This window comes from Sorex araneus, chromosome 3 (assembly GCF_027595985.1).
Source record: "Sorex araneus isolate mSorAra2 chromosome 3, mSorAra2.pri, whole genome shotgun sequence".
In the NCBI taxonomy this organism is placed as follows: Eukaryota; Metazoa; Chordata; class Mammalia; order Eulipotyphla; family Soricidae; genus Sorex; species Sorex araneus.
This window is the reverse complement of record NC_073304.1, coordinates 125,673,296-125,816,538: the sequence shown is the minus strand read 5'-3', so window position 1 is coordinate 125,816,538 and position 143,243 is coordinate 125,673,296. Positions and strand designations below refer to the sequence as shown.

General features: G+C 44.4%; 1 protein-coding gene across 3 annotated transcripts; it reads right to left on the bottom strand.

Annotated features, from left to right (window-relative positions):
* Positions 1–26,530: 26,530 nt before the first annotated feature.
* SHLD1 (shieldin complex subunit 1) lies at positions 26,531–125,192 on the bottom strand. 3 transcript variants are annotated; one of them, XR_008629386.1, is made up of 5 exons: positions 125,150–125,166; positions 111,101–111,195; positions 110,707–110,885; positions 30,454–32,779; positions 26,531–29,931 (listed from the first exon to the last, which is right to left on the bottom strand). XR_008629386.1 is itself a non-coding variant. In XM_055133930.1 (4 exons), the coding sequence occupies exons 3-4, from the start codon at positions 110,879–110,881 to the stop codon at positions 32,340–32,342; spliced, it is 615 nt and encodes a 204-aa protein (XP_054989905.1). In that variant the 5' UTR covers positions 110,882–110,885; positions 111,101–111,195; positions 125,150–125,166; the 3' UTR covers positions 26,531–32,339. The 3 variants fall into 3 exon arrangements, 2 of the variants coding, with proteins under 2 accessions (XP_054989905.1, XP_004611040.2); XM_055133930.1 differs by having other exon boundaries at positions 26,531–32,779; XM_004610983.2 differs by lacking the exon at positions 111,101–111,195 and having other exon boundaries at positions 26,531–32,779; positions 125,150–125,192.
* Between the last annotated feature and the right edge of the window lie 18,051 nt (positions 125,193–143,243).

The window sequence follows — 143,243 nt, the reverse complement described above, 5'->3', positions numbered from 1 at the left end:
CTTAGCATGATACTATCCGTGTCTATCCATTTAAAATAATTTCATGACTTCATTTCTCCTAACAGCTGTATAGTATTCCATTGTGTAGATGTACCAAAGTTTCTTTCCCAGCAAAGTTTCTGTTCCAGAGCACTTGGATTGTTTCCATATTTTGGCTACCGTGAACAGTGCTGCAATGAATATATAGGTACAGATGTCATTTCTACTGTGCTTTTTTGCATCCTTGGGATATATTCCCAGAAGTGGTATTGTGGGGTCATATGGAAGCTCAATTTCTAGTTTTTGAAGGACTGTTCATATTGTTTTCCAGAAAGGCTGGACTTGTCGGTATTCCCACCAACAGTGAAAGAGTGTCCCTTTCCCTCAACATCCACGCCAGCACTGGTTGCTTTTGTTCTTTTGAATGTGTGCCAGTCTCTATGGTGTGAGATGATATCTCATTATTGTTTTGATTTTATCTCCCTGATGACTAGCTATGTGGAGCATTTTTTCATGTGCCTTTGGCCATTTGAATTTCTATTTTGAAGAAACTTCTGTTCATTTCTTCTCCCCATTTTTGATGGGGTTGGAGAATTTTTTCTTGTACAATTCTACTAGTGTCTTGTATATCCTGGATAATAATCCCTTATCAGATGGATATTTGGTAAATATTATCTCCCATTCTGTGGGCTCTGGTCACTGTTTCTTTTGAAGTGCAGAAGCTTCTTAGTTTGATATAGTTCCATTTGTTTATGTTTGCTTCCACTTGCACGGTCAGTGCTGTTTCATCCTTAAAGATGCTTTTAGCTTCAATGTTATGGAGAGTTCTGCCTACATTTTCCTCTATGTACCTTATAGATTCATGTCGGATATTGAGGTCTTTAATCCACTTTGATCTGACTTTTGTACCTGGCATTAGACAGAGGTCAGAGTTCATTATTTTGCAGGTAGCTATCCAGTTTTCCCAGCACCACTTGTTGAAGAGGTTTTTCTTGTTCCACTTCACATTTCTTGCTCCCTTGTCAAAGATTAAGTGGCCATATATATGGGGGTCTGTGACAGGATATTAAACTCTGTTCCATTGGTCTGCAGGTCTGTTTTTATCCCAATACTATGCTGTTTTAATTACTACTGCTTTGTAGTAGAGTTTGAAGTTGGGAAAGGTGACGCCATCCATCTTCTTTTTCCCAAGGACTGCTTCAGCTATTCGTGGGGGTTTATTGTTCCATATGAATTTCAAGAGTGCTTTGTCTATTTCTTTGAAAAATGTCATGGGTATCCTGATAGAGACTGCATTAAATTTGTATAGTGCTTTGGGCAGTATTGCCATTTTGATAATGTTAATTCTCCCTATTCATGAGCAGGGGATGTGTTTTCGTCTCCTAGTGTCCTCTTTTATTTCTTGAAGTAGTGAGAAACTGTTTACTTAGTATGTATTAGGTGACAGTAAAAATCTTCCAGGAAATCTTTGATATATATATATATATATATATATATATATTTTCCCTCCGTGTGCTAAGAAATTAGGTGTGTGTGTGGGGAATTGCCAGCAAACTTCCTGTCCTAAAGGGAGAAGATGCAAAATATTTTTGAATTACACATGTTTATGGAATAGAGTGGATCTCCACCTGGGGTCTCTTTCAGGGAAAACAGGTATCTACGTACCTTGCTAAAGAGAGAGTCTGGTGAAAAACAGTGGAATTCAAATTCTTTTTGCAGGTACTGATGAGGTACATTTACCTGAGAAGGCTGGAAATTATTTTACTACAACCACAGCCACAGAATATTTAAGAAAGAATTTTATAAAGCATATTAGGGAAAAGTGAGATTTGAATTAAGAACTATATATTACATTAAATTTTTTAGCAATATTAATGTCCCGATATTGAGAATTATAAAGTGACTGTGTAAGAGAGTGACCTTGGTCTTCCAAATATTGAGAGGTAAATGGGTGCCATATATACAATTTGCAAATGTTTAAAATATAAGTTAAAGTTAGTGGAAAGGATAAAATACCAAGGGGATTATAAAAAAAGATATGCGGGTAATTTTTTACCTTTCTTGGAGTGTTTTCCTGAAATATGGCATTATTTAAAAACAAAAATAAAACATTGGGGCTAGAGTGATAGCATAGCGGGTAGGGCATTTGCCTTGCACGTGGTCAACCCAGATTCGATTCCCAGCATCCCATGTGGTCCCCTGATGCACCACCGGGAATAATTCCTGAGTGTAGAGCCAGGAGTAACCCCTGTGCATCGTCAGGTGTGACACAAAAAGAAAAAAAAAGAAAAAAAACATTCTTGGTACAAACCTAATTGTTGGAGAGCAATGGCTACAGAAAGAGAGTCTTTCGTGGGTACTAATCTTCTCTATTAAAATCGATAAGAGTTGGGGCTGGAAAGATAGTGCAGTGAATAGGGCAATTGCCTTGCATGTGGTCGATCTGGGTTTGATCCCCAGCACCCCATATCCTCCAAACTTACTAAAAGTGATCCCCAAGTACAGAGTTAGGAGTGGCCAGGTGTGGCCCCCAAATTCACAAAATCATATAAGGGTTATAGGGTTGGAAAAAATGAGTACAGGGGTTATGACTCATATGTGTCCAATATGCTGTTGTTTATTAATTAATTTTGGTTTGAGGGCTGCAGCTGACTTGATGCTGGGCTCGCTTGAGGGAGCATGTGGTACTGGGCATTGAACCCAGGCTTCCCATATAAAACAAATATGCTCTAGGTATTTAGACTTATCTCCCCAGCTCCTCCAGCCACTATTTAATAAGCTCTGGCTGCCAAAAGTACTTTGGGATGGCAGAGCCTGGCAAGCTACCTGTGGCGTACTTGATATGCCAAAAACAGTAACAATGACGGTACTTATTCCCCTGATCCTAAAAGAGCCCCGAATATGTCATTGAGCTATACTAGCATGCGACAGGGATGAATAGAGATGTTACTGGCACCTGCTCGAGCAAATTGATGAACAACGGGCCAGGGCCAGCTGCATTCTAGTTTCCCAATGACTTCCCTTTATTCTTGCTGCCTTGAAAAGTATGGGGTTTTGTATATTAGTAATATCTCATAGAAGAGCTTATGACCCCTGAGTGAAGTACAACAATCTCCACACTCTCTCCCCAAAAGAAAGCTTTTTAGAGCATTTTCAAATGTTTTTAATAACAAACAATACATAAAAAATTATTTTAGTTCCGCTTTGGAGCAGGGGTTGCGGTTCGGGATGGAAACATCCAAAATATGGTGGTGGGAAGGTGTAATGGTGATGGGATTGGTGTTAGAATATTCACTGTATTACTGTATCACTGTCATCCCGTTGTTCATCAATTTGCTCGAGCAGGTGCCAGTAACATCTCTATTCATCCCTGTCGCATGCTAGTATAGCTCAATGACATATTCGGGGCTCTTTTAGGATCAGGGGAATAAGTACCGTCATTGTTACTGTTTTTGGCATATCAAGTACGCCACAGGTAGCTTGCCAGGCTCTGCCATGCAGGTGAGATACTCTCGGTAGTTTGCTGGGCTCTCCAAGAGGGACAGAGGTTTTTGGGGTGGCCTCTAATCACCTTTACAGGTGTTCCCAGTCTACCAAATGTAAGTTTTTGGTTGACTGGCATGTTGTAACGATCCGCACACTGACAAACACGCACCTATAAACAAGGTATAGATGGTAATTTTCACAAGTATAATACTTTTGAAAGCTCTTAACAGGATGTATATCTGGTTGTTGATTACAAGTTTTCCAACATTAAATGATTTGTCTTCTAGTATCTCTGCTTTTAAACTTTTGGGCAACACTCAGCATTGCTTAGAGCTTATTCTTTGCTCTGCACTTAGGGATCACTTTTGACAGGGCTCAGGGGACAATGTTGGGTGCTGGGGATGCAATCCAGGTCAACCAGTTGCAAGGCAAGTACCTCACCCACTGTATTATTGCTTCAGACCTGTGTTCTAGTATTTTCAATGGAACAGACACATCAGTATTCTTTCTTTTTTTATGCAATTGATTTATGATGTGAAGTTTTCATTCAAACATTCATTATGAAAAGATGATAGTTGGGGCTGGAGCAATAGCACAGTGGGTAGGGCGTTTGCCTTGCACGCAGCCAACCTGGGTTCTATTCCCAGCATCCCATATGGTTCCCTGAGCACTGCCAGGAGCGATTTCTGAGTGCAGAGTCAGGAGTAATCCATGAGCATCGCCAGGTGTAACTCCAAAAGAAAAAAAAAAGAAAAGAAAAGATAATAGTTGTGGAAAACTTCTCACTAGCTACATGACTAGTTGTAAACCAATTTTTGGAGGGTCACATCCGGCAATGCTCAGGGGTTACTCCTGGCTTTGCATTCAGGAATTACTCCTGGCTGTGCTCAGGGGACCATATGGGATGCTGGGAATTGAACCCGGGTCGACCACATGCAAGGCAAATGCCCTACCTTCTGTACTATTGCTTCAGCCCAAATCTTCTAAATTGGTTAGAATATTAAATGTAATCAAATATTGTGAACTACTTTATAAAAATTAATATATTTTTTAAAAGTATGGGGCCTTAAAGAGTAAAGGGCATTTGGTAACTTCTCTAACTGTGTTTGTGCTGAGTGCAGGATTCATTAATAAAGGCCATATTGGGGCTGGAATGATAGCACAGCGGGTAGGGCGTTTGCCTTGCATGCGGCCAACTTGGGTTTGATTCCCAGCATCCCATATGGTACCCTGAGCACAGCCAGAAGTAATTCCTGAATGCAAAGCCAAGAGTAACCCCTGAGCATTGCCGGATGTGACCCAAAAAGCAAAAAAAAAAAAAAAAGGCCACATCATTTTTGTGAGTTGGCCTATCATCAGTTCCTGCATTCAGACATAAATTTCTACCTTCTACCTCCACATTAATCTATAAACTTTATATTATTTGTCATTTGTATTTAGAATTCCTTGCACTGGCGGTGGAGGACAGGAGAAGCCCTGGAGAAGAGCACTTATCAGGAATCCTCCCAAAGTAAGATGAAGGAATAAAACCAATATTTCCCTCTGAAACCAGAGCTTTAAAATATGGCATATGAAAGAGGAGTAGAGTCACATTCTCTACCATATGGACATGTGTCTTGAGAATTTATTATCAATGTCACCATCCCTTCCCACCTACTTTAAAGTCTCACTGTAGAAAAAAATCTAGGATCGGTGCATAGATATATTTTTGGATTCTTTCAGAATACTCTAAGACTAGAGAGAAAGTACAGCAGGAAGCTCTAAGGCTAGAGAGATAGTACAGCAGGAAGGGCACTTGCTTTGCACAAGGCCAACCCACGTTCAGTCCTTAGCATCCCATATAGTACCCCGAGCACTGCCAGGAGTAATTCCTTAGCACAGAGCCAGAAATAATCTCTAAGCATTGCCAGATGTGGTCCCCCAAAACAAAACAGCAAAAATAAAAAAAATCCAACAAAATATTGATCCATTGCATTTAACTGTTTCTGCTCTTGTTGTTTTTCATTGTAGTAGCATCATTACATTGTATTACCATATCATTTTTTGTTTTGTTTTGGGTCACACCCAGCAATGCTCAGGGATCATTCCTCATGGTGCTTAGGGGACCAAAAGATGTGCGGAGGATTGAACTAGGTTGGCTATATACAAGGTAAGCGCCCTACCTGCTATGATCTCTCCAGCCTCACCAGAGCTTTTTTTTCGGGGGGGGTCACACCTGGTGATGCACAGGGATTACTCCTGACTCTGCACTCAAGAATTATTCCTGGCGGTGCTTGGGAGACCATATGGGATGCTGGGAATCAAACCCGGGTTGGTCACAGCAAGGCAAATGCTCTACCCTTTGTGCTATTGCTTCAGCCCCTCACCAGAGCTTTTCAATGGTCAGTATTGGGTGCAAAAGGACTTCGCAGCTTGTTCTCTTCAGTGGGCACTGGCCACTCATGACCCTTTGCATTTTCATGTAAGTTTTAAAAATTGTTGTCAATTCCAGGAAAATAGTTAGGTCTTATGAGGAATCAAATCTATAGGCCAAGTCGATAGTGACTGATACCTTTATAAATATTGGTCAGTCTTAAACTTTTGAATGCAGATAATCTTCTATTATTGATATAAATACTATTACTCATAGGAAATGAAATGAAGCCATAAGAAGGAACTTTTCTCAGGAATCTTCTCAAAGTGGAATACATACATATTTTACGAACTGAGTTTAGGATAAATCTGGGTTTAAATTTTTTACGTTTAAGGCTATTCATTCAGACGCTGTTAGAAAAATAAAATCACTAAAAGAAGTTTTATAAGAAAATAAGACAAAGAAATTAGACACATTGAAAGAGCAAATAGAAAAGCTGGGGAAGCAGAGATTAGTAAATGTGGGAAATATGACCCCTGCCCCTCTCCCCCACAAAACATACACACACTCCGCCTTAGAACGAAAGAATGAAAGGAAGATGGATCCTCACTAGAACTCAGACACACAATCATCAGTAGGGTTGGGAACCTTTGCAGGTGAGAAAGACAGGATTTGAGGCTGTGAAGGAAGGGTTGTTGGGTGGGATCTGGACCCATAGAGAAACAGCAGCTGCTGCTAATGATGCACCTTTCTTTTCCCTACAAGAGACAGGGAGAAGTACCGGGGTATCTTCTTTTCAGGGCCATGACTCTTAGTAGCCAAGCTGACCTGAGAATGGCCTGGTCCCTCCAATGATACAGAACTAAGGAAGGGCTCAGAGAACAAAGAGACAAAAAAGATTAGTATTCAGATAAGAACACTGAGCAGTGTAGGTATAAACTTGGGTTTTTCCTCTCAAAATTCATTTGTGCATTCAATTGCATAAGTAAATGTTTACAGTGTGTCAGTAACTGTGAAAGATGCACCTCCCTTTGCCTGTAGCACATTACATGGTCAACCCCAATATTAAGGACAAAAGAAAGACGCTTCACCTACCCCGACAGAGTTGATCAACTAGTCAAGGATTCAAGTGGAAGAACAGTAACATTGATTCTATATCTACAAAGGAGGCTGTGAGTATGACATACCAGGAAAATGACAGTATCTCGGAAACTGCTTCCCTGGAAATGCACATTTACAAAATTCCCTGTGTTCATGACTGATAAAGACACATATTTCTGTCTGTGACATTAATTATTTTTGTGGGGTTGGAAATTGAACCTGAGACCTCACATAGGCAATGCAAGTGCTCAACTGCTGAATGACATCCCCAGGCTCATTGTCAAAATAAGGAGACCATGTAAAAAAGTTTTCCTTAGGTAGTTTTATCCTAGAATACATCTATTACATCAAGTTTTATCAGATAAGATTCCTAACACTTAGAAATCATTAAGAAATAAAAAAAGCAAAGCTATCGGTTAGCTCGCCAAACTGTGGTTAATGTAACTCCATATAGCATATTAACAAAAACAACATCACAAGAGAAGTCAGGAGGAAGAGCTATAATCATTCAGGTATGAAAAGGTAGGGTTGCTCTTCAGTTCTGAGTGTGCAGGAAAGAGAATGTGCCAGATGAACAGATGCAGTTATTTGTTATGTACTAGAGAGGAAGCAAGGAATAGTCATTGAGAATGAGGTAGAATAACTACTTCAGGTCTGATGAACTGATATGCTCATTAGCTCTTGACAAATCTATTATAGCTAACAACATGGTAAGGATCTAGTTCTTTGCTTGTAGGTCATCTGTTTCTTTTTCTAACAAAAATGCACATACATATCATCCTCACACACATGCATGCATCCATATGCACAGATGCCACAGATCCCTTGTCCATTTCCCATGCTTAATGAGCTCTCTTTGATATGAGATGAGTTAATACTCTGCTGATGCTGACTTTTAAATTATTTATGGTGAATATCAGAGAATCCCAACTACTGGAGGATCTCTCCTCTACAAAAATGTATTTTGCAGATATAAACTCCATGGAAAATCCATGCAGGCTAATTTCAGTTTTACATCTATAAATAATTTATTTATAATAATTCCTAGTGGACCTCAAGGAGTTATTAATACTAAGTTAATATGCATAGTCTAAAATCTTCCAAGATATAATTGTCCATACGTTTGTCCTGTGTAACAGTAATATATATATATATATATACACACACACACATATATATATATATATATATATATATATAATGGGCCACTTCTCAGACTCTTTTGGTGGGGGAACACACCCAGCTGTGCTCAGGGGTTACTCCTGGCTTGAGCCCAGGTGGATCATATGTGGTACTGAGAACTGAACCAGTGTCAGTCAGAAACAAGTGCTTTACCTGCTATATCAGACCCCTCTCATATGCATTACTAAAGGATTGTTCGCCATCTCTTTCCTCCAAGTTTCATTTAATTTCTTCTATTTCCACTCACAAATCTGAGAACTCCAAACAATATCAAACTATATAGATGTGTGTTCTATGTGAAACTTAAGGAAAAAAATTTCTTTAAACACTTTGGTTGTTCATAATACAGTTGTTTGGGGCATTTAATGTTCCAACACCAGTCCCATCACTGGGAATGACATTCCTTCCACCATTGTCTCCATTTTCCCAATCCTGCCCCCTTAGCAGCTACAAAATAATTTATTTTATATTATTTATTACAGTAAGATGAAAAATGGAGTTACAAAAATTCCAGTAAAAGAAAATTATGAAAAATTTTATATTTCACAATGGGATTATTAAAGTTTGAGGATTTACTGAGCTCTTTTTTTATTTCTTGAGCCTTCTGTGTTCTTGTGTTTATTTACTGAGCTTAGTTGGCTTCTGTGCTACTTTCCCATCTCATTTGCTGCAATCATACTGGGCTGTCGGTGTTGTGGAATTTGGAGATGTTGCGTGCAGCCATGCATGCAGCTGCAAGCTCCAGGAGCTCCAAAATCTGTAGAACTGGGATAATTCTCAGCCCAACCTCCTCTCAAAGGGGGGCCCAGAAGTTTCAGCCTAAAGACCAGTGTCCCTGTGAGTTTCAGTGGCTTGGCATCTCTCCTGAGATTAGCCATATAGCCGGGCTGTTTGTTGATTACCTGGGGGTGGCTCTGGGATGTGGGTGTGGCTACTGGGACTTGTGGTAGTAGGGAGTAGGCTGCCTGTCCCCACACTATCTGAAACTTGGAGGCACCAATACATAAATCAGACTCAATATTTTTGTATTTTGGATGTCATCTTGGACCAGGGAGATAACTGAAAGAGTTGGAGCATATGCTTTGTATGTGAGAGTTCAGGGTTCAATCCCCAGCACCACATAATTCTCTAAGAACCCTAGAGTAACTCCCAGCACCAACTCGGGTAGCTCCTCCACTCAAAAGAAGGCACTTTGTCCTTTCAGGTATGAAAATAAATAGCAGAAGATTTACTGGGTTTAGTCTTTTCCATCCAGAATTGCAGTGAAGTTGAAAGCCATAGCTAATTTACGAAGAGAGAAATATGTTTTGCAGAAATGACTCAAGGGACAAAGTGATGCCCCAGATTCTACAGATAGGAGCTTTGGTGTTCCTCGTACTCAAACCTGCTGGAATGTAGACTGGTGTCCAGCTCAGTAGTGAAAGAGGAGACTGTGCTAGGAAAAAAGTTTAGATACCGCAGAGGTGGGATGGGGTGAAGCATGGGGTGGGGTGAGGTGGTGGTGATCGGGGTATCATACAGGAAATGATTTAGTCACTGGGAAATGAACTCAAACTTCCTAATTCCTTAATTCACCAAAAGACTCTATAAGACTCTATACTATGGACAAACCACATTTTTTTTTGAAGCGGGGCACAAGTGGTGATGCTCAGGGGTTACTCCTGGCTCTACACTCAGGAATTACTCTGGGGTGCTCAGGGGACCATATGGGATGCTGGGGGTTAAACCCGGGTAAAGCATGTACCCTACCCACTGCACTATATACACCCCTGGATAGACCGCACACTTGAAAATCTGGGCATAGATTCCCAAACTTATTTGGCCTACCTTTTAATTTTCAGTAAATAAACAGCTTACCTCAATTGGGCCAGAGGCAACTCTGCCCCCAACCCCCTAAGAACCCCTGCAGGAAGTAAAATTGCTCACTTTGACAAATACTGAATAAGGGCAATGGTTTACATAATGATCAGTATTTTACCGTGACACCTTGGCGTTGCTCTGATAATGGGGAGAAAGAAAGCACTAGAACAAGCAAAAAGAGAGATAGTGTGTTGTGCACAGAAGTCCCTATTCTCTGCTTTGAGCAAACTCATGAAATGATAATGATCATATTAGGTGCTGCTAATGATAAATTTGAGAGGAAAGGGGCACATAAGAGATAAGGCAAGACTAAGAGCAGGCATCGAAAGCCAAGTTTGTCAATGACCCTTAATCTTCTCCTTTCCCAGTTCTCTTTTTCTATTTCACCTGAACCCTCCAGGTGAAAGGGAGGCACCAAGAGACTTTAGGAGGTAAGGACAGAATGTCACAGGGACTGTGCACTTGTATCTCATTGTTCTCTCTAAAAATCAGCCTCCGTATGAGTCAGCTTCCGCCAGCTGCCTGTTCCTCCAATATCTGATTAACATCAGACCATTACCAGACCCCAAAGCAAAAAGGTAATTTGCACAAAATGTGCTATTACAAAGGGCAAATGAAAGCTGGGAGGATCCAAACCAATATTATAAACAATATTGTTTTGTCCCTACAGAGAGGTAAGGGGGAGAGAATGGAATTTTGGACAGTGCAGAGGTTCCTCGGCGACTCACTTCAGTTAAGAATCTTCTTAGGATCCTTCAGCTCATAACATGTGGGGGCATTCCCCCTCCCATGGACCAGTTCTGCTCTTGCTCTGTCTGGAAACAGAAATCCCTGGATAATGTTTTTGGTGCTTCTGGGAAGGTACTATAGAAGCAGATACTTTTGAGGGAAGCTGGGGTGGGGGAGTGGGAAGGACTTCAGAACTCCTGGTAGGCAGATATGGGCCTTATTCCTTTCTTTACTCTGCCAGTATCTGACCCAACCTCAGTTGTGAGGCCCTACATCAAGGTGGTCTGCATTTCAGCAGGTCGAGAGGCATGCCAGTCTCAGGTGTCACCTCACGCTTCACATCTTTCCCATAGTGAAACTTCTTTTTCCTTTGTGTCTAAAGTCTTCAATGCCCGTTAGCCTCTATTAGGAGAGATGCAGAGTGTAGCACCTGGTTATGTTTCTGGTTCTTATAAAGTCTTATTTGTGATTCTTACCTGACCTACCCACTACCACTTTGTTGATAGCCCAAGATGATCTAATGTACAGTTAAGAGTTTGGGGTCTGGAGCGATAGCACAGCAAGAAGGGCATTTGCCTTGTATGCGGCCAACCCGGGTTTGATTCCCAGGATCCCATATGGTCCCCCGAGCACTGCCAGGAGTAATTCCTGAGTGCAGAGCCAGGAGTAACCCCTGTGCAACGCGGGGTGTGACCCAAAAACCAAAAAGGAAAGAAAGAAAGAAAGAAAGAAAGAAAGAAAGAAAGAAAGAAAGAAAGAAAGAAAGAAAGAAAGAAAGAAAGAAAGAAAGAAAGAAAGAAAGAAAGAAAGAAAGAAAGAAAGAAAGGAAGGAAGGAAGGAAGAAAGAGAGAGAGAGAGAGAGAAAGAAAGAAAGAAAGAAAGAAAGAAAGAAAGAAAGAAAGAAAGAAAGAAAGAAAGAAAGAAAGAAAGAAAGAAAGAAAGAGGGAAGAGGAAGGAAGGAAGGAAGGAAGGAAGGAAGGAAGGAAGGAAGGAAGGAAGGAAGGAAGGAAGGAAGGAAGGAAGGAAGGAAGGAAGGAAGGAAGAATTTGGACATGAAGGTCAAATCCCACTTAAGACATTTACCAATGGCATCCCTGTGGACAATTGACAACCCTGCAAACCTTGCCTATCTTATCTGTAAGATGAGAGCAATAATGCCAACACAGAGCCTTGGCTATGCAGGACATGAAGAGGCTTATCCCCAATTCTGTGTCTGGCACATGGTAGAATTCAAGAGTTGGCTAGTTATTCATAGGATTCTTTATGTTTGGTTTGCCAGTTTCTGTTACTTAGAATTTTGCTTCTGTATTAGAGGCATATTGAGTTATAATTTCCTTGTGATAGTTTTGCCTGACTCAGGTAGCAGGGTAATATTAGGAGGAATTCTCTCTTCTATTTGGAAGAGTTTATTAAGGATTAATAATAATTCCCCTTTAAACTGTTAATGTAATTTACCCATGAAGTCATCTGGGATTAGGGTTTGCATTGGAGGAAATTCATAATTATTATTTCTAGCTCCTTATGTATCATAGATCTATCCAGATTTCCTTTTACTTGGTTTTTTGTTGAATTTGTTCATTTCATCAACTTATCTTGTTTTTTTATACAATTATTCATAGTATTCTCTGCAAGTTAATTTTTTTGACCTATTTGATGGCCGGTAACATAGTTGGTCATGGGATGGGTGTTGCAATACTGTATGACTGAAATCTAATCATGAACTGCTTTGTCTATCTAACAGTGATTCGATAAAAAAGTAAAAACAAACAAACAAACAAAAACATAGTTGGTAAATCCCTATGCTTTGAAATCATTTCTTCACTGATTTTGAGGTCACTGTACTTTTTCTGCACTGTTCATATTAGATTCTTTTGCTGCTTTTTCTTCTCAATCTTTAAATGTCAGAGCATCCCAAGCCTCATTCCTTAAACCTGTCTCTATTTAGTCTCTTTCATTGGTGTTACCATCTAATAACTCTGTTTTAAAAAGCATCTTTATGATGATCTCTTCCAATTTATCACTAGCCTCAAAGGACTTCTGAACTCAACCTTCTGAATTCTAGTCTAAATTCAATACTCTCCTTGATATCAGTGTTTAAATGTTTGCTATCCATTTCAAATGTAGCAGTCCACAATTAAATCCTGAATTCTACCATCTGAATCAACTGTTCTATTAATTTTCCTCATCCCAGTAAATGGTGTCTCTGTACTTCAGATACCCAGCCAGAAATTGTGAAGTCATTCTTATTCCTCTGTTCTTTCACAAGCAGTACTATCTGTTTTTGGCTTTTATTTTTTTAAGGAGGGGGGCAACACATGGCAATACTCAGGGGCTATTCCTGGCTCTGTACTCAGAGTGACCCCTGGCAAAGCTCAGGGGACCATATGTGGTGCCAGTGATTCAAACCAGGATTGGCAGGATACAAGAGAAGTACCTTAACCACTGTATTTTCTTTCCAGCCAACAATAGCTAATATTTAAGAAAATTCTAAAGACCCAAAATTTAAAAAGTACACCCAGAATATTAATGCTGATTTCAACTCTAACTTCATCTTCTTCTGTTACCAGTTGGCATCAGAGCCCAGGTAAGTAAATGGATGGCCTCACCACTCATCTCTCTCTTTCTGAAGTTGTCTCTTGGTCTATCCTCACAGTATGAAGTTAAAAGAATAAATATCTAATAGAACAGCAGACAATCACAAAATACTCTATGCATTGGACACACAAGACAAGCTTAGACTTAAAAATAAAAATGATTCCACCAGAGTTTGAAGGGAAGAATAACACCAGACAACTGTGGTTATATATCAATTGTATTTCAAATATATTTACTTGGCAGTAAGCTAATGAATTTTCCCTACCAGTAGATTCATGCGCTGAGGGGTCAGTTTTGGTGATGCTCAGGGAACCATATGTGGTGTTAGAGATTAAACTTGGTTCATCGGTGTGCAAGGTAAGTGCTTTAACTCCTGTACTATCTCTTCATTCCCTCACTCCATTGTTTTTAACATTAGCTTATGTGACTTTAGGTTCTTAGCATTATAAAATGTGCATATTTGAGGTATGATCGAAAATGTGGAGATAGCTGTCCCAAGTAGAGAAGGTCTCGCTGAGTTACTCAAGGTGGAGATCCTGGAATGTGAGGGTGGCACTCAGGTAGGTTACAGATGGTTTATACTGCTTGGTTGTTTTATTTTTTGGTTTTGGGGTCCTACCTGGCAGTTCTCAGGGCTTACTCATGACAGTATTCTGGAGATGGGGATGGTGCAGAGATGGAACAGGGTCAGCTATACGAAACACAAGGGCTTTAACCCTTGTGTTATCTCTCCAGGGCTGGAGCCATAGCGCGGTGGGTAGGGTGTTCGCCTTGCACAGAGCTGACCCGGGTTAAATTTCTCCGTCCCTCTAAGAGAGCCTGGCAAGCTACCGAGAATATCTCGCCCACATGGCAGAGCCTGGCAAGCTATCCATGGCATATTTGATATGCCAAAAACAGTAACAAGTCTCACCATGGAGACGTTACTGGTGCCCACTCGAGCAACGATGAGCAATGGGATGATAGTCATCTCTCCAGCCCATTCTATTCTTTAAACTATGCTAGTTAAATGACATTAGATTATTGAAGCTATTCAATAATGTTCACTGACATTTAATTAATTTTTTAAATTTGGGGAGGTTGGGGGCCACACCTTGCCTGCACTCTGCTCTGCTATGACCATGGCATGCTGAGGACCCAACCACAGTTGGCTGCATGCGAGGCAAGCAAGGGCCCTAAGCTCTGTACTATCTCTCTGGCCCTTCATTTGCATTCTAGAATGCTGAGATATTTGCTAGAAGCCACAGATATTTGAGCATTTCAACTGTTTATTTCTTATCTATAAAAATATTTAAATGGATCTATAATGAAGAAATTATTATTATTTCGGACGAGCCTCACGCATGAAGGGACCAGCAGAGGAACCCAGGTGTGCGGAACCCAGGGCTGAGATCTCCAAGCCTGCTCAAATTGGTACTGGGCCCCCTCCACCCAGACCCCCCATTTTCCAGTAGCTTGGCAGCCACACCCACAAGCTGCCCCCTCCACCCCCTGCCTGTATCCCGTCAACGGCCAACATCCAGAGACTATAAAACCAAGCTACCAGAAGTGCATGGCCACAAAGCACTGATAGCCTTGTTCTCCCTCTTAGAGAACCTGACAAGCTACCAAGAGTCTCCCTCATGGGAGAGCCTTGCAATCTCCCCATAGCATATTCATATCCCAATACAATAAAAGATATATACATACTTCTTGGAGAGCCTGGCAAGCTACCAAGAGTATCCCACCAGCACAGTACAGCCTGGCAAGCTACCCGTGATGTATTCAGTATGCCAAAAACAGCAACGATAGGTCTCATTCCCCTGACCCTGAAAGAGCCTCCAATCGTTGGGAAATACGAGTAAGGAGAGGCCATTAAAATCTCAGGGTTGAGTGTAATAGAGATATTAACTGGTGCCCGCTTGAGTAAATCAATGAACAACGGAATGACAGTGATACAGTGATAATGAAGAAATAATTTTTGATTTTTCACTTCCAAATTCTAAAGATATATATATGTACATACATATTTGTAGATACACACATGTGTGTGCATTTATACATACTAGACTTTAGAAACACTACAATGAGTGAAGGTTTAAAAAGATAAGTGGAAGTCTGTTTTGAAATTTTTGCCCGGGATTAGTCTGGTTCCTGGAGTAAAAAAATGGTCTTCAATAGCCTGGCTTTCTAGGAGGAACCAAAGTGATTTGGTAAATGTCTCTGGCTATGGAAGTCACAGCATTTGCTCCTGTTTGTTTTATATCTGTGTTCTCAATTCCGTCCAGAAATATCACTTTGCTTTGATTTGGCTGACAAGTTAGCTCAAGCACCAAAGGAGGTTTAAAAGCACATGGCATGTGAGTAGTGTTTGTGTCAAGGAAGCATGGGGCTTTGAACTTACTCTGGGGCTCAAGAGCCCAGGAGCTATGGCTTCCCAGTGCCAGATATATTGGTCCAGACCCATCCAGAAGGGCACTTGATTGTCATATCTAGTTCTCAAAGTGACTCAACTGCTCTTTTAATTTTTTTTTCTTTTTGGGTCACACCTGGCGATGCACAGGGGTTATTCCTGGCTCTGCTCTCAGGAATTACTCCTGGCGGTGCTCAGGGGACTATATAGGATGCTGGGAATTGAACCTGGGTTGGCCGCGTGCAAGGCAAATGCCCTACCCGCTGTGCTATTGCTCCAGCCCCCTCAACTGCTCTTTTAAGAAGGAATTATTCTTTACCATCATCTTAGAGACCAGTGTTTTTGAATTAGATGACCTCTGGTCCTGAGAGATTGTCAAACAGAGCAAAGGAGAGAGAAAGAGAGAGAGAGAAGGAGGGAGGGAAGGAGAGAGGGAGCACATGAATATAAGAATTCATCAGACACAGGTTTAACTTCTCGTTTTAATCCAAGCTGAAATGGAAACTCTGTGTCTCCTATGAGAAACCAAAGGAGCCCTTTTATTTTTATTTAGATACCATGATTTACAATAGTGTTTATTTTACTGTTTCATGAATACACTACCTCTGTACCATAAGAACAAAGAAAGTGTTCTTTGGAAACGGGACAAAATCAGCAAAAATCTCATTCCTCTAAGGAATGGAGCTAATAACGATCATGAACATTTCCTAAAGGTGACATTCTCTTGAATTAAAATTAAATGTTAATTTTAGATTAAATGAACCTTTACTTTTGATGTCACAAATATATTCTAAACTGCTGATTTGGTACATATTGGATGTCAGTTGAAGAGATAAACATCATGTTAATACTGCTGTTGCTGTGGATGATAAAGCACAGATGTTGAGCATTAAAAAAAGATTCTATAAAGGACAGGATAAACTTCACAACACGTGGCCTTGAGTATGGCACATAGTAATAGTGCATATGATTGCACTCAGCTACATTAAGAAAGATATGTTTACTCCTAGCTTGCTAAGGGATTTTATACATCTTTAATAATAAATTAATGTCATACTATATTGGTTAAAATCACTTAGCAATCAATCATCACAAATTGACTTTTATTGATTTATTCTCTGATAACTCTATTTGTTATTCCTTTAAGTTTTGTTGAAGCAAGTAATATGAGATAAATTTGTTAGATGGCTACCATGGGGGAAGGCAGTACGGTGGGAAGAAACTGGGGACACTGGTGGAAGGAGGTGGACACTGGTGGGGGGATTGGTGTTGGAACATTCTATGCCTGAGACAACTCTATTATGGACAAGTTTGTAAATCATGATGTCTTAGTTGAAGAAAAAAAAAAGAATAACAATTTGAAAAAACAGATATTGACATCGATGATGGCATTAATGTGAACACTGTAGATGACACAGATGTGAAGTGCCGATGTAGACAATGTGGTTTAAGTACAGATGTAGACAGATTATATGTCAGTATAATTTCAAATGTGTACAATATAGTTGCAAGCATGGATACAGATGAGGTAGGTGGTATGATTAGGGTTTTGTAAGCTCAGCATTGTTGACATTTTGTATAATTTATTATCAGGAGCTGGTCTATGAATTATAGGATGTTTAAAGTTATACCTAGCACCTACTCGCTAGATGCACTCCTTTCCCAGGCCCGAGTTGTGATAACTGAAAATTTTTTTTTATTTTTTAAGTTTTTGGTCACACCCAACAATGCTCAGAGCTTACTTCTGGCTCTGTGATTAGAGATCATTTCTGGCAGGGGTTGGGAGGCTACATGTGGTATTTATTATCAAACCCAGGTCAGTTTTGTGCAAGGTAAGCCACTGTACTCTGACTCCTGAAAATGTTTCTGAATTTTACCACATTTTCTTTGCTTCAAAACTGTCTGCTGAAAGCCAGTGATGAAGAGGATGTTGATGTCAAAGTTGAAGTGATATTGGTTATGTATATAAGCATGGATGTATACAATACAAAAGATGAACATAAAAATGCAACTAGGCAATATAGATATAAAGAGAGATGTGAGTAAATATATACAAACATAGATGTAATAATAAGTATAAATGATATAAATGAAGATGACTTTTGATGTAGATAATGTAGATGGCACAAGTATAAATTTAAAGTTCTGGGCAAGAAAATGTAGCTAGTAATGATATAGATGATATAGATTAGGTATAGATAATGAGACAGATAATTAGATACATCAGTATAGAAATAATTTTTCAAGGTAAATTTTATTTATTTGATGGTCGAGATCAAAGATCACTATTTATATCTACCTGAGAAATTTGGTGACTTATTAGTATCTGTTTATTGTATACTAGTTTTATCACTTTAGAGTCAATAAGCCTATTATATTTCAAGTATTCTTTCTATGGAGAAAAAACACTATTTTTGGGAAAGTGTGTGTTAATTTAAAACTCCAAATTATAAATGTACATAAATAAATATGTGTGAGTAGAATTTAATATATTTAAAACATATTTTGCATATTTTTTCCAATGATTGTTATAAAAATGGAAAATGTGCAGAAGACAATAAAACTTGGCAAATAAGACCTGTATATGCTTAGATTTTTACCATATACATTTATTGGGAATGCTTATCTCATCTATTTTCATCTGGCCACTACCTATACACTCATCTATCTTATTTGTTGGAATATTTCAAAACACATATTTTAGTTCTCTAGAAAGCAAAATTTCCCAAAATAAAACTTTTGACTTCATGTAACTGCAGACTGTGCTTGGAATAGCCATAGTTCACTTGGAATATCTGTGGAAATACAACTTTGCAGGATCTGGAAGGACATCATGATATTTATCAAAAATTCAAACCTTGGGGCTGGAGCATTAGCACAGCGGGTAAGGCATTTGCCTTGCACTCGGCTGACCGGGTTCAATTTCCAGCATCCCATATGGTCCCCTGAGCACTGCCAGGAGTAATTCCTGAGTGCAGAGCCAGGAGTAAACCCTATGCATCACCAGGTGTGACCCAAAAATCGGAAAAAATATTCAAAGCTAGATTAAATTTTAAAAGGACAGACACAAAAAACAGGCAAGGGGGAAAAGGCAGCTGGGACGGAGAAGGAACCACCAAGTAAATGATGATTGGAGGGATGGCCCGGGATGGGAAATGTGTGGTGAAACTAAACCAAGGACCAAACACTATGACCTCTTAGTATCTGTATTGCAAATCACAATGCCCCCAATTAGAGAGTAAGAAGGATTGTACCTGCCACAGAGGCAGGGAGTGGGGTGGGGAGGGGAAGGCGGGTGGGACACTGGGAACAATGGTGGTGGAAAATGTGCACTGATGGAGGGATGAGTGCTCAAGCATTGTTTGACTGAGATACAACCATGCAAGTTTGTAACTGGATCTCATGTGGTCAAGTAGAATTTCTTAAAAAAAAATAATCCCCCCCAAATAAACAAACAAACAAACAAAAACAGGCAATCTGGGACATTTCGTCCATTTGGATTTGGAGATTTTTCAGATTACCGGTAAGCAACCTCCTATCAGGAATGGTCTAAAACTGGTGTTTCCTGAAGACAGACAAACTGCACAGATGAATTCCTGAGATCCTTTTTTTTTTATATCCCTGGACAATTCTGAGCTCTCACACCCTCCTTCCAAAGCCTGAAACTCAAGTTGAAAACAAAATAAATAATGAAGATCAAGAAGACATCAGATTTCAAGATATTGTGCTATTCGGGCCTCAAAAGATCCTTTAATACATAGAGCAAATCTTAGGGGGATGTTCTCACATCGAACAACAATGAAACAGAAGTATCTGCTTTCTTGGTTGGCCATTCTTTTCTCTCAGACATTGCCAAGTTGCCATCCTCAGCTGTCTGACCAGTTGTGTAAGCAAAGCTCTGGAAAGGCCAGATCTTACTCTTGGTGATGAGGAACACTCTATTCCTCCCAGAACCACACTTTCGTACATAATCCCACATCATCATTTTCGCAAACAGCATATCTCTCCCAAACATCGAAGTTGGCAAGGCCCTGCTAACAGTGCATTAGCCAATCATTGGACTGTGCAATTGCCGAATACCCAGGACATGTGTTGAATGGAAGGAGCGAGATGCATCAGGTACCTCCAATTTGGAGCTGCCAACACATCACCAGGGAGGGCAAAAGAGGACTGAACTGCAGCATGATCCTGCAACCCAGCAGGGAAGCTGCTGAAGGATGGGTGAAAGGACCATCTGCATCAATAAGGAATCTGATTTGGTGTCTGTGGATGTGTCCACATCAGGTTTGACTGAGGGCTTTGATGGAGGAAGGGAACAGATGTTCATACATCTGGAGGGTGAGGGGAGACAATACAGCAGATGTGTGGAGGCTTGAGGGTCCTGGGTTTGGGTACCTTGGATGCCCACCAGCCTGACTTTAGCCTCGTCACCCAAGGGCTTTACCTGGAGGCTGAGGCCTCGTTCCCATACAGCAGGCCTGAGGCGCTGAGGCACATGTGCCCTCCAAAAGGTACTAGATCCTTAGCACCAAACCAAAGACTGATGGGAATTGAAGCTGAGATACCTTTACAAAGTTTTCTCATCTTCTGCATATTTGCCATTTTTATAACAATTCTTGGGAAAAATAGATGCAGGATATGCTTTAAATATATTAAATTATATTCACATATACTTATTTATAATGCGGAGTTTTTAAATTGCCACAAACTTTCCCCAAAAGTCTTTTTTCTCCATAGAAAGTATACTTAAAATATAATAGCTTTGACTCTGAAGTGGTAAAAACTAGTAAACAATAAACAGATCACTGATGAGCCACCAAATTTCTCAATTAGATAGAAACAGGGATCTTTGGTGCCTACCATCAAAGAAATAAAATTTACCTTGGAGAAAAATCATTTCTATATTTTCCTGCCCAGGACATGAAACTTATACTTGTGCCATCTACATTATCTACATCAAATGTCATCTTCATACGTCATTCCGGATGCAGGGTAACTCAAAGGCCTACACTCTACCCCACGGTTCAGCTCCAGTAGGTCACCAAGGTGACCTGCTCACCAATGTCCCTCTTCCTGACCTCCTCTCCTGCCTCGCCTTCCCACTGCTCTCTTCAAATAAATTGTCTGCACTTGAAGCTGGAACTTCAGAATCTGTTTTGGAAAGAACTTAAACCCAAACACCCCGGCAGTGGACAAATACACTGAAGGTCTTTTCGGCTCATTATGTGCCCCACACACCCTCCCCACCCTGTGCTCCGTTAAGGCCATCAGAAAGCAGAGAAGCCAGGGTCTGCCAAATGCCCTTATCTCTGTGCTCCCAAAACTCAAGGGCATCTTTTCCTAGTAATAACATTTTCTGCCTTCGGAAACAGCTGTCGCTGGGTCAGCCTGGCCTCACACTGATTAGTCACACTGTACCGCCTCCCATCACTGACTCTGAGAGCCATTGTCTCACTGTGGAGCCGACCATGGCAGAATCCTGGCTGCGTTTCCACAAATACTTCCTGTATTCCCATTTTATCTACATGCAATACTTTTGAGAACAATCTGGTCACTAGTGGAGTGAATCTTAATTCCCCCGGAAGCCACGGTACTCACATGGTGCTCACACTGAGTACCTGAGTGAGAGGGTACAGACTGGTCTGCTGTGGTTTGTTCCCAGCTCTTAGCCAGGAACTGATCAATGGATCACCAAGACAAAGAGGAAGCAGTTCTCTGTCCAATGAGTTAAAGCCTTTGCAAACTTGGCATAGAGCATAGAGTTCTTCCCTCCTGAATTTCTACTTGAATATGGACATTGCCAATGGTAGTTATTTTCTGTTTCTCATCTGCAATGTCTAGATGGGAATAGAAGTTCAGGTGGAAAGATGTCTTTATGGGCTAATGACGCTTGGCATGTTTATGTCCTTTTTTCCACAGTGCATAGATCATGGCAGATGGAAAGAAGTTGAGCCCTAAGGCCCCCTCTGACTACAGGTTGGGGGAAGAAGGTCACATGATCCAGTCTCCACCCACCTAGAACTTGTAACTTAGACTTAGGGACAATTCAGAATCCCCTAATAGTGGTGATACCTGTGCTCCTGGGAGTGGCAACAGAGCCAGAGTAGGGAAAACTGAGTCAGACTCTCCCTACAACCTGGCCACCAGTATTCCCGCTCCCTGGGCTCCTCCCTGGGTCCCATACACTTGTATTAACTCTATGGTCTCCCCTCAAAGCTTTTATTTATTTTTTATTTAGGTGAAGAAAGATAATTTTTGTTGAACGAAACTTATGTAAACAGATGTGAGCAGGGGAGAGGGAGAAGGATATGTGTTCGAGAGACAACAGGAGCTGTAGAGCAAGCAAAGAGACAACAAGATAAGTGCATGAGATCTATGTTCCAGAAAGAATATGGGCTTGAGAGAGCAAACAAAGAGACAGAGAAAGATGCACGTTCAAGGGAGAACATGGGCTTGAAGGAGTAAGTCCCAAACAGCTTGTAAAGAGGAAGAAGATCCTGCTTTCTAATGGGGATGAATAGAAATAGATCCATTGATAACAAAGTTTCAGGTATTCAGTATTCCAAATCCACCACCAGTGTCAGGGTCCCTCTACCAATGACCCCAAGCTTCCCTCCCTCTCCCCACCCCATCTCCTTAGAAACTCATTAAAAGCATTTACATATAGTTTGGGTCACCCTCTTGTGTTGACTCTAAAGAGGCACATCCATCAATTGCAATTTTAGATCCTTGTTTGGACCTTGATGAGAGTAAACCAACCATAAGAAAACATTTTTGAGAAAACTAAACATAGATCGAGTATTATATGGTGATAATTTTCTTGGAAACATTAGTGGTATCATGGAGTTCTAAAAGAAATCCTGGGACTGGAGCGATAGCACAGAAGGTAGGGTGTTTGCCTTGCATGCAGCCAACCTGGGTCCAATTCCCAGCATCCCATATGGTCCCCTGAGCACCGCCAGGAGTAATTCCTGAGTGCAAAGCCAGGAGTAACCCCTGTGCATCACCAGGTGTGACCCAAAAAGCAAAAAAAAGCAAAATAAAAGAAATCCTAATTCATTAGAGATGTGTACTAAATACATAGTTGAAATTAAAGAATGTCATGGATTTGCTTTAAGATCGTTTAGTACTGTGTTAAAGTGTTTTCTATGGATCAGGCCAGTTGGCACATGGTCTGCATGGTCTGTGAGAAGTTCAGACATTGACAATAGGTGTTAGAAAAGGTCACAATGCTTTGGCATTTCCCTGGAATCCCCTGAACAATGAGTGTGTTGTCTCATTGGCCAATACCGAACCCAACTGAATTTCTGTAATGAGCAGCATATGACATAAACCTGGGCTCTATGCAACCACTGGTCCGCAAGTGAGTAGTAGTTGAACCAAAGGTTTCTGACTTCTCATTGTGGAAGCAGCAATGCTTAGACATATATAAAAGGAGGTGACAGGGAAAGAAGAAGGACAAAGTATGGCAGAAATTTGATGGCAGCGGTCATGAGGCAAAGAAAGCCCTGTCCATATTTCAAACAGGCTAACCTCAAGCTGGCTAACACAGAGATCAGGAGCTGTCAAGGGCAGCTGAGTCTGGGCGATATAACCATGGAGAACATTTCGGATGTCCTTGAGACGGTCCTAGTCTCGTTTTGTAAACTTGGTAACCTGGGAACGTATCCCAAATGTGCTACTGTCCTTGAGGAGGTCCAGACCCTGCATTTCAGACTAACATGCTTTGTACTTTCTGCTTCTGTCCTCTCCTGCCTGTAAATGCCCCAAGCCCCATCAGGTATTCTATAAAAATGCACTCCTGCCTTCGTTTTAGACCCAGTTATTTTGGAGCACAAGCTTTGCTTGGTTCACGAGTATAATATGTCAGTGCATTCCCACTTGTCAGGGCTTATTGCTTGTTTGTTTGTTTTTGTTGTTGGCTTTTGGTGGGAATTTGCACAATAGTGGAAACTAATGATGGGCATAAATCATAGTAATCTCTACTTTTAGTGAAAGTTTGAAAATTAGCAGGATTTGGTATGTTTAAGGAGTTTTTTTTTTTTTAAAAAACATAGCTTGTCAGTGGAGAAATTTAGAATACATAGCTTTTCAGTAGATATGTTTCTGCCTACACATACCATGTAGATGCCTGGCAAGCTACCTGTGGCATATTCCTTATGCCAAAAACAGTAACAACAGTCTTACAAAGGAGATGTTACTGGTGCCCGCTCAAGCAAATCGATGAGCAATGGGAAGACAGTGACAGTGACAGTGATTTTTCAAATCAGTCATGTCGCATCATTGGCTAGATTCTGAGAGTGATGAATTTTTAATTCATTATAAACTGATTACATGCTCCTGAGGCCAAAGATATTTTGAAATATTGCATTCTCTATAGCATGTAACTTCTGGTACTGCAGAGTAGACGGTGCCTCATGAACATGGGGATGAGGCGTGGGGGGCCAGGTGGCGGGGACTGCCAGCTGAAATCCGGGGAAAAGGATCATTAAGGGGAACAGAGGCATCATTTTCCATGCAGGAACACAACAGCACTCAATCAATCTGAAACCCAATTTCCCGAATACACCCCTGCAGAGATTTGTCACAGAACATTGGAGCCCCAAGGGGAGGACTTGGTACTCTGTGAGTGTCCTCATTTGGCTGAGGGACATGGTGCTTGAAGACAGGAGACACGCCTTGCTGGACATCCTATTGGCAGCATTGCCGCCTCTGACACCCACGGTGGGTGTTTCCTTCAGCCCTGCTGTCTCTCAGAAGGCACATGCCAACCCACTCTTCCCCTCACTCCTGGCTCCAGGGCAGACGGGGAGAGGGTTCCAGAGACAAGAGAGAGGAGGGAGCAAGCTGGCCTTGTTTCTCGTAGACAACAGGGTCATGTCATGAACAAAATGCACCCAGCATGGGACTGTGCCCAGTCTGGGGCAGGGAATCTCATCTTCTAGAGCTTTCTATCCAGGGAAGGAGGCTGTTGCTAAGGAGGGCCACGCTGTGCGGAGGAAGGCATCAGTGAGAAGCTGGGCAGGTTTAAGGGCTGTGAAGCCACAGGAGGTTTGGGAGCCCACTGAGCTTGAGCTTCTGGACGGTGCTGACATGACTATTAGCTCTTTTGTCTCTGTGCTCAAGGTCCCCTTTTGACAACCCCGTGGTGGACACCCACGGCCTGCTTTCTGGCTCTTTCCAGACAGTACATTTCATTGACTTAAGTTCAGTCATTTCCTCTCTTCTCATCTACACTTTGCCACTGAGACTGTCTCTTGAAGTTCATGTTCTATAATTTCCACTTGGTTCTTTTTGGAAACTCTTTCTTTTCTGGGGTTTTTACTTTTCCTCAATCCCAGATGTTACAAGGTCTTTCTTAAACAATTAAAAAAAAATTAGAGGTCTCCCTCTGGGGAGCTGAGGAGAGGAGGTCCCAGGTTTTTTTTTTTTTGCCCTGAAATAACCAAAAGGCATGACCCCCTTTGAGATGTAGAATCTGAGCTCTCTAGGGATAGAGAAGCTGAGGCCCTACCCAGGTGGATAAATTTGAGGCTGCCCTAGAGAAGGGTGGGCCCCTTCAGAAAAGGAGAAGCTACAAAAGAATCTAAAGGGGGCCAGAGTAATAGTACAGTGGGTACAGCATTTGCCTTGAAAGCGGCAGACCCAGGGTCGATCAGGGCATTCCATTAGTGCACTGCAGGGTGTGACCACCACCGACCCCTCCACCCCCCAAAATAGAAAAGAATCTAAAGGCTGTGATGAGACTATAAAAGGACCATCCACTGTACAAGACTTTTCCTGTGATCATGCCCGGGTGAATTTTTTTTTTCTTTTTGGGTCACACCTGGCGATGCACAGGGGTTACTCCTGGCTCTGCACTCAGGAATTACTCCTGGCGGTGCTCAGGGGACCATATGGGATGCTGGGATTCAAACCCGGGTCGGCCGCGTGCAAGGCAAATGCCCTACCCGCTGTGCTATCGCTCCAGCCCCCCGGGTGAATTTTTATATATGCTGAGAACTCCAAGCCAAGACATTTGGAGGAATTGTATATAACCTCCCAAAGCCACTAAGCCATTCCAGGCTTTCTCTCTGTCTCTCTCTCTCTCTGTGCCCCCTTCTCCCTACCCCTCACAACTCTCTACTTTTTGGTTTTGTTTTTGGATACACCTAACTGTGCTCAGTACTTACTCCTGGCTCTGCACTCAGGCATCACTCCCAGTGGGCTTGCAGAACCATATGGGATGCCAGGGACTGAACTTGTATCTGCCACATGCAAGGCAGGTGCCCTACCCCACTGTACCATCACTCCAGCCCCTTCCTACATTTCTTTCTAGAAAAACTATTTTGCTTCATCAAATAAACAAAACCCACAACTTTATCATCTAATGTATTTGTGTCAGAGGTCTAGGGAAAATTAAGGTGCCAGCAGGACCTGCCTGTGGGGGCGCTCGGGAAGGGTCCCCTCCTTACAACTTACCAGGGAGGCTGTGGTTGCATTAGATGGGGGCACCTTCCAGCCCCTCTGTACACCGCTGCCCTGTCTCTCCTGCCTGACTCCGGATGGGCCCTTGTAATGCCATCAGGTACAAGTTCATCCTGGGCTCAGTCTCACCTGCAAAGTTCTCTGAAGCCATTTCTAGGTTTGCAAGGTTGGGACCTGGACCTCGTCAGAGGTGACTCTTCTCTCTCTGGCTGCCCCATACATTTCATGTTGGCTTTTCTGTGTTGGTTTGTTTCTTAACCACAAAGAATCTATTCCCTGTCCCCCACCCCTGCCCACCCCCAGTTCTTAGAGGCAGCAAAAGGTCTTTTTCTTCTCTGTCTCTCCAAAGATAAATTTAGGCTTCACAGAAGTATTTATGTTTTGCTTCCATTCGCCTTTCCTCCCCATCCTGAAACAGCAATTCAGCTCACATTATCATTTTTCTCTTTACTTTGATCGCTATCATGCCTGATGGTTGTAGTTTGGAGATATTTCCTACTGGGTTTATATATATATATATATATTTGTATGTATATATATACACACAATAGCACTCAATCTGAAAACCAGTTTCCCGAATCCACTCCATATATGTCCTGAAAATGAGTGTAATAATTATGTCTTTTTCCTTCTGATTTCACTCAGCATGATACTCTCCATATCCATCCATATATAAGTGAATTTCATGACTTCATTTTTTCCTAACAGTTGCATAGTATTCCATTGTGTGGATGTACCATAATTTCTTTAGCCCATCATCTGTTCTCAGGCACTTGGGGTGTTTCCAGATTCCAGCTATTATGAATAGTGCTGCCGTTAACATAGGAGTGCAGATGACTTTTCTGTATTGTGTTTTTGGGCCTTTAGAGCATAATTTCCAGAGTGGTACTGCTGGATCAGATGGAAGCTCAACTTCTAGTTTTTTGAGGAACATCTATATTGTTTTCCAAAAAGGCTGGATCAATCAGCGTTCCCACCGGCAGTGAATGAGAGTCCTTTCTTTCTCCACCTGCCCCAGCACTGGCTGGATATTTCCATCAGAGCAAATACTCATACTTTGTACAGCTGCCAGGGAACCCATCCGTGTGACTATGCCCCAGTTTATCCCTACCCCTCCTCACTGTTTGATTATTGCAGCTGGGAACTGGTGAGATGGTCGCTGGTGATCCATGTTTTCGAAGTGGGTGATGCCACTACCCGGAAAAATCCAGGGGAGGGAGTTGTAGTACCCTCAGGTACAACTGGACACTTTCTCTCTGTTCACTTAAAGGAGATAGATTTCCAGGGTGCTTAGTTGTTTTTATTTTCCCGCCTTAAAACAGAGGTGTATTAGGCCAAATAAGTTCAGGAACTGTTAGTGACAGTCATGCTGGAGAGGTGCTTTATTGCAGGAGCAAGTGGAGGAGCAGGGGCCAGATTGGAAAGGGCTAAGAGGGGCTGCAGCAATAGCACAGCAGGTGGGGCGTTTGCCTTGCACGTGGCCAAACCGGGTTCAAATCCCAGCATCCCATATGGTCCCCTAAGTACCACCAGGGGTAATTTCCAGTGTTTCCAGGTACACTTCATTACACCTATACTGATACTGAAGTCACTCACATAAGAGCCTCATAAAGGCTCTGAGATGTAACAGTTATCTGTAGTTGGCAGGCAAGTAAATCAAGTCCAGAGAGACATGCATTGGGATGCACAATGCACAGTCGCAGAGCTGAATCTTGATAGTTCTGAGACCCCACCAGGCACATACAGACGGACAGAGAAGAAACAGGAGTTTATTGAAGTGCACTCCCGAGTCGACCATAAGGGCCTCTGGAGTAGAGCTAAGCAGGATTTTAAGTTGTGTTGGGTGGGAAAGGTAACAAAACACCAGAGGGAGTGGTAGCTTGGCAAGGAAGCCTAGAATATAGCCTGTGGGCTACCAGGCTCGGGATGGATGGGCATGAACCCTGTCTCCCTTGCTGGAGGGGGCAGGGTCATCTTCGATTCCGGAAATGTCACTATCTCATCAGCCTGTTGTCATTTGGTCCCAAATAAAGCTCACAGATCTCATGTCGTCTTGCCTTCAAATTCTAGCATCTTGTGTCTTTTCTAGTTCCTGATTCAGAAGATAGGCATGAAGGGAAGAAGTGATGTGGACAGAAGCTGACAGATTCAATGAAGGTTTTATTGCATGTGGATATGTATATGAGCATGTGCATTTTGGGTTTTTTTTTTTTTTTTGCTTTTTGGGTCACACCTGGTGATGCTTAGGGGTCACTCCTGGATCATGCACTCAGGAATTACTACTGGCAGTGCTCGGGGGACTGTATGGGATGCTGGGAATCAAACCTGGGTCAGCTGTGTACAAGGCAAACGCCCTGCCCGTTGTGCTATTGCTCCAGTCCCAAGCATTTTCTTTTTAAGATAAAGGAGATCCATAAATACATGGTGGGATAGAAGAGGAAGTGGGAAAGGATATGAGACAGAACAGAGGAAATGTGGAAGTCAGGGCAGGGTTTTGCTTTGTATCTTTGCTGCCCTGAATTTTCAGTAAGCATTGAAGAAATCCATACCTTACATCCAAATGGGCTACACACCTTCTAGAGGCAATGTAGTAAATACTTTTTAGAACCTCAGTGGGCATTGCAAAGGCAACCAGAACGGCCAAAGGATAGTATAGTGGGTAGGGCATTTGCCTTGCATGTGGCCGACCGGGTTCAATCTCTGGTATCCCATATGGTCCCCCGAGCACCGTCAGGAGTAATTACTGAGTGCGGAGCCAGGAGTAACCTCTGAGCATTGCTAGGTGTGACCCAAAAAGCCTAAATAAATAAATAAATAAAGCAAGCAGAACACTTTCATATTAGAATACATGTGAATTATGGCTCCAAAAAATCCAAAAAATAATAAAGCGTGATAAGGCACTTGGCATTAAGCTGCAAAAGCTGAAGAAGACAGAGAAGAAAATAAGGAGAGAGGTGCTAATCCACATGTCTCCTGTGAGTGATCCACTCAGTGGACAGTCTTGTAGATTTGCAGAATTCATGCCTTGTTTGCTGCTAAAACCTCTGTCTCCAACGCACAGCTGTCAGGTTTTTAAGGAAAACGCAGTGGGAGGTAAGACCAGTGGGTTACCTGGTTCTGGGCTACTAGCCTATTTGGAAAGAGAATCATTTATCCCAAAGAGACTATCATTTGAATCAACTTAACACATTCCTTCTTGGAACAGAAGCTGGCCGGAGAAGACCGAGTCCTCTGATGAACCAAGCAACTTACACAAACTTAAAACCATGAATCCTGATGTACCTGAAATCAAAGCCACCCTTGGAAAGGCCTTTGAAAGGGGGTACAGATAGTATGGCAGGCCAGTCAGAGCCCCACAGATGGTAATAAGATGTTGGTGATGTGATCTGCAGGGTAGAATTGGACCATAATGCCAAAGGTCAGCGCCTCAAGGTCCTTATTACTTAGTCTTTATGAAAGGTGAGCAGAGATAAATGGAAAAATGCCCCCATGAAGCTCATGAAGATCTAATTAAGGAGCAAGATTACAGGGAATCAAATCTCTTGTCCTGAGCTGTCACTAGCACTTTTGCAGATACAAACCAACACACACCATGCATTTTTTTTCACCCTTAAGACTTTTTTGGCTTTTAGACTTCTAAATCTCTAGCTTCAGACTCGGCTGTTTGCTGAGTGCTCTCGGCAAGGATATTAATAAAGACCACACGATTACTGATAACGACGTTTCACTGCCAAATACAATCTGGGGCTTCCATGCAAGGAGACTCGAGTAGTTTGTGCTGTTTGTCCTTTAAAAAGACGGAAATAATCCACTTTCCTTCCATGGGTAGCCATGGAAACTAATCTCCAACATTTCAGTGACAGAATAGTAATAAAAACAACAGTCTATCCTCAAGGACACCTGCTGATTTGTTTTACTTTTATAATTTTTTTTTTTATAAAAGGGGAAGGGACTAGGGAGGCAGCTCAAAGGGGTGAACATATGCTCTGTATGCCGGAGACCTGGGTTTGATCCCAGCACTGATGGTCTTTGAGCACCCAACTCAGGAGCAGTTCCTGAGCACTGTTGGGTATGACCCTCAAATTTATAAAGTTAAAAAAAAAGAACAATGAAAGTAGAGAGTTTAAAATGCAATTGTAGCTTTTCCATTCTAAGTCTCACTGACTTTTTTCCCTTTGAGGGCCACACCTGGCAATGCTCAGGGTTTACTCCTGGCTCTGCACTCAGGGATCACTCTGAGTGATTCAGATGATCCTATGGGATTCCAGAGATCAACCAGGGTCAGCTGCATGCAAGACAAGTGCCTTACCCACTTCACTTTCACTCCAGCTCTTCACCAACTTTTCAATTCTTTGATACCCAGGAGGCAGATGAAGAAGAGAAGAATGCGGATGGCAGATGGGGTGACTGCCTGTCAGAGGACAATTGGAGTCTTGTGTCTGTCCCAGACCTACTTATTTCCTACTTTCTATGATTTAATTTAATCTCTTTCCGGTGGTGCTTCAAGTTTATTTGGTTATTTTGGTTTTGGGGTGACACCTGGCATTACTCAGGGCTTCCTCCTGGCTCTGAGCTCAGGGATCACTCCTGGCAGCACTCAGGGGACCATATGGGATACTGGGGATGGAAGATGAATCAGCCACTGCAAGGCAAGTGACCAACCCGCTGTACCTGCCCCCTGCACTTCAACTTAAAGCACGATTCCCCAGAACCAGAAGCCAGAGTGGGTAATTGCTGACCTGAAAACAGCTTCCTTCTCCACCTAAGGCTCCCCAAGAGACTCGCCTGGGCAGGGCCCCACACTTTTAGGCTGCGCTGTTTGCATCACGTGATTTCTCGAAAGCGAATGAAATCTAAAGTCAGCTAAAAGCCACATAAAATTCCTCAAAATCAATTGCTTGGTGCCTCCAGCTTCTCCGGCTGCTCCCCCAAACAAGTGCTCTGGCCCTGTCAGCAGCGTGATGTGTCGGAGGAGCCAGGCAGGAAGCAGCAGCTTTCCCATCACAGTATGACAGTGCGCAGTGGGTGGTGTGGGTGATGTCATTCTCCCAACCGAGACTCACAGGGAGGTTGGGCATGACCCATGGAGCAAAGCCTCAGCCAGTACAGAGCTTGCACAAGCTATTTTAAGGCACTCCCAGGCAAATCAGAGCTCAGCCTGGAGGGCAGGTCAGGGTGGCCAGAAGCACTTGTTCTGGGCCAGTGCCTGCGTGGAGAGCTCGGGGTGCCAGAAACCAGGCTGGTACAGGGGTGTGGGGCCAACCATTCTGAGGGTGATGGTTGATGGCAGGCAGGCACACCAGAGGCAAGAATAATGAGAAGCTGAGAGGTTGGGTAAAGGATTCCTTTCTCTCTTCCACCGAGAACTGGCACTGCCTCAGCCTGGCACAGCCTAAATGAGTGCTGCCTCCCTCTGTCCCCCGCAAGGGGATACGTTTGTTTTCTTCTCACCTTTCACATTGGCAATCTGATGGGAGAGGTTTCTTTATTTTTTAATTTGTGCATTGTAGCTGCTATTTTAGATGGTCCAAATGTTCCTGCCTCATCCAATTAGTATTACAGAACGGGATTCTGGCGTTGGAGAGAGGCAAGGATATAATTAAGATGCGATGTTCTTTTGGGGTCTGGATGCAAATCCTTTCCATTATTTTGGGATGTATGTTTTCAATCACATGGTTGCAGTTTACAATGTGATACAATTCTTAGAGTTGAGTCAGCACCACGGTTTTGGATCCTCCAGAAAACTTATGGAACTGGAAGCCTGTTCTCTCTCCGATTAGCCCAGAAGCAGACTTGGAGTCAAGTATGTGGGTGTGAGAAATTTAATAAAGCCCAGTAAATGGTAGGGAGAGAGGGAAAGGGCAAGGGCGATGCAAGGGTGCAATTTCATGTCAATTTCCAGTCTTGTGTTGGCTCATCTAGAGGGGAGGAATGGACCCTCCAGCCAGTCTATCACTAGCCTTCCATCAGAGAGAGGGGGATGGGGAGGGAGGTGGGACTATGAAGCCGGAAGGGGGTGCTATGAAGCCCCAACAGTGCTCACTCTGTGGTGGTTGAAGTGACTCGTGCTGGGCTCACTGGGACTGGACACAGGGTTGAAAGTTAGAACAGGCTCTCTGGCAGGACCCTACCACCAGCCCGGGCCCTGATGTCGCCCCACCTCCCCTCTGGCTCCTTCTCTCACTACCAACACCGTCACGCGTCTTTCATCACGTTCTGCTGCAGGAGAAAATGAAGAATATCTTTCGAGAGCCCTGGGGTGGGATTTTCAGCATCTAGAGATACACTCCCCTCCCCCAGTGGGTAGAAACGGGTGTCCCTGGAGTGTCTCTGTAAGACGGAGCAGCCATCCTGGCTGAGGATGGCCCGGGCCAGCTGGAACCTTCGGAGGTTATACCTCTGGCCTTCCTGATCCCTCAGTGCCAGCATTTTCTGGGTCAGGAACTGGCAGACAGATGCGGAGAGTGGATTTCCAGGGGCCGGCTGCGGAGGGTCAAACATTTCATAGAACCTATCCAGGGATTTCCGAAGACCGTCATCATCTGCCTTGGTCTCAGCTTGGTCCATTGGAGGATTAAGCCAGAAGTTCTCAGAGCTCCAGGCATCATTTTTTGCGGCATTTCGGTCGCTACTGTCTGCAAGACAAAACAGAGTCCTGTTGGTGAACACGTATTCTGAAACACTGGAAAGCAACCAAGAGCAGAGGGTGTCTCGTCAATTGAACGGCCGTCTTGCTCTCCGTGCGCAGAACTGAGGGAAAGGCTGGTCAGGCCACAAGGATGGGTGACTTCCTGCAAGCCGGGTGAGTTCCCACTGGAACTGGATGATGCTGCCATCCTGCTCTGGGCATTCCAGCCTCCAGAACAAAGAGAAAAGAAGCTTCTGTTAGGCTGCCCAGTCTGTGGATTTTGACACTGCAGCCTTAGACAACCCGAACCGAAATAACCAGTTATTAGCCTTGGCCCTAGATCTCTCCTCTCCCCTCCTCTCCTGCCCCTCTCCCCTCCTGACCTCTGCCTTTTCTTCTCTTTTCACACACATAGGGAAAGTTCTCTACTGCTAAGCCATATAGCAGTTCTTGACAGTAAATCCTTATTATTTAAACATTGGCAAAAGCATATATCCATTACATGATCATAAATTTGTTCTTAAAATATTTTAATGATTACTTTTTGGTATTTTTCCATTAATTATTTTTCTTAAGTCATTATTTTTCTTAAGACTTTTTTTGGGATTTGTGCGTGCGTGTGTGTGTGTGTGTGTGCGCATGTGTGTGCAAAGGTAGTTTGGTCATACTGGTGATGCTCAGGGATCACTCCCCTGAAATGGCTTGGAGGACCATGTGTAGTGCTAAGAATTGAACATGGGTTAGCTGCTTACTAGGAAAATCACTTAGCCCTGTATTATCTCCCTGGGCCCACTGGCAATTCTTATACTATGTATTATCAGCAGAAAAATAATTTTAAGAAAGGGTTGATAGATCTTGCCTGATGCTAAGGGATCTGAAACAAACACAGTGAGGACTGCTAATGGAGAAAGTTCTGAGCATTTATACGGTTCATAGATGCTATTTCTTCATGACTACCTTTGTGACTTTTAAAAAAGTGCCAAATAAGCTATGTGATTTATTAATGCAGTAAGAATCGGAACTGGAGCCAAATTCTAACTCTTATTCTAACTTTCTGTAACTCTCTGGACACTTTCATTTTTTGGTGCTGAAAAATGAATGCTGGCGCATATGCTGCCTGAGCCCTTGCTACTATGTGGCCGAGCACATGTGTCGCCCGCATCTCCCCTCTTGAGATGTGTACTTTCATGCATTCATGTCTCGTGCTAGGATATATGTAAGGGCTCTCTCCACCCTTGGAGAAGCCCGCATTCTCTCTTGAGTGCGTTACTCTTACTATTCTCTCTTCCACTTATCCCTTCCTCCTTCCCTCAAAAAGCCTCTAAATAAAGTCTGTTCACTTCAAAAAAAAATTCTAATTCTTCACACAGGAACCTCTTAGTTCTTTGAAATACAGAACAGTCCTATTACTATGCATTAGAAAAAAATGTTTATAAATAACCTGCAGATTGCAGAATTCCTTCTATGGCTACCAGGTTATTCTTTAAAATATATATACTTCATTTTTACAGGGATATGCCTGGAAATTTTATTCACAAAAACTGTAAAAAAAGCATAAACAACCAAAAATCCGTAGGCAATAAAGTGTGATAGATTCAAGTAACTGAATCATAAGCGAGACAGAATAAAGTTCAAGTACTTGTAATAACAAAACTGAATTTCCCATACAATAAAGAAGATGTGAGACACAAAAAATCTACTGTGCATGAATCCCTTTCTATGAAGATAAAAAACAGGCAAATAGTACTGAGTTGTGATAATCTTTGAGGTAGGAAAAAATACAGAAAGGAGCATTTGAGATACTGGACATACTCTATATATTTTCTGAGTGGTGGTACATATTCACTGAGTTTTCCAGTTTATAATTACATGAAAAGGAACTAAATGTCTGGGGCTAAATTTAACCAGAGAAACAAAATATCTGCATAGAGGAAAACAAGATATAATCAAAGGAAATAGAAGAGATGAAAGAGTTTTCATGCCCACAGATTAAAATAATTAGCACAGATAAAAATGGTTATATTACCTAAAGCAGTAGTTTTATTTTTTAAAAAAATACACACTTTAAATAAAAAAAATATCTTTCCTTCCCCCCCCCACTGTGCTATAAAGTTTTAGTAAATTACTAGTGTGAATTCCATACATGCCCTACACCTGCTAGCTCAGTGAGTATAGAAACATTTTATACTTGTCTCACCTTACTTTTGGTATGGCCCAGGTTTGTGGGGATTTCAACTGGGACAATAATATCTGGGACTGGAGACTGGGGGCATTTTTGTATCACTGACTTGGAAAGCGCAAGTTACATTTAGTAAGGGGGTTAAGGAACAGGGCAGTGTTCCTGGCCTTGTGGTCCCTCAGTGAGAGAATCCAGGGATTGACTACTCAATATCTAGACACACCCTCCCCTCCCCCAGGAACCATCTTTCTCCAGTCAACAGCACCTCCTGTCCCCAGTCCTTCCCAAGGAGTGAGGCTCAGTGCATGGATTCTGGAATGAGTAGGAAGTACATATATTGATTCACCTTGAGCTCCCATGGTACCTTTGCTATTGATTCCTGCACAATGCCCTTCTCCCTGGCACCATGACCTTGATGTTCTCTTATTTACTTACATTTTCTTTAGCAAGAACTCTGCCCCAATGCTGCTGGTATGACCTACGTTCTGTGGAATCTTGTTTTTGACTTCACTATGCTTTCTATCATGAACAGAATGCCACTAGGAATTGACAAGGAGAAAAAGCAGTCAGAGATGGACATGGAAACGCTTTTGCATGTGTTTTCAGGATCAAATACCTCACCAAGAGCTTCCATTTGTCAAAAAAAAAATGCGGGGGAGGGTACAAGAGAAAATAGATTGCACGCAGTTGACTCAGATTCACATAAAGCTATGAATATTTATATATATTTAGGAATTACAGATGCTAATTTGAGTTTTGTAATCCAAGAAACTCCATTAGCAAGGAGCATTTGAAATCACTGGTTATGTTCTGAGAAATGTCATTATTAGCCTTTAGAAATCCAAAAGTTTAATGGAATTTCTCCCAGAGAATCTCCCAGGGCTCCTCCGGAGGTTGATAAATGCATAGCAGGGCTTTATCTCAGAGAAACATATTCACCTTCAACTGTAACAAGCTTTCTCTAAATGGATTTGATATTTAGAATTCTGTCTCCTTCACGCATCAGCATCAATGGCCACCCACTCTGCCTCATTAGTAAGAGTTTCTTTCTCTAGCAACTGTGAGTGAGGGCTGGAGAGCGGCCTGTGCTTTCAAAGCTGTACTTGAGCTGCAAGGAACTTAAGATGGAATGAAATATCTGGAAATGATAAGGATTTAGAATGGAGGAGATGAACTGCGTACTCTGAACTAGCTAGCTGAACAGCAATCCATCTCCTCCATTCTAAATCCTTATCATTTCCAGATATTTCATTCCATCTTAAGTTCCTCACAGCTCGGTTGAAGGAGATGGACTTCGTACTCTGAACTGGCTAGCTGTTCAGAGGAAAGGAGTCTGCATGGAGAAGTCCTGGGACCCCCACGGCTCTGGCTTATCTGCTGGAAATCATGAGTTCCATGTGGCTCTCAGAAAATGCCCCTGTGGGCATGAGAAGGCAAGGTGGAGGGGTGGTGCTAAGGCCTGATCATCACTTATCATTTATTTGCACACTTCATTCCTTTTTATTTTGGGGGTGGTGGGGGGCATTGGGCCAAATCTGGCTGTGTTCAGAACTTACTCCTAGTTCTGTGCTCAGGTACCACTCCTGGTGTGCTCAGGGGACCAAATAGAGTGGCAGGGATTGAACTCAGGTCAGTAATGTGCAAGGCAAGTGCCTTACCCACTGTACGGCTCCTCAGGCCCCTATGATGAATATTTAATAAAAAGTTAATCAGATGGTAGCACTATAGCACTGTTGTCCCATTGTTCATCGATTTGCTTAAGCAGGAACCAGTAACGTCTCCACTTGAGATTTGTTATTGTTTTTGGCATATAGAATATGCCATGGGTAGCAAGCCTGCCAGGCTCTGCCGGGCAGGCGGGACAGTCTCCATAGCTTGCTGGGCTCTCTGAGAGGGATGAAGAATCAAGCCCAGGTTGGCCGCATGCAAGGCAAATGCCCTACCCGCTGTGCTATCGTTCCAGTCCCTAATCACATGGTCACTGTTACTATCACTGTCATCCCACTGCTCATCAATTTGCTCAAGCGGGCACCAGTAACATCTCCATTGTGAGACATTGTTACTGTTTTTGGCATATTGAATATGCCATGGGTAGCTTGCCAGGTTCTGCCGTGCGGGCGGGATACTCTTGGTAGCTTGCTGGGCTCTCTGAGAGGGGCGAAGGAATCAAACCCAGGTCGGCTGCATGCAAGGCAAACGCCCTACCCGCTGTGCTATCGCTCCAGCTCCAGCCCAATGGTAGGTTTAAATATCCAGAGCTCTGTGCAGATGAGTGATGGGAACACCCTCTTCCTCCTCCTCCCACTCTTTTTTTTTTCTTTTTGGATCACACCTGGCAATGCTCAGTGATTATTCCTGGCTCTGCATTCAGGAGTTACTCCTGGCAGTGCTCAGGGTACCAAAGGGGGTGCTGGGGACTGAACCCGGGTAGGTCACGCTCAAGACAAAAGCCCTACCCACTACTCACTGTACTATCACTCTGGGCCCCCAAACACACTTCTCAAGGTATGGACAGTCAAGCCCCTGGCTACTTCCAATATACCACTATTCTGGGATAGTTTCTCAAAAACTGACATGATTAGAGAACAACTGAAAAACAAAGGCTTTACAGTAACATAGACAACAGAAAATTCCACAGAGTGAAAGTGATTTGAGCAACCTAAACATGCAGTGATACAACAATACAGCCACTGGCCATGGGAGGAATGGAAATGAGTCTAATGGGCATCTAGGCATGAAATGATATCGGACTTTAAAGACTCGGTATGAAAGAAATATAATATGTTTCATTAATACTTTCTGACTACTAATTGTACATCAAAATGATAATGTTGTGTAGACTGTGTTAAACAAAATATATAATTAAAATTAAGTTCCTTTATGGTTCTAAACTAGAAATTTAAGCTGATCTATGTTGGTGGTTTCCAACTTCTTTGCAGCTGTGGGTGGGCAGTTGCAAACTACTCTCTGTATGACGCATATTCTAATTCCAATGGAAAAAGCCGGTTCAAGCATTGTCGCTTAAAGAGATTTAACAGACTTAAGACAGTTTTGGCCCCAGTTACTTTCCTGGTGGTTACTATTCAGGGCCGTGCAGATCAGAAGGAGGATGATGACTGGACAGGCATGTGCCACCGTGGTTAGAGAAGCAACCGGTGGCCACACGTGGTGGGTCAGTGTCTGTGGTCGTGTTGCTGCCAGCTGTCCCTGGGGACCACTCCTGCCAGGATTTGAGGTTGAGCCTTCGGAGGGGACCCTGTTATATTTAGCTTCCAACTCAGGAATTACAGACCACCTACCAGGTGAAGCACAGGATTAGGCCGAGTGATGGATGGTCCAGATGCAGGAGGCAAACCCAAGCAGAGCTGGGCCAGGTCAGAAATGCAGGGGGCGGTTGGGGGAGAGCGACAGTACAGCGGGTAGAGTGTTTGTCTTGCTGACATGATTAGTGATGCGGCCAACCCCGGTTTAATCCCCAGCATCACATCTAGTCCCCCAAGCACCGCCAGGAATAATTCCTGAGTGCAGAGCCAGGAGAAACCCCTGAGCAGCATCGCTGGGTGTGGCCCAAAAGGCCAAAAAACCCCAAACAAACAAAAAAACAAAAACAAAAAACCAAACAGAAATGCCAAGCCCGCATCTTTGGAGATGAGGGAGGCAAAAAGCTCTTTCAGTACAGAGGTTTGGAGAGAAGTAGGGGGGCAGTCAAGTAGGGGCTGGTTATTCTTCCAATAGAAGAAAGGCTGAGTTAGGTGGCAAAAAACTTGGGTGTACAGTTGCACAACTAGGGTGGCACCCTAATTCCCTGCAGTTAATGGCATGACTGTGAGTTCAGTATACCCCTGGTGATGGCTGGTATCTGAATTAATTCCTCATAGCACTCTCTCATTCTCCAAAGTGCTCTGGGTGTGTTATCTACCACCTGGACACGTGCAACAAAGGAGTGGAGCAGATGTGACTGGGTCAGTGGTGAGAGGTCTCCACCACACACCTGCATATCCCAGGGGCCTGAGTTTGGGATGCCTAAAACAACCCCAGTGTATGGTTTAAATAACAAGATACCTAAGCCTTCTAATCTGCTGCAAAGCAATTACCCTTTTTTCCCCTCTCCTTTTCACAACTGACATTTTTTCTTGGTAAGGACAAGTAAAGGGCCTCCATTCTCTCCACCCCACAGGCAACTCAGATTCCTTCTGGCTTACACTGACTCTCCTGCTGGGTAATATCATCAAATGCTGGGTCCGAAGACACCTGATTTCCTAACTTATTAAAAACAGACAACAAATGATAAAATAAAAATCAAGAAGCTTAAGCCTCCTTTTGTTTGCTGGCAACCCTACTGGTTTGTAGATGTACAACATGCCACAGTTCCTCTAAAGGATAAAAGCCACACACAAAGAGGCTTTTATCCCTGAGTGCAGGGGCAGGCGTGCATCAGGATCATTAATCTATGTACAACACTTCAAAAGGATGGGTGGGCTGGTCAGGTGCTCTGGAAACTAGCCCCTTGTCTGTGCTTGTTTACATCTGAAAGCTAAAACTGGATGAACTGCCCCAAGAGGAGGTGGCAGATGCTGTCACCATCCTCTAGATGATGAACAGAAGCCACAGGCAGTGGCCAGGGTCCTTTTAAAAAGCACCTGCTGAGAAATAAGCGAAATGCTAGGGGGAAAAAGCAAAGACGTGTGCAATTGCTGAATAGCTCTAAAATTAGGGGCCAGAGCAGTGAACACAGCCAGTCTCCACTGTCTGATTTGCCAGTTATTGTACCCTCCCTTGGGCATTTTTTTTCTAAAGAAATTAAAATGTTCTGAAGACTGGAGGGAATGAACTCTATTATCCATGCTCACAACATTCCGTATAGACAATTACTATATCATCAAATTTGCTTCAAGACTAATGAAGACTTCAGCATTTCAGTGAATGCTGATTCTTCACTTCTTGGAGTGCAAAGTGGCATGGCAAGTATAAAACAGTCACAAGGAGGGGGCTGGAGAGATAGTGCAGTGGGTAAGGTGCTGGCCTTGCACCTGGGCAAATCTATCTCTCCATGTGGTCCCCTGATCCTGGTACAAGTGATCTCTAAGCACCACTGGGTCCCCAAATCCACCTCCCCAACTAATATTATGGAAGCTATTGCAAACCACATTATCTAAATTTTAAAGAACTTTTACACAGACATGTACTTCTGAGTCCACTTTTATATACAGATGCATGTATAAGATATACAGAGTGCCACTTTGTGAACAGTGGATTAATTTTAATCCTTTTTATTTCTAATCTACAGTTTTGTCTCATTTCACTAACTGGATGGTTTTAAATTTCAAATCATTATTGATAGGTATGAATCTGCTCCCTGTTACTCTGTTATAGGAAGTACAAATTCTGTTCTATTGCATGGTTTTCTGTTATTGCATGGCAGGGGGTGCAAGGGGACGTGAGGCGAGGGGGCATGGTGGGGGAAAGGGGTTGGACCACACCTGACAATGCACAGGGCTCACTCCTGGCTCTGTTCTCAGGCACTACTCCTGGTGTAACCTCAAACTCTGGTCGGGTACATACAACAAGGCAATTGCCTTACCCACTGTACGATCCCTTTAGCCCCCATTACCTATTTGGGTTTTTCGGTTTGTTTTGTTTTCTGGGCCACACCTGGCAGTACTCAGGGTTTACTCTTGGCATTGTGCTCAGTAATCACTCCTGGCTGTGTCCTGGGGACTATATGGGATGCTGGGGATCGAACCCAGATCAGCTGTATGCAAGGAAAATCTCCTAACCCTGCTGTACTATCACTCTGGCCTCCTATTCTCTCTGGTTGATGGACATTAGGTTGTGTGTAATTTTTCCTGATCAAAATCATCCCCCAGTAAATAGCCCCTGTGTGCTGGTGTAAGATTTTTTTTTCTGGAAATACGTTTAGAAGATGAATTGCTGAGTCAGAACGTTTGCAGTTTCCCACAGTATTGCCAAATCGTTCTCTGAAGTGGTGGAAGCGTTGGACTCCTACCCACGGCCTCTGCATTTTCCTGTTTCTCTGCAGCTTTGCCAAACTCTCATACTGGAAGATGCTCCAAATGTTTCGTATCGGGTCGTGATTCTGGATTGCTCCTAGGGCTGCTCTGCTTCTTATATACACACTGGCTGTCTGTGATTCCATCTCAGAGTTTCTCACCCTTTTATGGATGCTTAGGTTTCATTTACTTCTGGTGCCCCTACCTCAGATTACAGTTTGGTCCCCTAGTCCTAATGCCATGACCTCCCTCAATATCCTGGGGCATATGAACCCCAGTTGAGAAATGGAATCCTGGACTGATAAGAGTCCTTACCATTTTTCTACTGGGTGTGTCTCTTTTTGACGATCTTTAGAATGGAACCAGGTGAAGAAAATATATGGTCTCCATGGCCAGGAGTGATTACCTGAGCATTTTGGGTGTGGCCCCCAGAATGAAAACAAACAAAAAGATGCTCTCCATATGGTTACTGCTGGAGGGCCTCCCTGATGATTTTTTTTTAATTGAATCACCATGTGGAAAGTTACAAAGCTTTCAGGTTTAAGTCTCAGTTATACAATGCTTGAACACCCATCCCTTCACCAGTGCACATATTCCACCACCAAGAACCACAGTATACCTCCCCCCATCCCCCTTGCCTCCCCAGCCCCCACCCCACCTGCGTAACTGATAAATTTCACTCCAAACAATAACAGCGAGTTTTTTGTTGAAATATTGAATGTAATCAAAGTTAAGTGAAAGTAAAGTGAAATTTATCAGATGATTTTGAAAAAGGCTTAGTAATTAGACGCTGAGGTCATGCAAAGGCTCACCAGCTCAGGTATTTACACTCAGATGGAGGTTATCTCTTGAGGCGTCACTGAAAACCACTTGATGTGGGCCTGAGTACAAGGGGCAGAGCACTTGCCTTGCACATAGCCAACCATGCTTCGATCCTCAACACATATGGTTGCCTGCACCCCACCAGGAGGGACCCCTGAACAAAGAACCAGGAGTAAACCCTGAATACCACTTGGTGTGGTCCAAAAAACCAAAGCCAAAACCCAAAAAAACAACAAAAAAAGCCAACCCCAAACAAACAAATCACCACTACCAACAAACTACAACCCAATCCCCCCCAAATTAGCTACTAAGTCGTAGTCAAATTCAAGGATCAGAATCTGGCCCCTTGAAAAACCTTGCAGAACTAAGTGGCTGACTCACTTGACTTACTCTCTGCATGAGAACCCGAGGACCTGAGAGTTAAAGCTGGAAATGGAAGCAGCACCCTTTGGTGTCTCCACTTTTCCGGGTACCATTTTGCCGAGCTTTAGTGGCAAGGAGACTGTCAGATGGGGAACCAAGACACAAGCTCGTTCAGGAGTCATTTGGAATGGGGAGCTTCACTTTAACACAGAAAGCATTGCTTTATTTTATTTATTTTAGTGCAGTGCTATTATTATTATTATTATTATCATCATCATCATCATTATTATTGGTTATGTTGTTTTTACCCCCAGTGGCTTTCCACATTACATTTTCACATGGAAAGTTTCAGAAGACTCACTTTCCGTCCTGGCATAGAGCATCAGGAACACTTGTGAGCGGAAAGGAAAAGCAAATGAGTTGGATCTAGGTTGCTATGGCAACGTGGCTATTTTGAATTTGACTGTTTACTTCAGCAGAGTTAAGTAAATGTGAGCAGCTAATTAAGAGGATGCTTGAAGCTTTAACCTTAACTGTAAGAAAGAATACAGTGCTTTACAAATGATGCTTTCCAGGCTGCCAGAAACATAACCAACAGGGACATCATTCCTCTTTGCTGGAGAAACAGCAGCCCGATCCTTTTCCCCTTGCAGAGGAGTGGGGCTGACTCATAGTCTGTCCCAATCTACCAGTCGATATTTCCGAATTCTAAGACCAAACGAAGGAGGAACGGAACAAGCTAGCGATCAAAACAGAGCTGCTTCCAGCACTGACATCACCAGTGACACTCTCTGCGACTAGAATAGCCAGAGAAGTCTGACGTTTCTCTTGACACCAGATTTTCTATGATGTGTATATCTGGGTAAGACAGATTTCACTTTGTATCCACTCAAGGTTGAACAGAAGTCTGTGTCATAATTGAATTGTACACAAATAAATCTGAATAAAAAATATCACTCCCCCTTCAGAGTAATCCTCGGGGACCAAGATCTTTTTCTTCTATTTGTGATTGTTTCATACCTGGGTCATTCCCAGACGTGCTCAGGGGCCACTCTAGGTAGTTCTCAAGGGCTGCGCCCAGGTGCTGTTAGGGGGACCACGTAGTGCCAGACTCAAACCTGGGCCTCCTGCTTGCCTTGCACACAGTTGACCTATGTTCTAGTCTAGGCACCACATCTGGTCCCCTGAGCCCGCCAGGAGTGATCCCTGAGTGCACAGCCAGGAGTTAGCGCTGAGCACTGCTGGGCGTGGCCCCCAAGCAAAAAAGTTTGGGAGAGGTCAGACCTGGTAATGCCTAGGAGTTACTCCTGGCTCAGTGCTGAGGGGTTACTCGAGGGGGTGCTCAGGAACCACTGGTGCTGGGGATTGGACTGCATGGGGGATGCCCTGCATGCAAGGCATGGATTCTGCCCACTGAGCTCTCTTGTCCCCTCCAGCTCTTGTTTCTTTTAAATGCTGACATTACTGAGAACGCTGGTGGGCCCGCTTAGGGAATGCCTTTACTCCTTCTCGAAACTTCCTCTGAACGTCCTCACTGGTGACAAATCTCCAACCTCAGAGGACAGAATACCTTTTGGCAAACTGTCAAGAGACTTAAGAAGTGAAAACTGATCAATCATAGGGCCAGGAAGCTGGGCAAGATGGCACGGGGTAGAAATTAAAAGTGTATCTCCAAGAGGAACTTCTTTTCTTAGGTTTCACGAACTTCTGAAAGCAGATACCGTGCTTTCAAGGAATCCCTAATCCAATTTGAACAATGGCAGCGCGGCTTTCATGTGCTTCTAATTCCAAATAAGTTATTCTGAAGGATGGAGCAAGGTGCATTTGACTTCTGGCCTCCGGTTAGAAGCTCATACTCATCAAAAACATCAATGTTTCTGTCCTGACAGGTGAGATGCTCGGAAGCATGGACTTTGGAGGCTGAGGGCTTAAGTTATGTCCTACTCATGACCCTGTGACCGATGACAAGTTACCTAACATCTTCAAAGATCCCAGGGCCCATGTGCATAATGGGGGATGGATAATAATACCTCTTCCCTCTTTTAGGACTGTAAGAAGGAAATGATTGAGCAGCACAAGGTCTTGCCTATAAATACAAGGTTCCTTCCAACAAGAGTAGTACCAACGGTGGAGTTGTCATGTGGTAGCATCAAGGCATGCATCGCCTAACATCTGGGATTTCAGAAAGTGGACTGTTGGTGTTGCTGCATATGTAGTTTGGCAGTGAGAGAGGCATAGCTTAAGGTAAGGGCAGACGGATGGACAAGCTCTCGGTTTTAACAGGTGAGAACATCAGCTTCACAAACAGTCCTGGCCCCCGTCCTGGCATCAGAAGCGATGGGATGAATCATCCGAACATCACCTATCTCCCAGCAGTGGGACGAGGACTGCGCAGAGGTCCCAAGTGCACAGCTCTGCAAAGTAAACCATGCCCACGTGGGAGAGAACAGCAGGGGCCCTGGTGTGTGCGTGGGAGGGCGAAACTTAGAAGCCCAGGCGGGTGGAACCCTCCAGCTGTCCCCGAGTGCAGCCCCTGTGGGGGCCAGCATCAGAGTGTGGGTGGGACCGAAGTGACTCACCCTCAGGGAGCCTGATGGCAGGGCTGGTTTTGAAGAGCTGGTAGAGAGTAGAAGCCAAGAAGAGCTGCAGGGGAAAGCTCAGGTGAAGGAATATGCCAAGAAGGAGAACCAGGCTGCAGTGACCTGGGAAATAAGGCCAAGAATATTACTGCTGGCCTGCTGAGTCAGAATGGCAGGGCGTGCTGGGTGAAATTTTCAAAAAGCAATTAGTCCTTTCAAGCCTATGTTCTCCCTTGTATATGCATTTCTCTCCTCTGCTTCTTCTACTCCAGAGAAACCCAAGTTCTCTTTTGAAACTACTTGCATCACTAAACTGTCGCACTGTCATCCCATTGTTCATCGATTTGCTGGAGCGGGCACCAGTAATGTCTTCATTGTGAGACTTGTTGCTATTGTTTTTGGCATATCGAATATGCCACAGGGAGCTTGCCAGGCTCTGCCGTGCAGGTGGGATACTCTCGGTAGCTTGCCGGGCTCTCCAAGAGGGATGGAGGAATTGAACACTGGTCAGCCGCATGCAAGGCATGCCCTACCTGCAGTGCTATCGCTCCAATCCTGCATCACTAAAATAAAATAAAAAGGCAAGAAGAGAAGAGGAAAAACAAAGAGACAGGCTCTCAACCTCTTTCCTTCATCCTGCACCCTACCCATCTTCCTCCACTGACAATTGAATCTGAAGAAAGCCCAAGCTTTTGAGATTTCAAAATTCTTTTTAAATTCCTGGCCCGCCGGTGCTCAGGGATTACTCCTGGCAGGGCTTGGGACCCTGGGTTGGCCACATGTAAGGTAACTGCCCTATCCACTCGGGTCCTGAAAGACAAACTTTTCAGCTTTCTCTTCTGGAGCAAATCACTTGATTTTTTTTTTTTTGGTGTGTTTTCGTTTGGGGTCACATGGAGTGTTGCCCAAAGGTTACTCCTTGTTCTGCACTCAGGGATTATTACCCATGGTGCCTGGGGGAAATAAAGGGATGTTGGGGATTAGACCCAAGAAGGCAGCAGCAGCAAGATTAACTGCTGTACTATCCCCCTGGCCGCAGGAACAAATCACTTGAAAGTGCTTAAAAGCCACAGACAAACATTTCAAACAGCTTAATATAATACATGCAGCAGCACTGCAGCACTGTAGGCCACTGTGCATCGATTTGCTGGAGCGGGCACTAGTAACATCTCCATTGTGAGACTTGTTGTTACTGTTTTTGGCATATCGAATACGCCACGGGGAGCTTGCCAGGCTCTGCCGTGCAGGTGGGATACTCTCGGTAGCTTGCCGGGCTCTCTGAGAGGGACAAAGGAATCGAACCTGGCTCGGCCGCGTGCAAGGCAAATGCCCTACCTGCTGTGCTATCCTTATAGTCCAATACGTGCAGTAAAGGCCCAAAAGATGTGAAAGCAGGCTTGACTGAATGACAGCAAACAGGAAACCCCGGGACAGAGGGGTGGGCGGGTGAGGGGTTAGTATATATTTGTGCTGGGAATGTTTTTCATAGAGATAGTGAAGAGCTAAAAATGCCTGCAAAGAAGGAACTGAATTTTCACTTCTATAGGGACATGCAAAATCCTCCCTGTAATCAAACATTTGAAACCGCTGGGTTAAAAAAAAAAATTTAAATGGATCTTTTAAAATGCATGGCTAAGCTGGGATAAAGGAAGGAAGTCCTTTGAGACCAAAGTAAATTGAGCAGCACTGCGGAGGTAGAGTCCTGCACCTTGTCTGGATCCGGCTCGTCAGCTTTCTTGGCTACAGTGTTCAAGACACAAGAGCTAGGCGCTGACAGCAGCCGGAGGCTAGAAGAGACTGCCACCTAAACGCCGCCAGACACACCGACAGGGAAATGCCTTGCAAAAGGCCAAAGAAAGGAAACGGATTTGTCTTAGGTTTGTCCCTGGAAATTTAAAAAAAAAAAATTGCCATGAGAGATATACGAGCCAGACCTCAAACATGTTTCTGGTCTGCATGGGGGTGATTTTTGTGGTTTGGAAACCTCCACATAACATATTTAGTTTCATGTGATTCCAGGTTGATTCCTCCTTTCTGGGTTGAAAGGAGGGAAATACGAGCCTTCCTTTTCTTTCCCCCACGTGTGAGAAATGTACTCTCAATGAAAGTCTCTAAAAACCCTCCCCATGAGATCTCCCTGAGTAAGAGTCACTGTAAAAACAATGCTAACAAACCAAACTGGAACTTTATTATTGAGATGCTGTGATTTACATCACTGTTAATTATACTTTTAATATATATATTATTCAAACACCACACCCATCACCAGAATGCCCACTTCCTGGGAGGGAATAAACAAAAAGAACCAGTACCAGAATAAGACTCAGAGAGCTATTAGAATCAATGAGTGCAGAATACAGAGGAAATAAAAAGACGAGATTAAAGAAATGAGATAGGTAATAGAAAGTTCACCTAAGGTATAAGAAATGACAACAAGGAAATGTACTTTCTTTGAGAGTACATTTCTCACACGTGGGGGAAATTAGAATGAGAAAGAAAAACAAAAAAGAAAAAAATAAAAGTGGAATAATAATAACAGATATTTGTACTTGTTGATGAGAGATAAGTAAGGTAGAAGATAAGATATTAATGGAAACTGAATTAGGAAACAGATCAGATTTGAGGGTACTGCTCAGACTTTAGTACAAAGAGACAGATAGGGAGGAAATGAAACAAAAAATTAAAACAAGAATCAGAGAGATAGCACAGCAGGCACGGTGTTTGCCTTGCACGTGGACGACCTGGATTCCATCTCCGGTGCCTCATATTGTCCGCTGATGGCAGGCGTGATCCCTGAATGCAAAGCCAGGAGTAAGCCCTGAGCACTGCCAAGTGTGGCCCCCAAACCAAATAAATAAATAAAATGAAAAGAAAGTTAAAATGTGTCCAAACAAATATATCAATAAGCACAGTAGAAAAATTAAGAGGGCTCCACTCAAAATCATAGGGTGGAAATGTTGACAGTTGCCCACAAAAAACAATATGTCCGTTGTTGTTGTTTTTTTTTTTAAAGCCTAATTTAGAGGGCCCAAGAGATAAGGTGCTGCCTTGCATGCAACAGACCCATGTTCAATTCCTGACAAAGTATGGACCCCTGAGTTCAGCCAAGAGTGATGATTCCTGAGTTCAGAGCAAAGAGTAATCCCTGACTACAGCTGGCTGTGGCCCCCAAACCAAAATGAGTAAGTAAATAAAAGACTATAATTTTGAACAGAGATACTTCTGCTGGTAAGGGAAAGAGAAAATGCCTCATTTGTAGCACAGATTATAAATTGCAATAATGTTACTTTGGGAAGATAAATATTTGCTGAAGATTAAGAACATGGCAAAGGTACATCATTAAACCTAAAGCAATAGAAAATTTCAATTTAGTCCCACATATATCTACTTCCATTTTTAAAAAATTGAAGTATAATTGGCCTATTGTATTATACTAGCTTAAGGTGTACACCATGGTGATTTGACATTTGTATACATTGCTAATTGATCACCATAATAAGTCCAGTTACCATCTGTCACCGGGCACAGTTAATACAATATTATTGACTCTCTTCTCTTTGCTGTACATTGCATGCATCTATTCCATTTTTAATGAGCACACAGTCTCAACAAAATGAGCCAGAGTCCAATCTGTCTCCATGGTGCGGAAGGAAATGATAAATGTCTTCAGCGTGACTTCCAACAAAGCAAGTCTGAGTTAATTACACCATGTGCAAGTAAAAATGGATTTGGTTAAATAAATGAGTCTGACAGTCAGACCATTAGCTCCATGGCAGACTATTTCATATTAACTACGTGTACACGGAACTGTATCAGTGACAAGGATGCAGAAGGGTGGCTCAAAATTTCTAATTTTCATTCATAATTTTATATTTAGCAAAGTAATATATACTCAGAGTTTTCAAAAGTCAGTTTTAGACCTGGGCTAAAGGTCTTACAATGAACAATAATAGTCACCTGCCTCCTGCTTCTCATTCCTCAGTCTACGTTTCAACTTGTTATTCTCTTTCATTTTGAAAATTCTTATATCACACAATAATGCCATCATAAATGATAACTGGGGTGTGTGTGGGGGGGGGCGGTTGGACCACACATGGTGGTATGCTCATAAACAACTTCCAGCTTTATGCTTGGGGCTCTCATTCCTGAAGGCTCTCAGGTGACCATAGGGTCCCGGGGTTTGAACCCCGGGCTCCCACATGCAAAGTGTGTGCTCCAGCTTTTTACGCTAACTCTCCCTGGCCAAATATGAGAATCAATCAGTTTCTGACATTATTTGTGCTGACAGGCCTCAGCTTACCGCTGCTTATCCTCTCAATACGGTTAAGTGGACTTTTTTTTTTTTAGAAAATCAGTATTTGGCTTTCTTATTAATTAGGTAGATCTAATCACTGTAAAATGTAACAACATGCAACGTGTTTCTTTTATTGCATATTACTGTTTCTATAGTTAACTGTCATTTCTTTTTGTGCATTGGTTTCCTTTGTTTTGTAAGTATCCCTGACTCCATCATGCCCTTCAAGGGCCTTGCTGTAGAATTCTACCTATCATTTTACATGTCAAATGAACAGGATAATCCGACAACTGTCCAGCCCTCCAAGGTGACTTTCTGCCGAGTGCTGCCTGCCTGTTGCAAGGTGGCCTGCTTGCCCTCCAGGCCCACCCTACAGCTGCTGACCTGGATATCCCTTTGCTGCTATCCTAAAGGCCAAGTATTATTCCTATGATGATTTCCTCTACACCCTTACTGTGGTTGCTGTTGCAGATTTCTTCCACTCAATCACTGTCTATGTGTATTCCAAGCTCTTAATATATTACTCTATGTTTGGTGAAGGAGGATTCTCTTAATTTTCTAGGAATTTCTGGCTGTGAGTTTTCAACTGAAGGGTTAGGAATTAAAACGCCAATCAGAAACTTTGGCCATGGGTGAGGTTCTAGCTGGCTGGACTGAACTGCTGGTATTCATTCTTGGTGGCGAGCCAGTGGATGCTGTTTTAGTCTTGAAGGTCCAGAAAAAAATCCTTTCTGAGGTGGCTCACACGAAGACCTAAATGCAGGGAGGAAGGAAGCATGTGCAAGATGGAAGCAGGTGGGATCCTGACAGAAAAGGGCAACGCCAAGTCCGTGAGATGGGAGCAGGGCTAGGAAGGATGGGTCTGGCCTGGAGCTGGAACAGAGGGAGCTAGCAGGGACCTGACAGAATGGCACTCAGCCACAGTTTATGGAAAGCTTCCTTCCTTCCTTCCTTCCTTCCTTCCTTCCTTCCTTCCTTCCTTCCTTCCTTCCTTCCTTCCTTCCTTCCTTCCTTCCTTCCTTCCTTCCTTCCTTCCTTCCTTCCTTCCTTCCTTCCTCCTTCCTTCCTTCCCTCCTTCCTTCCCTGCTTCCCTCCCTCCCTCCCTCCCTCCCTCCTTCCTTCCTTCCTTCCTTCCTTCCTTCCTTCCTTCCTTCCTTCCTTCCTTCCTTCCTTCCTTCCTTCCTTCCTTCCCGCCCTCCTTCCCACCCTCCTTCCCTCCTTTCTTCCCTCCTTCCCACCCTCCTTCCCTCCTTTCTTCCCTGCTTCCCTCCCTCCCTCCCTCCCTTCCTCCCTCCCTCCCTCCCTCCCTCCCTCCTTCCTTCCTTCCTTCCTTCCTTCCTTCCTTCCTTCCTTCCTTCCTTCCTTCCTTCCTTCCTTCCTTCCTTCCCTCCCTCCCTCCTTCCTTCCTTCCTTCCTTCCTTCCTTCCTTCCTTCCTTCCTTCCTTCCTTCCTTCCTTCCCTCCCTCCTTCCCGCCCTCCTTCCCACCCTCCTTCCCTCCTTCCTTCCCTGCTTCCCTCCCTCCCTCCCTCCCTCCTTCCTTCCTTCCTTCCTTCCTTCCTTCCTTCCTTCCTTCCTTCCTTCCTTCCTTCCTTCCTTCCTTCCTTCCTTCTTTCTTCCTTCCTTCCTTCCTTCCTTGCATCCATACTCCCTCCCTCCCTCCCTCCCTCCCTCCCTCCCTTTCTTTACTTCCTCACAATTCAGCCCTTTTCTCAGGGCTTAGTCCTGGCTCTGTGCTCAGGGATCACTCCTGGCTCTGCTGGGGTGCTGGGTCAGCCGCTTGCAACTGTACTATCTCTCAGGCCCCTGAAACAACTGGCACACAGACCTCCCTCATATCAGAGAACTAAAACTCCATATATTAAAATACTAGTGATATTTTATAAAAATGAATCTGAATCATTCTTTACAGTATTTGACATCAGATTTTGAAAAATCAGGGCAGGCTAACAGTTATGAGAAACGGTTGATCCCTGTGTAACCTTGTGAAAATTCTGAAAAAGAAAAAAACCTACCACTTAATCAAACCACGAGAAACTTGAAACTATTTATAAGTCTATTGTATGTCTAAGTTAAATCAAAGGAAGCAGAGGGCTAGAAAGATAGTATAGTGGCACCCCATAGGGTCCCCTACCAGGAATGGTTCCTGAGTGCAGAGTCAGGAGTAAGCCCTGAGAATCACTAGGTATGTCCCCAGAGCAAACAAATTTTAAAAAATAATAAGAAGAAGTAGTTTATATGATTGAAGAAAATTTAGAAAAGCTTTCTTTTACAAAAAGGAGCAGAGGGCAGGCATGTGCATCTGTGAGAAAGCTCCAGTCTTACATATGTGAGGCTTGGAGTTCAATCCCCAGAAAAAAAACAAACAGAAACAAACAAAAAAACCCAGTTGCTAAGGCAACATGGAAAAAAAATGACACAGAAATAGCTTCTACCTCAAACATGACTGCATTTAGAAGCTGAGCATCTTGTGGCCCTGCTTTGGAAGTTATATTTAGCCTTTATGCCGTTATTTTTGGAAACAGGGCTACAGCAGGAACCTATAGCACGGGGACCGAGGGAAGAGTACCATGCTGGGTAGGGGGGCTACGCACAACTAAAAATCCCTTTGAGAGAATGAAAGTCAACTCTCTGTTGACAGGCCAAGGCATCAAACCAATTTCCTTGAATCATTCATTCAGCAATTTCCTGTACGATGCTATTTTAGAGAGAACAGCCATTTATGAGCTAGACACCAAGTGGTTATTGAGAGACAAGAAGGTCACATAACTTGCTGGAGGGTTGCCAAGTCCCTCTCCTTGAATTTCTGTGATTTCAGAGTGACTCAGACCTGACTTTAAACACCATCTGTGCCCCTCCACCAGCTACCCTGCTCACCTGTTCTAAGTGGCCCCTCCCTGGCTGATTTTCTGTACCCCAGAGGCGCCACTGTGCCTGTGACCTCCTCTTTGAGTGCCCCCACCCTGCCCCCCAGGTCTAGCAGCACTGACTACACAGGGCCCAGCGCTGCAGCTCCTCCTGCCTGCCACCAAGCTGAGCCTGGCTGCTTTCTCCTGTCGTGACTTCCCAGTGGCAGGGACCCATCCTTGTCTCCGGGAGAACACGGTGCTGAGGCCGCTGGTTTTAGCAAATGAAACTGAATGAAGGAAATGCTCTGACTTAACAGGCTCACAAGCTCTGCCCTGAACTTCCTTAAAACCTGGCAATTTGATTTCCTGGCATCTATACCAGGGGCCACAAAACTCTATTCTGAAAAGATATTTGTGCTCCCATGTTCACTGCAGCACCATCGACCCAATCTAGAGACCACTCACGTGTCCAGGAACATAGGACTGGGTACAGAAACTGTGGCATATGTACACAGTGGAATGCTACTGGGCTATAAGAAAAGATGCCACCATGCTGCTGGGTGAAGTCCAGCAGAAGGGACAGATACAGAATGATCTCCCTCAGGTGGTGGATATAAAGATGCATAGGAGGAGAATAAAAATGTTCAAAGGCAACAGAACTTGAGAACCAGTCTACAGAACTGAGCTCACTAGGGCTGGGGGATGGGGGTGGGGCAGGTTGATGGGGGAGGGGCCCTGAGACAGTGGTGGAGGGAAGAGGAAACCTTATCATGAATGTATTGTAAATCACGGTGACTGAAAATCAACCAATGCACCAATCCGTCAATCAAAGAGCAACTCTGCATCGCTACCAACAAAGGGGCACAAAGAATCTGAACACCCTGGCAGGCCCCAGGGTGGCGGTGGCACTGTTGTATCACCCTCACTGTCACCACTGCAGAATCCCACTGAAAGGCCTCCGAGGTTGGTGGCAGCCATCCATTTTCCAGTAAGTTCCGTACAGGCCCCGTGATCTCTTGCCCCCAGAGCTGGAGGAGGATGGAATGAAGTAAGGTGCAGTGTCACGTTCCCCAGCCCTCGGAGAGCACAAGCTGCTGTTTCTAGGACGGCTACTCTTCTCACTCACCTGCACATTGCAGGCTGGTCTTGTGATGACCACGGAGCACTTTCAAGCTTACCGCTCTCCCCCGCTCAAAAAAGGGAAGCTATTTTACTCAAAGAATTAGTCAAATGACTGGTTCAGCCCTTTTGGAAAACAGTATGGTTGCTTCTCAAAAAATTAGAAATTGAGCTCCCATTTGACCCAGCAATACCACTTCTGGGAATATATCCCGGAGAGGCAAAAAAGTACAGTCGAAATGACATCTGCACTCAAATGTTCATTGCAGCACTGTTTACAATAGCCAGAATCTGGAAAAAACCCAAGTGCCCGAGAACAGATGACTGGTTAAAGAAACTTTGGTGTCGGGGATGGGCCTAGGCACCCCCTGCCTCTGTCCCTGTAAACAGGGACTGGGTGGGGAGAGGGCCTAGGCACTCCCTACCTTAGTTCCTGTAAACGAGAATGGGTATAGAGAAACTTGGCGTGAGAGCGAGTCATCTCCTGACAGCTGACCTTGACAGGTGGCCGAAGGGCCACCATGCTCTGGCGGCCAGCCTGGAAAGGGGGTCGAAGGGCCACCATGCTCTGGCGACCTGCCTCGTGAGAAAAGTTGAAGGGCCACCATGCTCTGGCAGCTGGACTCGAGAGGAGGCTGAAGGGAGGATTAGCTCGCATCTGCCATGGCCATGCTCAAGGCCACATCTGCTTTCCCATGTTTCTCAAGGCTGCGAGAAGGAACCGAAAAACAAGTAATATTGGCAAAAATAAAGTTGCTTGCACCACTTGGTTAATAATGTTTATGCCACTTATGTAACCTGCTGATCACTGCTAAAATAAGACTATATAAACCTGCTTGGATTTCAATAAGCTTGCTGTATGCCGCATATTGCATGCAGTCCTCCCTAGCCCACTCAACTCTCATTCCCTCTCTCCGGCCGAGGTTCAAGTTGGCAGTGTGGGCCATGGCACTCTGGTACATCTACACAATGGAATACTATGCTGCTGTTAGAAAAGATGAAGTTATGACCTTTGCATATAAGTGGATCAACGTGGAAAATATCATGCTAAGTGAAATGAGTCAGAAAGAGAGAGACAGACATAGAAAGATTGCATTCATCTGTGGAATATAAAATAACAGAATAGGAGACTAACACCCAAGAATAGTAGAGATAAGTATCAGGAGGTTGGCTCCAAGGCTTGGAAACTGGCCCCACATGCTGGAGGAATGGGCAGCTCATATAGAGAAGGGAACACCAGGTGAAGTGTGGTTTGAGCACCCGCACGGGATGGGAGATGCGCGCTGAAAATAGAATATAGACCAAACACGATGGCCAAGCAGTGTCTCTGTTGCAAACCACAACACCCAAAAGGAGAGAGAGAACAAAAGGGAATGCCCTGCCACAGAGGTGGGGTGGGGTGGGGGGGATGGGGTGGGAGGGTGGGAGGGATACTGGGAACATTGGTGGAGGTGACTGGGCACTGGTGGAGGGATATAAACAAAAATGCAAGCATGAAAATTCATAAGTTTGTAACTTTAACTCATGATGATTCACTAATAAAAAAAAAAGAATTAGTCAAATGAGAATGCAAACCAGCTGGGTGAGTTTATAGTATTTTCTCCCCCTATTACAGATATTATGTGGCCAGAGAGCTTGTACAGGGTTATGGTGCTTGCCTTGCACATGGCTGACTTGGGTTTGAATCTCTGGCACTTGTGTATCATCTCCTGAGCCCTTTCAGGAGTGATACCTGAGGGCAGAGTCAGGAGGAAGCTTTGAGCGCCCCAAATCATAAAGAAATAGAGAAATGATAGCTTTCCAGGCCAGAGGCATATCACAGAGGTGAAGGTGCTGCCTTGGATTCTGCTGACCTCACTCTGAAGGCCCAGCACAACATATGGTTCCCTGAACACCAACGGGTTCACTCCTGAGCAAGAGCCAGGAACAGCCCCTGAGCACGGCTGGGTGCCCTCCCTCTCAGAGAAAAGGAAACCATCACTTTGCTAATTCTGCCTGGAAATTAAAGTCATACACTGTTCATTTACCTGTGGCACTGTAGCACTGTCGTCCCTTTGTTCATTGATTTGCTCGAGCGGGCACCAGTAACGTCTCCATTGTGAGACTTGTTGTTACTGTTTTTGGCATATCGAATACGCCATGGAGCTTGCCAGGCTCTGCCATGCGGGTAGCTTGCTGGGCTCTCCGAGAGGGATGGAGGAATTGAATCCGGGTCAGCCGTGTATAAGGCAAACACCCTAACTGCTGTGCTATTATTGCTCCAGACCAGCAGGTTCATTTACCTATTACACTTTTATTTATTATTTTTTTTTAAAAATTTATTTTATTATTATTTTTTGGGCTGGAACGAAATCACTCCATTTCTTTGTTTTGTTTTTTGACCCACACCCTTACTACTTGGGCTGGAGTGATAGTGCAGCAGGTAGGGCATTCGCCTTGCACATGGCCGACTTGGGTTCGATTCCTCCACCCCTCTCGGAGAGCCCAGCAAGCTACCAAGAGTAACCCGCTCACATTGCAGAGCCTGGCAAGCTACCCGTGGCGTATACGATATGCCAAAAACAGTAACAAGTCTCACAATGGAGATGTTACTGGTGTCCACTCGAGCAAATCAATGAGCAACGGGATGGCAGTGACAGTGATTATTATTTTTATTTTTAACGTTGGAAGGATATATTGAAAGAAATGGCCACTTAGGACCAGGCAACTCCCTCTCTGGAGGCAGGAAGGCACCACCAGAAACCCCCTGGCCAGCAGCCCTGCTCCTGGCCTCCATCAGGCTGGACCTAACCTGGGTGCAGGATTTGGTCTCCTGAAACCCGGCACTGCCTTCCTGGTCATGTTTTCATAAACAGCACATCTGTAAACCTGTCCTTCACAGAAACCATGATCAGGAAGGTCAGATGGAGTCACAAGAGTCAAATGTCAACGCAGGTCACATTTTGTCTCCTTCCAGCCCAGGAGAGCCTTGCAGGGACTCTTAGACAACAGAGTTCCAGGATGTCCTCCAGTGACTGGACACAGGCCAAGGTTAGACAAATAAAAATGATAAAGATGTTAAGGCCAAATTGTACCTTTTCTCTCTTTCGTGGGTAGCCATTTCTCTATCTGATTCTCTCTCTCTCTTTCTGTCTCCCTGTCTCCATCTATGGCTGTCACTGTCTCTGTCATCCAACAGGATGACATCAATTTGCTCAAGCGGGAGCCAGTAACGTCTCCATTTGTCCCCATAGAGTGCTAGTGTAGCCTGATGGTGTATTGGGGGCTCTTTCAGGATTAGGGGAAATGAGGACTGTCATTGTTACTGTTTTTGGCACATCAAGTATGCCATGGGTAGCTTGCCAGGCTCTGCCTTGTAGGTGGGATACTCTCAGTGGCTTGCTGGGCTCTCCGAGAGGGACGGAGGCTTTGGGGGTGGCCTCTGATTGTCTTTACAGGTGTTCCCAGTTTACCAAATATAAGCCTTTGGTTGACTGACATGTTGTAACCATCTGCACACTGACAAACATGCACCTGCCTGGGTTCCTCTGCCGTTTCCTTCATGCACGAGGCTCGTCTGAGCGTGTGGAGAGTGGCCTTGAGCATGGCTGTGGCTGGGCTCTGAAGGTTTTCAGCTGTCAGGGCTCTGCTTGGGGCAGGGAGGGAAACTCAACCACCCCCCCCAAGGGGCTCCAGTGAGGACAGCCTGACACGGGGGCAGGAGACTCTGCGGACATGTGTGCATGTCCGTCTATAACATGCACACATAAGCACACACACACACACACACACGCACACGCACACACGCACACACATACATACACACACACACACACTTTTCACATTAGATAGACTCTGTTCAAGACAAATACTCACAGCCACAGTCAAACACTCATTTATAGGGGCCAGAGCAATAGTACAGCGGGTAGGGCGTTTGCCTTACACATGGTCAACCAGAGTTCAATCCCTGGCATCCCATATGGTCCCCTGAGCACCACCAGGAGTAATTCCTGAGTGCAGAGCCAGGAGTAATAACCCCTAAGCATCGTTGGGTGTGATCCCAAAAAGGCAAAACAAAAAAAAACCCAAAACAAAAAACCCCACTCATTTATACTCACAGGCCAAGAGATAATACAAATGTCACATGGTCTCGAGTGGAGCAAAGATGAAGAAACAACACACTCATTAAGGTTCTTAAAGGTCAAGAGAAAGTGTCTGTCAGTATTATGGGAGTGATTTTTCTTTAAATCATGAATCATCTCATTTAAATGAGCATCATTTAAATACCAAAGAGTCCACAGAGAAACTCATCTGAAGAGTCTGGAGGAAAAAACCAAAAGAAAGTCAAGTGGAGGCAAACACAGGAATCCTATTTCAGAAGATGCCAAGAATATTAACCCTGAGCCTGGGTTCAAGATCATCAGGATCCAGAGCTCTGAGTCCTGTAGAGAGGGCGGATGAGTCAGCCACACAGCATCCAAGTTAACCCTCATCTAAGAAGAGTAATAAAAACCACGGCAGTGACACATGCAGTTTTTGCTCTACCTAAGAATCCTTAGGCAAGGAAGGGAAAGGCCAGAGAGGTAGTATATTGTGTAGGACACTTACCTATGTGCAGCTGACCCAGGTTTGATTCTGGGTACCACCTATGGTCCCCTGATCCCCACTGGAAGTGATCCCTGAGCACAGAACCAGGAGTAAACCTGAGTACAGCTCAGTGTGCCCCCTCACGATGAATAAAAGGTGAGGAAATTTCTCTATTGGATTCACTTCTATTACTCATTTTTTTTTTTTGCCGGGGGGGGGGGTCACACCTGGCGATGCACAGGGGTTATTCCTGCCTCTGCAGTTAGGCATTACTCCTGGCGGTGCTCAGGGAACCATATGGGATGCTGGGAATCGAACCCAGGTTGGTCGAGTGCAAGGCAAACGCCCTACCCGCTGTGCTATCGCTCCAGCCCCAGACTTCTATTACTCTTAAGAATGAAAAGGCCAGAGGTTATGAGAGAAAAGGATTGCCCACATCCTGACCTCTAACACCTGGATCATTTTGTCTTCTTAATCTTACATACAAAGGGAGTGGACCGGAACCTGGCAGTTACAGGGACTACAGAGGTTCAGCTTTCAGCAATACATCAAAGAGGTAAACAAGCTTATCTGAGAATTAAAGGCCCGGGTCTGCTTTTGTCTGTTCTGATGACGGTGATTCAGATCAGCCCTGGCTATAATCTAATCTCCCAGCCATGATTGAGAGCTTCCAAATCATTCTATTTCCATCTACCTTAAAAACGATTATTTTCACATTGTCCATGCTTACTTATTTTCCCTAAGTAAGAGGTTGTTAACCAAGAAGGGTAGAAGAAATTATATTGCAGATAAAAGCAAATTATATAAAGGACAAGCTGTGTAGTAAGACACAACTTATAATTACAATTATCTTCAAAATAAATCAAATTATTCTTATCATTCCAACCACTCACTGTTAAATTAATGAAGAATATGACAGTGCTGTGCTTCCAATTGCTTCTATTACAAAACCTCCCAACCTAGACTTCAGTTAGGAGTTCAAAAAGAGGCAATTAGTTTGCAACAGATGCATCAGTTAAAAACCTGTTAGAAGATTGCCCCAGAATTAATATTCCTCAAGTTTATGAAGTCCATCTGTTCATTTTTTCCAGGTTTTTGCTTTAGACAACTCTGTTTGGACAGTGCCACCAAGCTAATGGCTTCATTTTTTTGATAAGTCTTTTTTTCATCATCTTTAGTATGCAAGCTTCCTAAGGGCCCTGTTATCTCAAATTCCAGGGTTTAATTTCCTCTCCAGAACTATTCTTATTTTGGCTTAGAATATTAAGCCAAAATGAATGAAAAGATTATTGAGTAATGTTAGGCCTCAAATAAATTAAAGCTTTGAGACTATGTTGCTACTTCCTGTTACCAAAAGGTAATCTTTTTTGAGGTTATTAAACATCATTTGTGACCTTTAAAAAGAACCCCCAAAGTCACCGATTAATAATAAAATCTGGTTAGACCATTACTGAGTGACTAATATAAAATGATCCCAATGTTCAATTACAAGACCCGAAAATGTCTGTGATATATTGGTGAAATTACCAATTGGGTTCGAGATGATCCAAACAATGATCCAATGTATTTTGCTTTACTTTATTTGATTAAGAAACTATAAATACAGTTAGAAAAGACGAATGAGAAATAGAATAATAGAAACAGAATAATTTTAGAAAAATCCCCAAAATGTTATATTCCTGATAGAGACTCAAGGAAAAGGGAAATTTGATTTTGGTCTAGAACCTTCTCCTACACAAGTGGAAAAGGTGGCTGCAATCATGAAAAAGAGTGGGACTGTAAAGAATGACCTCCTTTAGCAGAAAGAATGATCTCAAAGGGACACAGGCAATTCCCTGACATCTAAAATCTCCACTCAGCTGGCCTCCTGAGGTTATGACATGCCATAGAGTGTTGTGACAATTCAGTGCACAAAACTTGTAAAGGCTCTATTATGAACTGGACACTATTCTAAAGTCTGGAGAGTGTAATGAACAACATAGATACAACTCCAATCCTCCTGGACTTATAGATCTAGAAGAGGAAGTAAAACATGGCAAACTGCACAGATAAGTGATGGAGAGGGTGCCTCTGGGAACACAAACGCCAAAGATTCTAAAGGCTGAGAAAGGCCCAGGGAGGAACTTGTCAACACAAGTGACACTGTTAACCAGTGGTAAATAGGAATCCAACTGGGACTGGAGAGGTAACACAGTGAGTTGGGTGCTTGCCTTGCATATAACTGCCCCAGATTCGATCCCCAGGATCCCATATGGTCCCCTAAGCACTGCCAGGAGTGATTCCTGAGCACAGAGCCAGGAGTAACCCCTGAGCATCACCAGGTGTGACCCAACCCAAAGTTCCTGTTGAGGGCAAGGAAAATTACGAATCCATTCTTCATAACGTAGCCTCAGCTAGCTACATGCTATTTATCACATATTCTGACAAATCATCTCTCTCTCTCTTTTTTTTTGATTTAGTAAAGTTTTTGTTTTTCATAATGTACAGTTGGGATCTGCTCAAGCATTTTTCCCTGCGTCTGGGGCATCTCCACCCTTGGTGTTTCTGGTGTAAATAACTTAAGCTCTGAGCTTTGAAACCAGTTTAATAAATCCTTGACTAAGGAGCTCTTAAAAGGCCAAGGACCCCCGAATCTTCCATCTCAGACATAACAGCAGGGGATATAAGACTTCCTTGCAGAGCTTGTCTTAGGTGGCTTTGTCAAACAAGACGAGGTAATTGAGCTTGTCCCAAAGAAATGCAGAGGAAAAGTGGCAGGAGAAGAGACTGAGAGTTGTGGGGATGGAGACAGAGGGTTTGTGGCTGGAGAGACGGGGGTGGCCCAGATTACAGTGAGCCAGGACTCAAGGCTGAGTGGAAGCAGCACACAGGCAGAAACACAGGGCACCATGCTAACAGTTCCCCGCTGCCACGCAGCTAAACTAAACAGGGTCCCCGAGGCGAAGGGACAAGGGCAGCGGGGGAAGGAGGGCTGACAAGCAATGCTCATGCAGCATCTTTATTGAAAAAGCAACAGACTTTTACAGGTCTTTAGAAGGAAACATACATTGGAAAAATATACAGGAATGTTCAGGATACATAAGGTTAGAATGTACTGGGCTTCTAGACCTCAATGATGTTCTTCTTTAGTTACATCGCTTCATGATATTTTCCTTGGTTATATAATGATACACCTTAGCAACACGTTCTGCCACAAGAACAGGGAAAGAGCCGCTAGGAAAACGAGAAAGTCAGCCCTTAGATTGTGTAATGGCAAGACAATGGTTTCTAATAAAACAGCCTTTAGACAACATGTCCCTAGGACAAGGACTTTCTTAATATTAACCAGCACAGGCTCCCAACACCCGCTACCTGCTAGTCTTGTTCCTCATCTCCCTGGCTCGACCATCTGTGCCCTAGTAGGCTGACTTCCTGTACCTCATTGAAGGCAATCCTTGCCCTCTGTCTTGGAGTGGGGACCCACAGGGGCTGCTCAGATGTGGGGACAGGGGAAGGTGAGGCTGGATTATCTATGTCACTGGCTCTTCCTGACAGTCATCATGGGTGGGCTGCATCCCCGTACCAAGTTCATGGTTCCTGCAGGCAACCTCACAACACCCTCCTCCAGTTCCCGGGGTCAGGAACTGCCGTTTCCACACACCTGCTCCTACCATCGTCCACACTGTCTTTACAAAGCTTCCTCAGATGACTGGTCTGGCTGTTACCTGCTCTCCACCAGGGCCTGAACTGATGCAATCATGCAATAAGGCGAAGGGGGTGGGGCTGGGGGGGGGGTTGCGTGGAGAGGTCTAATGAAGGCCACAGACACAAATGCAGAGAGGAAGTGTTACCGGGAGGAGGGGTTCACGCCATGGAAAGGCAGGAGGAGCTGAAGAGCTCAAGAATGAGGCGAGGACCTGACAGGATAGAACATAGCACTGAAGTGAGACCCCCGGGGCCCGAGCACCATTCCTTAGGCCTGAACACAACTCAGTTTATTCCTCACCCCTCCGAGGGGATCCCGCCTTACAAGCACAGACCGAGACACCGGGAGGGCTGAGTGCCCATGCAAGGTCCCAAGCTCCTAAGTGCCAAGGCACAGGCTCAAAACCCAGGGATGCCAAGTACCAGCACCAAGGCTGTCCACCACTAGGCTAGACTGCATGCTCTATGGGCACCAAAGATGGGGACTCTAATGATGGGTCCCAGAAGGTCGCCAACGGCGAGCCACCAGCTGCTGCTCAGGCAGGTACCAGCAAGGCAGAAAGTCTCCAGCCCATGACCAGATCCAAAGATACAGGCATAACCAGGTTCCCAGTTCAGCCTCACTCTTTCTTCTTTCTTTCTTTCTTTTCTTTCTTTCTTTCTTTCTTTCTTTCTTTCTTTCTTTCTTTCTTTCTTTCTTTCTTTCTTTCTTTCTTTCTTTCTTTCTTTCTTTCTGTCTTTCTTTTTCTTTCTTTCTTTCTTTCTTTCTTTCTCTTTCTTTCTCTTTTTCTTTCTTTCTTTCTTTCTTTCTTTCTTTCTTTCTTTCTTTCTTTCTTTCTTTCTCTTTCTCTTTCTTTCTCTTTTTCTTTCTTTCTTTCTTTCTTTCTTTCTTTCTTTCTTTCTTTCTTTCTTTCTTTCTTTCTCTCTCTCTTTCTTTCTCTCTTTCTTTCTTTCTTTCTTTCTTTCTTTCTTTCTTTCTTTCTTTCTTTCTTTCTTTCTTTCTTTCTTTCTTTTTCTTTCTTCCTCTCTTTCTTTCTTTCTTTCTTTTCTTTCTTTCTTTCTTTCTTTCTCTCTTTCTCTTTCTTTCTTGCTTTCTTTCTTTCTCTCTCTCTCTCTTTCTCTTTCTTTCTTTCTCTTTCTTTTTCTTTCTTTCTCTCTTTCTCTTTCATTCTTTCTTTCTTTCTTTCTTTCTTTCTTTCTCTTTCTCTTTCTTTCTCTTTTTCTTTCTTTCTTTCTTTCTTTCTTTCTTTCTTTCTTTCTTTCTTTCTTTTCTTTCTTTCTTTCTTTCTCTTCTTTCTTTCTTTCTCTTTCTTTCTTTCTTTCTTTCTTTCTTTTCTTTCTTTCTTTCTTTCTTTCTTTCTCTCTTTCTCTTTCTTTCTTGCTTTCTTTCTTTCTCTCTCTCTTTCTCTTTCTTTCTTTCTCTTTCTTTTTCTTTCTTTCTCTCTTTTTCTTTCTTTCTTTCTTTCTTTCTTTCTTTCTTTCTTTCTTTCTTTCTTTCTTTCTTTCTTTCTTTCTTTCTTTCTTTCTTTCTTTCTTTCTCAGGATGGAGCCGTTTTTAATTTTCAGACCTTTCCACAGAGAAGCTTCTCAGTGGTTCAGCAATCCAGTGGGGAGGGGAGCAGGGTCTATGTTCAGGGCCAGGGCTGCTTGGCCAGAGTGGTGAGGCAGAGGCCTGCACTTTCCTTCCTTTATTGGCTCAGCGCGCTGCTTCCTGATGGCATTCGGGCAAAGGGTTGTTTTCTGCCTGCAACAGACATTCGACGAAATCATCGTATTCTATCTTGCCCCACCTCTGCTCGAGGGGCACCAATGCCCCGTGCGCATTCTATCCATTCTTTCTCAGAAGCAAGGCCCCAACTTGGAATCTTGTGAGGCTGCCAGCACTCTGGACTGTCATCCCGCAGCCTAAGTTAATACCCAGTCTTTTCTGCACATCGGAGAAGGGCCTGGCGTCCTGCCTCTGCGCCCCGGTCTCCTCATTGGCACCTCACGCTTATCCCCAATGGGGCATCAGGTGAAGAAGTATTTCAACCCAGAGAAAAAGGAGAATTGGCCGGGACGGGGGTGAGTCGACCAAACCAGGCCACTGGGTGCTTTGACATTTCAGAGCTTAGTGATAGTCGCTACCATTTTCAAAGAGCAAATGACTTGATCACAGACCAGCCCGGGAGAAACAAAAAGCAAAACCGGAAGAGCACAGAAAGAGAGCTGCTGCCGAAGCCACTGCACTGACAGAAGAGGAACAGCCCTGGTGCCAGCTGGCTGGTGCGCACGCAGTGCAGAGGCCTCCCTCGGACCCCCCAAGCCCGGAGTAACTCGGTCCCCTGGTCCCCCAACACCACATAGGTTCATGCATCAACGGTGCTTCCCGCACAGATACCTGAGGCCTGTTCCAGCTCCAGAAACACATGGCAAGCACCCATCAGGCACGTGGCACAGCAGGTCCCGAAGCAGCAGTGGTGCGGAGCATGCGCGCCGTGGGATACGCCAACATCAGCCCCGCGCCCCCTCCCTTATTCGAAGTGGCCTCTGCGCATCTTCACTCAAGCCGCCCACTGTCCGCCTGCAGCCCACGCCCACGCGGTCCTATTAATAGCATCGCTCTTGTCTCCACAACCACCAGTTGCCTTCCCTGAAGGAGAAGGGCCGGGGATGGGCTTCCGAGCCAGACTCATATCTTTTTTATGAGCATTCCAGGCTGCCAAGCAGGCCAGCCCCAGTGGTCGCGAGGAATCCAATCATGAGCCGTTAGAAGGATGGGCCCTGGGCCGGAGCAAAGTGGGTGCTAGACTGTTGCTGCTGGCTGGTCGCTGACGACTGGCCTTTCCGCCTCCATCGGAAATGAATCTCCTCCTACTGCCCTCACCAGACCTCCCACACAAGATGAGGGCCCAAGAGAGTGATCAGTTCCTGCTTTTTGTTCCCCAGTAGTCAAGAGAAGCCTGCCATGATGAGGGGTCACCTGGGACTTTTCTGTGCAAGGGAAGTCCACGGCTCTGTTTGGTCAGAGATGCTCAGAGGGTTATGATTAACAGGAGTCAAGCTGTGGACGTTTATTTGTCTTTTTGGCTCAGATTTTTCATTTGTCTTAGGGGGCATTGACAGGCGCGAGTCAATAAAATACTTTGGAAGAGATGGAGGTGTGGTTTTGCTAATACTGTAATTCTCCCCCGCAGGCATCCACAACTCCCCAGGAAGGCTCTGAGTTTCCACCCAGGGCCACAGGCACTCATGTGATCAAGGTGGTCCTTGCTGCTAGGCCCTCTCGAAAGAGTGACCATGATAGTGACTGAGTGACATTGAAGTCTACCAGGAGAGCCAGGGAAAGGTTGAAAGGGCACAGAACATGCCTGGCATCTACGAGGCCCTGAGTTTAATCCCCGGCACAGCCTGGCTCCCCCAGTACCACAGGCAGACAAGCAGAGAGAGAGCCGGACTCTCCTCCCCACTACCATTAATACTGTCCAGTGAGGTCAAACAGGTGCTGAAAAAGGACCAGCATAAAGAGCCAGGGGGCCAGAGAGACAGTACAGTGGGTAGGGCACTTGCTTTGCACACAACAGATCCAGGTTCGATCCTCAGCAGCTCATATAGTTCCCCAAACCTGCTAGGAGTGATTCCTGTATGCAGAGCCAGGAGTAAGCCCTTGGCACTACCTGGTATGTCCTTCCCTCCAGCACCCCCCCAAAAAATAGAAGGAGTCATACTGGAAAGACAAGGATAAGGGCACCATGGAAGGGTCTCTAGGACTTGTAACTTCTGAGGGCACAGAGGCTGGGATGCGAGCATGGCCATATGCAAATCAGAGAGGCCTTCTGTGGGGAGCAGACAGATAGTAGGAGCCAGGGAACCCTGACTGAGGCATCACCCCACATGCTGATGCCAAGGCTGCTACGACCAGGGGACCTACGGTTTCTGGGCTCCTAGCACCGCCCTCATCTGTGCAGTGTGCTCACAGCTTGTGACTTGGGTGTCTGGGGGCCACCCTGGCAGTGCTTAGGGCTTATCCATGGTTTGGTGCCCAGGGATCCCTCCTGGAAGGGCTCAGGAGACCATACGTGGTTCTAGGGCTCAAACTCATGTTGGCTACATGTAAGGTGCCTTACCCATCATACTATCTCTCCAGGTCTCCCACCCCAAGCTATTATTTATTAAAAACAAAGCAATGTTATAGGAGAAAATTCCCCTCCTGGATAGAAATAGAGAAGAACAACATCTCTGGATATCGCAAAGACTTCATTTCTTAACATTTAAAAAAAAATGCGATCTTCATCTAAAGCCAAGGCTGGGGCTCGTCCGTGGGACAGTGTGAGAAACACGGACAATCCCGGCAGGCGAGAGAACTGAATGAGGCATCTCCTTCAGTCAAAGGAAGTGCAAGGTGGTGAACTCCAGCCTATCTGCACTGAGAGAAGCAGGAGCGTCTCAGGAAGCCATGGAGCTGAGACCTGCTGCCGCCAGATCATCTGATTCTGGTGGAATCTGCCACTGCAGTTTCTGGCACTGCAGACGGTGGTGTCCTGCGTAATAATGGAAAAGATTCCCAAGCACTGAGCAGGAACAACTCCTCAGAAGCATTTGGGTGTGGCCCAAAAACTTAAATTAGACAGTGATACATACGATGACGAAAAAATAAAGCAGAGGAAGGGAAGAGAGAACAATGCAGATGGGGAAGGCCGGTTGGTTGGGATAAAGCAAGAAAGCTTCTAGGACGAAGTCCTGATGGGCAGAGACCTGAAGCAAGTATAAGAACAAGAGAAGAATGTTCCAGCTAAGGGACTTGCAAGGATAAAATCTCAGAGCTGGGAATGGCCACCTCTGTGGCTGGGAAGAAGTGGGAAAGATAGGCTGGTCATTGCAGGCGGGTGGAACCCAGAACTAGGGCAGTGCTAAGGGAAGATGTCTGGATTGCAGCCAAAGAGGACGGGAAGGTTTAAGCTGGAGACTGAAATAGGTCCCGGTGAAGACAAATGTTAGGGAAGGGAGAGATCAGCTACATCATCTATGCTGTTTGGTCCAATATAGTGAGGACTGAGAAATGACCACTGGAATTGGGAATAGAAAAAGATCTTATGATCTAAACTGGGCCTACAGTGCTACTAATGCAATAATAAACCTACCCCCCAAAAAAAGAGACAAAATTAATCTATATGTATTATATTGTTTTACTGAAACCAAACTATAGCTCTCAACATAACTATAAACCCTGCAGCATCAGCCAACCAATGACTCAATCAGCTGAATCCACTAGTCACTGAAATACAAGAAAGAATAAAGGAAATACAAGTTTGGAAGAGATGAGAAACAGCCTCCTAACAAGAACAGTGTGGCGTGGAGGTCAAAGCCTGAGGGGTGTAGAATGAAAAGTGGGGAAGAACAGAGAGTGCATAAAGTTATAGCAAGCCAGGCTCATCTTGCACAGGCCCCAGTGATAACAAGGAAAAGAGAGGGGCAGTTGTCCAAATGCACCAAGCAAGCGGTCAAGGGCTTTGTTTCGTTTGTTAGTTTCTAATGGGGAAGGATTACAGCCTATTTTAGGTTTCTGAGAATGAGTTCGTCAAGAGGGAAAGGTCAGTAACACAGTAGAGGAGATCACCGAAGGAGAAGGAGAAGCCCGACTCTGAACAGGGAGAGGCAGAAGCAGCTCAGCCATCAAAGAGTTGGGGTGCTTGGGGGCCAAGGCTCATGGCAGAGGGCCGAGAGAGTGCGTTTCCTGTTCATTGAACGTTCTCAGTAAGATCAGCACCATCGGAGGCTCAGGAGATGGAAACAGCCCCATTTCCTCAAGACAGACACAACAACCAGCCTCAGGCTGGCCGAGTAGGGGCGCTGAAGTCCACTGGGCAGCTTGGCTCCCAGCCCGAACACGGCCCAGTCAGAGCCCATCCGTCTCTCCTTCCTTTTTTCTTGAGTTTCAGTGACCAGTGGATTGAGCTGATTGACTCACTGGTTGGCTGATGCTGCAGGGTCATATGTAGGTTGTGAGCTGTGATTTTTGTTTCTGCAAAACAAAACTGTTCAGGGGCTGGAGAGATAGCACAGCGAGTAGGGTGTTTGCCTTGCATGCGGCTGACCTGGGTTCAATTCTCAGCATCCCATGTGGTCCCCTGAGCACCTCCAGGAGAAATTCCTGAGTGTGTGAGGCAGGAGTAACCCCTGTGCCTTGCTGGGTGTGGCCCAAAAAGAAAAAAAAATAATTAAAATATGCTGTTCGTGGTGATTAATTTTTCTTTTTATTGGGAGGGGGGTTAGGTTTATAATTACATAAGCACTGCAGGCCAAATTTGGATCTGAAGCCTTTCACTTACACACAGTAACTCTAAGAGGCAAAAGATATGTTGCTTTGTAATCTTTTGTAATCTTTATAATCTTTTCACAAAGTATATGTGTATCATATCAACATGTATAATTTTAGTATGTGTAAAATTGGCAGTCTTATGAGAGTTTCCTGCCCACATGGGACAGCCTTGCAAGCTTCCCATGGTGTATTTATATGCAAAATCCAGTAACAAGCTGGATCTCATTCCTGTGACCCTGAAGAGCCCCCAGTGCAACATCGTTGGGAGGGCCAAGTCCAGATGGACTTCTAAGATCTCAGGGAAAGGACGAAATGAGATGTTACTAGGCCCGTCCGAGAAATCAGTGTTTAACGGGCTATTGTGATCGTGATGTGTAAAATTATAATTACCAATTATTCAGCTGTTTAAAAAAAAAAACAGAGCCCAGGGCCCAAGCAATAATACAGTGGATAGGGTGTTTGCCTACCATGTTGCTGACCCAGGTTTGATCCTAGGAATCCCATATGGTCCTCCAAGCACCACCAGGAGTAATTCCTGAATGTAGAGCCAGGAGGAATCCCTGAGCATCACCAGGTGTGGCCTTTCTTTAAAAAATCAAAAGAATAAAAACAAAAAAGCAAACCAAAACCAAAACGAAAAGAGAGCCCACCCATTTCTAAGGAGAAGGAACTTTTAGGTGAGCTTGACTCAGGAGCCAGGAGTGAACAAAGGAAGGCAAATGTCTGAAGGACTAAAATCAGGCAGAGAAAGAACATTAACCTTTCAATAGATTTAAAAATCTACAAGCCCCTTCATTATTTGCTCTCAATTTTCCTACCAAAACCTTTTTGTTGAATTAGAAAAATACAAGGGAGAAGGAAAAAAAAAAACGAATGAGCTCACTCCTCTGTGATATTTAGGGAAACAAAATAAGGGCATAGCTGGTGAGAAATGATGACAAACTCTTGGCTTTGGATTACATAACTGAGTTGACCAAGCAGTGGGGGAAGAAAAGTGGGAGCATCAGGAGGCGGACTAGAAGTTAAATAAGAACATTGGTGGATGGTTTTGGGCACTCTGGTGGTATTTAGGTGCAGGAACCATCCATCAACACATAGATGTGAATACTATTATAAACACGTGACCTAACAATAGCAACCTTCAACATTCAACATTCGAGTACCAGTAAACCCAGAGGAAATACAGGCTAAGGATAGTTCATATAATTCCAGGAAAAATAAATGGCTAAGATATATCTGAAGACGTTGCACTTCATCCATAGAGAGCAGAATTGGGATTCCAGGAGCTGAGGGGAAGAGAAATGCGGAATCAGCAAAGAGAGCTTCCGTTTGGCAAGACGGAGAAGTTCTGGAGCTGACTGGTGGTACGTGCACCCAACCATGTGAATGCACTTAATGTCATGAACGAAGGGCTTCAAAATGGTTAATGTGGCCAATTTTGTTGTTTTTAACCACATTAAAAATATGCATTGTATCTCATCAGTAAAGACATGGAAATTTAAAAGGGGATGATTCTTCGAACTCGCACTATAGCCAGAGTGGGGACACACGGAGGGAAGGAGTGAATGCTGCCACAGGCGGGGAGAGAAGCCCCTTGCAGCTGCCTGGAGACCCTGGTCCCATCTTCCCCAAGGACCGGGGGACTCCAAGACTTTGACCATGCCACAACTGATCTGTCAAAGTCTATTCTAAAGAATGTTGCTATCCAGAATATCGGGATCCGGCATATCAATCCATTGCACAGTGGAAAGCTACAGAGGGCAGGTGTGTGTGTATGTGTGTGTGTGTGTGTGTGTGTGTGTGTGCACGCGCGTGCGTGTCGGGGGGGGAGGGGTGTCAGAGGATGATGTGGAGGACACAAGGATAGGACAACAGAACGTGGAAGAAGACGGTGCACAAAAGCTGAGTTTCCCAGCAATATTTGAAATGATCCTAAACTGATCCAATTTTAGGATCATTTTATAATTATATAAATATAATTTAATTTAATATTACTAAGTAATAATTAATATAACATAATTTAAATACATTATAGATGAATAACATTGGCCATTTCAGATATGATGCAGAGAGGTTGAAGGGGAAAGAGCGGGGGAAGAGATCTGAACCTGAGAGATAGTACAGTGCCTAAGACACTTGCCTTGCATACAACCTACCCTGATTTGACCTCTGCACCACATATACTCCCCTAAGCACAACTAGGAGTGATCTGTGAGCACAGAGCCAGGAGTATGTCTTGAATAAAGCCAAAGGTGACACAATAACAAACAAACAAACAAAAGCAAGAGTGGGGAAAGAGAGGATGCCTGCCTGAATATTATTTGAAAGGATCAGCACGCTTGAGTCGGGTGCTCCCAATACACACCAGAATATCTGCATCTTTTCAGAATTGCCAACTCTGGTGTGTGAGTCAGCTCACAGCCAACGAAAACATGGGATCTGGGAACACTAATACTCACTGTGGCATTATTTGTGAGTAAAATATCATTAACTAGCAAAAATGTTAATAAAGTATGACACATCTAGGAGCTGGAGAAATAGTATAGTGGGCACTTGGCTTGCACACATATGGTCAACATAGGTTCTATTCCAGGCACCCCATATGGTCCCCTAAGCACTGCCAGGAGTGGTCCTTGAGTGCAGAGCCAGGAGTAAGCCCTGAGCATCATCAGGTGGTGGTCCAATAGCAAAACCAACCCCAAATGTCTATATAATAGAATGTTTTTCAGACATGACAAATATTTCAGAATTTAAGTGAAAGAAGAGAAAGCTCACAGGCTAATAGTATTTAAAGAAAATTGAGACCACTGGTAAAAACTGAACTAGGTTTTGGATTAGATAATAGCTGTATGAAAATGTTAGCTTTTCTGCTGTAGTAACTGCTGTGGTTATGTGAAAGCGCATCTCTATTTTCAGGAAGCAAATACCGGTGGTTTTGAAAACTAGCCCATGACAGGTGCCCATTTGCAAAAATTATCTGCTGGTCTGCAAGGAAGGTGTTGTCCTTTAATACCTGGTCACTGCCAATGTCACTGTTATCCCGTTGCTCATCAATTTGTTCGAGCGGGCACCAGTAATGTCTCTCATTGAGAGACTTGTTGTTACTGTTTTTGGCATATCCAATACGCATGGGTAGCTTGCCAGGCTCTGCCATGCAGGCTCCATACTCTCGGTAGCCTGCCGAGCTCTCCGAGAGGGGCGGAGGAATTGAACATGGGTCGGCCACGTGAAAGGTGAAAGCCCAACTGCTGTGCTATGTGCTATGGCTCCAGCCTGGTATGTTTGAAAAAATAAATGTCCATCTTACGAGATTTAAAAATTAACAGGAGACATTCCAAGGGCTGGAGTCCATGTCTAGTCTGTGCAAGACCTGAAGCCTGACCTTCAAGTCTGACCTGAAGGCAGCACCAGTACAGCCCTGTGGCCCCAGAGCACCTGACCCGAGCACCCCAGCCTTGCGAGCCCACCTCTTCCAGAAGTAGCCCCAGACTCCCAGCATGGTTATAGATGGCTCCTAAAAAGGAGTCATGATAAATCATAAACATGTCAATGATAAATAATCATCTCTCGGTTTCAAAGATGCTATTTTCTTCAGAGCATGGCTTTGAAAAAAACATGGAATATTCAAACATGGGGCCAGAGAGATAGTACAGTGGATAAGGCACTTGCCTTGAAGTGGCCAACCCGAGATTGTTCCCTGGCACCCCAGAGGGCCCCCTGAGCACCACCAGGAGTGATCCCTGAGTGCAGAGCCAGGAGGTAGTGCAGAGCACTGCTGGGTGTGGCCCCCAAACAAAATAAACCCAGGTTGGCTGAGCGAAAGGGAAGTGCCTTCCTATATCTCCAGCATCACTTTCTCCACGTTTTCAATGATAACCAAGTACCCTCCCAACACCCACATGCATTTTGAAAAGCAACACTGATTGTAAATAAGCAAACAGTTGGCACGCGTTGCATTTAAGGACTTGGACTTGGGTGGTTTCTTCAGGAGAAGCTGGGACAGGCGTCCACTTGCCTGCTATTGGAGAAGACACTTGTAGGTTCTACAGTGGAGCAACACGCCATGGGAAACCAATGCCTGGGAGTCAAATCTGAATGGCATGGGCCTCCAGTGCAGCATCCAGAGAAACAGTCGTGACGTGGCTGAGTCAGAAGGGAGCTCTGTGTTACTATCTTCTCTCATCAGTCCAGTTCCTTGGTTTCCCACTCAGGGCAAGCAGATATCACCCAAGATCAGACCCTGGCTCTGCTATGGGAGAGAAGAGAGGGGCTCTACTAGCCCCTGGCACGATCCCACCATGGAAAATGAGGACTGGAAGGAGCCCAGTCTCCTTCCTCTGATTCTCTACACAGTATGATGGAAAACATCAGGTGTCCCATCCACTACCTCCTGACTCCCCCCTTCCTTCCTGTTTTTGGTGCACCAAAGAGAAGGGGCTTTTGTTTTGTGCCTGGAGGCCCCATTTCCTTCAGGTTGAGATTTGTTCAGCCCGACACAGTCTCCTTGGCAACTGATTCCGGCCTTTTGGGTGGACAAAAGAAAACAGGCTTTCCCTTGTACTGTATTTCACTGCAGAATTGTCACATAATCTATGCTTCCCCCCCGCAAAAAAATAGTGGAGTGTGACAATATATAAAGCTTTTTAAGGAAAAAAAAAAGTGCCCGTATTGACAAAAACAAAAGGATGATGAACAGGCACCAGCACCAGTTCTGCAGCAAAACACAGTTTCTCGATCACTGATCTTGTTCAGATGGAGATATGCTCACCCAAACCTAAGAGTCCTCTTGGGTTGTGTGTATGTGTGTGTGTGTGTGTGTGTGTGTTTGTGTGCAGCGGGGGCGGGGGGTGAGGAGGGGCAGCTCAAAGGACTGGAGCACAGGCCTGGCATGCATGAGTTCCATCTCTGTGTCTGATTCTGGCACTGCACGGTCCCCCTGATCACCACTGAGTGTGATCTTGGTATCCCTCCTGCACTGAGGGTGGATGGGTCCCCTGGGATGTGAACAGTGCCACCTCACTGGGTCTTAGCAGTGAAGCAGTTAGGCCAACAGTATTACTGGGAGTCACCCTCAGAGCATTTCTTGGGAGCATCCCCTGCAGAAAAGAAGTCTCCTTGGTGACGCATCCCTGCCTCTTAGGGGTCTTACAGAACCCTTACAGAAGAAATGACCCAACCGGTTTTATTGTTTGGACTTAGGGACACACACAAAGTTCCATAACTCCAGGTTTTCACTGTGTCTCTCGAGAAGACAAATCATGGAAACCGTCCATATCAGATCAATTGGATCAATATGATGAAATTTTAAATAAATTTGAAAAGGAAGCCAGCCTGACCATAGCCCATGGAGAAGTCAGCTTTGAAGAATCTTCATTTGCTGACATTTATGAGCTTATGTGGTCTGGCCCTTCCACTCACTGCCAGAGTCCATCTGGATGCCGGCTTTGCTTTAGGTTTAGATTTGGGGCCATACCTGGAGGTACTCAGGGGCTGCTTGCAGCTCAGTTCTTGGGGTTGCTCCATGGCAGTACTCAGAAGATCACTTGGTGCTGGGGATTGAACCCAAGCTTCCCACATGGAACCTTTGGAACTAGCTCTTTGGTCCATAGGTCCTAGCTTAAACTGTGGGTAATAACCTAATATGGGACTGTGAAACTTTAAAAAAATTCATTTTGAGGCCAGACAGATAGTAAAGTAGGTAGTGGTCTTGCATGGGGTCAACCTGGTTCAATCCCTGGCATCCCATCTGACCCCCTAAGCCTGCTAGGAGTAATCCCTAAGCAGAGATCCAGGAGCAAGCCCTGAGAACCACTGGTGTGGCCCAAAAGTGGACAAAAATACTTCTTTAGAATGTATTATTAATAGTGTTTGGTTCATATACATATTGTATATACCCAGGGTTGCATAGAAATAATCAGGAAAAAAGAGATTACGAGTAAAAAAAATTAAGAAGTGTTGGTCTAGGTGACCCCTCAGAATATAGGCACAAGTGATGGTCTGTTATTTCTGAAACTGCTTATGCTTATAAGATGCATGGAGACTTCTATTTTGAACTCTCTTTCCCTCCTTCCCTCCCTCCCTCCCTCTCTCTCTCTTCTATTTTGATCTTTCCCTCTCTCTCTCTCTATTTTGATCTCTCTCTCCCTCCCTCTCTCCCTCCCTTCCTCCCTTCCCCCCTTCTCTCTCTCTCTCTCTCTCTCTCTCTCTCTCTCTCCACTATAATCTCATGAAAACTTGAGTCAGTCTTCAGCTGAATCACTCATGTTTCTGAGTCTCTGGTCCTGAAGACTGAAGATATAAATTTTGTTTTTTTTAAGCCATTAAGTTTGGGGCAATTTGTTATTACTCCCCATAAGACAACTAATCTCATCATCCCTCACTATCCAATAGTTACAACAAAATTTGTTAGTAAAATACATTTTAGAGGCTGGAAAATAACGGTCACAGACTTCCATATAACATTTTATTAATTAATTTATTGTGCTAGAGAAGGAATCCATGCAAGGCCTATGCTCTATTACTCAGCTACATTTCAGCCCCCATGTAATTTAGTTGGGGGGGGCCACACGTGGCTGTACTGAGGGCTTACTCCTTGCTCTACACTCAGGCATCACTCCCAGCAGTGCTTAAGGGACCATACAGGGTTGCTAGGGAATCAAATTCAGGTTGGTTGTATCAAAGCAAGCACTCTATCCACTGTACTATCTTTCCAGCCCTGCCCCCATGTCACTTTTATTATTATTATTATTATTATTATTATTATTTTTTTTTTTGCTTTTTTTGGGTCACACCCAGCAATGCACAGGGGTTACTCCTGGCTCTGCACTCAGGAATTACTCTTGGCGATGCTGGGGGACCATATGGGATGCTGGGAGTCGAACCTGGGTCGGCCGCGTGCCAGGCAAACGCCCTACCCGCTGTGCTATCACTCCAGCCCCCCATGTCACTTTTAAAGCTTTCTCGTTTAAAATATGCAGACTAAATGGATGTGTAATTGTTTATTTTCTCACCCGATTAAGCTCAGTTACTAAAAGATTTTTCAAAGGAATACAAATAGCTGCCATAAAACATGGGACAAACTATATTCCCAAGATTTGGGAAAGGGCTTTCCGGGGCTCTAAGGGAGCTGCCTTCCCAGAGGGCTCCCGCTGAGCAGCTGCAGAAACCCCCACACATCTATCTCCCAGACAGCCCCAGCGCCGAAACAACGCATGAGGAAGCGAGTTTGGCCTGACTGGATTTGTTACCTCTGGTTTCTCTCTCCAAACACCATAAATCAAAGGCCTTGGCTAAAGCTCGAACACATCAAACTTGGAGATAAAAAGATGAGCCCAGAGGAGACATAAATAAAAGCTTCCCCTGTGAGACAGTATGGCAGTGGCTAAGCTGTCACTTAGCATCTGCCTGAAGTAGCATTAATTCCTGTTTTATTATTTCATGCAAGTTATTGGCTCTTTGGGGCAGGGGGTTGGGTCACCGCCAACTGTGCTCAGGACCGAAACCCTGGTTCTCTGCTCAGGGATCGCTCTTGGTGGGGCTTGAGAGACCTGGTCTTGGTGCCAGGGCTCAAACCCAGGTCAGCGGCGTGGAAAACAAGCTCCTTACCTGTGGTGCCATATCTCTGGCCCACAACCACCCCCTTTTAAGCCTTTCCCAGGATGAACAAGTGTGAACGTGCCTGGTGAAAATGCCACTGGGGCAGCGACCTGAAATGCAAAGTTAGGGGCCGGAGCGATAGCACAGCAGGTAGGGCGTTTGCCTTGCATGCGGCCGACCCGGGTTCGATCCCCGGCATCCCATATGGTCCCCCAAGCACCGCCAGGAGTAATTCCTGAGTGCAAAGCCAGGAGTAACCCCTGAGCATCGCTGGGTGTCACCCAAAAAGCAAAAAAAAAAAAAAAAAAGAAATGCAAAGTTAACGGCTGTGGGTGGAGGGCAGGAAGGGCAAGTGGTGGGACAGCTTCATTACCTAGAAAACTCACCGTGGAGAAACCACTGGCCCTGACCACACCCAACTGGTCATATTACAACCAGAAAGACTTGGTGGGAACCACATCAAAGTCTCTTCTCATGAAGACGCTCGTGCAAAGTGCAAAGTTTTAGTTATAACAGACCCCCTCTCACCTGTCTCACTGTCGGCAAATCCTGTTCAGGCTCTGTCCTTCCTCTAATGGATGCAGAGCAGGAGGCCATGTCTTCATCCTTGGCTCCGTTCATGATACAGAAATTCATGATCTCCCAATAAACTAATTTTATTCTCTTTTTAAGAATTCAAAACTAGGGGCTGGAGCGATAGTACAGTGCGTAGGGCATTTGCACGTAGCCAACCCGGGTTTGATTCCCAGCATCCCATATGGTCCCCTGAGCACCGCTAAGAGTAATTCCTGAGTGCAAAGCCAGGAGTAACCCCTGTGCATCGCCGAGTGTAACCCAAAAAGCCAAAAAATAAAAATTCAAAACTAATATCATAATGGGACAGTTTCTCCTAGTCTTAACATTTCCCAGCTTTGGGTTCTTGGGTTTTCTATCACTTGATGACAAACTGCAGACAGAAACAACGGTGAACGCTTCATACTCCTCCCCAGGAGGCAGCACGGAACTCGCACAGCGGCTGCTCACTGACTCGACTGAATGAATGTGATGAATTTACTCCCCCTCTCTGTAGGCCTGAGGAGTCAGAGTATTTATTGTGTGCCACAGGGCGAAACATGGAGGTGTCAGGTTCAGGAAACAACATGGTGAGGACCTGAAATTCCTTTTTTATTTTTTTTTTTAATTTTTAAAAATTTTATTGATTCACTGTGAGATAGTTACAATCTTTCATGTTTGGGTTACAATCTCACAATGATCAAACACCCATCCCTCCACCTGTGCACATTCCCCACCAATATCCACGGTATACCCCCCTTCCCACCCTCCCCCTGCTTCCATGACAAACAATATTCCCTATACTCTCTCTCTACTTTTGGGCATTAGGGCTTGCAACACAGACACTTGAGGTCATCATGTTTGGTCCATTATCTACTATCTGCATGCATCTCCCATCCCAACTGCTTCCTCTAGGCATCATTTTCTTAGTGATCCCTTCTCTATTCCATCTGCCTTCTCCCCTCTGCTCATGAAGCAGTCTTCCAGCTATGGGGCAATCCTTCTGGCCCTTGTATCTACTGTCCTTGGGGAGGACCTGAAATTCTTATAAAGACTATCAAGCCCTCACTGGGTCTACACTGCAATGCAGTTGATTTTCAGATGTGAATACAGAGCTGTGACTTTGTCAGCCAGTTATGTGTCTTAAGTACTCTATGTGGTTCTGAGGGGGCCTGCAGTCAATAGGCATTTGCTGAGAACTTACTACATGTTTGTGACCTCACACTCCACGGCCAGCTCTCAATGTTGGGAAATGGGAGGCTGTTTTGTCGCTGTGGGTGTTCAGTGGTATCTCTGGCCTCTACCCACACTGACCTGGCAAACACACCCATGGCCACGACAACTCCAAGTGTCTACAAACATTGCCAAGTGTTCCCTGAGGGTGAAAAATCCCAACCACCCTGGTCAAGAACTCCTGGGATAGAGTAAATCCTTGAGTTGTCTGCACACACGAGGGATGAGGGAGGCAGCTGTTACAAGACACAGGGCAACAGTGTTAGAACAACATTTGTCCTGGGTTGGAGCTATACCTGTTCTGGGTCCTTCTTGGTAGCACTCCCCTTGGGAGCAAGTCAGGCTGTGACAGCCAAACTGTATAATACAACACAGTGTTTTCTACGGAGTGTCTACTAATCGGACCCCCTAACTAGACCCACCAGTAGTAAGTGCAAAAGTCTTGACTCTGAATTCAGAGCAAACAGCAGGATGGCTCTGGTCAAGGGACGCCATATCTGTTCATCTCACTAAGATTTACCCTAGATGCTAGTTAGTATTCACTTCACTGTCACTGTCACTGTCACCCCGTTGCTCATCAATTTGTTCGAGTGGGCATTAGTAACGTCTCTCATTGTGAGACTTATTGTTACTGTTTTTGGCATATCCGATACTTCCACAGGTAGCTTGCCAGGCTCTGCCGTGCGGGCGCGATACTCTCACTCTCGGTAGCTTGCCGGGCTCTCCGAGAGGGGTGGAGGAATCGAACACGGGTCAGCCGCGTGAAAGGCAAACGCCCTACTGCTATGCTATCTCTCGAGTCCATGGAATGAAAATAGCTTGCCTATTTTTGTTGCACAAGTACACTTTAGATCTTTCCTACAGTTTAGTCACACATCTAGTTCTTTTGTAATTTTTTAAAAGCTGTCATTTTAATCACTAATGAACAGTTTTAGAAAAACAAACCCACCCCCAACATTTCTTATCTCCTCTTATGAAAAAAAAAATCATTCTTTTTCAGTGCTACCTCTGGAAGTACCTTCTAATGATACACATGCCACAATTCTGTAGCTGCCACTATGGCAACTCATTAAATCCACCTCCTCCAGTTCCTTCACGGAGTTATTAATTTGATGTTCTACAACAAACACTTTACCAAGAATCAACTTCTAGCAAACAATAAAATTAACCCAATTAATGTTCATAATATCTTCTTCCCTACAAAGGAGATCATTTCTTTAGATTTCTTCATAAACATTTCTTGCTAAAATCTACTAAATGGCTAATATTTAAAGTACAGCAACAAACTGCTCATGATATGATTGCACTAATGACAATATTCGTTTGCCACATGCATCGAGTAAACTATGGGTGAGGTGACACCAGCCATGTTGCCTGTACAGTAAAGCAGTGGGGGGCACGGCCACAGCCTGTCACAGCCTGTAACAGCTTGTCAGTAGCCTGTCAACATCAGAAAAGTACAGTCCAACCACACAATGGGATGCAATGCAGCCATTGAAAGATCTGTGTGCACTCACAATGCTTGGCTACAGCATTCACTGAAATAAGCAAGATACAAAATGTAGTGTAAAAATTAAAACGACCCCCTCCAGAAAGAAGCAGCAAGGAGACTTGAGGCTTTTACATTTCATACTCTTCTGTACCTGTAATTTAAAATTGCTATTATTATTAGTAGTAGTATTGTTATTATTTTGGTATTTGGGTCATACCTGGCAGTACCCGGGGATTACTCCTGGTTTTGTACTCAGAAATTACTCCTGGTGATGCTCAGGGGCCCATATGGGATGATGAGATCAAATGTGGGTTAGGCACTTGCAAGGCATGCACCCTACCCATTGTACTATCTCTCTGGCCCCTTAACATTATTTTAAAAGGAAGAAAAAGATAGCTAATATTTATCACAAGTATGTATCAGAGCTATCATACAAATAACAATGTAGGGCCCACTCCACCCACCCGACTAGGAGTAGTGAGTCTGCAACAAGAGAAAAAGACATTTTAGATTTATTCTCTGTATCTTATTGCCTGAAATCATGATGGCACCTAAAAGCATGAATCTAAAATGTTACAAAGAAAGGCTAGATTCTCAAAAGGAATATCTTTAGGGGGGAGAAACTCCAAATCAATAATAGTGATTTTTTTGTTGAAGTATTGAATGTAATCAAAGTAAAGTGAAAGTAAAGTGAAATTTACCAGTTACACATGCAGGGTGGGGGGCTGGGGAGGTGGGGGGAAGGGGGGAAGTATACCATGATTCTTGGTGGTGGAACATGTGCACTGGTGAAGGGATGGGTGTTTGAGCATTGTATAACTGAGACTTAAACCTGAAAGCTTTGTAACTTTCCACATGGTGATTCAATAAAAGAATAAAATAAAATATGGGGCCGGAGCAATAGCACAGCGGGTAGGGCATTTGCCTTGCACGCGGCCGACCCGGGTTCGATCCCCGGCATCCCATATGGTCCCCCAAGCACCGCCAGGAGTAATTCCTGAGTGCAAAGCCAGGAGTAACCCCTGAGCATCGCTGGGTGTGACCCAAAAAGCAAAAAAAAAAAAAAAAAAAAAAGAATAAAATAAAATAAAAAAAGAAGTCTAAGGGGAACATCTTTTCCAATAATTTTAGAGTAATTCTAGGGTATGTGACCTGCCAAAGGGGAAACATGCCACAGAACTAAGTCCCAGGAAATGGCTGCATTGCACCCCATTGTGCGATTGGACTGTACTTTCCTCATGTCGACAGGCTGTTGACAGGCGTGACAGGCTGTGGCTGTGCCCCCACAGCTTTGAGTTTTTTGGTTTTGTTTGGGGGTTACACCTGGCAGTATTCAGGGCTGTCTTCCAGCTATGCTCAGGAGTAACTCCTGGAAGTACTTATTCTTCCCAACCGTGGCACCCGGGAATGCAACTGAACTAGCAGCAGCTGCTGCAAGGCAAGCACCTTACTTCCTCTATTACCTTTCAGCACTAAGTCTTACCTCCCGGACTATCTCTCCCACCCTGCTTTGAATTTTGGGATGGGATTTTTTTTTTCCAGAAATAGTTTTGACATTAGGAGCTTATACTGTATTTCCAGATTTTAACTATTTATGAACAGCAATTCAAGCATTACCAAATTATCAAAAAGATGTTTCAGGCCCAGCTTTGGAGCAGGATACAGGCAAAGGCCAGCTGAGGAGAGGTCTGGCTGAGGAAACTGTCCACACACCTGGTTACTAACTAGCCAGTTTCTAAGCCAATATGATTGTGGGGTGGGGGGAGGAAGGAGAGAATTCAAGGCTGAAAATTATAGGCAATGGTTACATGGCCACTCATTCGCCCACTGTCATGTAGTAATAGCAAGATTTTCATTGGAAAGATAATGTGGTGGCTGAGTAAAAATGGGGACAGAGACCCTGGCAGTCATGCCCACAAACTGCCATAAAAACCCATGTTCATTTCCACACAATATAAGAACATTAGTGGCCATGATCCAGAGACTCACAAATCAATCTTGGAAGAGAGCAACACACGGCAGAGATGCCTCCTCACCTGCAACAGGCTGACTTCATCCAGGGACCTCGGAGAGGGACAGATATGTCCCTCTGCTGTCCCAACAGAACCCAGGCAGCTGCAAACCTCCAGAATCCAATTGCCACCATGCTCACAGCTGGCCTTCACAGGCTCGTGCTGAGCTCCCCATGCATGAGAATGAATCTGCTGAAAAACCCAGGTATGTGATTTTTGTGAATGAAATCTCTAGGCTTGCACAGAGTTGGGAATACCCCCCCCATCTCCCTGTGCTTCTGGGTACCTGGCAGTCACACCCATAAATTGCCTCTGGGCACCATATAAGCACATTAACGGCCATGATCCAGAGACTCACTCGAAACAGAGCAACATGGTGCAGAGATGCCCCCAAATCCCCCCAAATCACCATCCAGTTAAAAATTTAACTCCAGCTCTAGCACCCTACTCAAAATTTTAGAATCCTGGAGTTCACAGATGCTTTTGCAGTCATGCGACATCTCATACTTTAAGCTACTGATTCGCCGAGAGTAGCGCACCACATTTGAAGTAGAAGGTGTGAAGTAGAAGGCAACCAATCTTGATTTAAAAAAAAAAAAGCTCTCCCATCCTACAATCCCCACTCCCACCCCAGCTACTCAGTTCTCAATGTCCCGCCGAAACAGGATTCAGAGAAACAAGAACATATGATGTTACTATGGAAGGAGTCCGAGCTGCTCAGCAACTCAAATCTCATGGGAAGCAAGAGGACTCTAAATGCCACAGCTCCCTATTGCAGGGATGTGGCCAAAGCAAATGCTCAGAACATCAATGGTTCCTCCAAACCATGGGGCAGAAGGTCTATTGTTGAGGTTCTATGAGGTCAAGATCCACATCTCCTGACACTTGAGAGGGAGTTTATCACACCACATGTCTGACCACTGTGTGGAAATGAACATGGGTTTTTATGGCAGATAAGTCACCTCACCAGGGCATAGTAGGAAAATGAGGAAGTGATCAGTCACTAACCATTACAAGGAATGGGCTACATGACAAAAGAGAGGCAAGTAAGTTTTTTAATTTCCAACAGGGAGGGAGAAACTATCATCCATAAGTGCTTCCATCATGGACCACTCAGTATGGTGCTGAAAGTATGAAAAGAGTGAGGGTGGAGACTGTCATTTGTGACTCCAAGTGAATGTCCATCACATGGATACTACTATCCCCATAAAACAAAGGAGATAAATGAGGCTCAGAGAAATTCTTTCACCTACCTAAGGATGCCATTTTTTTTTTAAAAAAGAGAGGTAGAGTGCCAGAGTGATAGTACAGCAAGGGTCCTAAAGTCATAGGATATTTGCCTTGCACATGGCCAACCCAGGTTCGATCCCCAGCATCCCATATGGTCCCTCGAGCACTGACAGGAGTGCAAATACATGTGTAACCTCGAGTATCACTGGGTGTTACCCAAAAAGCCAAATAATATGGTCCTGGGAATAGAGCCAGGAATAAGCCCTGAGAATCTCCAGGTGTGCCCCCTCCGCACAACTAAACCAAAAACCACCAAAACAAAAAAAGGGATAGAGCCCTTCCACCCCTAAAGGCTGCACTTCCCCCCTGCCCCCCAGTTAACAGAGAGATGGGTCTGCAGGCCCCATCTTGTCAATCTTGCCTTATGGCAAATTTAGCAAAATCGAAGGATTTAACTATCACGTCTTATTCTGTCCCAAATGATCTATCACTTTTTCTTTTTTAAGAAAATGGAAACTTGGTAGTTGACCCAAGTTCTTGGCAAATCACAAAAGGGGGCAGAACTCTGGTCAGGAAACGTGAGAAGGGAAAGAATGTGATTACTGAAGTGAAGGAGGCTCGCTAGCCTGAGCGCTTGACACTGGGCCTCCTTCTCCTCCGTCAAGGCCCGGTTGTCTTCTGAGAGGGAAAAGGGCACTTGGGGTAAGTGCGGTGAGATTTTTATTTATTCTTCAGCTGATCATCACTGAACCTCACCCAAGTTCTTGCTGCTTGGATTCCACCAAGATTTCCAGGGCAAGGCAAAGGCTTTATTTCAACGTTAACACTTAGGCCTCTTCTCAGTAAACAAGTTTCCAAGGACAACTCTGAAGGCAGAATTTCTTGCATCAACCTCTTCTTCACCTCCTTTCAAAGATTTCACCTTTTCTTTCTTTCTTTTTCTTTTTGGGTCATACCCAGCGATGCTCAGGGATTACTTTTGGCTCTTCACTCAGGAACCACTCCTGGCAGTGTTTGGAGGACCATATGGGATGCCAGGGATTGAACCCGGGTTGGCCATGTGCAAGGCAAACTCCCTACCCACTGTACTATCGCTCCAGCCCACATTTCACATTTTCCAAGTCATGGAGCCAGGGATATAACTCAGGGAACTGACCTTGCACGTGTGAGGAGTTGGGTTCCATCCCTGGCCTCACAAAAACAGACAACAACTTCCACATCAATGGGAGACATCTCATGCAATATTGAACAACATCCTGCTGCTTAATGGAAATACCTATTTGATGTGCCAGTCAGGAAATGTAAGCCAGCACTGTTATACATAATTTGATTATTAAAATCACTTAGTTTATTTGTGCCTTCTCCCCTGCAGTGCTTGGGGGCTATTTCCAACCCCATACTTGGGGGAGGGGTCACTCCCGGTCACGCTCAAGGAACCCTCCAATTTGAGCCCAGATCTCCTTCAAGCAAAGCATCCCTCCAGTTCTCTGAGCTCTCTCTCCAGCCTGTGACAGACACTTTTATGCAGTGCACCATCTGTCCCGGAAAGTCCTGGGGTACCCCATATGTTAGGCTATAATTGAACTGTTCCAACACATCATAGGTCACCATTAACCCAGAGAAAGTGAGCAGGATGTGGCAGATCCTGAACCGGCAGGAACTAAATTGTCTGGTAAAAACCACACAGGGCCCTCATAGGACTGGTGTGCAGGTTTGCCTGCAGGTGGGCAGGATTTGGTTCTTTTTTTTTTCCTGGATCACACCCAGCGATGCTCAGGGGTTACTCCTGGCTCTGTGCTCAGGAATTATTCCTGGCAGTGCTTGGGGGACCATATGGGATGCCGGGGACTGAACCCAGGTTGGCCGTGTGCAAGGCAAATGCCCTACCCACTGTGCTATCACCCCGACCCCAGGATTCAATTCTTGGCCCCACAAAGTCTCCCCAAGCACCTGAGAGAAATGACTTCCCCTGCCCAAATACAGAGCCAGGAGCAGCTTCTGAGCACCCACAGGTGTGGCCCAGAGAACACACAAAACCACACAGGTGACGGAATATAAACCGGACTTTGCCCCTCGCCCTAACTAATGTTTGGCATAAATCTGATTGATTAGCCCTAGGAGCAGGCAGTGTATCTTCTTTTGTTTAGAGAAGCAGAAGATGAGGACCCAGCTTCCAAAGAGTCAGAATACCACCATCTACTGGTCATTCTTGGTTTATTTCTTAAATGGTATATTTGTGGCCTAGGAGTCAAGAGGTTTCCCTGAAACCATACGCCACATCTGAGACTCATTCTTCTTTCCGCACCCTACCCCCCCCCGCCATGGTGCCCCCACACACCCCACCCCCCCACCCAAGTTTCCATCTTCCCTATGAAATTCTTGTAGGGATATGCATTCAAACAAAGAGAAGAACACATATCTTTAAGGCTCTCTGGACTTCAAGAATATTGTATGGACACAGTGACAAAGTAAAACTAAAAAAAGAATACTGCATTGGAGCACGATCTCTCTTGAGTTTTGAGGGCTGTGGCTTGCTAGCTATATGCGATGGGCAAGAATGAGATTAGGCTGATAATCAAGCCATACGAGAACCAGAATGTAGCCTGTTATGGGCCAGGAAGGTGGCTCCAGCAGTTGGAGCACATGCATGGCATATGCCCGGGTCCTGGGTTCAATCCCCAGCACTGTCTTGGCATCCCAAGAACTCTGGTGTGATCCAGGTGGCTCCAAGCATCATTGGAGAGGTGACTAAACTAAACCAATAATATATATATATATATATATATATATATATATATATATGTATATGTGTATCTCACCCACACGGCAGAGCCTGGCAAGCTACCCATGGCATATTCGATATGCCAAAAACAGTAAGAAGTCTCACAATGGAGATGTTACTGGTGCCCGCTCGAGCAAATTGATGAGCAACGGAATGACAGTGATACAGTGATCTATCTACCTATATGTACATATACCTCCTATTTCACTTTGTCCTGCACAGGTCCTGGCCATGTGATATAGGTGAAAAAATTCTATAGTGTGGCCAACAAAAGAAACCTTCAGAAGCACTGCTGTGAATCTAGGGTGTAGCTTGCAGCAGTCACGTGGTGAAAGGGCAGGACCGCACGTGCTGGTCCCTGACAGAGTCTTGCAATGAGACTGCCTTTAGAGCCTTGGCTCCATCCATCCAGCACAGCCTCGGGGCCTGGTGTTTTTTCTAGTTCACAGAGAAGGAAACTGGGTTTTGACCCACTAGGTTTTGTCACCAGTCACAATGATGACTGATGCACGTGATTAGGCACATGCCTAGTACCCTTCTAAAGAACTTTCTGAGCATCATCTCATTTCAGAGCCACCAGACTGATCTGTGCTATAGATACCAGTGATATTCAAAGCTGGACAACAGGAACTGGAGCAATAGCATGGTGTGGAGGTGCTTACCTTGCACCTGGCCAACCCAGGTTGGATGCCTGACACCCCACATGGCCCCCCGAGCCCTGCCATAAATGATCCCTGAATACAGAGCCAGGGGTAAGCCCTGAGCATAACTGGATGTGGCATCTAAGCAAAAAAAAAAAAATTGGACAACAACTTTCTTTCATAAGACATTAGATTGTACTACATAAATGTTTCAATAACATTACTAGATATGAGACAAGTCTGAAGTGCAAGTTCTTATGTTTAGATCAATGATACCTCAAAACTCTTCAGAATCCTTCTGGGGCAAGAATAGTGGGCCTGCAAATATTCCTTTACAACTTAGATCAAAGCTATGGCATTGACCCATATGATGGCCGATCATCAATTCCCACCCCCCCACCACCCCACCTTGTACACACGCCATCCTCACATCAAGGGGAGAGTTGCTCCTGTTGTCCCTTTGAATCTAAGCTGGCTCATGGCTGCTTGAACCCATAAAAGACAAAAGAAGTGAGGCTAGCCTGTAAGAAGCCTAACCATTTCTGCTTTTATTTTATTATGTGTCTTATACTTGAGCTTTTGCTTCTGAAACACGGTTTCCATACTGTGTGAGAACATGGGCCAGCAGAGGCCACAAGTGGGTATGCCAGTTAACAGCCCTGCTGAGCTCCCAGCTGATGGCTAGCAACCACTGGCAATCATATTCCTGTTTCTGTGCTCAGAGATCAGTCCTGGTGGTGCTCAGGGGACCATATGGGGGCTGGGAACTAAACCCAGGTTGACAGCAGGCAAGGCAAACGCTCTACCAGTTGTATAATCTCTCTGGCCCCAGTTACAATTGCTACTGGTGACAGAGACTAGAAGGGTCCTAGGTACATGTGTGACAGGCAAACAGGCCAAGAAGTAGCCAGGGGGCTGGAGAAATAGCACAGTGGGTAGGGTGTTTGCCTTACACACGGCCAACCCGGGTTCGATTCCCAGCTTCCCATATGGTCCCCTGAGCACCACCTAGGGTGATTCTTGAGTGCAGAGCCAGGAGTAACCCCTGTGCATCGCCAGGTGTGACACAAAAATTAAAAAAAAGTAGCCGGGTGTAGTGAGCAGAAGAGCCCATGACAATGGCAGTCTACATGTGCAGTTTCTGAATAATCCACTGACTGGATATTCACGAGGGGCAAAGTACTCTAATGTGACTTAACAGATCTAGACAAGCCCTTGGTCAAACATTATACTCAAGAACATAACATTTTACCGAATTGACATCAAGAATATGAAGAATATTACAGAGTAGAGGCCATACCAGGGCCTTTTATATACCTCAATCTCCACAACAGTGTCACTGTCACTTTCACTGTCACTGTCATCCCGCTGCTCATCGATTTGTTCATGCGGGCATCAGTAACGTCTCTCATTGAGAGACTTATTGTTACTGTTTTTGGCATATCCAATATGCACAGGTAGCTTGCCAGGCTCTGCCGCGCGGGCTCGATACTCTTGGAGTGATAGCACAGCGGTTGGGTGTTCGCCTTTCACATGGCTGACCCGAGTTCGATTCCTCCGCCCCTCTCGGAGAGCCCAGCAAGCTACAACAGTTTTGAAAACAGTTTTTACACATACTTACTCCTTTCTTTTCTGTTTCTTCCCTTTCCACCCTATTCTTTCTTGTTTCCCTATTAATTTAATTGTGGGGAGGGGAGATCCCCCAGCACTGTTCAGGGACCCAAGAGCCAGTCCTGCTGTGCAGATCTGATGGTCAGGCCCATTCATTCTGGGGGTCCCCAGGGCCTCACCAGCGGTGCTGGTGGGGTGAAGCATGCAGTGATGGGAAGCAAACTTGGGGACTCATGCGTGCCAGGCAGGTGCTCCAGCTCTTGGAGCTATCTTCCTGGCCACTGGAAATTCATTGTTTTTTTTTTTCCTCTCTATTTTGTTTGTCTTTTGCAGTTCTCAGGTCTTACTCCTGGCTCCGTGCTTAGGATCCCTGCTGGAGGGACTTGGGGAACCCGTGCTGGCCAGAAGCAAGTTGGCCACTGTACTATCACTCCAGCCCCTTATTTTATCTACTGATAGTTCCCCTCCTTCCTTCTGGTGAGGGCTGCACGGGGCACTCACCTGCAGCTCTCACCTGGATGAAGAATCTGACGGTGTCACCTACTCAGCAGTTCTTGCCAGGGACTGTATCCCTTTAAATTGCAGTGCCCATGCACATGCTGGCCAGGACCCCTGCTCACACAGATTCCGGGAGCCTGCAGGGGGGCACCCACTGTGGCGTGAAGATGCCCACACACATCCTCTACAGGGGTCCCACGCCCAAACATCTCTGCAGCTGTGGGGATTCAGATCTGGTTTCACAACTTCTAATTGCAGGGCTCGCACACCTTCCTGCCGTTTGGCTCCCAAAGGCTCTTGTGGCCCTGAGGTACACAAATGGCAGGGCTGTCAGGTGCATGCTGGGAGCCTGGGGCAACAGTGGGGACCAAACTCAGGCCTCTTGCTTGTAAGACAGGCATCTTAGTCACCGGGCCATCAGCCAACCCTGCCTCCTTTCCTCCATCAAAAAAGGATCGTTTGGAATTTGTTTGAAATCACATCACACTTTGTTAGATCAAAGAAAGCTTTCTGGGGCTGGAGCACTGGGGCACTGTCTTCCCGTTGTTCATCAATTTGCTCGAGTGGGCACCAGTAATGTCTCCATTGTGAGACTTGTTACTGCTTTTGGCATATCGAATACGCCACGGGTAGTTTGCCAGGCTCAGCCGTGCAGGCGGGATACTCTCGGTAGCTTGCTGGGCTCTCTGAGAGGGACGGAGGAATTGAACCTGGGTTGGCCGCGTGCAAGGGAAACGCCCTACCCACTGTGCTATGGCTCCAGTCTCCTGGTGCTGGAGCAATAGTGCAATAGGTAAGGTGTCCGCCTTGCATGTGGCTGACCAGAGTTTGATCCTCAGCATCCCATATGGTCCTGTGAGCCCACCAGGAGTGCAGAATCGAGACTAAGCCCTGAGCACTACCAGGTGTGAAAGGGAGGGAGGGAGGGAGGGAAGGAAGGCAGGCAGGAAGGAAGGCAGGAAGGAAGGAAGGCAGGAAGGAAGGAAGGAAGGAAGGAAGGAAGGAAGGAAGGAAGGAAGGAAGGAAGGGAGGGAGGGAGGGAGGGAGGGAGGGAGGGAGGGAGGGAGGGAGGGAGGGAGGGAGGGAGGGAGGGAAGGAGAAAGGAAAGCAACATGGGGCCATTTCCATTTCCATGGTGTAAGCAAGTTTACACCAAAAGATAGAGTCCAGTGATCTGTTTCTGTTTTAATATGGTTTAATAATAATTTCAGGACTTAATATGCTGAAAAACACTCAACAATCCTTCTGCCAAGTCTCTTGGCTAGTGGCAAATAACTCTCTCATACCTGTTCAAGGCCGAGTTCATATTTGCAGAGTGATAGGCCAGTTTACAGACTAAAACTGGAAGTGACCAAGTACCCTTCAACTCACCTCCTGTGTTGTAACTCTCCGTGTTGTAACTCACATTCGCAAGAGTGAATGTTTACTGGCTCCCTCCCATGTGGGTGAGCACTTTAGAAGAGGGAAATTTGGAAAGAGGTTCCAAGTAGGAAGACCCTATTTGTTTTATTTTTCTTCTCCTCCTTCTTTTTTATTGCTAAGGTAATATGGTTACAACCGTGTTCCTGTCTATCTACGAAGTATTGATGTACAATTATTGCTCCATGTCCCCATCTCCTAAAGTCTCTATAGCCCCCCATCAATATCCACTGTCACCTCTAGACTGATAAGGAAGCCCCCCTTTGTTTTCTGTTTGTTTGGGGTTTCTGAGTTTTAGGGTCACACCTGGCAGTGCTCTGATCTTCATGGATCACTCCTGGGAACCTCTTAGTGCCAGGGATCCAAATGGGACTGGCCACATGAAAAACAAGAGTCTTACCCACTTATCTTTCTGGCTGGAAGACTCAATTGGGATGATCACAAATAATTTCCAGGAGTGGCAGGGGTGTTGCTGTGATCTGGTAGGGAGGAAATGCAACTTTATTTATTTTATAAGATGTCTGAAGCAGCCTCTTCCATGTACCAGTATTCAAAAAGGGACACCTGCTTCTTTCTGTCCACTGGCTGAGGAGAAAGCATGACGTAGACAGCAGAGTGCACTGTGAGGATCACAGGAGACAACTATTCCCTAGCTTGGATGAGTGAAATCTGATGATTGCTATTTCTAATTCACTCTGATCCTGAAAAATACACTCAAGTGAAGGAAAACGTCAGCATTCAGGGCAACATGGGGCCATTTCCAAATTTTTTTTCCTAGTCTCTGAATCTCCTAATTTCTACTTTAGCCCGGCTACTACTATCATGAGGAGGCTGTAGAAACTGATCATGTAATCCACATGCAGGACTAGTGTGGAAGACAACATTGCAATCACCCCATTCTTTGAAGGAAGAAGCATGCATAGTCATAGATCCAGCCTCCAAGCTCACTGATTTTCCCCTCTTCACAAAGCCGGTCAAGTTCAAGTTTAGGGAATCAGCCAGTTGTTTCAAGGCAGAAGGAAAGCAGTGGGAAAACCTCAGATGTCCCATAAAAGGGAAAATTCACTGGAACCAGTGGAAATTATAACTGAGAAGTAATCTGTGTCCTATTATGACTGTTCCTTTATATTTTCTTATTAGTAATATACTAATAACTATAGTCAAGAGTAATATTTCTAAAAACAATTTAAAACTCTCCAGGCAATTTTGAGAACACACACAATCAAATGAGGTCTGAAGTCTAGTAACAAAGTTAAAACTTGTTTCCTTTAAAATCTGAATAAATCTTTTATTATCGGTCTTTCTACCTGGATAAATGCAAAAATCACACGTTTATTTCTATCTTTAAATAGTTGGGTTTTCTGTTTAGTTTTTTTTTCTTTAGAGCCATGAAGGATGTAAAAACTTCAACAATTAATCCTTTCATAGTAGATGCTGACATAGGAAAACAAGAAGATAGTTGTTCTTTTTTGAATAGATGGTCTTGAATGAATTTATTCATTTCGATTTGGTCTGTGCAGCTCTAAAATGTGCTCTGCCTGATTTGGTCTCCTTATATTTTAAGACTGCAAATCTAATTTTCCCAACTAGACTATCAACTCCATAAAACAGGAATCATGCGTACCCACTTTGTAACATTCCCAATCCATAACATAACAGAAATGCAGAAGCCAATCCCCCAGCCCCCAATGAGTGACCAGTTGGACCTCTAACAAACATGCCAAATAATACAGGCTTACAAATGCAGTGTTGTGGCTTAAAGTGCCTGAAATCAACTGGGACCCTTCGGCATATAGTTATTTGTAGATATTGCACAGGCTCATCATCTTCAAATACAAATCGAATACTTAGGGAGCCAGAAGGCATCTGTTGACAAATGTATTTGCAAGGAAGAGATTCTGTGAAAATCAGAATAGAAAAACATGCCTCAATACTGAAAATTAGCAGAGAATATACAGTCTGAAAGCAAGTGCTAGGAACCAATCCCACAGATACTCAGCGCTGACCAGACCAACTCCTCGGAAAGAGTTTTGTCCCAGCTCAGATCACTGAGCCACAGACAGAAGCAGAAGGCTTGGGTTTCTTCTAAAAAGAATTTAACCTGAGGAGATGCAAGCCAAGCAACTAAAATTTATGGACACGCTGGTCTCCCAGCTGAAAACTCTGGGGTATCAGGAGGGAGGGTGCGAGTCCCCGCCCTGGCAGCGGCACCCACAGCCCCACAGCTGCCACTTCACCGACGGCTCAACTCCAGCACTTCCCTACACAGTTCTGCAGAGACACCAAGCCACAAAACATTCCAGGTATTCCACGGTCCAGGGTGGAAGCTCTGGCCCAGGTCTTCCTGGAGTGAAGGTAGGCAGCCTCCCCGCACCCACCCCCACGCTTCCAGAAGCACCGGCTGCCAAGCGCACCTCCCACGGCCGCCACCATGTCAACGCACTGGCCCAGGCGAGATGCTGCAGCTCCCCAGCACGACTTTCACTACGCGCTGGATGCGGACTCAGTCACGTGGCAGCGACGGGGAGTGGGGGGGCAGGCCACATCATCGTTGCCGTCTGACAGGCGAGAAAAACGAGCAAAGTGAAGGCTAGTAATTCGCCATTGTCAGAAACGCTGGCAAATCTAGAGCAGAAATTTCCAAACTTATTTGATGTATGGCCATCTTTTCGGGGGGGGGGATAATCACTCAGCAATCCTTTGGAAATCTCCCTTTTTTAAGTGAACAAACACAGCAACCCCTCCACAACTGCACCTAAATTTATTCCCATGCCTCCGGAGGGGGCGAGCATCCCTTTACCACACAGCACATTTGCAGGAAAACCAAGAATCCAGGTCAAACCCAAACCGATCTAGCTCCAAAACCAAAAAAAAAAATCAACAAACGTAAACTACAATTTTTTTTAAAAAGTGAGTATAATATTTAAAGACAGAGAGAAAAGGATACAATTAAAGAGCATTATAATAACTGATTCACATTTGGGAAACTATAAAACTGTGTCTGTGCTTCACACCTTATACTTCAAAGGAAAACGAGAACTTAAAGACAGGAGGTGATTATTGATATAGCTTGGGATTGAAAATAACTTTCTAAATGTCTTAAGAGAGCATTCACTGGCAAAATTAACTATAAAAGAATCTAAAAGTTGGCACCGAAGAGAAAGTATAGTGGGTAAGACACTTGCCATGCCACATCAGCAACCTGGCTTCAAACTCCAGTAACACATATATGCCCCCCCAGGGCCCCCATTCCTGCCTGCTGTAAGCCCTCAGTACTGCCAGGTGTGACCCAAAACCAAAATAAAAGAATCTAAAGGTTTGCTCCAAAGGCAAATCAGAACATATAAATGTATGATCCCAAATGTACTTAAGGACACACACACCATCTCCATCATTCCCCCTCCCCGTCACACACACACTCCCACCTCTTCCCCCGCCCCCCCCCCCCATACACACAATACTTACTTGTAGAGAACAGAAATGAGATGGTAAGAAGAATGCTCTCTTTTTGCTTTTCTGGTCTGTAGTACTTTACTTTAAAAGGATATTATTTGGGTCACTTCAAAGTAAACAAATACCCAGAGTTCCCTTTCATATTCTCACCAGCCAGATCTCAGCTATCTGGATCCTTGACCTTCCCACCAGCTCTTGGTGTTTTCCTTTTTTTTTTTTTTTTTTTGAATTTTAACATTTTGATAAGTGTCTTTACAGTTGAAGTTTACATTTTTTCCTAATAGCGAATAATATAAGCATTTTTTCACATGCTAATTTTCCATCTGAATAGCATCTCCAGAAAAAGTCTCTTCCTATGTTTTGTTATTTTCTATTGGATTGTTCACTTGTTTCTACGGTTTTGAAAGTTCTTCATCAAGGTATTGGATTTAGACACATTCTGTCAGATATGAGATTGGCAAATATTTTCTCTTAGTATGTAGCTTCAGGGACTGGAGCGATAGCACAGCGGTAGGGCGTTTGCCTTGCACGCAGCCAACCAGGGGTTCGATTACTCTGTCCCTCTTAGAGAGCCTGGCAAGCGACCGGGAGTATCCCGCCCGCAAGCTACCCATGGCATATTCAATATGCCAAAAACAGTAACAACAAGTCTCACAAGAGAGACGTTACTGGTGCCTGCTCAAGCAAATCAATGAACAACGGGAGGATAGTGCTACATGTAGCTTATTTTCCCACTCTCCCCTGTGGGCTATCAGAGAGAGATGGTTCTTTAATATTTTTTGGCTAATATTAAAATTTTTATCATAGTTAATGGAGTTGAAGAGATAGTACAGTGGGTAGGGCACTTGCCTTCACACAGTTGACCAGGGTCATAGGTCACCCCTGGAATCCCACATAATTCTCTAAACACCCCCAGTACAGGGGCAGGAGGAACCCCTGAGCATTCCCTGATGTGGTGGCCCTTAAACAAACAAAAATAATTATAGTCAAGGTAATGTTTACATTTACGGTCTTAGAGGAGGCCCCAGTCTTGGGCTTAGTGTAAAGGTCTTTAATTTTTATGGAGTCCCATTTTTCAATTTGGGGGCTGTTTCATTTTAGCCATTTATAATATGTTTCTATTTATCATTTATTTTTATTTGCTGAGATTTTCTATTTTTCTCATGCTTCAAGAAAATGTATAATTGCTGGCTGAAGCATTTTCATGTGGCTGCTTAAAAAAACAACAGCAACAACAACAACGACAACTTTGTGACATCATTCAAAAGTTGATTCATCTCAAGTCTTGCCATTGGTAACTGTTTTTCCAATCAAGTTGTGATGTTTGGTTCTTGGTAATGAGAAAAATGAACTTTGGCTGTATCTTGAGCAATTTTCCTATAAAGTTTGGTTAATGTGATATTTAGAGAACCCGGGGGCCCATTTTGGGGGTTTCAAAGAGTTTCCTTTCCAGCACACTTGCCATGTAGCTTGATTTATCTGGCACTGCCATGGTTGTCACCGGCCTCTGCCAATTCTTCATGTAGGTATGGCCAGGTCTATTAAGGAGACTTCCTTGCCCACCCCCCACCCCAGCTGCCCACAACTGTCCCAGGGAACATGGAGGAAGGAGGAGTCCAAGGCCCATGGGGACCCAAAGGCTCCCTGTGTTGGATCTCCTGCTATGCTGGCAGAACCCTTTCCCTTGGGTCTCCTGGCTCCCTAGGCGGGGCTCAGCTCAGGCCTCGTGGGGGAAAGGGCTTCCCTTGACCTACTTGCTGTCATGAGTTTTCTATAGATTTCCTCCTTGGTGGGTGCTGAGCTTGCCTGAGGCTACTCACTGGGCAATGTGGTCAATTCCTGGGAGAAACATGCCTTCCTGGACCTCTTCCTGTTACTAGGTTGTAGGTGGAGGTGCACCAGTCCTGGTCACCTTCTTCATTTGGCCAAGAGGACAGGAGACACGCTGTGACATTGTTCCTCCAGTCTGGGGGCCCCAAACTCAACCATCTTTTATCATTGTCCAATATTCTCTGTTCTCCCTGTCTCAGTGTATTTCCGGTGTTTACTGCAGTATTTAACAGGGAGAAATGAGATTGCCCTTTTTTAAAAAAAGGATTATAAGTCTCCAAATGGTTGCAAAATCCCGTGACCCGTTAATGCCATTATAATTTCATCAAATAAGGTGAATTTAGGTTAGAGTGATAGCACAGCAGGTAGGGTGTTTGCCTTGCATGCGGCCGACCCGCATTCGATTCCTCCGTCCCTCTCGGAGAGCCCGGCAAGCTACTGAGAGTATCCCGCCCACACGGTAGAGCCTGGCAAGCTATATGTGACATATACAATATGCCAAAAACAGTAACAACAAGTCTCACAATGGAGACGTTACTGGTGCCTGCTCGAGCAAATCAATGAACAACAGGACAGTGCTACAGTGCTAAGGTGAATTTAAATGCTGTGATCTTGTCTTTGTCCCACCCTCCAATTATAACTTTTAATTGGCCATTGTTCAAAGGAAGATCATATTTATTTATTTACTTATATTTTTGGTTTTGGGGTCACACCTGGCAGTGCTCAGGCTTACTCCTAGCTCTGTGCTCAGGGGTCACTCCTGAAGGACTTGGCAGGGACCATATAGGTGCTGAGAATTGAAACCAGGTCAGTCATGTGCACAGTGAGTACTCTGTCCACTGTACTATAGCTCCAGCCCTCAATTTCCATTGTTTATGTTTGCATTCTGGGCAGCAATCAATTAAGATCAATGAAAAGGTGTCCGCAAATTACATGCGAAGGAATTAGAACTAGCTTTAGTGGCCTTAAGATAAGTTAGTTCCTCATATAAAAACAGAACAAAATAGTCTCTGACAACCTTAAGTTTTACTCTAGTAGGCAGAAAACTAACTACAAAAAAAAAAATTACCAAGGTTCAATACATCTGTTAGAAGTTCTAAGGCTTGGGAATAAGTACACAATGGAGTCACTAGGGGGCAGCAGACTCAAAGACTCTCGCGTCAGACCATGCCAGGCGCCCAGGCCCTGGAGCAGCTGCTTAGGTTTATTCCTGGCCTCCAACCTGCGAGATTATTTTAGCACATCCTCCCCCAGCTCTGCTGCTAAAATGGCGCTGGCCATGAGTAACCTCTTTACTGTTCAATTTATTCCATGCCTAATGTTCCTAATACTTTCCAAGACTACTTCGTAAAAGACAATTCTGGGCCTAAATCTTGCTTGCCTGTTTTCAGGATTCATTTAAATATCTCACGCAATTATATCACTTTAGAAGCAAGGAGGAAAAAAACACTGTTAAGTGGTAAACACAATGCTGGTGAACTGCTCTAAAGTCACATAATACAGGCTTCTTAAAAGAAAATAGCTTTAAAATACAGATTTTTATGGATATCCATTGGGCACTATAATTAAAGATGTGTTCTATTTTCTTCTGGAAAAAAAAATAAAGAAACCAGCCTACTTAGAGCACCCTTTCATCATATGGGGGAACCAGAGTGATGTACTTCTGGTCTCAGTAGTGTATCTCTTCAGAGACAGGCGTTCATTTCTCTGCTGTGGACTTTAGAAAGAGACCAGCTTGGGAAAGCAGAAGTCGGCCGCCTCTAAAACATGTCTCCTGTAAAGCATTCATTTCATGGGAGGCAGGAAAGCAAGTTAGTGTGAAAGGGAAGAGCCAGTGGAGAAGGCAGAACTCAGACTGCGTGGGCCAGAGCAATGGCACCGCGGGGAAGAAGAGAATGGGAAGTAATGGGTGAACAAATATCAGGGCTTCTTTATAGCTGGGGTCCGGATGAGAGGTACTGCCAGCTATCCAAAACACAGACTCTACAACACTGAGAACATGAGGTCTAAGCTGCAACCACTGGAACGTTGTAATGTGCCTGTCAGGATGACAGGTGGGGATGGGGTGAGAGCTGGGGGGGAGGGGAAGAAATACGGACCACCTGGTAGAGTGAAGTTGATACTGGTAGTGGGGATGGTGTTGAAATATTATATGCCTAAAACTCAACTATCAATAACTTTGTAAATCACAGACCAAAAAAAAGAATGAAAAAAATAGTACAGCAGGTAAGGCATTTTCCTGGCATGTGGCTGACCTAGGTTTGATCCCTGGCATCCCATAGAGTCCACCACGAATGATCCCTGGGCACCCCAACCCCCAAATCCACCTTACATTGCTTTACTGTCCCCTCCTGGTTTTACTTCTTAGCTGACCCTCCCTTTCTTCTTTCTTCCTCCCCAAAGTGTTCTGTGTTAGCTAAGGTGATTCCGGATGGTGTCCAAGATCACAGGTGATTTACCAGCCTGGCTGGTTGCTCAGTGCGTACAGAAGGGATACGTGGAATAAGATTTCTCTTTGTAATCTTATCAATCTGCCTCATGCTCACTGCATGATTGGTCTAGCCTCTGAAGAACCCAGAAGAGAGCGCATGATTTCCAATGCACTCCAACGCTTGGGTTAGTCTGAAACTTCCCAAATAAGAATTAAGCAAACGTGCAGAGCTTATGTATAAGTTAATACTGTTCAGCTTTGGGGGCTGGAACGAGAGTACAGCAGTTAGGGCACGTGCCTTGCATGCAGTTCAGCTGGATTTGATCCCTGGTACCCCATACGGTGCCCTGAGCCCAGTCACAAGTGATGCTGAGTCCAGAGTCAGGAGTAAACCCTGAGCACTGCTGGCCCCCAACCAAATCTATTTCTGTATCTATAATATTCAAGTTCCTTGACCTTATGGAGTCAATACATGTAACTTCACTGGGAAAAAAAAACTTTCATATCCTACAATACACAAAAGATCAGTTTAAATTTGCTGAGAGTTATATAACTGGTTACATACTCACAAGGTACATATTGTGATTCTATTTCTACTCTTGAATAAGATTTTACATACATGTGTTTGTCACTTTGTCAAAACTTTTTGCAACATTACCCCTTCTCTTTCCTCACCTGAAAATTTAGAAGGACTGCAAGAAAAGCTGAGAGACACTGGGCCTGCTGTGTCTAATTTGGAGGCTGTGAAAACTTTTCTCTGGAGAAGCTGTCCCGTTGCAGTCTATTGCCTCGACCGGATCAGAGGTGACTTGGAGGACATTTTTGCATTGACAGGGACGCCAGGACCTGCCAGTGGAGACTTGGCAGTAGGACCCTCTTTGGCTTTTATTCTCCTTGCTCTTCGTTATCTGACATGTTCCCATTTTCTGTACATGCGATATATGTTCTCTGTGTGTTCCTCAATTGCACATGCCTACTGTTCTCCCTCCAACATATATGAGTTTCTCTCTCTCTCTCTGTCTCTCTCTCTCTCCTCTCTCTCTCTCTACACACACACACACACACACACACACACACACACACACACACACCCCTTGTTGGGAATAAACCAGCCCTTCTACTCCGTCTCTTTGATGCTGTTCTTCAGCTTATGTGGTGGGCATCCTTCCCCACTGAAGTTGTTTCACTGCCAGTAAAGCTCTCCTTTTAATTCAGTTGTTCCTGTGCTTCAGTTACTTATTTTTGGTTAAGGGCCACACCCTGGAGTGCTCAGGGCATGTTCCTGGTGGGGCCCAGAGAACCACAGTGGGTGCAGGAGACTGAACCCAGGTCATTCACATACAGTAGCCCTAGCTACTGTACTCTCTCCAGCTCCAGGACAACTTACTCTTCCAACCAGTCTTAACTGAGCACCTACTCTGTCTGGCACTTTATGTGTTTGTTCTCTACTTGTTAGGTGGGGTCTAGGTTTACAAGGCAGCAATTACAGGTGCTATCAGAGCAGAAGTGGCACAGAGAAAAGCTTACATCTGGGCAGGCAAGCACAGAGCACCAGGAATGAATTAAAAAGCATTCACCCTGAAAAGTTATACTCCAATTAGCCGCAGCTTTGTAACTTCAAGTATGTTCACAAAACCCAGTTCTTTCCAGAACTCCACGGAGCTTCTGGGTCCACCTCACAGCAAACAAAGGGCGTGATTTGCAAGTTCAAAGGGCCCAGAGCTAAGAATAAAGAGTCCAAATAGTTCTTTTGATAGAACAAGTTATTAAGGGCTTCAATCTTTCCAGAAAACAGTACAAATCACTGACTTCTATTCTTCTCTCAGCTTCAGGGAAGAAGTTTCCTCTCTGGTGTGAGAAACTGAACTGAGAAAGTAATGTCTTCCCTCAGGACCAGGGTTGGAACCAGCCAGCCCAGGGGTCATATAAGGCCCAGAAATCATGGAGACTGGCGCTGGCCCATGACATTACGAAAACGGATGCTTCTCGTGTGCTGCCCCATGGGCCCTCTGCCTGTACAGTATGGTCAAAACTACTGTCATGAATATCCATGTGGCCCTGGGCAGAAAAAAATTTCTCCTGCCCCCACTGTAAGCCAATGCCTTCTCTCTGGCAAAGAGAGAAGGACACAAATTTTACACTACTGGTCAAAATTTAAATTTTAAATTTTAGAATTATGGTTTTCGGGTTGAACTTTAAATTATTGGTCAAAGGAACCAGAGTCCAGGATGCTGCCCCCCCCCATACACACACATGGCCCTCCCCGCCCCCCCTACCCTTCCCCCTGAACCCTGGGATGCTGCCGGGTCTGGAGAGACTCTGCATTCTCAGCAGGCACTGAGAGCCAACTGCAAACATTTAAGGCTTCACTCTTGGCACTCAGTCCTGCCGGGATGTTTACATTTCTTTAAAGTTCTGCCTTTGAAGTCGGCCTGACCCAGATTTGCACCTTCATTTTCCACCATATTAATATGGAACCTCCGGGAGGCTCATTTCTTCCTGGATTCCGTGGCGGTGGTAACCGCATGTTCTTGGAGGTGGCAGTGAGAGTCCAAACAATGCGTGTAAGATGCAGAGGCAGTGACGGCCATGCCGGTGTGCAGCCTGAGATAAGCGCCTCGCCCTCTGTCTGCTCTACGCTGGGTCTTCGTTGCTTTAGGAACATCGAGTGGTGAGTAACAGGGATAGTGTACATATCTGATACCCTGGGGGAGGGTGTCCACACCTGGCGGTGCTGGCAGGCTACTCCTGGTCTGCGCGCTCAGTGAGGGCGGGGGTGTGTGGGGGCTGAATGAGGGTGGACGGCATGCAAGTAATTAATCAACCACCTTAATCCCCGTCCCATCTCTCTTGCCCACGTGTGACTATTGTAATCAAGTTGTTTCCTCATATTCTCAGATGTCACTGCCAGGCCAGAGATACAATAGCAGGTAGAGCCTTGCATGCAGCCGACCCAGGTTCAAGTCCCAACATCCCATATAGTCCTCTGAGCACCACCAGGGAATTCCTGAGCCAAGAAAAGCCCCTGAGCACCACCAGGTGTGCCCCATCTCCCTCAAAAAACAGGAGTCACAGCTGAGTGCCAAGTCAGGAACTGATAATCCCTTGGAGAAACTGCTGCTCTCTCTCATCACAGGCGCCGCCCTGGCAGGAGCACCTACCTGGGAGATGAGTGCTTCTGCACCCCACTGGGATGTCCTTTTAAAACCCAGCTGCAGGCAAAGTTCACAGAAGTAAACGGGTCATTCTCACCCTCAGCCTGTGTCCTTAGAACCCAAAGGTGAGGAGCCATCAACAAAGGTGAGAGCATCATCAACAGCATAATAGGATCCTCAGGCCTGTAAAGATAATTGGATTCTGGGGCTAGAGCGATAGCACAGCGGGTAGGGCACTTGCCTTGCAGGTGGCCAAACCAGGTTTGATTCCCTGCATCCCATATAGTCCCCCGAGTCCCAACGGGAGTAATTCCTGAGTGCATGAGCCAGGAGTAACCCCTGTGCATCGCTGGGTGTGACCCAAAAAGCAAAAAAAAACAAAAAACAAAAAACCAGATAATTGGATTATTGGAAAAGGTGAGCTAGGGGCAGGAGCAACAGTACAGTGGGTGGGGCAATAGCCATACATGAAGACATGACATGCCAACATGGGCTCCATCCCTGGGACCTCATATGGTCCTCTGAGCCCCACCAGGAGTGATTCCTGAGCACAGAGCCAGGAGTTCCAACAGGTGTGGCCCCAAAACTGAAGAGAAAAAAAAAGAAAATGAGAGAAAAGAAGAGGAAAGAAGAGAAAGGAAGGGGAGGGGAAAAGGGGGGAGGAGAGAAGAGGGAGAGGGGCAAGGCAAGGCTGACTGAAAGAAACACGAGGAGAGTGGTGGGGAGTGCTGGGTACTTAGTGGCACAGTGCTATAACTCTGTGCATTAATTTTATTGATCACTTTAATTGACCTAGTTCTGCATCAAGTCTATAAACTACTGCAACCAGTACCTCAACTATAATAAAATAATAAATAATAAAAAGTTTTATTCTTGAGGCTGGAGCAATAGCACAGTGGGTAGGGCATTTGCCTTGCAGGTGGCCAAACCAGGTTTGATTCCCTGCATCCCATATGGTCCCCCGAGCACCACCGGGAGTAATTCCTGAGTGCAGAGCCAGGAGTAACCCCTGAGCATCGCTGGGTGTGACCCAAAAAGCAAAAAAAAAATCTTTCACTCCTCTACACAGGGTCCAGGCAGCAGTAACAAATCCCGAGATGGCCTCCCGCAGCAAACCCATGCTTCCCAATGCAACCCCGTGGCTCCACTGTGATGGGAAGTGGCCCCGCTTATGCCTTTGGTTCTCACAGAGCGGATTCTTCAATCCTCTCCTATCTACTCACTTGGCTGTCTGAGGCTCAGTTTAGAAGGAGCTGGGCCACGAGGTTGGCTCTCATTTAATGCAGCTATCGGGGATACACCTTTAACATTTTCTACCTGTCAAAAACACACCCTGAATCCTGTTTAAAACAACGATCCATCAGAACCCTTTAAGTCACATTTTAAATTCCACTTCGAGATGTGCTTGTGAGACTTTCACGTAGCTGCCACACAAATCCCATCAAAGGAAGAAGGATCTTTCATCTTAAATATTAAATTCCTTCGATGAAATGCCTAAACACGCAGGTGGAAAATGGCCCTTTGAAGATGGGATGTTGACAGATTCTTTAAGAACAATAAGGAGCCATGGAGCGACTACTTATTTTGAACCTAGAGCCACCTAGGGCCTTAGCTACATCAAACGCATAACTATGTTTACCATTCAGCTCACTGCCTGCGTTCATCTGACTCCCTGACAACTATCCTTAGAAGTTCAAGTTTGAAAGAAAGCTGAAACTTTCCCATAGCCACCTTGCAGTGTCTAAGCACTGACTTTGGAGGTACTCTTTGTCCATGATCAGAATGCACCTTGGGTGCCCTCTTGAACAAAGGTTTCAAAAGGCCATGCCCAGAATTTATTAAGCCGAGATAGTCTGCCAAGGCTTGTGGCCCAAGACCTTTTGAGATAAACTCTGATTTTGAGAGGTTTGTCAAAGATTACTCACTAGCTCACCTGGTGCATTCTTCCTGCTTCCTTTTTGCTTTCTTTCCCTGGACCCAGAAACAAAGGAGCAAAGAAACAAGTAGTTAAGAACAGAGAGTTTGGAGACTCAAGCCATAGTACGGTGGGTACCCGGGTTCGATCCTCAGCATCATCCCATATGGTCTCGAGAGCACTGCCAGGAGTAATTCCTGAGTGCAGAGCCAGGAGTAACCTCTGTGAACTGTCGGGTGTGACCCAAAAAGCAAAAATAAAAAAGAAAGAAAAAGAAAAAGAACAGAGAGTTTGGGGACTGGAGCAATAGCACAGCGGATAGGGCATTTGCACACAGCCAACCTGGGTTCAATCCCCAGCATCCGATAGGGTCTCCTGAGCACCGCCAGGAGTAATTCCTGAGTGCAGAGCCAGGAGTAACCTCGGAGCATAGCGGTGTGGCCCCCAAACAACAAACAGCAAGAATGGTAAATTCAAGCCTATTGACAAGTGTGTGCTGGAGGCTAATGGAAGAGCGAGTCCGTCGCTGGAGTGGACTGGAGCAGCCAGGGGGGAGGGGGACAATGTGGCAGAGGCAATACGGGCTGGCTGAGCATAAAAACAGGCCTGACAGGAGCACCGGGCATGTGTTAATATGGTTAGACACGGGCGAAGGCACGGGCCTGTACAGCCTTGCCAGTGGCTCAAATATCGCAATACTGTCAGATGGGTTGCTAAAGATTTTGACTGAATAATATCCAACACCTGAAGACACAGAGTCCTGAAAACGAGACAGAGAAGCTTCTAGAGTTGGCAAAGGGAAAGTGGGTGATGACATCTTTGGGGCCTTCACCAGAGGAATGGGAAGAAACCGTGTCATCAGGAGGGCCTTTATAAAGGTGGGGGTCCTTGCTTTGCTCCCATGAGAGGTGGGTGGAGGGGGCCTCCTCAGGCCTGCATCGGGAATGAGTGCTCTATTTCCCCAACACTTCAGGAGAAGTCAGGCGAACCATTGAATGATCTTGGACGAACCTCTCAAAAGCAGAGTCCGTCCCAAAGCTCTTGGGGCACAGACCTTGGCGGACTATCTCGGCGCGATAAATTGTGGGTGTGATCTTCTGAAACCTTTGTCCAAGAGGGCACCCAAGATGCATTCTGGTCACGGACAAAGGGCGCCTCTGAAGTCAGTGCTTAGACACTGCAAGGCAGCCATGGGAAAGTCTCGGCCTTTCCCTCAAGCTTGAACTTCTAAGGGCAGGTGTCAGAGGGCTCAGGTGAATGCAGACAGTGATAGCCCAGCCCTGCCTCCCTCCGGGCCCCCAGACTGAAATAAGCAGAGCTTTGGGGCGTATCTGAGTAACATGCTTCTCTCTAGCCCTTTGGTTTTCTTTCTCAGAGTGCTCCTGAGGCTCCTGTTCCTTTGCCAGTAAGAGCCTCCACCGAGCATGAAGGGTAAAGTCACAGTTGGACATCAAGATAAGCACAGTGGCCACTGGGGATTGCTGGGGGGGGGAGGGTCACAGGTATCTGGGCACAGCCACCTTAATGACTGTGTAGTGGGTGGAGGCTGCATGCCCAGGAGTGAGGAGCAATCAGAATGACCTCAAGTTGCAAGCAGGAAATGAAAAACTCAGACCCCCAAGAATACCCAGAAGTCTGAGAGAAGACAGGCAGGAGACCCAGCGCCGTAGCTCAGTGGATTCCCTCAAAGCCGGTCTGAACACCTCCCAGGTGTGGCTCTGTTGTGGCCAGGCTACTCCTGACAACTTTTCCTGTATTTACTTCTGGAGAAAACATTCTTTTCGTAAAAGGCATCTCTAGAGTGTTTATAATGAATGTCCTTCTGTGCTGTGCAAACTTCTCCTGCGCCCAGAGAAAAGTGCCTAGAACCAGAGAGAGAATCCAGGGCTTAAAGCACTTGTCTTGCATGTGGCTGACCCTGGTTTTTTCCTGGCAAAGCATAAAGTCCCTGAGCACTGCCAGGAGCGACGCCAGAGCACAAAGCCAGGGAACAGCTCCTGAGTACCACTGGGTGTGGCCCAAACCCCATTGGCACTCCCACCCCAGAAAAGAAGGAGCAAAATGTCAGGATGAAGTTCGCTTTGTGGTAGATACACCTGAGCACACTTATTTCCACACAGCACAATTTATTACACTGTGATACATAATAGCAGATTATCTATGGATAATCCACTTGATCATCTGCAATCCATTTGATAATCATGTAATCCCTGCTGCAAAACCATTTTCATTTAGTCCTTAGGAAGTTCTGAGTCCTCTGGTCCATTTTTAAAGCAATTGCAACCAGTATCATGAGCAATAAATGCATCACATACAAGAGATTTAGAGAATTGCTGGTTTCAAAATATTAAAATGTGAATAAGATAGCACCAAAATGGGTTTTTTCCTTAAAATTCATCCCTCCACAGATGACAAACTTGTGGTTGCAAGATAACAAACAGGCCTACATTAATTTCCAGTGGTTCTTGTCTCAGAGGTGTCAGCTACCTGGTTATTTCTCAGGTGAGAAAAAGCTATTTTTCAAAAAAGAAAAACGTGCTCTGAAACACTGACTTTGGATGTACCCTGGCACTTCTATTTACGAGGTATCACCAGGCAGATTTCCTAACCACATCCTCACTGATAAAGCAGAGCTGTTTCCACGTCACAAATTCGAGGCCGGAATGATAAAAACAGCAACGTGTGGCAAGCACCTGGCATGAGAAGCACCCAACAAGACAGACCCTGATAAATCCTTCATGGAGGGAAACAATTATCAGCAAACTCTAAAACACTGTGGTGTCTAGATAAATGAAGACAAGCGAGCATATGAAGGAGCAGGAAGACAGTTTGGGGACACATGCACTCCAGGTACTATGCTCAGGAATCACTCCAGATGTGCTCAGGTGGCCATATCGGTGCTGGGGATCAAACCTGAGTTGGCTGTGTGCCAGGCAAATGCCCTGCCAGCTGTACTATCACTCCGGCCCCAACAATAGTTTTCATGAGAGGGTCTCACACATACAATATTCCAATACTACAACCCTCTGCCAGGGTCTCAGTGTTCTTCCCACTCAACCTATCGCCCCTAACTGATTTTTGAGAAACCTTATAAGGAATGCATGAAGGCACTGTGGACCTGGGAGACAGGGTAGTGGCCTAAGTAGGGAGGAGAGACCCTGAGAACCGGCTCTGAAGACACAGGCTGAGTGATTCACCTCTGTGGGGCATATGCGACATTCCTCTGCATGGTGGTACATGTGAAAAATATGTGTGTGATATAGATGACATAACAGCATGTGGGTTGCACACATGGTTATGAAGCCCTTTAACATACCCATGTGTGTAGGAACACATGGACTCACATCCAACACTTATAAAGCTCTGGGGCTAAATTCAGCCCTGAACTATGCAGGATCCCCCACTCCTTCTCCACGGGACCCGCCATAGCTTGCTTTACTCTAGCGTGTACATGCAGGGGCATGGGGGAAGACAGGCATTCTATGGTGTGATCAACATCAGCCCTAAGTCTACCCGGGCGTATCTCTCTCCATTAAATGGTAACTGCAGTTGACATTTACTCATGAATTCCTCATACAATTATTTCTTAAGTACCCGCTCTCCTGGAATTGAATGTGTGCCATGGGAGATGGCATTAACAGTCAAAGAGTCAAACAAATTAACAGTCAAACATACAGGCTGGCAGATGGCACGAGCACTGGATAGACGAATAAAGCTGAGGAAAGCTGTGTATAACACAGCGGGGAGAGAAGCAACGAAGAAGGAGAAGGGTCAAAGGAGATCGGGTGCTGCTTCCTGGACACAGCAGGCAAGGGCTGGCCCCCTGAAAGCTGAGCATGGGGCACAGAGACGTGTGCCTGGTAGAGTTCCAGGCCAGGGAGGGTGGAGAGAGCCGTCAGAGAGGCATTAGGTCCAGGGTCCAGAGGGCACGAACCAGGTGAAAACTTTGACTTTCACTATGAGTCAGAAAAGAAGACACAAGAGCTTTGCATCAAGGACTAGCCTGAAATGGCTCACATTTTTAAAACAATCCTTCTGGTTGCTATGCTGAGAAAAGATTGCACAGGATGGGAAGGGAGATGTGGAAAAACCCAACCATAACAATAACCAAAGAGACAGAAGGATCGGGATGGTGGCAGTGGAGATGGCAAAAATTGCTCAGATTCTAGATTCACTCTGAAGGAAGAGTGGTAAGTGTTACAGTCAGTGACCGGATGAGAAGCTTAAGAGAAAGAGTTGATGACGACACCTCAGTTTATGGCTCTAGCGCTGCATAGACAATAGGGAAAGATATGATGAAGGTAGAAGAGAAACAGAAAGACAGAAGTTCTTTTCCAAAGTGAGTAAAACCTCATAGAACAGGTATGTGATATCAAGGTACTTAGGGGACTCAGGGGGAAGTTTCTTGAGAGCAGATCCAGAGACAGGAATTAAGACATTGGTTTAGAATAGGGTGGATTTTAGAAGCATTGCAGACATCTAAATGCTGAGGTCACATACACCGATGGCTTAAATCTCAAGCAAAGATTCAGGCAGGCGAGAGAGATCTGAAAGGGAATAAGGTATTGAGGAAATGGGAGGCTAGGGAGATCCTTCAGGAAGGGAGTCAGAACAGAAACCCAAGAATCTAGCCCTGGAACATTAAAAAGTTGGAGAGACAAGTGGTACCCAGGAAAGGAGACCGCAAGCACATCACAGCAAGAAGAGAAGCACAAGAGACTCTCAGGAAGCCCAGGGATGGACGAGCCAAAGAAGGACAGAGTGAACTGGCCAAAAGCTGCCAATAATGTGGGCAGGGGTGTAAGAAGAAGCAGCCACTGGGTTCAGTCACGCACAGGCATTGGGACCTTAGTAAGAGCTGCTTGCACGGCGTGACCGAGACAAGAGATGGGGCCTTAGGAGGAATTTGGAGGAGAATAATTAGAAGCAGCAGATACAGACCAGTCTTCAAGGGTTTTCAGTATGAAAGAACAAAGAAGCATGTCTAAGGTGAGGAGTATTTGGACTCCGGGAAAGGATCGCTGTGAGATTTTGCAGAGGCCATGGGATCAAACATGCAAAGCACATACTCCATAATGAGACACAGCTTTCCCCCTATTGTAGGATGACATTACTTTGTCCTTTCCCTCCTTGCCACAAGTAGCTTGTCCCGGTTTTACCCAGAGTTTAGGCTTACCCCAGTCACACCCATCAAGGTGTTCCCGAATCTCTCCCATCCCTTTGTTTAGCTATAATCACTTCTCCATGCTCTCTTCCCCAAAAGAGTTAATCCTCAGCTTTCCCTTAATCCGACTCTGCTAATTTGCAAGGTCAGACCTTCCTAGGATACTGAATTTATATTATATAAGTTAATATTGCCTTTCTCCTCTTCTTGTGCCTTTTGAATTATTTACTTTAAAGCTATGACTGTTTTGTATAGACACAAGAAGACAATATTATGTTTTTATAACTTAAGACTTAATTGGCCTTGAATATTATTCCCTCCCGGGCCTCTGCTTTCTCCACTTAAGCCTCAGTTGCCCTCAGTTCCTAGCACCCCAAAGTAGGGTCCCTGACGTGGGACAGGAAGGATCCAGGGCAAGCGGTGAGTTATGTGCTACCCTGGCATCGAGATGGGCCTGGCCAAAGTGCCTAATTCTTAACTATAAGTTAGGAGCTTGATCATAGACAAATGCTGTCATGATCCAATAGTAATTATGAGACTGGGACCCTGCCAGGGATAGGAAAGACTGATCTGGCCTGAGCACTGTAGTCTGAGATTGAGATGGCCCCAGGAGAGCAATTCTATAAGCTTTAATGCATCTCTTATTGTGTCCATACAAAATAATTAATATTATGAATTCTTATATGTTTGCTGGCTGAGGAGAAGAGAAACACATTCATGGGACTCCGCCCTTGGGTGGATCCTCCTGCTGAAAGAGAATTAAGTCCTAGGAGAAGCATCCCCTGAGGGAAAGGAACCTTACCCTGTTGATGGTGACCACACCTACGTGTATGCCCCAACCCCCTGATGCTGTGGAGATTTAACTAGGCTGTGAGAGTGGGTTGGGGGGCCAGATCCACGCGGCAGATCCACGGGGGCAGATCCACGGGGAGAGATCCAGGAGAGCGGGAGAGAAGCGGGGAGAGAGAGAATGAAATAAACGGATCGAGCAACCAGTTTGGCCTTCTTCCTTCTTCCTTCCGTCGCCTGCCCTCGACTGACAGCACACACAGCGGTTCTGGGGCACCGGACGCGGGCGGTGAGACAGAGCCGCCTGGAGAGCCCGTGAGTGCACGCACCCCTCGGCGTTCTTTAGTTTTTTACACCCTATGTGGGCACCTTTACAATAGTTACCCTTTCTCTTTAAAATTTGTTAAATTGAATCCCCATGAGATATACAGTTACAAAGTTGTCATGACTGAGTTTCCATCATACAATGTTTCAATACCCATCCTCAGCCCAGCACATTTACTGCCGCCTCTGGCCCCTGCTCACCAGTCCCATCCCCACAGTATCCTCTATGGCGCACTCTCTCTCTCTCTCTCTCTCTCTCTCTCTCTCACACACACACACACACACACACACACACACACACACACACACACACACACACGCACATTCCCTTTTTCTTTCAGGCACTGCAGTTTGCAATACATTGCTGAAAGGCTATCATGCATATCACGTTGCCTCCTTTCAGCACTCAGTTCTTGTCCAGAGTGATCATTTCCAACTACCATTGTCACACTGGCCTTTTCTCTGTCCTAGCTCCACCCCCTCTCCCCCTTTGGGGCAAGCTTCCTCCCGTGGTCCAGTCCTCCTGGCCTTTGTTTCTGTGTCTCTGGGTATTTTTCACATAATATATAATATCCCGCAAATGAGTGCAATCATTTGGACTCCGGGAAAGAAAAATCATTCTATGTTTGGCCCTCTCCCTCTGACTGACTTCACTCAGCATGATATTCTCCATGTCTATCTATGTATAAGAAAGTCTCATGACTTCGTTTTTCCTAGCAGCTGCACAACCTTCCACTGTACACAAGGGGTGGGCACCTTTTTAGGGAAGAATTATTTTAGTGCGTTGGTATGATCATGAGAGTGGCCGAAAGAGAAGAAATCAATGGTGCACAAGCTTGCCAGTCACAACCTCAAGCAAAAATGTGAGAGCAGATGGGATCGAGTGCAGAAATGAAAGAAGAAACAAGGATGCGTCTCCCTTGGAAACAGGTGGGAGGGAGGCCGGGGGAGGTGAGGCAGGGAGGTGAAGTATGTGGCTGCTCACCTCTGCTGATAGTTTCTGTTTCCTTCAAGAAAGAAGAAATCATCAAGGAGTTTCCACAGAGAGGAAAAACAGAGAGGAAACTGACACCAGGAGAATAAGAGAGTGAACAGATGGGAAGGTGGGGGTACGATGGAGGAAGAGACCCCGAGTCCAGCAGAAGAAAAAGGTCGTGAATTAAAGGGAGTTGAGTCATTACAGTGGGGAGTGGAATAACCTAGGTCTAAAATCCTGAAGAATTGGATTTCCAAGAGCCTCAAAACTATCCAGCCACACTGTCTCTCCCCAACGCCCAGGCAGGTGTCTCAATTTCATAAATGAAGGCGCTGGCACAGAGAAGCTACGTGGTTTTGTTGTTGTTGTTGTTGTTGTTGCTTTTGGCTCAGGATCCAACAAGAGGAAGAAGCAGAACCAGAATTCAAACCAGCAGTACCCTGTGAAGTTACTATTTTAACCTTTGTAATACTCCTACCCATGTTTAGGATTTCATGAAGCCTTCCAAAAGAACCTTTTCCTTCTGCCTGAAATGTGGAGATTTTGAAAACTCCTTCCAACGTAAATATTTCAACATGCGTTTAGTTTTCAGAACCCTCTGCCACATTCAAACTAAAAACAGTTGTTTTCCTGTGGATTATTCTCCCAAAAGGCAATTAAAAATAAACACTGAATTCCTTGGAAGAATCCAGCCATTGCTGAAGTACTTCCACAAGTCAGCACTTGGAAAGTTCTCATTTCATCCACTCCTGCTTTCCAGGAAATGCTGCAATAAGCAGAAACAATTAACACAATCGGTTTTAGGGATGGAAAGTCATAGAATGTTAGCAGGATAGGAGTGGGAAGAGGAAACTGTCAAGGAGCTAGATTGTGAAATCTAGAAAGAAAAAGGATAATAAGTTATCTAGTTCTCGGGCCGGAGTGACAGTGTAGCAGGGAGGGTGCTTGCCTGGCACGCAGCTGATCCCAGTTTGATCTCCTGTAGCACAAATGGTCACAGCCCCACGAGGAGTGCAGAGCCAGGAGTAAGCCCTGAGCACGGCCAGGTGTGGCTCAAAAAGAAAAAAAATTATCTAATTCTTGGTCAGCAATAAACATAAGGCAGACTAATCATATTTATCAGGTCGTGATAACTTGATCAGAACAGAACCAGGGACTTTTAAAGTACAGAATTCTTGAAGATAATGTTATGTACGCACTATACTTATGCCAACATTGAATTAATGATTGTCAAGACTAATGGTTTCTTTGTTTCCAATGAGTTCACTACATAATAAATATGTACTTTGAGACACGGATGTGGTTCAGAAGTAGAGCACACGTTTCATAGGCATAAAAAACCCTGGACTTGTTCTCCTCTATAAAGACATACACACAGAGATACAAATACTGTCTCTTAATGTAATAATGACAAGTACCACTCTTTCTTTTATCATCTGATCCCTGAATTCACATCATCTAAATATATTTCTATGAACCTGGGCCTGGGAAGGACAATGAATTGGGGAAAATAGGAACTTTCAACCCCAGAGATGGTCATTAACCGTGTCAAGGAATTATCACTAGGCCTCAATCGAAGACACCGTTTTGAGAATTCAGCCAGAAAAAACTGCCTGAAAACTTGTTGCATAATACTACAGCATGTGTCTAAGAGAAACAGTAAGGAAAGTATTATTGTAACCTATAACACAATGCCATTTTCTGAAGCTTTAAAAGAACAAAAAGAAAAGGGGAGGAGGAAATATCCCCCAAACAATTTCATTCTCTCTTTGTTGAACTGAGTTCCTCTGCTTCTGAATGAACCTGGAAAGAGATCAGAAAAGGAAGCAAGACAAAAGAGAAAAAAGGAGAAGCCTCGTGCCAGGCCTCCAGCAGGGAGGCTGTGCTTTCAAGCCTCTTCCCCGCCTTTCTTAGATGTCTCTCTACCCAAGACAATGAATCACTCCTCAGACATGGGCCATGGGGAGAGAAACAAATGATCACATACCCGACCTGCTAAGGTTTTTGTGTCGGATTTTTTTGTTCCATTTTGTTGTTTTAAAATGTTAGTTTTAAACTTGGCTTCCTACCTGGCTCCACTTCAGAAGAACAAGGCAAAGAAAGGGTTTCCACAGAACTAACAGTCCCAGCGTTAGCCTCCTGACCGCGCCGCTGCAGCACGTAATCTCTCAGGTCGGCAGCTGAGGGCAGGTCCAAGGCACTATTCTCGGAATGGCTGTGTGGAGCGGCTTCCTGGGCTGCCATGGTCCTGCCATGGAGAAGAAAAAAACAATTCAATACTTTGCAGAAGGGGAGCCTGCATGAGGGCTGGCCTACAGGACTGAAATCCCAGCATCTTCATGAGGCAACAACAGTAGAACCAGAATAATGGGCTTTCCCGGAATGAATGGTCACCCTTGTCTTTACTTTAATCCCACTATTTCTGACCATGTTTTCTTCATCATGAGAAAAAAGAAAAATTACCCTGCACACAGAAAGCAGCCATGAATCACTCCAGCTGGAAAATCAGCTGCGGGTTGGGTTCGGATGAAATACTGCACAGCACTATAATTCCGGGACTGCGAGAACATTTCATTCCAGGGCGACAAGAAGGGAGACAAAGGGAGACAAATTAAATGGGAAAAGATTTGAAAGCACCAGGTAGGCTTTGATAGACACTTCATAAAGTAAAATACCATGTGGGATGCAGATGTGAAAAATAGTGTTCCACAGTAGGAAAGAAAAAAACAAACAGAAAGCCTCCAGAGGAGGGGATCTCAGATTCATTCCAGTGCTAATTCATGCGTGTTTTAAATTCTAAAGGGCGAGATTACAAGTGACTGACATTTTCCTCTGTAGTCTACTCAACAAGCGCTCAAGTCAACAATTACTTGAAAGGCCAGGCCTGGTGCCAGCCCCTGGGGATAAATACAATGTGACAGACCCTTTCTTCACTCTGTTTACACTTTGGGATGATTCAAACACACAGATGTACCTAGGTGGGACAAAATAGGGTGGGGTCTGGAGAGGCTTCCTAGAGGCAAGCTTTCCTGAGGAGGCTGGACCCAGGCAGGGGACAGGCCACATGATGGCCACTGGAGAGCAGGACAATCAGCTTGACCAGCTCCAAATGGCCTGGGTGTCAGGAACCAAAGCTGAGATTGAGAATCGAAGAGGACAACTCTGCGGTCTCAGCTGAACGACACAGCAGGGCCCAGCCACTGTTGACATCTCTGCCATACAAACAAATGAGTCCTGGAGACTGCAGGGGCCTACGAGCTTGAGAACATACGCACTGAGAAACAAGTGTTTTTTTTTTTTTTTTTTTTTTTTTGCTTTTTGGGTCACACCCAGCGATGCACAGGGGTCACTCCTGGCTCACGTACTCAGAAATTACCCCTGGCGGTGCTCAGGGGACCATATGGGATGCTGGGATTCGAACCCGGGTCGGTCACCTGCAAGGCAAGCGCCCTACCCGCTGTGCTATCACTCCAGCCCCAGAAACAAGTGGTTTTTTTTTTTGGTTTGTTTTTTTTTATGATTTTCTCTATCCCCTGGATCCAGGTCATCTTGTTGGTTAGCTGGAGAGCGCTGCCCATCTCACAACAAAATCACTAGGAGCCTGGGGAGAATCTGGTCCATCTGTGACTCTCTGCCTCCTGAGTGTTGTCACCATTAACTCTGATTTTAGTCAGCAGTGCCCCGGATCACAGTCATCATGCTGAGGAACTGCATAATCAGATCTATAGATTTGGTGGTTGGAGAGAAGATCAACTTACAGGGTGTCAGTGCCATAGATGGTGGTCTCAGAAGCAACAGTGGTCCGGGTAAGAGGGGAGAACAAGAGAATGAGGGCAGGTGGAGAGGAGCTGGTGGTTGCAGAGTCAAGACATACTTAGGACAAAAATAAAAGAGGGACTTCAGATTTAGTAACTAAATGGAAGGGCTGGAGAAAACGTACAGCAAAGTGGGCACTTGCCTTACATATGGCTGACCTTGGTTGAATTCCCTCGGCAGCCCCTATGGTCCCCCGAGTCTTTCAGGAGTAATTCTTGGGCTTGCAAAACCAGGAATAAGCCCTGAGCACCACTGGCTGTGGCTCAAAAATAAACAAACAAACAAATAAATAAAAGAGCAGCAGCAGTTTGGGGCCGGAGTGATAGTACAGTGGCTAGGCCACATGCCTTGCATGCGGCTGACCTGGGTTTGACCCCTGGCATCCTATATGCTCTCCTAAGCATTGCCAGGAGTTATTTTGGAGTACAGAGCCAGAGTAATCTCTCAGCTCCGCTGAATGGGACTACAAAGAAACTAAGGGTCAAGGAAGAGTGACTTCTCTGGTGGAGGATTGTACTATCTGCTGAGTTGGAGAAGACAGGTAAAGGAATAGGTTCAGATGAGACAGTATTTCAATTTATGAAACACTATGCAGCTGTCAAAATGATGGAACTTAAAAGACTTCACAGATGTATGTTTGAAGGAAACAAGCAACTTCTGAATAACTATATCTGTACAATAATGAGCACAGCTAACAGCTGTCTAATGCTTTTGGATGCTGGGCATTGTGTTAAGTAAGAGTTTCAGCTGCGACAGCATATATGAGGCAGGTAATCCTATCATTACCCTTATTTACATTATTTACAGCCAGACGGTCAGACCCAGAGACAGAAGTTGCATAACTTGCCCAAGCAAACCCTGCAAGAGAGCAGCAAGCCAGGACGAACTCAGCTCCGCGTGACCCCGGAGCCTCATGTCAGCCCTCCACGTAGCCCAAATCACCACAGATCAAATGCAGGCAAGAGGTGCACAAAAACAAATCAACACAGAAACCTGGCAAGATCATTCTTGTTTAAGGACATGCGGTCACATGCTGGTGTGGACATTAGCTCAGGCAGAGTGAGCCAAGACATCAGCTGATTGCTCTTGAGAGGAGCAGAGATCAAGGCTCCCAAAGAAACAAGAACATCCTGTCTTTTCACGGGTGCTCTATTAGCCAACCAAATCTGAAGTTTCAGCAACACCTCCACTGTGGGCATCGCTGTTCCTCCTTCCCCCCTGCACCACCTCATGTTACCAAACACAGTCCTGGAGGCTTCTGGAAGGGAAGAGACAAGTCAATAAATGTCATGGACTTATCCTGTCTGCCTGCAAAGGTGCTTTTAAATCAACCGTCAACAGAGCGTATCAGTGATAGAAATGAAAGAAACCCTTTTAAAAAGCAAAGGATTACACTGATGGTGAGAATTTTTTGTTTGTTAAGAATTACTTTTAGAAAATGTCACATGCATTTCAAATTGGAAATCTGGTAAGAGAACGAGGGGTACAGAGAGACAGTGACACTGAAATAGACTCCTTTTTGTTATAAAGTAAATATCTGTTTACGCAAAACAAATCATTCCTGACTGCATTTATGCAGGAAAAAGCCAGTAACAGAAACAGACATTCCTTCTTCTAGTGTGAAGCCACCTCTGTTGGCAAGTAGAATGCAATGATTAATTTTCCTTTACCCAAAGCTTTCAATAAATGGTTCACCTTCTTTCTTCAGATTGTGCAATCCCCCCCTCCCCTTTAAATGGCTTTAAATATACACTCCAAATTACATTCTCCTTAATTCTATTAAATACTGGAGAATTTAAGTTGTCCTGGCACAGAAAGTCTCTTAGTACATAAAAATACGTTTCTGAGATAACACAGCCATTCTACAGTTTTACAGCAACTTCACTTCTTTTTTTTTGTTTGTTTTTGTTTTTGTTTGTTTGTTTTGGGATCATACCTGGAAGTTCTCAGGAGTTACTCCTAGTTCTGTGCTCAGGATCTATTCCTGATAGTGTTTGGGGGACCATATGGGGTAACAGGTTGAACCTGGGTCAGCTGAGTACAGCCTTCTTATAGACCTAAAATGCAAATCAGTCAGGATCCACTTATGAAAAATGGTTTAACTTGGGGCTGGAGCAATAGCACAGTGGGTAGGGTGTTTGCCTTGCACGAGGCCGACCCGGGTTCGATCCCCAGCATCCCATATGGTCCCCTGAGCACCGCCAGGAGTAATTCCTGAGTGCAGAGCCAGGAGTAACCCCTGTGCATCGCCAGGTGTGACCCATGACCCAAAAAGCAAAAAAAAGAAAGAAAGAAAGAAAGAAAAATGGTTTAACTCCATTAATTTTTTTTATTAAGGCTCTTCCCATTCGATACTTTATTTGAAAATAAATTTCTGACAGCCAATGAAACATTCACATAGCCACTGCCTAAATTTACCAATTAGCATGTTATTATGATTTTCTTCATCAGGTTCAATTCGTCTATTTTATACAAGTAGGTATAATCCATTTTTATACCATCTACTCATCCATCAATTCATCTTATTTTTATATACCTATTTCCACTTACATTTTAACATACCGAAAGTTTCTGAGCTAAGGTGTGCTGGAAGCGGAGCTAAGCATGAATGAGAGATGGGTAAACCATAGGCAAGAAACACAGCTGAGAGCTGGAGGGATATCACAGAGGTTAAGGTGCTTGCCTTGAACACAACTGACCCTGGTTCGATTTCCGGCATGACAATGGTCCCTTGCACACAGAGCCAGTAGTAAGCCAGATGTGCTCCAAAAACTACTGTTAAGCTCCAAAACTGCTCCTCCAAAGGACATGTCTCCAGAGTGACGCACCATGTCCAGAACAGTGCAAGGTGACAGAAACTTGAGAATCATAATTTTGAATCCCTGCTGTCACTTTGTAGCTTGCCACCGTGGGCAAGTCACTTAATCTGTTTCTTCAACTATAAAAAATGGCTTGATGACTATATTTACCTTAAAGAGTTGCTGTAAGAATTATATGAAACTAACGCATGTAAAATACTTACTACAGTATCTGTGGTCAATAATGCTAGCTCCAACAAGCAAAAGAGTAATAATTAAGAAAAACAAATCATAGGCTCCTTTCTTCCCAGCCCTCCTGCTGTCCATCTGCTCCTGTTTCCCAGATGTCTTCTTTTTTACATCCTAGTCCATAATCTTGTGAAGACCTGAAAATTCCCTTCCCTGACTAATCTGTCTTGCATCTCTTTTGTCAAAATCCCAATACAGGTGAATCCAACTATCCATCCCTTCTCCACACGTTGGAGGAGAGAATAACAGAACAGGGTGGCCTCGGCCTCCTATATACAAGAATGGGCACCAAGATGGGGAGGGCGATCCAGCTCATTGAATCCTGAAATGTTTCTCTCAGACTCTCCTTGATTCTTTCATATTTCCTCCAGTTTCTTCAACGCACCCCGTTTCTAACACTAACATACTCACCTCCTCTTTTCAATCCATTTTCTCACTTCCTAGTTGACAAAGAATCCAGCTGAAAGAGACTTTCCTAACTTCCTTTCATACACAAAGACAACCACATCTAGACCCTGTGTCACAGCCGGAGAACTGTCCCTCCAGTGACTATGGCCATTCCAGTCCTATAGATTTCACCATCTGGACCATTCCAGAAACCTTCATCAATGACAATCCCTCTCTAGCTTTTGTCCCCAATACTGAAGGAGCAGGGGATCAACACAATCACCTAATATATTGAAATTAGACTTTTCAATAGACCTAGACTGTTTCCATTTTCTTCTTTATTATTTTTAAGGGTGGGAATGCTCCCAGGAGAGCTTAGTCCATGTGGTCAGTGGGGACCACCAAGACCATAGCTGGCCTCTGGCCCAACTATACTTTGGGGCCACCAGGACCACATGCAGCAGGGTTTAGGGGACATGTGTTATCCACATATGTACTCAACCACCTGAGTTATCTCCCTGCCTTCGCTCCCACTTTCAACAAAGCTTGGTGTGTGAAGAATGACATTATCTTCAGAAACATTTGCCACACTCAAGTTAAATAGTTTTATAAATATACCTAGAATTATTGGATATGAGAGAATGAGGAAGTAAAGAAGGCACGTGTAGACAATATGTGAGCCTAGGAAAGGCTATGTGGGAATTCTTTGAACAAGTCTTGACTTTTTTAAGATACAAAATTATATCAATCTAAGAGGCTGTCCAGAAGGAAGGAAAAGTGTAATGAGAAAAAGACATATGCCCTTCTCACAATCTCTTTTCCCCTTTTACAGAATCTAAATGGGTGTATTTCTTCTTTTCTGCCAACTTGATCTATCCATAATAAAACTTTTAAAAGTTCCTTCTTGGGGGCTGGAGCAATAGCACAGCAGGTAGGGGGTTTGCCTTGCACGCAGCCAACCCAGGTTCGATTCCCAGCATCCCATACGGTCCCCTGAGCACCACCGGGAGTAATTCCTGAGTGCAGAGCCAGGAGTAACCCCGTGCATCACTTGGTGTGACCCAAAAAGAGAAAAAAAAAAAGGGAGTTCTTTCTGATCTTTGTTTTTCAAGCTACTGTCCTAATGGTCTTCCCACCTCTGGGGGCTCAGGGAGCTATTCCCACCTGCCTGCCCAGGAGCTCATCTCTGATTCTTGGAGACTCAGCCCAAAGCTTTATCCTCTGAGACATCAATTGCCCATTGAGCTGTGTTTCTAGTCCAGATCCTTCTTGATCTCCATGTTTCATATATAATGGCTTTCTTTCAGGTTTTCCAGAAAGAACTCACACAATTCTAAAAAAGGAAGAGGATGAGGCCACAGATATAGTACAGTGAGTAGGACACTTGCCTTGCAGGTGGCCAATCGGGGTTCAATCCCTGGCACCTCATATATTCCCCTAGTCCTCCAGGAATGATTCCTAAGTGCAGAACCGGGAGTTACCCTGAGTACTGCGGAGGTGTGGCCAAAAAATAAAAAAAAAGGAAAAGAGGGTAACACTTCCCAATTTACCCCAATATTATCCTAATGCAAAAACAAAACAAAACAAAAAAACCCTAGACAAGGTCATCAACAAAAAAACAATATCATGAATTTAGATTTTTTAAAAAATCCTTGACATTGGGGCCAGAGAGTTAGTATAGGAGGTAGGGCACTTACTTTGCACTTGACTAACCTGGGTTTGATCCCCGACATCCCATATGGTCCCCTGAGCACCACTAGGGGTGATCCCTGAGTTCAGAGCCAGGAGTAAGCCCTGAGCATTGCCAGGTGTTACCCATAAACAAAAACAAACAAACCTTTGACAGTGCTAGCAAGCCAAACCTTGAAATATAAAAGTAAAAGGACTATATTGCATGACTAAAAGGAATTTATAAAAATGCAAAGTTGTCCAAACATCCAAAAATTAATATAATATTATATTATATAATTATATATTATATATATTATAGAGAGTCTCTTGCCCGCACGCCTGGCTGTCTTCCCAGGGGCCCCTCGGAGGGGATGGGCTCCAGCTTCCCTCCTCGCCCCGAGCAGAGCTCCCGGCAGCCGAAGACCACCGGAACCTAGCTACAGCCATGCTCGAGGCCCCTCTCCACACATTTGGACAGGCCTCACGCATGAAGGTACCGGCAGAGGAGCCCAGGTGTGTGTAATCCCATCAATAGCCAAAATCCAGAGACTTACAAGCAAGCTCCCAGAAGCGCGATATCTTGTAGCCTCCTTCTCCCTCTGGGAGAAACTGGCAAGCTTCTGAGAGTTTCCTGCCCACATGGGACAGCCTTGCAAGCTTCCCATGGTGTATTCATATGCTAAAGCCAGTAACAAGCTGGATCTCATTGCCCTGAACCTGAAAGAGCCTCCAGTGCAACATCCATCGTTGGGAAGGCCGAGTCCAGAGGCTTCTAAGATCTCAGGGAAAGGACGAATGGAGAGGTTACTGAGCCCGCTCGAGAAATCGATGATTAATGGGATTTCGTTATTGTGATCGTGAATATTCTATTAGTAGAAAAAAGGACAAAACCGACATTACTACCCCCGCATGCCCCTTGCCACAATAGCATTTGACAAAGCCAAGTACCAATTCAAATTTTTTTGAAAATTGGAATAATGGGAAACTATTTAATCTGATATAGGACATTTGTTCATTTGGTGACTTGTTCATTTGGGGCCTCATTTGGTGGTGCCCAGGGGTTACTCCCAACCACTGCTTATGTTAGGGACAGGATTTATGAGCTCTCTCCACAGCCCTGTAGGGCACATTTAAAGCAAACAAACAAACAAACAAACAAAACAACCACTATAAGTATCACACTTTATGGGAAAGACTGAATCTTCCCTATGATCAGACGATGTTTGCTCTCATTATTTCTATTCAACAATATCCTGGAGAAATTGGGGGTGGGGGGGTGGGGGTTGAGAGCAGGGCACACCCAGGCGATCAGGGGCCCACCTGGTTCTGTGCTTGGGAACCACTCTTGGCTCTCTGGTCAGGGGTCACACCTGGCAGTGCTCGGGGGATCATATGTGGTGCCGAAATTCAAACCAGTGTCACAAATGCAGCTGCATGCTTGGCAAGTGCCTTAACCTTTGTACTATCTCTCTGGCCCCTATCTTGGACATTTTATTCCCACAATTAAGTAAGAACATGAAGCAAAGGTTTTCTAGAGAGGTGAACTCTACTAGCAGAGATACAATTTTTGCATATGGAAAATCTCAAGGACTAGAGAGTGTGTGTAGTGAGCTGGGAAGCATGTTTTATATATGGAAGGCCTCAGGGATCACACAGCATGATCCCCCTAGCACTGCCAGGAGTGATCCGGAGTACTGCCAGGAGCAATCCCCAAGCACTGAGCTGGGAGTAACCCTTGAGCACCAGCATGTCCAAAATCAAAACAAACAAACACAATCCCTAAGGAATCCAACTTAAAAGACTAGTAGAATGATTAAACAATTAGTTTAAGTCTTGTTTGAGACTGAGCTGAGGCACTCAGCAGTGAAGAATCGGGCACCACACACCGGAGAATGCTCCGGACCCCAAACCGAGCCAATAACACCAGGGTGCCCCAGATGGAGGAGGTGCAGTCTCTCCGCTTTCTCCAGATGGAATCCTGGCGACACTGAGTTTCTACTAACATGGCTCTGGTATGTGGGACTAGGACTGTTTCTCTAAACCGTGTGACCGCTTAAGCAGCTTACACAGCCGCACAACCTTTCCTGATATACAAAAAATGTTCAGGAGCGGTCCTTCACCCCTGAGCGGCCATGATCCCAGAGGCACACAAACCAATCTCAGAATGCAGTGGCTGCTGGCAGAAATGCTCCGGGACTGTGAACTAAGCTATGGCCCTGTGCAGCCCCGGGAGGGGAAGGGTTTTTGTCCCTCGGCCTTTTCCCCTTTGCAGCAGCATGGCGACCTCCACCTTTCAGAACCAACTGGACAAAGAGGTAGGAGCCTGCAGTGATGGGTAATTCGGGAAATCTTGTGACGGGGAGGGGCAGAATCAGCCCTGCCCCTCTCCCCCCAGATGAGACCCCTCTCGGCCACCCACGAAGGGCTCCTCCGCCCCTGAACAGTTGTGATGCCTGAGGCACACAAACCAATCTCAGAACGCAGCGGCTGCTGGCAGAAATACCTCTGGACTTAATTACTAAAATACCAGAACTCCAAAACCACGCGGCCGCTGTTGCGGCTGGGTGACATCATATGCTCTTCATTTTCATCAATACAAAACAAATTATTTAATGATGCCTTTTAGGCAAGTCTGATTGTTGGGGGAATATTCCCAATAATAATAGTGGGTTTTCTGTAGAAAACTGAATGTAATCAAAGTAAAGAGAGAGTAAAGTGAAAATCATCTGCCACCAGGCAGGGTAGGGGGTGGGGTGGGGGGTATACTGGGGTTCTTGGTGGTGGAACATGTGTACTGGTGAAGGGATGGGTGTTTGGTTATTGTATGACTGAGACTTGATCCTGAAATCACTGTAACTGTTCTCACAGTGATTCAATAAAAAAAAAAAAAAAAAAAAAAAAGACTGAGCTGATTAGAGCAATAGCACAGCGGGTAGGGTGTTTGCCTTGCACGAAACCAACCCGGGTTCGATTCCTCTGCCCCTCTCGGAGAGCCTGGCAAGCTACTGAGAGTATCCCACCCACATGGCAGAGCCTGGAAAGCTCCCCATGGCGTATTTGATATGCCAAAAAGAGTAACAACAAGTCTCACAACGGAGATGTTACTGGTGCCCGCTCGAGCAAAGTGATGAACAACAGGACGACAATGCTACAGTGCTATAGTCCTTAAGACTGAGGAATTTAAAGCTAAATATAGACAAGTTACTTTATCTACACTAGCATAAAAAATCTGACAGTGAAATTAAGAAAAAAATATCCATGATGGATTAATTAAAGATGCATATGTCACTAAACCAAATGACTGACTACAAAAGTAGTAAAAACTGGGGCTGGAGCGATAGCACAGCGGGTAGGGCGTTTGCGTTGCACGCGGCCGACCCGGGTTCGAATCCCAGCATCCCATATGGTCCCCTGAGCACCGCCAGGGGTAATTCCTGAGTGAAGAGCCAGGAGTAACCCCTGGTGTGACCCAAAAACAAAACAAAACAAAAAAAGTAGTAAAAACTACTAAAAAAGTTGAAAAAAAAGTAAAGATATAAATGAATCTCACATAAAAACTTAAAATGGCAATGCTGCCCAAACTGATCAATGCAATGTTAACTAAAATATCATTGGCTTTTAAAAACATTTGCGAAAACTATTTCAAAAATTCATGTGGAGACTGTCACTGTCACTGTCATCCCGTTGCTCATCAATTTGTTCGAGTGGGCACCAGTAACGTCTCTCATTGAGAGACTTATTGTGACTGTTTTTGGTATATCCTATACATACGGGTAGCCTGCCAGGCTCTGCTGTGTGGGCTCGATACTCTCGGTAGCTTGCCAGGCTCTCCAAGAGGGGCGAAGGAATTGAACTCGGGTCAGCCGCGTGAAAGGCGAACACCCAACTGCTGTGCTATCGCTCCAGCCCCATGTGGAGACATTCTTCAAGAAATGGACACAACTAAAACTTGTATGGATGTATAAAACCACGAATAGCCAAAGTCATCCTGGGGAGGGAAAAAAATTGGGGGAGGTAACACATTTTAATCAAAACAACATGGTACTTAACTAAGGATAAGCTGATAGGTTGACAATGGCTCAGAACCCCCGCCCCAGTATAAGCCCTCAATTGCCACATAGCTGGAAGCCTGCTTCATGAGTGGAGGGGAGACGGCAGATGGAATAGAGAAGGGATCACTAAGAAAATGATGGCTGGAGGAACCAGTTGGGATGGGGGATGTGTGCCGAAAGTAGACAATGGACCAAACATGATGACCTCTCAGTGTCTGTGTTGCAAGCCATAATGCACAAAAGTAGAGAGAGAGTATGGGGAATATTGTCTGCCATGGAGGCAGGGGGAGGGTAGGAAAGGGGGGTATACATGGGATATCGGTGGTATGGAATGTGCACTGGATGGGTGTTTGATCATTGTGAGATTGTAACCCAAACATGAAAGCTTGTAACTATCTCATGGTGATTTAATAAAATTATTTTTTAAAAAAAAGCCCTCAGATATATGAACAGTTAACCTATGGAAAAGGAGTTTTATGCATGAAGTGAAACAAAGAGATCTTCTCCAACAAACGCTGGTGAAAAATGGATAAACTGCATGTTGAAACAAACAAATTAGACCTACATCTCACACCATACATAAAATCATATTCAAAGTGGGTCAACCACCTAAAGATTAAACTAGAAATTGTAAAATACATAGAGAAAAGCAAAGGCAAAAGTCTTCAGGATCTGGACATTGAAAGGATATTCAATAACCTAATCCCAATGGCAAAAGTAATAAAAATAAGCAAGTGAGGACTATATGAAGCCAAAATCTTTCCACATGACAAAATAAGCTTGAGCAGAAAAAATAAATTCAGAGAGCCAACCAGCAGGGAGAAGATACTTTCACATATATTTCAGATAAAGAACAATACCACAAATATAAAAGCACTCACAAGGTTCAGAACAACAACAGAACCAATAATCCATCAATAAAATCGGGAGAAGAGATGAATAGAAACTTTCATAAAGAAGAGACATGGGTGGCAAGTAAGTCTATGAAAAAATGTTCATTATCACTTAGTTTCAGGGAAACAAATATCAAAACAACAATGAGGTATTACTTCACACCAGTAAGATTGGTGTATACTTTAAAAAATGAAAACAGTAAGTCATTGACAGGTGTGTGGTGAAAAACTGAGCACTCAAGTGACTGCTAGTAGGAATATCACCTGGTTTAACCTGTGTAGAAAGTGATAAGATTTCTAAAAAAAAAAAAAAAAACCCGTGCTCCCATTTGACCTAGCTATTCCACTTCTATCGCCCCAAACACAAAACATTAATTCAAAAAGATAGCAGTATACCTACATTAATTGAAGCTCTTAGTACAAAGATACGGAATAAACCCATATGTCCAATAACAGATGCATGAATAAGAATGTTGTAGTATATGTAGACAATGGAATACTATGCTGTCAGAAAAAATAAGTCACTCAGTACATGGTAACTTGGATGAAACTAGAGGATATCATGCTCAGTGAAATAAGCCAGAAGCAAAAGAACAAATATAGAGTGATCTTACAATCTCACTCATCTATGAATGGAAACAAATTAAAACTATAAGCAATATTAATTTATTATAAGCCTTGGACATTGGAATTTGGACCAGAGAGTGACAGGTTTGGAGCGATAGAGGGAAATAAATAGGTTGGCTGGAAGTAAGAGGAGAAAGAACATAAGTGGAGGGTCTCTAGCACATGAGTGGTGCTAAGAGAAGTAATAATGGGAAAGGGAATAAAGGAAGAAATTTCAAATCAGAGGTGACAGACAGACTGGGAGCACCATGAGAACTTTGGTGGTGTGTAATAGCTTTGTGCATCAATACCAGATACTTGAATATTATTGTAACTCCATTACCTAAACTACAATAACAATATAAAATAAGAAAATTTCTTATTTAGAAATTTCTTATTGTAGAGGGGGTGGAGTGATAGCACAGTGGGTAGGAAGTTTGCCTTGCATGTGGCCCACCCGGGTTCAATTCCCAGCATCCCATATGGTCCCCTGAGCACCGCCAGGGGTAATTCCTGAGTGCAGAGCCAGGAGTAACCCCTGTGCATGGCTGGGTGTGACCCCCCAAAAAAAAAGTTCTTATTGTAGAAATGCAAGGGGCAAAAATAAAAACAATCTTATAAAAGAAAAATATCAGAGGTATCATTCTTTTCAATTAAAAACTTACTACAAAGTCACAGTAATAAGACTGTGTAATACTGTCACAAGGAAAAGCATAAAGTTCAATGGAATAGAATTGAGAGTCCAGAAGGAAAATATTTTATTTGTGTTAATTTTCCACAGGGTGCCAAGACAATTCCGTGAGGGAATTAAATCTTTTTAATGATGAGACAACAGGATATCCACAAACAAAAAGGAAAAATGGTGCCAACACTTTGGAAAACAGTTTGGTAATTTCCAAAAAGACTCAACAGTTATTCTGACCAGGCAATTTTACTCCTAGGTATATACTTCAAGAAAAATGAAAAACATACGGCAGACTTTATACAAGTATTAACAACAGCTTAATTAATCACAGACAAAAAGTATAATCCAAATGTCCATCCATCAACTGACAAATGGATGAATAAAATGTGGGGCATACATACATGAAACATTTTTCAGCAATAAAGGAATTAAGTTCCGATGGATGCCTTAAGTTCAAACTTTGAAAATACTGCAGCTAGTGAAGAACTGAAAAATCAAAAAATAGGCCCCAAATGGAATCACGTAGGCCAAACCTCACATTACCAAACTGAAATTTACAGTCTGGGCTATCTCCAAAACGAAAACTTTATATCAACCATTCAGAATTGATTAATCAGCCCTAGGTAATCGTGCTGATACACTCTCTAACCTTGCAATAACCGAATACTTTCTTTGCCTACCACCACGTTCTGGTTCCTGCACCTCCCTACCTATAAGTCTTTTCATTTTGCCCTGGCTATCCCGTTTAATCTGCTAAATTAAATGCTGCCTTATTAATTTCTGCTCCAATCAACTCTTCAAAAATCGAGATGTCTGTTTATCTTTAACGTAAGACTGCGTGTCTAACATAAGACTACAGATTTCATCTCTGTCAAGCAGGGGGACAGGAGCCGGCTCGGAAGCCCAGCATGGAAGATGCTGGGGGTGGAAAGTGACTGCTGGGGGTCCCGCTCCAACGTTCCAGGCGAGCGTTCCATCGGCAGTTTGGGATGCTAGAGACGCACAATGCTGGGAGCCAGGAAAAGCCCCTGGTCTTTCACACTGGAAATGGGGCGACTGCAAGGCCTGACAATTCCATCTCGGAAAGCTGCTCTGAAAAGGGGCAGGGGGGCTCAGGCTGACAAATTCCCGCACGCCCCGGGCCTTAGCTGCGCCTGGGCTGAGCCGGGGGTGGCGGCGGCGGTGGGACCCGGCGTGCGCCACGGGCACTGCCAGGATCACGGGGCAGTTCCCGATGACGGGACAAGGACGCGACGCCCTGCCAAGGCTCCCTTTCTCATTCCCAGTCCTAGGCAATGCCTAGGACATTGTCGACAGCAGGACGACAAACGGCGCACGGAACCAGGTCCACTCACCGCTTACTACTGCTTTGGCCGGAACCCGGAAGCGGAGGCGCCATGTTTGCCCTGCCAACGGGGCGGGGCGCTGCGAAGCCGCTGGCACCATCTTTGCTGCGGGCAAGCAAGGGCTCGGAATGCGGGCCGCAGCCATTGTGAATGAGGGCACGGTCTGGGTCGCCGAGTTCTGGCGGGTAGTTGACTGAGGACCGTTCGTACCGCAGCTTATTGATAAATGCATTTTGTGGACGTTAATAAAATAAACGTCTTTTTTTTTTTCCTGGGCTACATCCGGCATGCCCTGGGCTTAATTTCGGACTCTGCATCCAGGGATTACTCCTGGCGGGGCCCAGGAGGAGCCGCATCAGGACCAGGCAAACACCCTACCCACTGCACTAACGCTCCAGGCCCCATAGCCTATTCTTGGTTTTGGTTTTCTTTGGGGACCAACCCTGGCGGTGCTCAGGGCTTAGTTACCTCTCCCGACTTACTCCTGTTGGTGCCAGGGGCCCCTAGAGGATGCCTGGGATTGAACCCTGGTTGGTAGCATGCGAGGCAAGCGCCCTACCCGCTGTACTATCTCTCCAGCCCCCAAAGCGTATAGTTTTGTTTTACCTTCCCCCGCCCCCAGTTATTTCATAAAATCATTCCTCCAGAGTTACATGAGACTGTATCAAAAAGATTGGAACAAGAAATCTTCACAAGGATGTGGAGGGGAAAGGAAGCCAGCTACTGCGGTTCCTGGGTATATAAAGGGTACAGCCTCTGGAAAATGCTGTCCAGATTCCTTTCATACTATTCCTAGGCATTTGTCTAAATGATATGAAAGTGCTAATTAAAATTACGTTTGTATTCCTATGGTCACAGCAGTATTCACCATAATCAAAGCGTGGATTGAGCCTACATGTTCATTGATGCATGCCTGAATATAGAAGTTGTTAGCATATATGCTCAATGAAATATACTCTATCGTTAAAATATATGAAATCATGCCTCTGAAAGAAAAATATGGGTGGAACTTGAGGCGATTGTGCTCTGTAAAATAAAGAAGTGAAACCCAATTACTACATGGTTTCACTCGGAGGTAGGCTATAAATAACTGAAGCAAATTAGCTGGCTGTAAAACAAAACTGGGTCGGAGAGACAGCAGAGTGTGTAACGCTTTTTTCTTGTATCTGGCTAAACTGGGTTGTATTTCTGGCACTTCATAAGGTCCCCTGTATTTACCAAGAGTGATCCCTGAGCACTGAGCCAGGAGTAAGCCCTGAGAACAGCCGAGTGTGGCCCCAAACCAAACAAAACTGCTTCTGAAACTCAGCGAAAATCATAGTAGCTAGCAGAGGGATAGATAGATTATTGAGAGGGGTATTTTGGTTGGTGACTTGGTGCCTGGAATTTTGGTGGTGGGTGAATCCTATACATATGTAGAGGAGTCAAAAGTTTCTTGACAGAATAAGTACCTATTTTATATGGGATAAGTTCTCTGATTATGAGGAATAAAACAATTAAAATAAATGACAGAAGGAAATTTCTAGGATCATTTTTAGCAGATTATTCATAACAAGCCCCACAAAATAAATTATTTAGGATCTGTCTTTGGGGCTGGCTTGGGTGGTGGTGGAAAATTCGAAATAATGGTGGTGGGAAGGTGTAATGGCAGTGGAATTGGTGTTGGATTATTGAATGTAATGAATTATTGTGAACAAGTTTATAAATTTTAAAATGGCAAAAGAATAAAAACTTTAAATCCCATGTTGTGAACATACTTTAAAATTTGTGGAATTTAATCCCATACATAGGATCTTTTATATAGGATAATAATCTTCACATAGCACATGGGTTGAGTCATTTAGCTCCGTTGAATGGGTGAATAGGTTTGCTTCCTGTTGATGAGTGGTAAAACTAAACATTTTATTCAGTTGAAATCAAAACAAATGTTGGTAGGAAGACATTAATTTTTGTATTGTTTTGCTTTGTTTTTAGGCTACACATGTTAGTGTTCAGGGCAGGCGTATTCCTGACTCTGTACTCAGGGATCACTCCTGGCAGGCCTTGAACCTGGGTCTACCATGTGCAAGGGAAGAGAGTGAGAAAATGGAAAGAAGCTAGAAAACCCAATTTGGGTTTTGTTTTGGAATAGGGACAGGAGATTTTCACATCAGTCTTTTAATTCAGCTATTTAAACTCTATGCAATAAGGTCTATAGGTGAAGTAGATGGGAAGAGAAAGATTGAACTTATTTTGGAGATACTGGAAAAAATTCAGAACATTCTCTTTATTCTCTTTCAGTTTTCATTTACGTCCTTTAACGGTAATGTGTTTACTATTTAATGAGATTGGTATTTAAAGAATAAATCCGACAAAAATAAAATAGATTATAAATAAAACGTTATCATTTTTAAAGTTTATTTTTTGTTTTTTGAGCCACACCTGGCCATGCTCAGGGTTATCCTGGCTCTTCACTCAGAAATTACTGCTGGAAGTGCTCAGGGGACCTTATGAGATGCCCGGGATCAAACTCAGGTCAGCCCTGTGCAAGTCAAGTGCCCTCCCTGCAGTATTACCTCTCCAGCTCCGTTTATCATTTTTTAAAGCTAGATTAAGCTCAATTGTGACTACATAAATCCTGTGATTAAATTACTTTGCCTTTCACAAAATGACAAACTCAAACACAATTGAAAGAAATCAGCTGAGGCCCTACTCGCCTCCTAGACAAGACCCCGATTGTCTGCCCATGAACAGCTTCTTCGCTCCTGAACGGCCATGATCCCAGATGCACACAAACCAATCTCGGAACCCAGCGGCTTCTGGCAGAAATCTCTCTGGACTTAATTATTAAAATATCAGAAATCCAAATCCAAGACATTATATGCTCTTCATTATCAGCATTAGAAAACAAATTATCTCTAATGATGCCTTTTCAGCAGGTCTGATTTTTTGGGGAAAATTTTAAATAATAGTGGGTCTTCTGTCAAAAAATTGAATGTAATCAAAATAAAGAGAGTAGAGTGAAAATCATCTTCCACACAGGCAGGGTGGGGGGTGGGGCGGGGGTATACTGGGGTTCTTGATGGTGGAACATGTGCACTGGTGAAGGGATGGGTGTTTGATCACTATATGACCGAGACTTAAACCTGAAAGCTTTGTAACTGTTCTCACAGTGATTCAATAATAAAATAAATAAATAAATAATAAAATAAAATAATTAAAAATATATAGCATGGAAAAGTCTCAAATCATGAATTAGTGTTCCAAGTTTTTGCCTCTCTGTAGGCTCCTTCAATCTAAATTTCTCATCCTTGTATCTATACAAGGCATGCATTGGCATGCATCTTTCAACCCGAATGGGTCCTCTCAACATCCTTTACTTGGTGTTCCCTTCTCTATCTGAGCTGCCTTTTCCTCCAGCATGTGAGTCCCATTTCCAAGCTGTGGAGCAGACCTCCTGGTCCTTATCTCTAATACTCCCAGTCTGTTACATTATATTCCACAGATGAGTGCAATTTTTCTATCCTGTTCCTCTCTTTCTGACTCATTTCACTTAACATGATACTTTCCATGTTGATCCACTTATATGCAAATTTCATGACTTCATATTTTCTAACAGCTGCATAGTATTCCATAGTGTAGATGTACCAAAGTTTTTTTAACCAGTCATCTGTTCTCTGGCACTTGGGATTTTCCCAGATTATGGTTATTGTAAACAGTGCTACAGTGAACATAGAAATGTAGATGTCATTTCTACTTTTTTGCCTCTCCGGGATATATTCCCAGGAGTGGTATTGCTGGATCAAATGGGAGTTCAATTTCTAATTTTTTGAGAATCGTCCATACTGTTTTCCAAAAGGGCTGAACCAGTCAGCATTTTCCCACCAGCAGTGAAGGAGAGTCCCTTTCTCCCCACATCCGCACCAACACTGGTTGCTTTTGTTCTTTTGGATGTGGGCCAGTCTCTATGGTGTGAGATGGTATCTCATTGTTGTTTTGATCTGCATCTCCCTGATGATTAGTGATGTAGAGCATTTTCTCATGTGCTTTTTAGCCATTCATATTTCTTCTTTGAGAAAGTTTCTATTCATCATCCCACTTTTTTTGATGGGGTTGGATGTTTTCTTCTTGTGGAGTTCAACCAGTCCCGTATATATCCTTGATATCAACCCCTTATTTGATGGGCATTGAGTGAATATCCTTTTCCATTCTGTAGACTGTCTTTGTGTTTTGTTCACTATTTCTTTTGAGGAACAGAAGCTTTTTAGTTTAAGATAGTCCCATTTGTTTATCTCTGTTTTCTTACTTGGCTAGTAGTGTGTCAGCTTTGAAGATACTGTTAGCTTCAACATCGTGGAGGGTTTTGCCGACCTTGTCTTCAATGTACCTTATGGATTTCTGGTCTGATGTTGAGGTCTTTAATCCAAAAAATAGAAACTCTTGATCTGACTTTTGTGCCTGGCATTAGAGATATCTGAGTTTTTTCTTTTTTGGGGGGGGGGTTTGCATGTAGCTGTCCAGTTTTCCCAGTACCACTTGTTGAAGATGCTTTCCTTGCTCCACTTCACATTTCTTGCTCCCTTATCAAAGAGTTAGTGGCCATATATTTGAGGGTCTGTGTCAGGATATTCAACTTTGTTCCATCAATTTGTGGGTCTGTCTTTATTCATGCTGTTTTCATTACTACTGCTTAGTAGTACAGCTTGAAGTTGGGGAAGATGATGCCTCCCATCTTCTTTTTCTCAAGAATTGTTTTAGGTATTCATGGGGATTTATTGTTTCATATGAATTTCAGGAGTGTTTTGTCTATTTGTTTGAAAATGTCATAGGTATCCTTATTGGAGTCACATTGAATCTGTATAATGCTTTGGGGAGTATTGCCATTTTGACAATGTTAATCCTCCCAACAAATGAGCAAGGAATGTGTCTCCATTTCTACATGTCATCTTTGATTTCTTGAAGATGATTTTTGTAGTTTTCTTTGTATAGGTCCTTTGCCTCTTTAGTTAAGCTGATTCCAATATGCTTGGTTTTCTGAGGTTTAATTGTTTTTAAATTGTTTATTATTTTGCTTTTTGGGTCACACCTGGCTATGCACAGGGGTTCCTCCTGTCTCTGCACCCAGGTATTACTCCTAGCAGTGCTCAGGTGACCATATGAGATGCTGGGAATTGAACCCTGGTAGGCCACTTGCAAAGCAAATGCCCTCCTCGCTGTGCTATCGCTCTAGCCCCTGTCTGAGGCATAATTGTGAGCAGGATTTTTTTTAATATCTCTTTCTTCTCTTTCAATATTTAGCTTTTTTGTAGAGTCTAGGATTTTCTAAGTATAGTATTGTATCATCTGCAAATAACGATAGCTTGATTTCTCCCTTTCCCATCCGGGTGCCTTTGATGTCTTTTTCTTTCCTAACTGCTATGGCAAATACTTCCATATTATATTGAATAGAGGTGGTGAGAGTGGACAAACTTGTCTCATGCATGATCTTAGAGGGAAGGTCTTTATTTTTCCCCCCATTGATAATAATATTTGCTGTGGTCTTGTGGTGGGTGGCTTTGATTATATTGAGGAAAGTTCCTCCAACTCCCATTTTTTTAAAAGTGTTTTTCACATATGGTTGCTGTATCTTGTCAGGTGCTTTCTCTGCTCAATATCAGACATGAATCCATAAGATACATGGAGGAAAATGTAGGCAAAATCCTCCATGACATTGAAACTAAAGGCATCTTTGAAGATAAAACATCACTGACCAAGCAAGTGGAAGCAAAGATAAACAAATGGGTCTACATTAAACTAAAACATTTCTGCAGCTCAAAGATATGATGGCCAAGACACAGAGATAGCCCATGGTTTGGGAAAAAATTATTTACCCAATACCCATCAGATAAGGGGTTAATATCTAAGATACATACGGCACTGGTAGAATTTTACAAGGAAGAAACATCCAACACCATCAAAAAACGGGGAGAAGAAATGAATAGAAACTTCCTCAAAGAAGAAATACAAATGGCCAAATGGCACATGAAAAACTGCTCTATATCACCAATCATCAAGGAAATGCAAATCAAAACAATGAGATATCATCTCACACCACAAAGACTGACATACATCAAAAAGAACAAGAGCAAAACAGTGCAGATGCGGGTTTCTCCCTGCATCTAAATTCATTGCTGGTGGGAATGCTGACTGGTCCAGTCTTCTTGGAAAATAATATGGACATTGCTCAAAAAACTAGAAATTGAGCTCCCATTTGACCCAGTGATACCACTTCTTGGAATATACCCTGGGGGCCCCAAAACACATAGCAGAAACAGTCAGTAATTAGGAATGATGGACAGTTTTCAATATGTTCATTATTGGCCCTCTCATGATGTTCTTGAAACCCCAGTCTCCTTTATTATTCCCGACATTATTATTATTATAGAGCTCAAGCTATATAGCCCCATCTTGTCTCATTATGTCTTTGACATCCATATCCATGTAGATGTTCCATGTATATGTCACTAAATTTGTTCTTTTAAGTGACCTGAAGAGATCTGTCTACTAATCTGTCTGATGCTTTGATTGCTTAACCAGTCTAAGAATTCAGAGGGATAGAAAGAGGAGGGAACTTTTTTCTTTTTCTTCATGGCACTTTAAATCTTCATGGACAGCATTCCAAATAATGCAAATTATAAATAATTTTGATTCCCTGCCATTGGTTATATAATGGACCACATACACTGTGTTATGTCACGTTCTTATGAAATGTTTGTATCTCATAGTTGTTTTTTCTGTAATAAGTTAAGCCAGTTACTTCAGCCAAATCTCTTTCAACAGAAGAAGTCATGTTAGGTGAAAAACGAAAATAGCCCTTTCAAAGGTTGTGGCTCAACAAGATAGCTCATATTTTGCATGCAGGATGCCCAGGTAAAATTCCTTGAGAACCAATGTCAAGGGAGATGGGAACCAATGGGTCATGCCTTGAGTATTGCCAGGTGTGGGGAAAAAAACAAACCAAGTAAATAGAAAGTTCAGTGGTGTTTGCAATTGCCATTATCTCTCTTTATCATTATGAACCTTAATCTAATGGCTTTCCATCTGGCAATTTCTCCTTAAGAAAGAAGAAAGTTCAAGGATTAAGTAATTGACAGATCTCAAAACATCTTACTCTTTTTTAAAAAATTTATTTATTTTATTGAATCACCATGTGGAAAGTTACAAAGCTTTCAGACTTATGTCTCAGTTATACAATGCTCGAACACACATCCCTTCACCAGTGCACATATTCTACCACCAAAAACCCCAGTATACCTCCCATCCCCCACCCCCTCATCCCCGCCTGCGTAGCTGATAAATTTCACTTCACTTTCTCTTTATCTTGATTACATTCCATATTTCAACACAAAACTCACTATTATTGTTGGAGTTTCCCCCCAAAAAAACAGCCCTGGTGAAAAGGAAGCATTTGATAATTAGTTTTCCATTGCTGAGAATGAAGAGATATGAAGTCGCGCGGCTGCGATTGCACCCGCACAGTTTGGGATTTCTGTATTTTAGTATTTTAGTAACTAAGTCCAGGGAGATTTATGTCAGAAATTGCATCATTTCCCTTCCTGGGGCAGCATGGGTCTATGGCTTAGTTCACAGTCTAGAGACATTTCTGCAAGAAGCTGCTGATATTAAAAGGAGTCTAGCTGGCCTCTGGACCGTGGTCAACCAGCAGCAGAGCGGCCGCACACACATGCAGCCATCCAGGTCGCATCTTGGCGGAGAGCGTGCCAGTATCGCCCCTGTCACGAGATTATCTGCACGTCCCACTGTTGCAAGTTCATACCTCTTTTTTATTTCTTCCTGCGCCTCCAAGTTAGTACCTTCTTAATGGTCCTTATAAGATGGCAGACGCCACACTGTCTTTCCCTGAAAAGGGAAAAAAGCCGAGAAAGAAAGACCTTTCCCCTCCTCGGCCAGCATGGGGCTATGGCTTAGTTCACAGTCTAGATACATTTCTGCAAGAAGCTGCTGATACCAAAAGTAGTCTAGCAGGCCTCTGAATCATGGTCGATCAGCAGCAGAGTGGCTGCACACTCGTGCGGCTACCCAGTCGCATCTCAGCGGAGAGCCTCTTACTCCTTTTAATCCCTATTTTAATGTCATGATTAAGCAATACGTTTGTAATAAAAAAATATTAAATAGACTGTAAGCTTTCAGACTTAACTATAAGACCCTTGAATGTAGATGTGTGGCTTTTATTTGTCAGTAAAAACTAGTGGTTGAAAACTACTCAGTAACTTCTATACAGTGGACATAATCCTAGATCTTAGAGCCTAAAATCAACAGTAGCACAATGCTGAACAAATGATAAAGAGTTTAAAAATACTGTCTGAGGGTACTAGGGGAACGGCTTCATTTTCTGAGGAAGGTTAAGATCTTCCTACAGTGTTCAGGACTGGCCTTCCTAAGACATGTCTCTTTGGCAATTACTTGAAATGGAAGTCAGTGGAGGTCTGCCACCTCCTGGGAAACTTTGATTATTCAAAATGAAGCCTGGGGATATTGTCCAGAAGTAGGATTTTTACCAGAAATAACTATTTTGTCAGAGAAACTGACCTGTGTGACAGGATAGGCACCAATTATGAAGCACCTGCTCGCTATCAAATGACTCAGACTCTCCTCCTTCATCCTTGAAGCCCCAGTTACCCTCTCTTGTCTTAGCTCAGGATAGCTCTCCTATATTTTGCCTCATTGGTTTTGAATCAGTATATTTAGAGATGTTCTCAGAAAATGTAACTGAATTTATTATTTTCTGTCACTAATCTATCTGATGGACTGGAGTGATAGCACAGCGGGTAGGGTGTTTGCCTTGCATGAGGCCAACCTGGGTTTGATTCCTCCATCCTTCTCGGAGAGCCCGGCAAGCTAATGAGAGTATCCTGCCCGCATGTCAGAGCCTGGCAAGCTACCCGTGGCATATTTGATATGCCAAAAACAGTAACAACAAATCTCACAATGAAGGCGTTACCAGTGCCCGCTCGAGCAAATCAATGAACAATGGGATGACAGTGCTACAGTGAAATCTATCTGATATCAAGATTTCTCCAAGGTGAACAGAATCTGAAGGGAAGAGGAGATGTTCTTCTTTTCTGAGCAGTGAAAATAACTGTTAGGAGTCATGGGGAGAGGGGTTATGAAGATAAAAATTGTCCTTATTTATAGTTATTAACATTATTCACTATTTTATAGGCCTTTAAGGAAATAATTTAGAAGACTACCACTAAGAAAAGAAGGAGATTTCCCTTCCACTTTCACTTCTCCTAGGATAGTAAAGAATCAAATTAGCATCAGACACATCACTCAACACCGAGTGGAGTCACAGATGCACTGGAGAAGGAGCTGATACCTATCTTATCTGTAGAGATGCCATGGAGGGGTGTCCATGGTCAGCTGTTAAGTAGGACAAGCAAAGATCTGGGATAGTTGCATGAACATGTATAGGTCAACTATGACTCTCTCTAGTAGGAAGATGTGGTGCCTCTGGATAATGAGTGGATTTATTTTTACTTCACAAGCCTCTATAATGGTTGGATATTCTTTTAGAACCACTATTTTTTTTCTTTTGCTTTTTGGGTCACACCTGGTGATGCACAGGGGTTATTCCTGGCTCTGCACTCAGGAATTACTCCTGGCGGTAATCAGGGGACCATATGGGATGCTGGGAATCGAACCCAGGTCGGCCACATGCAAGGCAAACACCCTACCCACTGTGTTACTGCTCCAGCCCCTTAGAACCACTATTAAACCGGGCCAAGCTCTCCCCAGAGGAATCACATGAAGACAAGTTTTGCTGCAATAAGCCAAGGGTGATTATTGGCCAGCTCGGCCCTTGAGCTAGGGCCCTCGGCTGGCTCACCCACACAGTGGCAGCCTTCTCGGAATGTGCATCTCCGAGTCTGAAAAGAGAGGGGCTTTTATACCATAACATTATATAACAGGGACTTTTCATGGACCACCCTTTTGGCCACAGTCTGAGGGGCTTTCCACTCCTTGTACTTAGCTAACTGATTATAAGTTGGAGTTCCATAAGAGTTATATAAGTGTTATATAGAAGGGGCTTCCCTACCTGCACCTGCTTGGTAACCCTAGTTGACCTTACCATGGCTATCTCATGAAAATCATGACTAAATTCCAGGTATCTGTCCTCAGTTCCAGGAATTTTGGAACCAAAACCTAGGCCTAGCATCTTCTGGCTTCTTTATGAGCCTATCATGGCACTGACTTTGCTTCTCTCTCACCACAAGTATATGTCACTTTTTTAATTCCAAAAATTATTATCGGTTAATGGTAGGTAGGTTGGGGAGTGCTTCAGACAGTGCTAAGGCCACTGTGGCAGATTTCCTCTTTTAAGCTTCCTAATAGTGCTGTGAGTAAGATGCCAGCCTTATGTCTTTTTTATAGACAAGAAAAATGAGCCACAGAAAATGTAGATAATGTAGGATCACGCTCGTACAGGGCTTGCTAAAAAGGTGTAAAAAAGATAAAACTGCAAGAAATACCGTTATCCTGAAAGGAATCATAATTATTTTTCTCACATTCAGAAAACAATTTAAAAGTGAGCTTTCATTAATTGGGTAATTTGCTGCAACTGGAAAATACTATGTTGAGTGAAGTCAGCCAGAAAAGGACAAATGCAAAGTGATATCTCTTATCTTAAGTAGAATAACTGGACACGGGGATGCAACATGGTAAAGAGAAGATGCCTAGATGACCCTTGGCATGGAATATAGGTAGGACATGGAAGAGAAGGAAATAAATTGGGCAAGGCCGATTCAGAAGCAAAAAGATGAGGAAGGGAATTAATAGGGAAGCAGGGGACATGGCCTCAGGGACATCAGCAACATGGGGGGAGGGGTATAGGTATATGTCCAACCCACAGAATCAACACCACTGAAAACAGGAGACCCAAACTAGATGAACCAAACTTTATTTTTTTTTAAATAAAAATTTTATTTTATTAAATAACCGTGTGGAAGATTACAATGCTTTCAGGCTTAGGTCTCAGTTATACAATGCTGAAACAACCTTCCCTTCACCAGTGCCCATATACCACCACCACCACCAAAAAAAAAAACCCACACAGTACACCTCCCATCCCGCCCCCCCACCACCTACCTTGTAACTGATAAGTTTCATTTTACATTCTGTTTACTTTCGTTACATTCAATATTTCAACACAAACCTCACTATTGTTGTTAGGAGTACCCCACTAGATTCAGACCTACTGTGAAGACAAATAAGGTCGTGCAGCCACAGTAGCGGCCGCGCGGTTTTGAATTTCTGTACTTTAACACTAAGTCCAGGGAGATTTCTTCCACATATTGGATCATTGCAGGCTTGAAAACCCAATCTGTGGTCGTCTTAATATGGCGGACACCGCGCCCTTCATCCCCAGAGAGAAAGGGGCGAGAGAGAGAAATACCTTTCCCCTCCTGGGCGGGCACGGGGCCGAGGCTTAGTTCTCAGGCTGGACATTCTGCGAGGAGTTGCCCACGCTGAAAGAGGTTTTGCTGGGTCTGGATTCACGCTTGTGCAGCTGTGGAGAGGCCGCACATGCGTGCAGCCCCCGGGATCACATCTCGGCGGTGGGAGGGGCCGGTGCCTCCCACCTTCCCAAGAGCACCCTCGTGACCTTTTGCTGCAGTTTTTGTCGTAAATCCCATCTGTGGTTGTCTTAATATGGCGGACACCGCGCCCTTCATCCCTGGAGAGAAAGAGGCAGAGAAATACCTTTCCCCTCCTGGGCGGGCACGTGGCTGAGGCTTAGTTCTCAGGCATTCTGCGAGGAGTTGCCCATGCCGAAAGAGATGAACCAAACTTTAAAATGTGCCTGGGAGAGGGAAGTTGACACTGGTGGAGGGATTGGTACTTGAACATTATATGTCTAAAACTCCACTATTAATATTATAAATCAGGGGGTTGTTTGTTTTATTGGGGGGTGGGGGAACTACACCTGGTGATGCTCAGGGGTTACTCCTGACTCTGCTCTCAGAAATTAATCCTGGCAGTGTTTAGGGAACCATACGGGATGCCTGAGATCAAACCCAGGGGTTGGCGGTATGCAAGGCAAGTGCCCTACCCACTGTACTATCCTCCAGCCCCCAATTAAAACAAATTTTTTAAAGTGTGCTTTCATTTGAAGAAGTTGAGCAGGAGCACCTGGAACTCACACATTCTTTTTTTAAAAAATTGTTAAAACGTGGGGCTGGAGCAATAGCACAGCGGGTAGGGCATTTACCTTACATGTGGCAGACCTGGGTTTGATTCCCAGCATCCCAGATGGTCCCCTGAGCACCGCCAGGGGTGGTTCCTGAGTGCAGAGCCAGGAGTGACCCCTGTGCATCACCGGGTGTGACCCAAAAAGCAAAAAAAAAAATTGTTAAAAAGAGTAGACAAAAGTCTGCCCTGGAGGACTGGGAGCCAAGTTCTTCATATGCTTTAGAAACATCCCTCATCTGTGCTAATCCCCCATGTCAGGAACCGCCTTGCTGAGTGATATGTTTAAGGGCCAAGAGAGGGCCATTCTTAAATAAGGAAAAGTATATAATGACAAAACTCAAATGCTCCAGGTTGATTGATGTGGACAATTAGAATGGTAAGACCGCCCTTTCACTGAACTCATCTTAAATTGGCCCCCTTCTTTGTTGTGGCTGGACAAACAGACTTATGAAGAGTGGCAGAGGGCTTACCTCATATCTGCAGGGACTCAGTGGCTGGGCTTCCTGCCGTTCCTGTTCCATAAAAGGAGGCAGTAAAAAACATCTTCCCAAATAATTGCAGGCCAAGTGTGAACATACTCTCCCTTGGATCTGCAAGTGACTATCAGGTCTCATTCACTTTCTTCCCTCTGAAACAGGCATCTACCTTGTGTCCACTTGATCCGTTCTAAGTAATTTGAGACAACTATCAGTAAATCCTTGGGGCAGGACTGAACAGGATGTACCTCCCAGGAACAAAAGAAAATCGCTATTTCTGAAGTTCCAAGGACAGTTAGTCTCAGGAGTTAAGTGGGAACCCACCAAGATAGACCACCCTGCCCTGAAGTATCTTTTGTCACACTACATACTTGACATTCCACTTTTAGAAATTGATTCCTTTGAATGTGTAGCGTGAATGACCGTGGACATCATCTCTCCATGTAGGCAGTGAATTAAAGCTGAGTCACTGGAAATAATACCTGGAAGGCCTTGAATCAGCATGTAAGAAGGATGTCTAGGAGGACATAAACCAGCCCTGAGATGCTGAAGAGTTCCAGGTAATTATGCCTATGGAAGGAAGGAAAGACTGATAGTCTGTTGCCAAGTGCAAGAAATGCTCAAGTTTTTCCTGGATTTGCTTTAAGATCACTTCCCTCCCCACCTGGGAATAGCAATTTCTAGTAAATGGTCACTGAGTAAAACAGAGCGGTGGCTTCCTGAGCTTTCCAGGCAGGGAGCCTAGATAATTAGTCTTCTTCTGAATCTCAGAGGACCAGCTTCTTAGCTTTTTCTTTTTTAATTAAATTGTCATTACTAATTTTCTCATATTTTTTATGGAGAGTGAATCAGTAGTCTTCTCTGATTAAGAATCCCAAAGTTACAAGGAAATGCCTTTTTCTCCTTTGCAAAACAGAATTCAGCACTTCCATATTCTTCTGATAATAGATAGCCTACCTTCCCCTCTCTCCAATAATACTAAATTAAGGGGCCTTCTCACCAGCCCTGGGTAAAGAAGCTTTTGGGTAACAGTTAATGGCTAGTGTCTGTTTAATTTGCAGATTACATGGGGCTGGGTGAGCTAGGCAAGGAAGGAACTAGCAAATTGCAAACTCTTAGGTGTCTACGATGCTCAGTCAAGAGACAGACACACCCCATGTATCAGCCCCCGGGAATCATCTCAGAGGAATCATCATACACGAGGAAATTACTAGTGCAATAGCATTAGGACTTTGAGCTCTGAGTAAAGGTTTACTCATCAGGGTTTGTTACAAAAGGCAGTGAGAACATGCTCTGAATTACACGATAAGATAAACGTATCACCAGCCCTCTCTGAGCAGATGTCCTTAATATTCCTCTCAGAATCTTCTGAGTTTCTCTGCTTGTCTCTGCGTCTGACATGGCTTACCTATTTCACTTGATAAATTTAAACGAGTGATACTATTCTAATAATAACAAGTAATATACTAAAAATTTAGTAATACTATTTAATAATCTAAGAATACTATTATAATACTATTGTTACATATGATTATATAATTTATATAGAATACACAGCAGATTATGTATCCTATTATAATAATACAAGAATATAGCATAACTTAAAGTGCTTTTTTAGATTGAGGGGAAGCTTAGAGCACACTTGGCAGTGCTTGGGCTATTCCTGGTTCTCTGCTCAGGTATCACATGCAGTGCTGGGCGTCAAAATGCCACATGCAAAGACAAGAGCTTTAGTCCCTGTATTATCTCTCTGGCCCCTAACTCTTTTTAATGGCTCACCTCATTTTCTCCCTGCTCCTAGGCCTATAGGAAACAAGATCATGTGACTTGTTTTGGGAACTTCTCTCCCTCCCCCATCCCAAGAAAGCCCGACATTTCGGTTCTCAAGGACTGCCACGGAAAGATATTCTTGGGGTGGGCACAAAGGCTTCTTTGTAAATTCACCCTCACCAACCACACTAACAGTGGGGCTGGCCTGTTGGCTACATTGCTCTGGTGAGAACATGTTCCTCCCCTTCACCAAGATGCTTTTAGATTTCCCACCTCTCCTTGACTGTCAACCCTCTTATCCATCCACCTAGCTGCGACCACCTACTCCTGCTCGTTTTCATTTAACACAGTGGTTTTGTCCTCTAACCTACCATGTTCACAGAATATTCTCATTACTGACCTCCCTTCCCTTTACTTCTCTTCTTTAGTCAACTGCTCTCTCTTAACTGATAGTCCTATTTCACAGATAACTGTGAAAGGACGTATTGCAAATATGTCCTTCAAGTTTGTCCTTTGTTGAGGCCTGAGTTATAGTACAGCAAGTAGGGCACTTGCTTCACCTACAGCCAGCCCAGGTTTGATCCCCAGTACCCCCATATAGTCCCACAAGAACTGCCAGGAATGAGCTTTGAGCCCAGAGTCAGAAGTAAGCCCTGAGCACCACCGGGCGTGTCCCCCACCCCGCCTAAAAGAAGTTTGTCATTTGCCTTGAATCTCTGATGTTTTTGGTTCTTTATTGTGGTTTTAGCTACACAATCTTTTTAAATAAATAATCACACTGGAGCTGGAGAAATAGTACAGGAGTTATGGCACTTGCCTTGAGGGTATCCAACATTCGATTCCTGGTACGACATAGGGTCCCCTGAGCACTACCAGGAGTGATTCCTGAGCACAGAGCCATGAGTAATCCCTGAACAAATCCTGAACACAAATGGGTGTAGCCTCAGAACAAAATAAATAAATAAAATTTAAAAATCCCATTTATCAAACTTTTTCTAGATTGCACCCAGCTCCTGAGTTGGAAATAACATTTCACACCTTCAAGATATCAGATGTTTTCTTCTAGAATCTGTATGGTTTATTTTCATGCCTAGATAGCCAATTCATTTGAAATTTATTCTTTTGTTGTTCTTTTTTTGCTTTTTGGGTCACACCCAGTGATGCACAGGGGTTACTCCTGGATCATGCACTCAGGAATTATTCCTGTCAGGAATTACTCCTGTCAGTGCTTGGGGGAACATATGGGATGCTGGGAATCAAACCTGGGTTGGCCGCGTTCAAGGCAAACGCCCTACCTGCTGTGCTATCTCTCCAGCCCCTGAAATTTATTCTTAAACATGATTAAGCATGAAGGTGTAAACTGAACTTCACAAGTTATAAGTGGTTCTTTAGGATCCCAATTATTAAAAAGTTTTGGCCTCAGAATGTGGGGAGAAAGGGACCCTTCTACACTGCTGGTGGGAATGCCGGCTAGTTCAGCCCTTTTAGAAAACAGTATGGATGATTCTCAAAAAACTAGAGGTTGAGCTCCCATTTGACCCAGCAATACCACTGCTGGGAATATATCCCAGAAAAGCCAAAAAGTATAGCCGAAGTGACATATGCACTTATATGTTCACCGCAGCACTGTTTACAATAGCCAGAATCTGGAAAAAACCCGAGTGCCCTAGAACAGATGACTGGTTGAAGAAACTCTGGTACATCTATACAATGGAATACTATGCAGCTGTTAGAAAGAATGAGGTCATGAAGTTTGCATATAAGTGGATCAGCATGGAAAGTATTATGCTAAGTGAAATGAGCCAGAAAGAGAGAGACAGACATAGGAAGATTGCACTCATCTGTGGACTATAGAATAACAGACTATAAGACTAACACCCAAGAATAGTAGAAATAAGTACCAGGAGGTTGTCTCCATGGCTTGGAGGCTGGTCTCTCATTCTGGGCAACTCAGAGAAGGGAACACCAAGTAAAATGTGATTGGAGGTCATGTGGGGGAAAGATGATGCGGGCCCAATATAGACTAGAGACTGAACACAATGGCCACTCAACACCTTTATTGCAAACCACAACACCTAATCAGAAAGAGAGAACAAAAGGGAATACCCTGCCATAGTGGCAGTGTGGGGTGGGGGCAGACGGGACTGGGGAGGGGGGAGAGGGATGTTGGGTTTACTTTTGGTAGAGAATGGGCACTGGTGAAGGGATGGGTTATCAAACTTTGTAAGGGAGAAACATGAGCACAAAAATGTATAAATCTGTAACTGTACCCTCACGTTGACTCACTAATTAAAAATAAACAATTAAATTTAAAAAAAAATAAAAGAAATCCAAAAATTAAAAAAAAAGTCTAATTATTTCTTTAAAAAAAAGTTTTGGCCTCAGATACTTGAGATACCAATTTAATCTGAAATTTTTATGTTGAATCAATTTATGAATTTTCTATTTGCACTGTCTATTCATGTATATGTTATAAGGAAGTCAAATGTTCCCTCAATCCCAAATTCTTCTCTAGCTTTTACCTGGAACTTCTCTCCTCACAGTAAAATTTTTCAAGGGTCATCTGTACTCTATCATTATTTTCTTACCTCCCATTCACATCTCAGTTTCTTCGTCTGCCTTTCACACTTACTATTCCATCAAAACCTTTTGAGAGTCCAGCAATGTAGCACTTATGGCAGAACACATACTCTGAATGTGTAAGACCCTGGGTTCTGCCACTGGTACCACAGAACCTCACAAACCCTGCTAAGTGTGGCCCTCACAGCAATCTTTTAAAAATTGGTTTTGTGTTTTGATAGGAATTTAGTTGATGAGTTCTCTCAGCTGCATCGAGCACTGTTAAACACTCCAGATTGAGTTTAAAGGATTCTAACCCACCTCCTCCTTATCCTCCTTAGTCAAGCTGACCCTAGCTTCTCTGCAGGTTAGTACCCCCCTACCTGTCCTTTAAGCATTGTGGTCAAAGGCACATGTCTTATTCCTCTCTATTCATGTTCCCTCAGTAATCTCGTTCCTGCCTACAGCAGCAGCACTAACCAAGAGATTATTCCTGCCTCAACTCCATCGTTTGACATTTTCACATGGATACTTCAAAAGCATCTCAAAGCCAAAACTGGATTCAAGGCAGGCCCTTTCTGGATGGGTTCCAACGGGCTATTATGGTGGGATATTGGCACATTGGTGACAGCATGGTGTGGTGACACTGTACCCCTAAAATACATACAGACTTTTAAGCTTCAATAATGTTGCATCAACAAAATAAACAATGTTAATGTTACCTCCTTAATAAATTGGTACTCATTTTTATCATATCCTTATCTCTAAATCTGGTTTGTCCTCTTCCCCAACTCACTGAATAATATAACCGTCACTCAGGTGAAGAAACCAGAAACTCAAGCATAATCCCCGATACCTGTTTCCTCACGTCTCAGTCCTGAGCCCCTGCCAATTCCTCTGAGAGACTTCTTCCATGAACACACCCCTCCCTGGGAGTCCTCCCCTCAGTTGGATTGCTGCCACAGCCACCAAACTGGTCTCCCTGGTTCCTACTTCCCCCTCCTGCTGTATCCCACTCTTGATTCAGCACCCAGAGGCGGCAAGTGAACCCAACCACCTCATCACCT

Coding starts and splice junctions, on each gene's coding strand:
- SHLD1 (XM_004610983.2), bottom strand. CDS start 110,881: ATGGCAGCCCAGGAAGCCGCTCCACACAGCCATTCCGAGAATAGTGCC. Junction 32,780..110,706: donor TTCTTCTGAAGTGGAGCCAG/GTAGGAAGCCAA, acceptor TTTGTCTTGCAG/ACAGTAGCGACCGAAATGCC.